The sequence below is a fragment of the Pan troglodytes genome, chromosome 19 (assembly GCF_028858775.2).
Source record: "Pan troglodytes isolate AG18354 chromosome 19, NHGRI_mPanTro3-v2.0_pri, whole genome shotgun sequence".
In the NCBI taxonomy this organism is placed as follows: Eukaryota; Metazoa; Chordata; class Mammalia; order Primates; family Hominidae; genus Pan; species Pan troglodytes.
In genome coordinates, this window is record NC_072417.2 from 63175465 (window position 1) to 63299838 (window position 124374).

The 124374-nt window shown below is 53.6% G+C and overlaps 4 protein-coding genes across 11 annotated transcripts; 2 read left to right on the plus strand and 2 right to left on the minus strand.

Moving 5' to 3' along the window:
- The first annotated feature begins 21466 nt into the window (after positions 1-21466).
- Positions 21467-57125, plus strand: ITGA3 (integrin subunit alpha 3). 3 transcript variants are annotated; one of them, XM_016932491.4, is made up of 26 exons: positions 21467-22139; positions 29563-29690; positions 30014-30093; positions 33541-33790; positions 36297-36383; positions 36775-36982; positions 37450-37646; positions 39384-39472; positions 39612-39748; positions 39916-40002; positions 40927-40994; positions 41067-41203; positions 41794-41943; positions 42049-42146; positions 42439-42586; positions 42844-42912; positions 43511-43590; positions 43672-43749; positions 44289-44391; positions 44541-44723; positions 44900-45022; positions 45727-45840; positions 46769-46867; positions 54397-54522; positions 54878-55019; positions 55757-57125. In XM_016932491.4, the coding sequence occupies exons 1-25, from the start codon at positions 21934-21936 to the stop codon at positions 54986-54988; spliced, it is 3156 nt and encodes a 1051-aa protein (XP_016787980.3). In that variant the 5' UTR covers positions 21467-21933; the 3' UTR covers positions 54989-55019; positions 55757-57125. The 3 variants fall into 3 exon arrangements, with proteins under 3 accessions (XP_016787980.3, XP_016787979.3, XP_054527124.1); XM_016932490.4 differs by lacking the exon at positions 54878-55019 and having other exon boundaries at positions 21774-22139; positions 55757-56050; XM_054671149.2 differs by lacking the exons at positions 54397-54522; positions 54878-55019; positions 55757-57125 and adding an exon at positions 53405-53710 and having other exon boundaries at positions 21792-22139.
- Positions 57126-61917: 4792 nt separating this feature from the next.
- PDK2 (pyruvate dehydrogenase kinase 2) lies at positions 61918-77701 on the plus strand. Of its 3 annotated transcripts, none has more exons than XM_523791.6 (11): positions 61918-62195; positions 64065-64206; positions 72008-72079; positions 72522-72706; positions 73431-73520; positions 73713-73790; positions 74793-74869; positions 74956-75054; positions 75249-75356; positions 75927-76040; positions 76598-77701. In XM_523791.6, the coding sequence occupies exons 1-11, from the start codon at positions 61937-61939 to the stop codon at positions 76736-76738; spliced, it is 1365 nt and encodes a 454-aa protein (XP_523791.4). In that variant the 5' UTR covers positions 61918-61936; the 3' UTR covers positions 76739-77701. The 3 variants fall into 3 exon arrangements, with proteins under 3 accessions (XP_523791.4, XP_016787982.1, XP_054527125.1); XM_016932493.3 differs by lacking the exon at positions 61918-62195 and adding an exon at positions 62337-62452; XM_054671150.2 differs by lacking the exon at positions 61918-62195 and adding an exon at positions 62658-62681.
- A 249-nt stretch (positions 77702-77950) lies between these two features.
- Positions 77951-96445, minus strand: SAMD14 (sterile alpha motif domain containing 14). Of its 4 annotated transcripts, none has more exons than XM_054671151.2 (11): positions 92356-92435; positions 91726-91995; positions 91552-91606; positions 84815-84981; positions 84061-84349; positions 82646-82733; positions 82473-82547; positions 82207-82366; positions 80829-80948; positions 80566-80721; positions 77951-79690 (listed from the first exon to the last, which is right to left on the minus strand). In XM_054671151.2, the coding sequence occupies exons 3-11, from the start codon at positions 91592-91594 to the stop codon at positions 79535-79537; spliced, it is 1254 nt and encodes a 417-aa protein (XP_054527126.1). In that variant the 5' UTR covers positions 91595-91606; positions 91726-91995; positions 92356-92435; the 3' UTR covers positions 77951-79534. The 4 variants fall into 4 exon arrangements, with proteins under 4 accessions (XP_054527126.1, XP_016787983.2, XP_016787984.2 ...); XM_016932497.4 differs by lacking the exons at positions 91726-91995; positions 92356-92435 and adding exons at positions 80999-81082; positions 96132-96270 and having other exon boundaries at positions 79400-79690; XM_016932494.4 differs by lacking the exons at positions 91726-91995; positions 92356-92435 and adding an exon at positions 96132-96445.
- A 3867-nt stretch (positions 96446-100312) lies between these two features.
- PPP1R9B (protein phosphatase 1 regulatory subunit 9B) lies at positions 100313-117237 on the minus strand. The gene is made up of 10 exons (XM_016932492.4): positions 115703-117237; positions 111678-111810; positions 110167-110287; positions 107832-107936; positions 106655-106790; positions 105991-106143; positions 105825-105878; positions 102548-102777; positions 102133-102229; positions 100313-101964 (listed from the first exon to the last, which is right to left on the minus strand). Exons 1-10 carry the CDS (start codon positions 117071-117073, stop codon positions 101911-101913), a joined length of 2454 nt encoding a protein of 817 aa, XP_016787981.1. The 5' UTR covers positions 117074-117237; the 3' UTR covers positions 100313-101910.
- Between the last annotated feature and the right edge of the window lie 7137 nt (positions 117238-124374).

The window sequence follows — 124374 nt, forward strand, 5'->3', positions numbered from 1 at the left end:
AACCTCCCAGGGCGGGGGTGAGGGCCTGCAAAGGGCAGGGAAGGCTGAGGGCCTGGGCTCTTGACACTCCAAGGACGTCAGCCACTGCTTCACCTGGCCTGGTTCTCTTCCTCCCACCAAACCTCTTTTCAGTGAGTGGCACCTGGATTCCTGTCCCAGCCTGTCTGTGCAGACATGAGAGATGAAGAAAGAGGGGGACAGAGAGACAGAGGGAGACAGGAATAGGAGAAGGAGGTGGGTCATGGAGGCAGAGTCGGTGGAGCAGGGGAGAAGACTCCAAGAGGGACTTGGGCAGGGTCCTGGGAGTGGGGCCCAGCTGCCCAGCTTGGGAGGGGCAGCACAGGGCTGATTGTCCAGGGGCCGCCGCAGCCTCCCCAAACCCTCCAGTAGTTTGGGTGTGGGATGTGGCTGTGTGCCCTGGGAGGTGGCTGGCAGGCCCAGGGCAGTGTCCCCACTCCTGTCAAGCTCCTTGAGTATTTTTTCCTGTCGGCTCTGCCTCTAGGGACCGCTTCCCGCCCAGGATGTAAGGTAGGCAGCAGCTTGTCTGACCCAGCCTGGCCCTGGGGGAGACCCCATTCTTGGTGGCTGGATAATCTGAGCCAGGGAGTCAAGAGAGACTGCTCCCACCCCCATCTCAGGAGCCTGGAAGAGCAAGGCAAGAGAGACTGCTCCCCGCCCTTTGCTTCTCTACCTCTCGTTGGAGAGCAGGCCATAAGCATCTGGGGTGCAGCCAGATTCCTGCCAGGCGGGTGGGCTGGGGGAGGGATCGGGGCAGGCAGCGGGCTACTGTTCTCCTGCACCGCCTCCCAGGCTCCTGCCTCCTCTGGCCACCCCTCCCTGTGTCCAAGGCCTGCTCGCCTGAGTGAGACATGAGTAATGGACACAGCACAGGGCCTGACCCAAGGGCCTTGGCTGCAGGCCCAGCACTAGGAACACTGTAAATATTTGGGGGAATTAATGATGCTCCTTCTCCCCAGCCAACTCTCTCCTGCAACCCAGAAGGCTTATGGGAGGAGGCCACAGTGTCCATCCCTCTGCCTCCGAGCTGAGACAACATTAAGGATATAGGGGTCCAGACTGCTGGGTCCTTGACTGGGTTTGGCCACAGACAGGAGAACCATACTTGTAATGCGGCTGCACCATCTCAGCCATCCCCCCGGCCTCCAGGCCAGCCAGCATCTCCTCCAGCCTGGAGACCCCAAGCCTTCTCTCTCAGGCACAGAATCCTTTGTTAATGGATGTTCTTTCTGAAATCTAGCTTCTGCCCTTCCAGGACCCCCTTCCATGGTTCTGGGATGGCAATGAATGGGTCTGCCCTTTAGGTAGTTAATGGTGCTCCTCACCCTGCTCTGCTGCATCCCCTCCTGGAGAGCTTCTGCCTGCTGTCACCCTGTCCAAGGGCCCAACCCTGGTGGATATCCCTAAACTTCTTGGGGTCCCCTTCCCTGCCTTAGCAGAAGCCTGGAGCAGGCATGGCCTCTCTACCTTTCCTGACATTTTCCCCTCTCCTGTGGCCTTAGATTGAGACAAGGATGTCGTTTGAAAGAAGTCTCTGAACACTTACCATACCAGGCAGCTGGGAATTTTGAGGTCATCTCAGGGTGCTCCCTGTCCCCACTCCTAGGGCCCTGAGAGAGGCTGTGGATGCGGGGCTGCGCTGGGTTGGGCTCTGGAGCAGGAAAGCTGGAAGAAGGCAGTTGTATGTGCTTCTCCAATCTTACTCCCTTGTCCAGAACTTGATTTCAAATCTAGTTTCATGAGACTCCTTTGACCCACTTCCTTGGATAATATTGAGCAAGTTATTGAAATCCTCTAAGGCTCAGTTTCCTCATCTGTCAAATGGGGAAATGAGGATTTTTTTGAGCATCAGATCAGATATGCATGCAAAGCACTTAGCATAAGGTAGAATATGTAGTAAGTACTCAACAAATGGTAACCAGTATGACTAAGACTTTTAAGACTTAAAGGCCAGTTTTCCTTCTCCAAGTTCCCTCAGCTCCAAGCTCCAGGTGTTTTTCTCATGGCCTGGGAGAAACAGAGCTGTTCTGGAAGAAGGCACCTTGGGATGGGACAAGACACTCTGCTCCAGCCTGACTGGCCCTGATCAGGCCAACCTGCTTCACCCACTCTTGCCCCACTGCCAGGATTATCATAGGCCCCCAGATCCGGTGCCTTCCTTCCACACCCACCAGCCTGGCCAGGCTGGTGCCTATCCCACTTCCAGGAAGAGGGACATAAACACAGCTGGGGTGGACGAGGGCCCCCAGCATCCTCTCCGGAAGCAGTGAAGCAGTCAGGGGCTCCAGGATGGATCAGGGAGAATCTGGGAATTCCTAGGACTCAGGTCAGGGAGTCCAGGGAGAGAAGAAGCTCCCATTCCTAGAGCTGAGGAAAGAAGTGGCAGGGTAGTCCCCTCTGAACACTGTGTTTGGATCCCTACCACCTCTGCCTCCATATCCGGTGGGTGTGAAGTGGTATCTCATTATGGTTTGAATTGCATTTCCTTGATGACTAACGATATTGAACATCTTTTTGTATGTCTATTGGCCATTTGTATATCTTCTTTAGAGAAATGTCTATTCAGAATCCTTTTTAACCATTTCACTGGCACGAAGCCACTAGGCTGTCCTCCCGCTTTCATGTCCCCACCACAGCCTGGCTTCCTTCTAGGTGCAGCTCTACCAGGCCCTTTCCCTGCTTGAACCTTCAATGGCTCCCCACTGCTTGCAGCCAAACTTGCTAAAAAGTGTGAAAAGTGTTTTGTGAGAGGTTGGAAGAGGTTCTTCTGAAGATGATTCCATGGTTGAACCATGGTCAAAGGTTTAGAAAATGATACATACACTAACCCACTCCAGGACTTTGCCAATGCATATTAGCATACAAAAGGCTCAGAGAAGTCCCAAAGCAAACAATCCCCTCTTTTTTTCTTGTTTAGAGACAGGATCTTGCTATGTTGCTAAGATGACGCTGGATTCAAACTCCTAGGCTCAAGGGATCCTCCTGCCTCAGCCTCCTGAGCAGCTGGGACTACAGGCCCGGGCCACCATGCCTAGCAACAATCCTCTGCTTAACCCAGCATTTCCCAAGCTGTTTTGATGATAGATTCACACCCCCTACTTGTATTTATTTTTTACAGCTTTATGGAGATATAATTCACATGTCATAGAACTCATTCATTTAAAGTGTACAGTTTCACCAGGCATGGTGGCTCACACCTGTAAGCCTAGAATTTTGAGAAGCCAAGGCAGGAGGATCACTTGAGACCAGGAGTTGGAGACCAGCCTGGGCAAAATAATGAGATGCTGTCTCTACCAAAAAAAAGTATTTAATTTTATTTTAAGTTCTGAGGTACATGTGCAGGTTTGTTACACACGTAAACATGAGACATGGTGGTTTACTGCACCTATCACCTAAGTATTAAGCCCTGCATTAGCTATTTTTCCTGATGCTCTCCCTCCCCTCGCCCTCTCCCCTGCCAAGCCCCAGTATGTGTTGTCTCCCTCCCTATGTCCATGTGTTCTCATTGTTCATCTCCCACTTATGAGTGAGAACACATTAGGTTTCCTGTTCCTGTGTTAGTTTGCTGAGGATAATGACTTCCAGCTCCATTCGTGTCCCTGCAAAGGACATGATCTCATTCCTTTTCATGGCTGAATAGTATTCCATGGTGTATATGTACCACATTTTCTTTATCCAGTCTATCACCGATGGGTATTTGGGTTGATTCCATGTTTTTGCTATTGTGAATAGTGCTGCAGTGAGCATATGTTTGCATGTATCTTTATAATATAATGGTTTATATTCCTTTGGGTATGTACCCAGTAATGGGATTACTGGGTCAAATGGTATTTGTGGTTCTAGGTCTTTGAGGAATCGCCACACTGTCTTCCACAATGGTTGAACTAATTTACATTCCCACTAACAGTGTAAAAGCATTCCTATCTCTCTGGGACCTCACCAGCATCTGTTGTTTCTTAACTTTTTAATAATTGCCATTCTGACTGACATGAGATAGTATCTTGTTGTGGTTTTGTTTTGCATTTCTCTAATGTCAGTGGTGTTAAGTCTTTTTTTTTTTTTTTTTTTTGAGATGGAGTTTCGCTCCTGTTGCCCAGGCTGGAGTGCAATGGCGCGATCTTGGCTAACCTCAACCTCCGCCTCCCTGCAACCTCCACCTCCTGGGTTCAAGCGATTCTCCTGCCTCAGCCTCTGGAGTAGCTAGGATTACAGGCATGCACCACCATGCCCAGCTTATTTTGTATTTTTAGTAGAGACTGGATTTCTCCATGTTGGTCAGGCTGGTCTCGAACTCCCGACCTCAGGTGATCCGCCCGCCTCGGCCTCCCAAAGTGCTGGGATTACAGGTGTGAGCCACTGCGCCGGGCTGAGCTTTATTTCATGTTTGTTGGCCGCATAAATGACTTCTTTTGAGAAGTGTCTGTTCATGTCCTTTGCCTACTTTTTAATGGGGTTGTTTTTTCCCTGTAAATTTGTTTAAGTTCCTTGTAGACTCTGGTATTAGACCTCTCTCCAATGGATAGGTTGCAAAAAAATTCTGTAGGTTCGCTCTGATGATAGTTTCTTTTGCTGTGCAGAGCTCTTGAGTTTAATTAGATCCCATTTGTCCATTTTTGCTTTTGTTGCAATTGCTTCTGATGTTTTCGTCATGAAATCTTCACCCGTGACTGTGTCCTGAATGGCATTGTCTGGATTTTCTTCTAGGGTTTTTATAGTTTTGGGTTTTACATTTAAGTCTTTAACCCATCTGGTTGGGTGCAGTGGCTCATGTCTATAATCTCAGCACTTTCGGAGGCTGAGGTGGGTGGATCACCTGAGGTCAGGAGTTCGAGGCCAGCCTGGCCAAAATGGTGAAACCCCGTCTCTAGTAAAAATACAAAAATTAACTGGGTGTGGTGGCAGGCACCTGTAGTCCCAGCTACATGGGAGGCTGAAGCAGGAGAACCATTTGAACCCCAGAGGCAAAGATTGCAGTGAGCCGAGATCTTGCCACTGCACTCCAGCCTGGGTGACAGAGTGAGACTCCATCTCAAAAAGAAAAAGGAAAAAAGTCTTTAAAGCATCTTGAGTTAATTTTTTGTATAAGATGTAAGGAAGGGGTCCAGTTTCAATTTTCTGCATATGGCTAGCCAGTTCTCCCAGGTCCATTTATTCAATAGAGAATCCTTCCTCATTGCTTGTTTTTGTCAGGTTTGTTGAAGATCAGATGGTTGTAAATGTATGGTCTTATTTCTGAGTTCTCTATTCTGTTCCATTGGTCTATGTGTCTGTTTTTGTACCAGTACCATGCTGTTTTGGTTATTGTAGCCTTGTAGTACAGTTTGAAGTCGAGTAGCATGTTACCTCCAGCTTTGTTGTTTTTGCTTAGGATTGTCTTGGCTATATGGACTCTTTTTTGGTTGCCTGTGAATTTTAAAATCATTTTTTCTAATTCTGTGAAGAATGTCAATGGTAGTTTGATGGATGGGAATAGCATTGAATCTATAAATTACTTTGGTCAGTATGGCCATTTTCATGATATTCATTCTTCCTATCCATGAGCATGGAGTGTTTTTCCATTTGTTTGTGCCCTCTTTGATTTCCTTGAGTGAGCTTGGTGGCACAGACCTGTAGTCCCAGCTACTCAGGAGGCAGGAGAATCGCTTGAGCCTGGGAGTTGGAGGCTGCAGTGAGCTATGATCACACCATTGCGCTCCAGCATGGGCAACAGAGCAAGACCTTGTCTCAAAAAAATAAAGTATACAATTTAATATTTGTTTGTTTTTGTTTTGTTTTTGTTTTTGTTTTGTTTTTTGAGATGGAGTCTCACACTGTCACTCGGCTGAAATGCAGTGGCACGATATTGGCTCACTGCAACCTCCACCTCCCAGATTCAAGCGGTTCTGATTCTCCTGCCTCAACCTCCCAAGTAGCTGGGATTACAGGCCTCTGCCACCACACTCAGCTAATTTTTTGTATTTTTAGTAGAGATGGGGTTTCACTATGTTGGCCGGGCTGGTCTCAAACTCCTGACCTCGTGATCCGCCCGCCTCAGCCTCCCAAAGTGCTAGGATTACAGGTGTGAGCTGCTGTGTCCAGCCAATTTAGTGGTCTTTTAGAATATTCACAGATGTGTGCAACTATCATTACAATCAATTTTAGAACATTTTCATCACCCTGAAAAGAAACCCTACATACTTTAGCTATCACCCCCAAATCATCACCCTCCTTTCCCTGCTCTCAACCCTAGGCAACTACTAACCTGGTTTCTGTCTCTGTATTTGCCTGTTCTGAATAGTTTATATAAATGAGGCCATACTATATATGGCCTTTTGGACCTGGCTTCTCAAACTCAGGATCATGTTTTCAAGATTCATTCATATTGTAGCATGTGTCAATATGCTACAATATGTGTCAGCACTTCATTCCTTATAGCCAAATAATAGTCCGTTGTGTGACTGTGCCACATGCTGTTTATCCGTTCACCAGCTGATGGGTACTTAGATTGTTTCCACTTTGGTGCTATTATAAATAATGTTGCTGTGGACATTCATGTACAGGGTTTTTGTTTGTTTGTTTTTTGAGATGTAATCTCACTCTATCACCCAGGCTGGAGTGCAGTGGTGCAATCCCAGCTCACAGTAACTTTCGCCTCCCGGGTTCCGGGTTCAAGTAATTCTCCTGCCTCAGCCTCCTGAATAGCTGTAATTACAGGTGTGTGCCACCACACCCAGCTAATTTTTGTATTTTTAGTAGAGATGGGATGGGGCCAGGCTGGTCTTGAACTCCTGATCTCAGGTGATCCGCCTGCCTTGGCCTCCCAAAGTGCTGGGATTATAGGCATGAGCCACCACACCTGGCCCTCATGTACAGGTTTTTGTTGAATACATGTTTTCATTTTTCATGTGTACATACGTATGAATGAAATTGCTGGGTCACATGGCAACTCTATGTTTAACCATTTCAGGAAATGCCAGACTATGTTTTGAATCGATTGCACCATTCTACCTTTCCCCCAGCACCGTTGAGGGCTCCAATTTCCCCACATCTTTGCTAACACTTTTTTTTCTTTTTCTGTTTCTTTTTTTTTTTTTTCTGAGATGGAGTCTTGCTCTGTCACCCAGGCTGGAGTGCAGTGGCACGATATTGGCTCACTGCAACCTCCGCCTCCTGGTTCAAGCAATTCTCCTACCTCAGCCTTCCGAGTAGCTGGGAGTACAGGCATGAGCCACCACATCTGGCTAATTTTTGTATTTTTAGTGGAGACGAGGTTTTGCCATGTTGGCCAGGCTGGTCTCGAACTCCTGGCCCTAGGCGATCCGCCCACCTCAGCCTCCCTAATTGCTGGGATTACAGGCATGAGCCACTGCACCTGGCCATTGCTAACAACTTTTATCTAACTTTTTGGTTCTAGCCATCCTTGTGAGTATGAGGTTGTATTTTATCATAGTTTCATCTTGCATTTCCCTGATGGCTAATGGTATTGAGCATTTTTTAATGTGCTTATTGGCCATTTCTATATCTTCTCTAAAGAAAGGTCAGTCTATTCAGATCCTTTGCCCATTTTTAAATTGGGTCATCTTTTTACTACTGAGTTATAGGAGTTCTTTATATATGCTAGATACAAATCCCTGATCAGATATTTATCTTACAAATATTTTACTCCATTCTGTGGGTTGTCTATTTTGATAGAGTTCAGTTTATCTATTTTTTCCTTTGTTGCTTGTACTTTTGGTTTTATATCTAAGAAGCCATTGCCAAATCCAAGATCACAAAGATTTACTCCAATGTTTTCTTCTAAGAATTTTATAGGTTTAGGGCCCAGCGCGGTGGCTCACGCCTGTAATCTCAGCACTTTGGGAGGTTTAGGTGGGCAGATCACCTGAGGTCAGTAGTTCAAGACCAGCCTGGCCAACTTGGGGAAACCCTGTCTCCACTACAAATACAAAAATTAGCTGAGTATGTTGGTGCATGCCTGTAATCCCAGCTACTCAGGAGGCTGAGGCAGGAGAATCACATGAACCTGGGAGACGGAGGTTGTGGTGAGCCGAGATGGTGCCACTGCACTCCAGACTGGGCAACAGAGTGAGACTGCATCTCAAAAAGAAAAAAATAATTTAATAGATTTAGCACTTATATTTAGGGCTTTGATCCATTTTGAGTTAACTTTTGTATATGGCCTGAGGTAAGGGTCCACTTCATTCTTTTGCTTGTTGATATCCTCCTTGTATCTTTACAAAATATCCAATAGCATCTTATGGGACTCTGGTGCTCCAGGAAACACTAACTGGAAAATGTTGATGAGGTCCAAGTTTCTTAGTCGACACAAGGCATCTCACCATTTGCCCCCAACTTGTCTTTTCCCAATTTCTCTGGACTGGCCTCTTGCTATTCTCTAGACTTGCACTGGGGTTTTCCTGTCTCTGTGCCTTAGTGTGTGCTGTTCTGTGGGTCACTCCCACGCACACATCTTTGCTGCTGAAATTCATTCATCCTCCAAGGAAAAATAATAGCTAACATTTATTGAGTGTTCAAGACGGACCTGACATTTTTTTCTAAGAACATTATTTGTGTTATCTCATTTAATTCTTGCAGTGACTCTATGAGGCATATACTCCTATTATACCCATTTTACAGATGAGGAAATCAGTGTTCAAGGTGGTCAGGTAACTTGCCCATGGTTATGCAGTTAGCAAGTGATGGGGGAAGAATTTGAACCCAGGCAATCTGACTTGAGAGTCCCTGCTTTTAACAAATCACTACTCTCCTACCAGTCTTTGCTTATCTCTGCAACTCTGTCCACCACTTTATTTGTACTAAAGTATATTTACTGAGCTTCACCCTGTATTTCACTGAAAGAACAAGTTAGTGAGTGAGTAAAAGAATGAATAGAACTGGATTGTCAGAGTTGGAAGGGATCCAAGTAGTGGTATGCATTCCAGCATAATGACCTGACTTGATGGATGGGGAGGTCTCTGCAACTCCTCCAGGGTCACAAGGTAGGGACAGAGGTCACATCAGGGCCCAGGTCTCTGCCCCTTCTGCCGGGCAGTGTTGACGCCATGCTGGCTGCACCTCCATGCAGCATATTACTTGAGTATCTCCTTTGTTTCAGACTCCAATCTGAACTCAGTCCGAGGCAAACAGGACAAGACCCCTGGGACCCTGCCCTGTCTCCCTCCTCCAGGGAAGGAGGGTTAGGCCTGGCAGAGCAGCTCTTGGGCTTCAAGACCCTCCTGGTTCCTCCCCCATGCAGGGCCATCCCTGGGGTCTCAACCTAGCTTTCTCTGTTTCCTTGGAGGGAGCATCGGGAATGAAAGGCGGCAGGCAGCCAGGGGCACAGGGTGGGGCGGGAGGAAGGGCCCCAGGTCCGGTTCATTTCCTGGCACCGTTGTTTGCTGCATGCCCCTGGCTTCTGGTGGCTGTTTCCACCACGCCCACAGTGTCCCTCCCTGGCTGAGTGGGCAGCTGGCCTGGACTGGAATTCTCCCATATCCTCGGCCTCCGTCGTCTCTCTGCTGGGCCCACTCTCGGAGCCCAGCAGATCTGGGGGAGAATTCTGCTCCTCGCACTGCGCATGACCTTGGGCATGTCACTTTGCCAGTCTGGGCCTTTGTTTCCTCTTCTGGAAAAGGGGAAAACGTGACTGATCTCACAGACTTGTCATGAAGAATCAAGGATAATATACATGAAGGCCTGGCACAGTAAAATTCCCAATAAAAACGACTATCCCTTTTTCTCTGCCTGCCTCTCCCAATTTCCCCCACTCTTCCAGGATGCCCACTTCCCCCTGCCTCCCCATCCCTGTGTTGGAGTCTCAGTCTGAGCCCTAGGTAGAGCCTTTTCTGGGGTCCTCTGTGAGGGGAACACCTTCCCCAGGTGCTGATCCCTCTGCCAACTCTTGGGTACCCATAGAAACACACATGCCTCACAGTGATGGGACCTGAGAGGACCCACGGGGACATCGTAAGTGTTTTAATGGACCAGAGGAGGTTCAATTTGACCACATCATTAATCTCCATCCAAGCAGAACACTGTAGTAGCAGCCATTGGCAGGGTGGAGAAAGAGGGTCTGAGCTGGCTTTCCTAGAGGTCAGAGCTCCTGGTGGAGAGACAGCTGCTGCCACGCCCTGCCACCATGGCCGCCATCATCCCAGTAGAAAATAGGCAAACAAGACAAGACCCCCGGGACCCTGCCCTGCCTCCCTCCTCCAGGGAAGGGGGTTTATTTTCTATTTATTTTACTATGTGCTGGGCACTGTCTGAGTCTTCATTTACTCTCCACAAGGGTTCTATGATTGGGGTGCAATTATCAACTCCATTTTACAGATAGAGAAACTGAGGCATGGAGAGCTGAAGCAACTTCACCCAAGCTAATAGGTGACCTAATGTGGCTCATGCTCCATCAGAGGGAGAAACAGAGCTATGCTGAATTGGAAAGCATCTGCCAAGACTTGGGAAGCCTGGAAGATGGTGGATTTCAGTTGGCCTTGAAGGAAGGGGAGCTTTCAACAAGCAAGAGGAAGCTAGAGTGTTGCAGGGAGAGGGCCCACCAAGCAAAGTCCTGGAGAAAGTGGCAGGCAGGTGTTTGGGGCATGAAGACCTGCCTCACAGGCTGGGGTTGTGCAGAGAGTGGAGGACAGGGGCTGAAGGTGAGCCCTGAGAAGGCCTCATGGCACACCCACCGTCCCTGCCAGTGTGCAATCATGGCCTGCATCCTGGCCCCACTCCCAGGCCATGGGTTCCCCCCTACCCCAAAGCACATTAGCCTCTAACTGGCCTCTGGTCATCTCTGAGCCATAGTTTCTTTATTTGCAAAGAGGTAATAATAGCCATGCCCAACTCTTAGGGCCGTGGGGAGGGTTAACTGAGCCATCCATGGGAAGCACCTGGCGTTGGGCCCAGCACACGGTGCCCTTCCCTTCCCTTCAAGTCAATCGTCTCCTGGCTCCAGGAGGCCATCTTATTCCCTGATCTGACCCCACTCAAAACCCAACCCTGGATATCTTACAGAACCAAGCCCAAAGCCCAGCTCCCCAGCCCAGAGTTTGAGGTCCTTTGCAAACCACCTTGCTCACCTTCAGGTGCAGAAAGGAGGGAGGGACTCTCAGAGAATGAATGAAGTAGGGACCACTGGAGCTGCAGACAGGGTCACCAAGAAGCTAGAATGAGAAGAGGGCTGGAAGGAAGAGCAGAGCTGAGGAGCTAGAGCCCAGGGTGCAGGTGGTGAAAGGCCTATAGAAATTGGGGATTAGGGCCAAACAGGCTCACGTCTGTTATCCCAGCACTTTGGGAGGCTAGGGTGGGTGGATCAATTGAGGTGAGCAGTTTGAGACTAGCCTGGCCAACATGGTGAAACCTCATCTCTACTAAAAAAAATACAAAAATTAGCTGGGTGTGGTGGTGGGCACCTATAATCCCAGCTGCTCTGGAGGCTGAGGCAGGAGAATCACTTCGACCCAGGAAGTGGAGGTTGCAGTGAGCCGAGATCACGCCACTGCACCCCAGCCAGGGTGACAGTGTCTGTCTCAAAAAACGAAGAAAATGAAAGGGAAGGGAAGGGGAGGGGAAGGGGAAGAGAAAGGGGAAGGGGAAGGGGAAGGGAAGAAATTGGGGATTAGGAGGGTTATCTTGGGTGAGCTTCCTGTGGGCCCAGCCTGACCGCACAAAGCCAGGCTGGCACAGCCTGGTCAACATCAAAGCCAAGGCCCCAGGGAAAGGCCTCTAAGAATTTTCCTCTGTTCATGGGTTTAGCATGGACCACCTTGTGGTCCCTCTGGGCTTCATTCCCTTTGTCTAGCTCCAACCCTATCCCAGGGTCTTTGGCAAATTGCCAGCTCCAGCTTCTAGGGCTTCTCCAGGCCCTAGAAGTGGTAGAGACTTCCTGGCTGTCCTTGCTGCTGCCCTCTTCCCATGTCCTCTGTATCCCACCTGCCACCAGCTCCTGCTTAGCCCCTCCCCTAAATGTCCCTCGAGCCTATCTACATTTCCACAGACCCTTGCCCTTTCCCATTTTCACCCCCATATCAACTCCCAGGTGGATCTCCTTAACTCCCGATCAGAGGGAGCTTTGGACCCACAAAGGCTGTCGGCTCATTCTCATGCATGAATCCATCAGCTCCCCTCAGTTCCAAGGCCAGCAAGCCAAGGCCTCAACTCGGGCAGGCACCAGTGTTTCCCTGAGCATGTCCCTATGTCCCTCATGTTGCTGTGCCGTGGTTTCTGCCCCACTGCCCTGCTCCTATTGCATCTGGCTCCCCTCCCTTCTCTCTGCTGTGTGGTGGGCTGGGCTCTCACTCTGCCTCTGGGTCACACCTGCCAGAGATGCTGCCCAGGGTGGTTCTGCCATTGAGGGCGTGGCCCTGACACCCCCCAAGCCCTATCTGACTCCTCCACTCAGAGGGGTCCCTGACGTTCATGACAAGGTGGGTAAGGGGTCCTCCACAGGGAGAAGGCCAAGGTCTTGGGGGATTGTTTTCCGAGGAAACGAAAGCCCCTTCATCATTGCCCTCATCCTGTTAACAGCCTGAGAAGCAGGTGCCACGGGCCTGGCTGGAACCCCTGCCCACCCCACCTGCCCCCACTAAATCATTCTTTATCCCAGCTCTTCCCCATGTTCTGGCCCTCCTGACCCCTGACCACCTTAATAGTTGCCTGACTCATTTGTACCTCGGGGCCAGAGTCTCTGTAGGCAATGCCGTCACTCTTGCCCCTTCCTGCCTGGGAGCACCCAGCGGTACTCTGCCAGGTAGGGCACCTGCATTTAAACAGGAGCCTTCAGGGGGCAAGGGCCAAACCCATAGGAGGGCTGCCTAATAGTGAGCATGTCTGTGATCCTGGCAGAAAACGAGAGAGCCATTGTGGGGATGGGGAACTTTTGTTGCCTCCCAGATCGAGCTCCCTACGGGCGCCTTGCCCCGGGCATCAGACCTGGGGTCCCAAGAACAGGGCATGTGCCTTCCCTCAGTCTGCTCTAGGAGAGCTAACTCCTTAGTTTGGCTGGCGCTTGCAAGCAGGTTTCAAACCAGCAGTAATTAGTCCCACAGGGGTGAGATCGGTAGTGAGGGGGCTTGTGGGAGCTGTGATGAAGGGTGAGGGCTGGGAGGAGGCTTCAGCCTGAGTTACTGAAGGCCTCAGTCCATTCAGAGCAGGCGAGGAGGAGGAAGTGAGTCAGTGGGCACAGCGATTCATGCCTTAGAATTCTGACTTTCTTTTTCAACCCACTGAGCCAAGTTTGTCCCAACAGGATCCTAGGGTGGGGGAGGGGACAGGAGGCAAGGGATATTAAAGAGACAGGGCTGGCCTCTTATTCGCCTGCATTGGGCTCCTGTTTTAGTGCCATAGAGTACGTGGTGATCGAACTCAGCTGGACACACCGTGGTTGAAGACCTGCCATGTGACGGAGAAGCTGCCATGGGGGCTGGGAAACACAGGGGTCAACACTGAGCATAACCACCACCACTTAGTGGGAGAGCAGCTGACTTCTGGGCCCCAGTTCCATTTCAACAAACCCATGAATTTGGCATCTTTATGTGGAATTTATAGATGAGAAAGCAGGTGAAGGGACTTGTCCAAGGTCACAGTCCCACTGGTCTCATCATACTGCCAGCCTGAGCGAGAAGTCAGTGCGAGTCCTGGACAACTCAAGAGTGACTAGGGATGGGGGTTGGCGTGGGGGTGGGAAAAGGCTTTACTGAGGAAGTAGAAGCTCATGAAAGATTTTGAAGAACAAGTGGAGATTTTCCAACTGAACAAGTGGGGAAAGGGCATCCCAACCAGAGGCACTGGCGCATGCAGAGGTTGGGTGGCATGAGCTGGCCTGGTGCTGTCGTGCCGGGCCTCTACTGATGGCACCAGGTTCAAGAGGCCGAAGAAGAGACCCAGAGTCCGTGAACGAGATATAGGGTTTGTGGGGAGCTTACATGCAGGGACAGTCCAGTGGCAGTGGGCCAGACAGAACCTCAACCGCTTGAAAAATGCATGGTGTTTATATAGCATTTTCACTTAGTACCCTGCCCCAGCAACCTCTACCTGGCAACCCGCATTTAACCCAAAATAAAAGACCTCAATCCCCGATCCCCTCCATGGCTCGAATTCCACGAGAGATGGGCCAGGGGCTTAGATGTTCCTCATAGATAAGGAATGAGTCTCTGGGTTGCCCACTCTCGGATTCCTTAGCTCCAAATTCCGAATGCAGATTCTTCTTAAGTTATTGCTGTCAGGTGTATCTGCCATGCAGGTGTGTTCGTGGAATCCTGCTGGGAGTGGGGACCAGGCACTGAGACAGAGGCTATTATAGGAGGAGCCCCTTGTTGAGGAAGAAGGGAAGATGCTAAGTACTTCTGGATACATGGAGTCCAAGGAGCCTGCGGCCAGCCAGAGGTGGCTGGCAAGAGTTAAACATCAAGGCTGGAGCCTGGCGGGTTTCATCAGCATGGAGGAGAATGTTAACGAACAAGGGGTCAACTGGGGAGACATAAGAGATGAGAATCACAAACAGAGGCCCAAAGTGGACTGAGGAATCTTGCAAGAGGGAGAGAGTTCTAGGAAGGAGAGGGTAGAGAGGAGTTTAAATAAAATACAGATGGAGAGGTCAACAGGTCACTGCTGCCACCCTAGAAAGGTCAGAGGGCAAGGGGCCAAATTTGACCACAGCGTTTGCCCATCAGAAGAGTCTGGTGCCCGAGGAGAGAAGGAGGCTCCAGTGAGATGGAGGGGGCTGAAGGCAGACTGGGGAGGTGGAAAGAGTCACGATAAACCTAAGGTCAGGATCCCTACTCCAGGGAAGGGTGGACAGGTGACTCCACTCAGAGGATGTGACTTCTAGGCTGTGACCTCCTGGAAGAATAGAGGGTAGCCCAGATGACTGGTGGTGGAGAAACAGCAAAAGGCTAGAGGCAAGAGGAAGACTGGCTCCATCGAGGAACTGCAAGGTGCTCTGTGGCCTGGGTGAAGAATTAGAAGGGGTGAGGGGCAGCGGAGGGCGGGGGGCGGGCATGGAAAGATGAGCAGGGCCATCTCAGGGATGGCGTTGTATGCTGAGGGCAGCAGGGAACCATCAGACGTACCAAGTAGGAAACAGACTCGGGGAGATTTGTAGGAACCCCACTCTGGCAGCCATGCAGGTGGTAGGGAGAGTTGGAGGCAGGGAGGGCAACAGGAAGCACTGGCAGTCATCCAGGGAGAAGGGACAGAAAGGAGCAGATATACTGGCAAGACAGCAAGAAGGCAGAATCAGGGACACAGTGATTGGCTGAGCTGGGTGAAGAGAAGGAGGAGCAGACATTCAAGCTTCCAGTGGGGATGAGCCCCTGGAGCAGAGCACTCGGGTGCCCCAAGTGATGGTGCTTGAGGAACTTCCAATCAGGAACTTGGATTCAGCAACTGAATCCACGGGGCCAGAACTTGGGAGGGTGCTGATTTGGGAGTTATCACCATATGGTCTGAGTTATTAAGAGCCAATAAGATGGGCTGGGCATGGTGACTCACACCTGTAATCCCAGCATTTTGGGAGGCTGAGGAGGGAGTTCGAGACCAGCCTGGCCAACATGGTGAAACCTTGTCTCTACTAAAAATACAAAAATTAGCCTGGCGTGGTTGTGTGTGCCTGTAACCCCAGCTACTCGGGAGGCTGCGGAGAATTGCTTGAAACCGGGCGGCAGAGTTCGCAGTAAGCCAAGACTGTGCCATTGCACTTCAGCCTGGGCAGAGTGAGACTCCCTCTCAAAAAAAAAAAAAAAAAAGAGCCAATAAGATAATTTTTACCTAAATATCAGTAAGGCACAATGGAGAGGATTTCCCACTTTGGTATTTTAGTCTTTATTTCTACCTGAGCAAATAACCACGTTTCATCTAGTGTACGGCAGATACATGCCTGTATCCATTAGTATTGCATTACGAAGAAGGTAATGAAACTCAGCACTGATGAGCCATGAGGGCGATGGCCCCTAATAGGGCAGGTCCGGGTTGGCCAGCCACGTGGATACCCGACCAGAAGTATGTGCCATGTCCAAGGTGGATGCCACCATCATCCATTCACCCAGCTACTCCCAAGGGCCTTACTTGACCCTGTTTCCAACCATAGGACCAATCACAGCCACTGGTGGAAGCATAAATACAGACACACACACTTCTCACTCCTGCCCCTGAGGAACCGGCTCCGGAGGAAAGCCCATCACTGTGGAGTTGGAGAAACCTGGGGTGTCACCAGCCACACTGGGGAGGTATTCATACCTCCTGCACCTTGGGCATGTCAGTATTTTCAACCATAGCCTGGGAGGCATCTACACCTCCTAGGGTTATTAGAAAGTAACACACATAAAAGGCTGCACACATAATATGTGCTCAATAAATATTTGTTCCCTATCTATATTCAAATATACATAAAACATTCAGACATGCAGTCACATAGGCAAACACCTGTGAATGCATAAGGGCCCGTGTGCACAGACACATGTTTTGATCATCATACATGTAGGAACCCTCTACCCCCAGTGGAGTGTCTAGGGAGTTAGTGGGTAAAAGTAGATGAAGCCCTGCCCCCGACCTCTCCAGATTTCCCACCTGAGCACAGAACCCTGCCAGTAAAGAGGCTTCTCCACAGGAAATGGCAAGGCCCTTGGTGGGGGGGTGACTCAGCCCTGACTCAGCCATGTGGCCTCCTGGGCTCCAAAGGGCCACCTTGACTTGAGGTTGAGAATGCTGTAGGCACAGCAGAGTCCTAATCTCCCAGCCAGGAAAGAAGGGGACTCTGGGGGCCAGGGCAGGGCATGTGCAGCAGGGCCAGGCCCTGGGCAGTAGGAAAGGAAGAGAGAGACAGAGGGATGGCAGGCAGGGAAGTCCCCAGATGTTTGGGGCCTACTCACCACGCCCTCATAGAGATCATTGCCTATTAATCCCCAGAAAGCCTCTGCACTTTCCCTCCTTCACTTCCAGCATCCCTCTCGCCCCACACCTGTCCCTGAAGTCCCAGTCAAATCAGTACCCTGGGCCTTTCTTACTCATTCCCTCTCTCCCTCCCTCAGCCCCTGCTCCTGCTCAGCCCACTCCTTGGCCAAATTATTACAGTAGCTGCCTTCCCCAACAACCCAGTCTCTCCTGGCAAAGTCAACTTCATGTGGCAGCCAGAATGTTCTGACAGCCCCCTTTGTCCCACAAGCACCACCCCTAACATACAATGCAAAGTGGGTTTAGCCTGTTTAAATGTGAGAGCAACCAGAACATGAGGCCACATCCTGGCCTCCTCTAAGACATCCCCGGGTTGGGACTCAGCCCAGGATTGGTACATAGTAGGCTGTCAATGAATGCTTGAGCCTGGCAGATTCTGAGCCAGGGGAATCACCTGGCAAATTCTGAGCCAGGGGAATTGCCTGGACTAGGCCTGCATCTGGGCCATAGGAGAAGGAAATCTGATAAATCCATTCAATCTTCAGCACTCCTCCCTCCCTCCCTCCCTCTTCAGTAATTTGCATTTTCAATTCAAGTCAGATAGACCCGTGAGTCTCAGTCCAATAGCTGAGATTTGGTACACTTCGTTGAACAGATATTAGAAGGCTTGGGATACAATGAATGTAGATTGGGGAATAGTGAGAGATTTCTCTCCAGCCCTTTCATTTCACACATGGGGAAACCAAGGCCTGGAACGGAAGGTAACTTGCCCAAGGTGAGAAGGCAGAAGAGAGCTTGCACTCAACGGAGGGGCACACCATTGCAATTCCTTGTTATTTTTCCAGCAGCTGCCTGTGTGCTTCACGTCTCTGTGCTGATCTGCCCGAGAGGTGATGGTGTCCATTGGTGTGCTCTGGGGCTCTGGGAGAGTGAGATGAGGGCTGGGGAGAGGGCAGGTAGAGGAAGACTTGTGGGAACACAGCAAGTGCTAAATAAACAGAAGCCGCCTTTGTGGAATATTGACATTGTCATTGTTCCAGCTGGGAAAACTTCACCTGAACCAGGACCCAATTTTTCTGCCTTTCTTCTCCAGCTCCTTTCTTTCCCTGTTGTCCAGATACACCTCCTCCAGGGAGCTTCCATGACCCCCTAGCAGAACTCACCATTTGCATGTTGTTACGGTCACCTGCAGAGGCAGATGGATCCCATCCAAGGTTTGGTTTGAATGAAGACTGACGACACCACCCAAACACCAAGAGAGTATGAAAAGGTTTATTATTTACATAATTGAGGTCTCCAGGGGGAGCAGGGCCAGTCTTTCAAGCAGGTCCCAGATGTGTTGGGAGAGCCAGGAAGGAGACTGGCCTGGGTTTTTATTGTGGTTGAGGGGTGAGGGTTCCCTCAGGAAGGGGCTTGTGAATATTCCCCCTCAAACACCAAAGGAGGGTGCACCCAGACTTTCTTATCAGCTTGTCCAGGTGTAGGGCACAGAGAAGAGGGAAGGGTGAGGCTTAAAAGCTGTCAGCAAACATCAACAAATGGACTTAGACTCCTCATTACACATATTATTCCTGTGCCCTTGTTTCTCTGTCTGTCTGTGTGTTTCTAGGTGGGTCTCTTCTCCATGGGGAAGGGTTGACAGATAAAGAGTTGACATGATAAAGTCAACTGAGGGATGAGATGATCCTACAGACGACGGTGCCACTGAAACCAAAGAACCTTGAGATTTCTCTTTCTCCATCTCTCCAGCTGAGATCCTTCTAGTCTCCATGTCTCCCTCCACTCCCACTCCATCTCCCCAGACTGGTCTGACACTCCCCCACATTCTTTAGCTCAGGCCCTCCCCCTACCAGTCGCCCCTGCTCTGCTCCACATTCCCTCTGGACACTCCCCTGGAGTGGAAAAACCATCCCTCATCCCTTTCCGGCTCCCAGTCCCAGGATCGGACATGCTGGTCATTCCTGTTTGGGATGTCCAAAGAGATAAGGCCTGGCATGGGGCCAATCTGTCATCGCAGGACTCTCAAAGCTGTTTCAGGCAGGATCCTCACCCACATAGCGTTTCCACACTAAGCCCCTGCCCTTCTTACCCTGGCTGGCTCCCCTTCTCCAGGAACATGGCAGAGGACTCAGGAGCCAGGCAGAGAGCAAAGATCACTGTTCAACTTCCATCCAGGTCAGCTTCCTGTTCCTTGACCCCACATGTCTTCTAATCCCTGCAGGCCCTGGGCCACAAAGCAGACCATGAGAGAGGCTGGGTGGCTCTGGAAGTCAGAGGTCAGGAACAAATCCTGTTATAAAGGCCGTTAGAGACAAGTGTCTTCTCCCCAAACACCACAGAGAAAGCTGTTATCACAGCTGCTTTTGTTTAGGCATGTCTAGCTGTCTGACAACCATCTGCCTGGAGTTTGTCTTCTTAAAGACATGGCTGTGGTCAGCGGCTTCCAGTCCTGGCTCTGCCTCCCATAAAATTCAGATCTTGGACAGGCAGGTAACCTCCTGAGGCTCTGTTTTCTCCTAAGTCAAATGAATATCATAATCCCCACCTCACAGGGAGGCCGGGAGGATAAAATGAGCCTGCTTGTGAAATGATTTGTAAACTGTAAAGCTAGGCCAGGACCCTTTCCCAGGCTCTGAATCTAATTTTGTACTCATAATTCTTATGAGTACAAAATAATTTTATTCTTAAAGAGCGCCCCAGATTGCACAAGCTTCAGGACCCACCAAACTTGGACATGCCCAAAGTAGTGTATAAATGTTCATTATTAGCATAAGTAGTTAAGGTCTCCAGGGTCAGATAACACAGGATGAAAATCCTAGTTGTGTGACCTCTGCCAAATTGCCTAACCTCCCTGAGCCTCATTTTTCTCGTTTTAAAACAGAGATAACACTTCAAAGATTGTTGTGAGGATTTAACATTTGTGAAGCATTTAGCATAGTTCCTGCTGCGTATGTGCTTAATACATGGTGTTTTGTTCTTATTATTTTAAGAATAGATGGAGAAAAGAATGCTTGGGGAGGCCAGGCAGGGTGGCTCACGCCTGTAATCCCAGCACTTTGGGAGGCGGCGGGGTGGATCACGAGGTCAGGAGTTCGAGACCAGCCTGACCAACACGGCGAAACCCCGTCTCTACTAAAAATACAAAAATTAGCTGGGCATGGTGGTGGGCGCCTGTAATCCCAGCTACTCAGGAGGCTGAGGCAGGAGAATCGCTTGAACCCCGGAGGCAGAGGTTGCAGTGAGCGGAGATCGCGCCACTGCACTCCAGCCTGGGAGACAGAGCGAGACTCCGTCGTCTCAAAAACAAAACAAAACAAAAAAACAAAAACAAAAAAACAATGTTCCGGGGAAAATGGGTCTCTGAGCTGCAATAAGAGAAATGTGAGTTAGATCCAAGAAAGTACATAGTAACCTCTTTTTTTTTTTTTTTTTTGAGACGACGTCTCACTCTGTCACCCAGGCTGGAGTGCAGTGGCGCGATCTCGGCTCACTGCAACCTGCGCCTCCCGGGTTCCAGCGATTCTCCTGCCCCAGCCTCCCAAATAGCTGGAACTACAGGCGCCCGCCACCACGACCGGCTAATTTTTGTATTTTTTTAGTAGAGACAGGGTTTCCCCACATTGGCCAGGCTGGTCTCGAACTCCTGACTTCGTGATCCGCCCTCCCCGGGTTCCCAAAGTGCTGGGATTACAGGCGTGAACCACTGCGCCTGGCCAGAGTAACCTCTTGAAGTTCCCTTTCGATTTGATTCCTTGGTGGAGGAGACCTTTAGTCTCCGCCCACCTACTGCCACCTGGCCCTACCCACCAAACACCTGATGGGGGCTGACGTCCGAGCCCAGTCTCCAAACACTCTGTTCGAGCTTGGGTGGGAAGAGGGAGCCTCTGGGACTCTGCTGGGCTGGGCCCTGAAGGCAGGAGTGGACGAGAAATGGATACGGTCTAGGCTCAGCTTCCCGGCTACGCAGTGCGTTCTATGAAGGACGGACTCATTTCTACATTGACACTCTTATCCTTTGATACCAGAAGTCGCAGCACTTAGGGGGAAAAATGCTTTTTGGTAATTATAATTAGCGACATTTGGTTGTTACCACTGCTAAATATGTCTGTCTTTGCTGAGGAGCCAATCTCAGCTCGGATCAGGGTGAGTGGATAGGAGAAAGAAATCTCGGCAAAGACAGCGAGGGGCCTGAGTGCGAGGAAGAACTCCCAGAGACCGCCAGCCACCTCTTGGGGACTCACAGCGCTGCGGAGGCGAGTCCAGCATTCTAGCCAGCCGCGCGCGGACGTCGGTTCCCAGATGCGCCAATGCCAGGTCTCTCCAGCCCGGCTGGCCTTTTCAGCAGCAGCAGCAGCCGCAGGAAAGCGGCCAGACAAATCCCACCCCCGGCCCCGCCCGTCATATCCATCTTGCTCCCGAGGCGACGCTTTCTCGGAGAAGCGAGGGGCGGGGAGGGGAAATCTAAGCCTTTGGGGGTTGCCGACAGGTGTTTGGGGGAGAAGGCGGAGCTGGGGTAGGGAGGATGAGGAGGGAGGGGCGGTGCTGCCCCTTTAAGAGGCGGCGGCCGAGCCGGGACCTTTTTCTCTTTCCCCGGAAGGAAAGCGCAGCCCGGGCTGGGCTCGCAAGGTGGGGAGGTGCGGGACTGGGCGTGGGGAGGCGGGGCGCGCGCCGGGGGACCCCTCCCTCCTGTCCTCCTTGCGGTCGACCGGTGCGCTTGCCAGATCCGCCGCGAAGCCGGGATCGAAGGCGACAGCGCGGCCAAGGGGGCGCGGCCGGGACAAGCTGGGGGCCGGTTGCCCGGGGCAAGGACGGCGGCGACCCGGCCGCTGGGGAGGCAGGAAGATAGACCCACGGATCTTAGGAAGGGATCCGAGAGCGCAGCTGTGAAACTGGCTGGGGCTGGGGGCACGAAACCGATCAGCGCTACGGAGCGCAGCGGCCAGCGGGTTCCAGTGTCCTCCGGCGGCGCGGGGAGCAGGTGAACAGGTCCTCACGCCCAGCTCCGCGCCCTCACGCGCTCTCGCCGGGACCCCGCTTCCGCTCGCAGCCATGGGCCCCGGCCCCAGCCGCGCGCCCCGCGCCCCACGCCTGATGCTCTGTGCGCTCGCCTTGATGGTGGCGGCCGGCGGCTGCGTCGTCTCCGCCTTCAACCTGGATACCCGATTCCTGGTAGTGAAGGAGGCCGGGAACCCAGGCAGCCTCTTCGGCTACTCGGTCGCCCTCCATCGGCAGACAGAGCGGCAGCAGCGCTACCTGTAAGTGAAGCTGGAGGGTGTGGGGTGGGAGCCAGAGTGTTCGAACGCGGGATGCGGGTCTGGAGCGGAGTCGGAGCCCAGGGCAGCTGGCCTTTGGGAGCCAGGATTAAGGGGCGGCCCTCTGGCTGCTGGGGGTTGGCGGGAAGTGGAGGATTGGGTGTGGGGTCGGGCAGTAATCATTGGCAAGTGCTGACGGGGCCAGAACCTGTCTGGACGCCACCCCTCCGCCCTTTAGATCTCTCATGAGAGCGGAAGTGGGGTCCCGGTGGCTGAGTCCTCTCCCATTCTGTGAACCGAGTACCCAGCACTAGCCTGTTCTCTCCAGGGCTGGGAGCTGGGGTAAACTGCAAGATAAACACCCAGCGGACTCCCCCCTTCCCCTACGCTTGGGGGAAAAATGAGCATATACATTTAAGCACCTCGCTGGTAGTCTGCGGCCACGCCAGCCACACCCTCTGCAGAGCCAGACTGGATGGCCTTCTCAACCGCTGGCTTGGCGGATGGAGGGTGAGGTGATGGGTGAGTCTGGGCGTTTGGAGCTGTCCATACGCTCCCTCTGACGCCTTGAGGATAGGGGCGGTGAAAGAGAGAGGAGGACTTGTCCCAACTCTGGCTGGGTCTCCTCCTGCCCACCCCCAAGCAGTGGCACTCTCCCCGCAGACATCTTCCCTGCATTCCACAGATTCGTGTTGGATCTTCAACCCTGAGTGTGTTTGTTTTGGTTTGAAGAGGGAAACAGTGTTTTTCTCTTTCTTCTGTTCTCCTTCCCCAACAGCTGCAAGGAGGAGGGGAAGAGCTATGCACAGTGGAGGAAGGAGGAGGAGGTTGCACCCAGCCGCCTGGGTCCCCCTCACTCCACCAGACGCCCTCATGCCCAGGAGCATGTCCAGGCTTCAGAGGTCTCTCTGCCGTGGCCTCAGAGCGCACGGAGGTTGGCGGTTGGGGGAGGTGAAGCTGTCCAAAGAGGGACGGTGTTTAGCACAGGTTAAGCAGGTACCATCCACCACTTTGGGCTGGGCGATCTGCCAGGCATCTGCCCCCACCTAGCCTCTGCCCCCACCTGGCCTCTGACCCCACTGAACAAGAAGACGTGGTCACATCCAGGGTACACTGGAAAATCTCCCTGCTCTCGCTGGGGCCTGCAGAGCTTGAGGAAGTTTAGAATGTCCAAAGTCCAAACTCTGCCCCCACCTTGGTTCTGCCCTCCTGACCCAGCCTACCTACCTGGACTTAACCTCAACTCCATCTTGCTCTTGCAGAGGCTAGGGCTACCACACCCTTCCCAGCCTGGCCCCAGCAGCTGCCACCTGGCCTTAGCCAACCCTCTATCTTTTGGAGATCCTGAGCCACCGTGAGCACAAGTTTCTACATCAGCTCTTTCTGCCCTAACTGAGAAAAAGATTTTCAGACTTTCAATGCCAAATCTGCATGATATAAGATAACATAGGTAAAGAGATCAGACTGGAAAGAAAGAGTCAATAATGATTCCGCAACCCCTCTCCCTTTTGCCTGGTGACCTTGAGCAAGATATTTCCCCTCCCTGGGCCAGGTTTCCCCCAAAAGGGGTTGGACCTGGATCTAGTGCTCTTTCCCACTGCTGCTGGCCTGTGAGAAGCAACTTGATATGGTAGAGGGAGAAGAGGCTTGGAGGTCCCATGGCCAGTGTCCTGTCTCAGATCTGTTACCAATACCTGAACCTGAATTTCCGCACATGTTGGAGGGAGGGGAACAGCATGCCTTCTGCTGGGATGTTAGTGGGGCTGTAACGAGATAAAGTGCGTAAAATCCTCTGCACATGTGCCTTTCTCCAAGGAGCACCTGAAGGCTCTTGCGCTGAGGCCAGAACCTGGATGCATCCTCATTACCCATGGGCCCCGCCCAGGGTGGCTGAGCAAAGGGGTTCTACTTTTCTGTCTGGGAAGCTGGAGCTGGCATTCAGCCTGCCAAGAGCCCAGAAGGTTCTAAAGCTAATGAACCTCTGAGGGGCAGTTCTCTCCCTTGAGTATCCTCCGTCTTTCCTAAGGGTGGTTCTGTGTCTTGGCCCTTCTCTTCATCTCACTAAGACCCCTCGGCCATCTGGGAGAGCCAGCTGGGCTTAGCTGCAGCCAGCTGTGTAGCCAGATGCAAACAGCTGCCTGAGTGCACAACTCAGAGGAACTAACTAGTAAGACGAGCTGCAGCCTCATATTCTGTTAGCCTGAAAGTCTCTTTGGAAAAGTGGGATGGTTCGTGGTCTTGGACAGGCTCTTAAACTGGGGTTCGTAGAAGGTTTTCAAGAGATGCAGGGACTCCCTGAAAGTGTACCCAAAATCGTAGTATTTGTCCACTGCCCTGGGGGTGGGAGGAGGGGAGAGCACAGCTTTCTTGTTCTCCATTCATAAGGCCTCAGAAATGGTTAGAAACCCAGGGGTGGGACCCTCTTTGCTGCCCCATCACCTTCATCTCTGGACTGGGGTTCCTGGCCCACAACATAGGGGGCTAGCCCCAACCCAGGGCCCAGTCTCCTAGTCTGTGGAAATGAGGGGTAAGGAGCAGGCAGAGGACCAAAGTGCTCTGGGCTTCTTGGCAAGATGCATGAGGGGTTCCTTGGAGGGACAGGGACTGTTCTCTGGGAGGTGGTTACTGACACCCTCTCTGCTCCAGCACCTGCACTGACATTCCCTCCTGGGAATCCAGGCATTCTGGTCTGGCCTGACCCTGTGGACCTATGGGGATACTGCCGGTCCTTCTCTCTCTTTCACTTTTGCTTGGAAATGAGGGTATCTGGGAAGCCCAGGGCAGGGTGGCTCCTAGAAATGAGGTCATGCCTGAGGTACGCAGGAGCCAGGCTCACCTGCCATGCTCTCCTAACATCATGTTTCCCTGGGCAAAGTGGGTGCCTGGCAGCCTTCAAGGCTCGTGCCAGCAGAAATGGGCACAGCAGTTGTGGCTGGAGGCAGAAGGCCTGCTCGTGTAGTATCTTTTTCCTCTGGCTCTACCCAGTGACCAGTCTAGGCCAAGAGGCTTTCAATTGGGCAGGAGTAGGGGAAGCCTGATCTTGTAGAAAAAGCAGCAGCGAAGGGGGCTTGGTCAGAAGTAAACAAAGAGGGAAGAGGATCCCCTTTGCAGTAAGAGGAATTGAGTTTAGATGACACTTAGAATGCCCTCGGGGGTCAAATATAGGAAAAATACTGAAGAGCCAAGGAAAGGGAGCAGAACTGAGAAAAATGGCCTTGTTCTTTTTTTATCTGAGGCTTAGCCAGGGCTCTTTTTCCTGTCCTTTCTCATTCTCTCTCTCCCTCCAGCTTGTTGCTCTGGTTCTAGGGCTGAGTCACCAGTGGGGAGAGGGGGCTGGGTGGGCAGCAAGGGAAGAGTCAGGAAGGATGGGGAGGGCTGCAGTTTCAGCTACCACTGGACCAGCCTCTGGGGAGATGGCTAATTCGGGCAGCAAGGCTGGCATAGAGCTGGGATCCAGGCATCCCAGAGCTGCCCCCACCCCTTCTCTGGGGCTCAGAGGTGGAGCAGGCACCCTCCCCACCTGCCTCCTGGCCGGGGATAGGAGGGGAACACAGGAGGCTAGGTACCCAAGGAGTGAGGCCCTGCCATGTTGGCCTGAGTACTAGATCCTTTGGCCCCCTCCGGAATCCTCCCATGGAGCCACCAAGTGCCTCCCTGAGGTGACAGAATCTGGGAAGGTGAATCTTACAGGCTACTTCTCTGAGCGTAACCCCACCCCAGTGCCCCCAGGGGCCTTCTCCTCTTTGAGGTGAGCCAACCTGGTACCCTGAATTCTCCTGGGTACTGTGCCGCGCCCTTCTTTGATTCTTCTGCTTTCTCCTTGGCTGTTCCATTAGCTCTGAACTGCCCCAAGGGGAGTGATAGGGCAGGGGTAAGGAAGGGCTTTTTCGGAACTTGGAGCTCAAGGGGCTCCGCAGAGGCCAAGAGGGGCTGTTTGGCTGGAGCCAATGGGAGGGTGAGAAGGCAGCTGTTGGAAAGCCCTTGAGTAGTCACTTCACCCATCCCACTCCATCTGGGGGGCTGGGGGTCTCTGCTTCCCTCAGTCCAGCCTGACTCCAGGAGAGGGGCAGTCCCATCTCCTATCTTTCTTGCTCTAAGAGCTCCATCTAGGCATCCCTCCACCTACTCTCCCTCCTTCTGGCTGCAGCTGAGGGGATGGGTTCAGTACTGCTCTGGAAGGGGTCAGCTTTTGGATTTTGTGATCTGGACCAGACCTAAAAGCAGGTGGCTGGCAGAATTGCTCATTTGTGTACTAATTTGCATTTCATTTGCATACAGTAAGGTCCCTCTCACCTTCAGGATTCTCCAACCCCCTCCGCACACACCTGGGTGTGTGTGGCTGGAGGAAGCTGGAACCACCCTCTGCACACCCGCCTTCCCCCATCCATGTGCAGGCCTCTGGCTGTAGACCCATTGGATCCTGGGCTGGGAGCCAGAGGGCCTTAAAGGGCCTCTGAGTGGGCCAAGTGGAAGCTAAAAATACTCTGGGGGGGTGAAGGGGGGGCTCACTCTGGAATCTCTGAGGAGGGAGGGGCCTGGGATGTAGGGCTGGGATTAGGGCACTGGCCCTGCCCTGCCCTCTATCAGTAGGCATAAGGCTGGTTCCAGGCAACAGGCAGGAGGGTATTGGTGGTAAGGGGAAGTATTTCAATCTGATTGACATGCGTGCCCAGCTCTGCCTGCTCAGTACCTTGGGAAGTTCAGAGGAGGGGGTCCCTTAGCCCCTTCCTGGCTGAGTTGAGGGGGCTGGGAGGGCATGGAGACCCTTTTGCTCAGCTGCCTCCTGTATGACAACATGGGCAGGGCAGCAGCAGCAACAAGGGGGCAACACTTCCATTACAGGCGTGCCCAAGGCCCGGCCTCCCACTGAGGCCCGGACCCCTTAGTGTCACTGTAGAAAATTCCCAACCTCCACCTCCAGCCAGATCTGAGCCCCCGCTGTAGAGTGACTCTAGCTGCCAGCGCTCCCACCCTGACCCCAGTGATCACCTGGTATCCTCAAGCCATGGAAGTCTTCCTATGTCTCCCCACTGATCTCTCTAAACCACCAAAGGAGTCTCTTCTTTTCCCTCTGCTCCAGGTTCCCTAACATGCCAGGGCAGAAATTCGTGGGTCCAGCCAGGCATGGTGGCTCACGCTTGTAATCCCAGTACCTTGGGAGGCCGAGGCGGGTGGATCACCTGAGGTCAGGAGTTCAACATCAGCCTGGCCAATATGGCGAAACCCCATCTCTAGTACAAATACAAAAATTAGCTGGGCATGGCGGTGCATGCCTGTAATCCCAGCTACTTGGGAGGCTGAGTCAGGAGAATCACTTGCACCCGGGAGGCGGAGGTGGCAGTGAGACGAGGTTGTGCCACTGCACTCCAGCCTGGGTGACAGAGCAAGACCCTGTCTCAAAAAAAAAAAAAAAAAAGAAAGAAAAAAAGAAATTCCTGGGTCCCTGGAGGGAGGGCTGGGGTCATGCTAGGCCAGTCCTGATGCCACAACAAATCAGAACAACAATGCTCACATTAGCTATGGCTTCATATCAGAACACCTTTTTGTAGAATAGACCTATTTGTTCCTCTAGCAACCCTGGAGGTCAGCAGGAGAGGGGCTGCCCCCATTTTACAGATGGGGCACTCAGGGCTCAGAGAAGGAAAGGAAACTGCCCCTTCAGGCAGAACAAACCCTAGACCCAGGTCCGTGGGTTCTCAGGCTGAGATGCTCCTTTCCCGCAGGCTGTGGGTCTCTTCTCTCATCTGTCAGGCACGCCAGAGAGCGGATGTCCATGGGTGGTCAGGCAGTGGACTCATCGAGGCCTTCCCAGCCCAGAGAGAAGTGACTCTCCAGGCCTGGCTGCCACCCTGGCCCCCTGCCAGCCTCCCTGGCCAGGAAGTTTCACCCCTTCTCCCAGGAACACTTCCCCAGGGTGAGGTCTGAGCTGTAGTCTTGAAGTATAGGCAAGGTCCCACCCCCTTCCCAGCACCCGCAGGCAGTACATTCCTGACTCCCAGTGGGTGGAGATACCCCAGGCCCTGGCATGCCCAGGCCCTGCCCTGCCCTGCCCACTCCCTGTAGCCCACACTCACAGGTCCCAGGCAGAAGCTACAGGCGTGGCTGTTGCTTGGCACTTCCAGACTGGCAGGAGGCCCAGAGCCCAAGTTCTGAGCTTGGAGCTGTAGAGTGATAGAGTTGCTGGGGCCAAATGGTGGGGCACCTGGGAGGTACCTGCCACCCGAGAAGGCCAGGGCCATCAGGATTGAGCAGGGGCTCCTGGCAGAACATTTAGAGGCTGCAGGGAGGTGATGTGGGGAAAAAATCTGCTAAAACTGAGTTCTCAAACTGGGGTGCACCAGATTCCACCAGATGGTGTGTTGTGGGCAGAGGAATCTACCTTTTTAACAAAGATCCCTGGGGTTTCTGATGGCCCAAGGCTTGTCCTCTAAGATGGCATTTCAGGGCCAACCCCTGCCTCTCTCTCCTCCAGCCACCCCTCTGGTATGGGACGGGTTGCCAGGGTCCTAAGCATCCTTGCAGGAACTTGCTGTCGGCACCCCCAAAGATGGATTCTGGGCAGGCTGGGGGCAAGGCAAGAGCCCTTTCCCTCCCCACCTGCTGCCCACCCACTGGGAACTCTGCTCTGGGGCCACATTGTCCAAAGTGTCAGGTACTTATCCCAACCCCTACCTGTATGCCTGTCTTAAGGTAACTGGGGAAGGATGTTGGACATCACCCAGGTCGCTTAGGGGCCCAGGTCTCCAAGATCTGAGTCCCCACATGGCTTCAGGAGGAAAAACCCAGCGTTCTGACAACCCAGTCCCCTAAGTTCTCCCCTCTGACCCCCCAGAATTTGAACTCTCTGCCAGGATTCCTCATCTTGCTCTCTTCTGGTCTACCTTCATCTCAAAGGCCAAAGCATTCCTTCCAAAACTGAGATCTGGCCATGTCATGCCCCTGCCTAAAATCCCTCTGTGGTTCCCCTAAGGACCTTCCCAGCCTGCCTTTGTGAGCCTCCCCGGAGGCTCCTGGACTCCAGCTATGCTGAGGGCCTTGCAGGTCTCTGATTCACCCTGCTGGCTCTTGCTTCCTGGCCCTGCACATGTGTGCCTTTGCCCAAGTGCTCTTCCTCCCCTTCTTCACCTGGAGAACCCTGGTGATTGTCCTCAGACTCAGATTAGGTCACCTCTTCTGCTGGCCTCCATCACTGCCCCCTCAGCCCTGAGCCCGTGCTACTGTGCTCCCTGCTTCCCACTCCCGGGGCACTTCCTTCTAGTGTCTTTTTTCCTTGCCTGCCTTACCCTACACTGGGCACTTCTGGAGGGCAGGAGCTGGGGGTCTCCTGGCACCAAGAATCTGTAAATGTATGTTGAATAAATAACAAGTTGTTCGAAGTGGGGCTTGGGGAGTCTGAACCCGGACCCACCTCTGTGCCTATCCCCAGGCTCCTGGCTGGTGCCCCCCGGGAGCTCGCTGTGCCCGATGGCTACACCAACCGGACTGGTGCTGTGTACCTGTGCCCACTCACTGCCCACAAGGATGACTGTGAGCGGATGAACATCACAGTGAAAAGTGAGGGGAAGGGGCTGGGGAGGGGTGCTGGGTCAGAGGTCTGGCAGGGGGGTACCGCAGAGAGAATGGCCTGGAGGAGATAGAAGGCTTGTTCACACGGCTTCTAGTCGCTTCTTGTCCAGCTGGGAAGAGGGTGCCCTAGAGGAGAGTGGGGCTGGATGGGATTGGTAGAGCTCAGAATAATGACGAGCTGGAGAAGGGGAGTTGGGAGGGCTGCCCTGTGGGTGGAGGGCCCAAGCGGGACCCACTCCTGCCCTCTGGAGGCTTTGGGCACTGAAGTATGGGTGAGGTGCTCTGATTCATGATCCTTCCGGTGCCCACAGGTGACCCTGGCCATCACATTATTGAGGACATGTGGCTTGGAGTGACTGTGGCCAGCCAGGGCCCTGCAGGCAGAGTTCTGGTAAGTGGGTGCTCAGTGTTAGCTCCTCCACCTCTACCCGGCTCTCCCCTCATCTCCAGAGCTGGGAGGAAAGAAGAGGGCAGCAGGGGGGTCCACAGCGCGTGTGTGCTGGGGCCTGCACACATGTCCCTTCCTGTGGCTGTGTGTCCCTCGCTCTCTGCACTCCTGGGGAGGGGGTGAGTATCCTGTGCTCTCCCAAACCCCCGCACGGCCTGAGTTCTCTGACTCATCCACTTCCTCCCCATGCCTACACTGGGTGCTCAGCCTGAGTGGGAACAAGCCGAGGGAGCCGAGGGAACTGCAAGGAGGAGAAAGGGCAGAGAGGGCCCCAGGCAGCTCAGCGCTGGCTGGCGCTCCTTCCTGGGAGGCTGACTGCCGGAAGAGGCCCAGCCCTGCTGACCCCGGCTCACCCAGCTCTGGTCTGGGGGCTAATCAAATGTGTCACCTCCTGCCCACATTCTATAGTGGCAGCCCCTGAGTTCTCCATTTCTGGGTCCCAGATAGACATTTCCCCCCACATTTTTTTCTCTCTCTGTCTCTTTTTGTTGTTGTTGTTATATTCCAAAAAGGATTTTGATTTTATTGCTTCACACACAGAAGAGTTCTGGTTAAGGCTTGCCTTGCTCCTGGTGCTCATATGATGCCACCAGGATGTGATTTATCTCAAGCACTTAACTCTGTGTTCTTCGTGTTGCCTCCATTCTTTGATAGGCATTCTTTTCGTGGTGCCAAGATGAATGCAACAGCTTCAGCTTTATCTTCTTTGACCTTCAAGTTCTATAGTCCCAGTAGATATCTGACTACAACTCATTAGCTCTGACTATTTCAGGTACTCCTCTCTGAAACAATTACTGTGACCAAGAGAATGCAATACTTACACTTTCTTCGGACATGAATTATCAGTATCCAGATAGGCACATAAACTCAGTCTTAGAATGTGTTGCTTTGATGTCAGGTTTTTCTCTTGCCTTGATAGTTCCACATGGCTGGGGAAGCCTCACAATCATGGTGGAAGGCAAGGAGGAGCAAGTCCCATCTTACGCTGATGGCAGCAGGCAAAGAGAGAATGAGGCTGTCTCTCTCTCTCTCTCTCTCTCTCTTTTCTTTTCTTTCTCTTCTTTCTTCTTTCTTTCAAGATAGAAGACTCCCAGCTGGGTGTGGTGGTTCACGCCTGTAATCCCAGCACTTTGGGAGGCCGAGGCCGGTGGATCATGAGGTCAGGAGTTCGAGACCAGCCTGGCCAATATGGTGAAACCCTGTCTCTACTAAAAATATAAAAAATAAGCCGGGTGCAGTGGTGCCCGTCTGTTGTCCCAGTTACTTGGGAGGCTGAGGCAGGAGAATCGCTTGAACCTGGGAGGTGGAGGTTGCAGTGAGCCAAGATCACACCACTGCATTCCAGCCTGGGTGACAGAGCGAGACTCCATCTCAAAAAAAAAAAAAAAAAGACTCCATCTCTCAACCAGGCTGGAGTGTAGTGGTGCCATCTCAGCTCACTGCAGCCTTGACTTCCCAGACTCAAGCGACCCTCCAGCCTTAGCCTCCCAAGCTAATTTTTTAAGTTTTTATAGAGACAGGGTCTGACCGTGTTGCCCAGGCTGGTCTCAAACTCCTGGGCTCAAATGATCCTCCTGCCTTGGCCTCCCAAACTGCTAGTGCTAGGATTTCAGGCGTGAGCCACCGTATGTGGCCCCATTTTTCTTTTTCTTTCTTTTTTTTTTTTTCTCTTAGAGATGAGGTCTGGCTCTGTCACCCAGGCTGGAGTGGGTGACACGATCATAGCTCACTGTAGCCTTGAACTCCTGGGCTCAAGTGATCCTCCTGCCTCGGCCTCCCAAGTAGCTGGGATTATAGGCAAGAGCAACAATGCCTGGCTTTTTTCTCATTTTAAAATTTGATGTGGCCAGGCTCGGTGGCTCATTCCTTTGGGATGAGGCAGGAGGATCGTTTGAGCCTAGGAGTTTGTGATCAACCTGGGCAACATGGCAAAATTCCGTCTCTACAAAAAATATATAAATTAGCCCGGCATGGTGGTATGCGCCTGTAATCCCAGCTGCCTGGGAGGCTGAGGTGGGAGGATCACTTGAACCCCGGAGAGAAAGGTTGGAGTGAGCTGAGATCATGCCACTGCACTCCAGCCTGGGTGACAGAGTCAGATCCTGTCTCAAAAAGGAAAAAATTGATGTAATGTTTACATACAGTGAAATGTACAGATTTTAAACTTCAATGAATTTTTACAAATGTATGTACCTGTATAACCAAAGATATATCTTAAAATCACTCCAGAAGGTGCCCTCGTAACCCCTTCTAATCATTTGCCACCCCATAAGCCACCACTGCTGTGATTTCTGTCACCTTTGAACACTGTTTTAAGCTCCAGGTTGGCATCAGTTCACTGAAATGCCTTTTTGAGACCCCTGTTACGGATGGCTGTGGTCTAGGAGCCCATTTAAAGTGATTCTGCACCCTGGATCCTTTAGCAGTTATTTACTCACTGTTCATTCAACAGATATTTGGTGAGCCCCTACTGTGTACCAAACACTGTGCTATTCCTAGAAGCTTAGCGGTGACTAAGACAGGCTCAGGTAACGTGCTGGTGGAGCTCACAGCTAGAAGGGACCACAGAAAGCAAGTAAACAAGAACCAGGGCCTACTTCTAGACTTTGCCTGCCTCCAGGCTGTTTTAAGTCACCCTATTCTGGCCCATCAGTTTGCCCAATAAATATATACTGAGCAGCTAAAGTGCACCCAGAGAGGCTGTGCATAGATTCTCCCCTCCGTGAAGCAGCACAGCATGTGCTTAAGAGCTCAGATTTTGGAAGGAGACAGGCTTGGTTTGAATATTCTCTGCCTCTCTCTAGATATGAGATCTTATGCAGGTTACTGAGCTCTCCATGCCTCAGTTTATCTAAAATGGGGGAAATAATCATTCCTACACCATAGGGTCACTAGCAGGCTTAACACTTAATATGTGAGGAGCTCAGAATTGTGCCTGGCATATAGGAAGCACTCATGAAGTGTTAGCTGCTGCTATTATTATTACCGTCATTGTAATTATTATTTTAATAATGGTCCTTTCATTAAGAGGACAGGGTCATCTGGAGATGGCAGAGCAGCAAGTTCCTTAATCTCTCTGTTACTAACCCCTTCTAGACCAAGAGCCTGAACCCCACAGTCTCTCATCCTTCCCTGCTTTCCCTTTGCTGAGATCTCTAAGCCACTCTCAGATCCACACTTTACAGCTTTCCAAAAAGTGTTCCTGACCCTCAGAGCAGATTTCTGAATTCTGGAAAGGAGATGCAGGTTTAAGTATCACTGGGAGAAGGAGAAGCCAGGAGATCTCCTTTGACTCCTGTTTGGCAAAGCCAGAGGCTTACAGGGTAAAAGAGACAGCTGACCCGGGTCCCTGTGCCTGACTAAGGCTGCCTGTGTTTGGGGGGTCCCCAGGTCTGTGCCCACCGCTACACCCAGGTGCTGTGGTCGGGGTCAGAAGACCAGCGGCGCATGGTGGGCAAGTGCTACGTGCGAGGCAATGACCTAGAGCTGGACTCCAGTGATGACTGGCAGACCTACCACAATGAGATGTGCAACAGCAACACAGACTACCTGGAGACGGGCATGTGCCAGCTGGGCACCAGCGGTGGCTTCACCCAGAACACTGTGTACTTCGGCGCCCCTGGTGCCTACAACTGGAAAGGTGGGGACCATGGGGCCATGGGGGAAGAAAGGAAGAGCAGAGACCACCCACCCCTAGTTAGCCATGGGGACAGCTGGCCTAGATCATCCACACTAGAAACAGGACCTCATGCCAATATCAGCAACCACCATGACTTCTACTGTTTTAAAGCACTTACTATGTGCCAGGGGCCTTACGCATATTATGTCAATCAATCTTTTTTGTTGTTTTTTTGACATAGGGTCTCACTATGTCACCCAGGCTGGAGTGCAGTGGCACATTCATGGCTCACTGCAGCCTCAACCTCCCCAGGCTCAGGTGATCTTCCAACCTCAGCTTCTTGAGTAGCTATGACCACAGGCATGTGCCACTACACCTGGCTAATTTCTGTATTTTTTGTAGAGATGGAGTTTCACCATGTTGCTCAGGCTAGTCTTGAACTCCTGGGCTTAAGCAATCCACCCTCCTCGGCCTCCCAAAGTGCTGGGATTATGGGCATGAGCCACCATGCCCAGCCTCAATCAGTCTTTATTATTTATTTATTTATTTATTTTTTTGAGACAGAGTCTCACTCTGTCACCCAGGCTGGAGTGCAGTGGTGCAATCTCGGCTCACTGCAAGCTCCACCTCCAGGGTTCACGCCATTCTCCTGCCTCAGCCTCTTGAGTAGCTGGGACTACAGGTGCCCGCCACCACGCCCGGCTAATTTTTTTGTATTTTTAGTAGAGACAGGGTTTCACCGTGTTAGCCAGGATGGTCTCGATCTCCTGACCTCGTGATCCGCCCACCTTAGTCTCCCAAAGTACTGGGATTACAGGCGTGAGCCACCGCGCCCGGCCTAATCATTCTTAAAATACTCTTATGAGGCAAGTATTATTATATCCATTTTACAAAAACAAAAACTAAGACTTAGAGAAGTAAATTGCCCAAGGCCAACAAAGTTATGAAACCTGGATTGGAATACAGGTCCATCTGACTTCAGTTTAACCATTTACAAACTAATTCTAAAAATAAAACATGCTCCTGGTACAACCACTACATAGTACAGTAGGCAGTGTCCTATAATAATAGTTATCGCCAGGTGCAGTGGCTCATGCCTGTAATCCCAACACTTTGGAAAACTGAGGTGGGAGGATCACTTGAGCCCAGGAGTTCAAGACTAACCTGGGCAACGTAGGGAGACCTTGTCTCTACAAAAAATTTAAAAATTAGCCAGGTGTGGTGGCACACACCTATGGTCCCAGCTACTCAGGAGGCTGAGGTGGGAGGATCGCTTGGGCCCAGGAGGTTGAGGCTGCAGTGAGATGCGATTGTGCCACTGTTCTCCAGCCTGAGCAGCAGAGCAAGACTTTATCTCAAAAAACTAAATAAATATCGCTACTTTCTCTCTTTCTCTTATCAAAAGTCATGGGCACTTTTTCATGTTGATATATATAGGACCATCATTTTAGAGGATGAAGGGTATTTTCTTGTAAAAGACCATGCTTGTAAAAGACCACACTACACATGGTCTCACAGGGGGTGTCTGGCGGCTTATACTCTCTCCATCTCTTTGCCTCCCTCCATCACACAGGTTGTAGCAATAGGGACCCCTTTTCCCTTACTGAACCTTTATTGTTGTAGAATCAGCAGGCAGAGGAGCCTTGAATCTCCTCTTGACCAACAGGTAGCCCCAGGCATAGTCACAGCTCTGGGCTCACCGAAGGCTGAGGCCTCTGCCCCCTCTTCTGGTCCTGCCTCCCACCCCCTGGTCATGTAGCACCTTGGCAAGGTCACAGATACTCTCCAGCAGCAGCCCTGAGTGCAGGGTCCAGCTAGGCAGCCCGAGTTTGGGGTCAGGACCACAAAGAGATAATGGTGTGGAGTCTGACTTCAGTGTCTAGAGAGTGGGGAAAGCCATCTAGCATCTAATATCCAGGAGCCTGAGTGATTAAGTTCTAGCCATGGCTCTACAACCAGCTCCCCATGGGACTATGAGCAAGTCAACTTCCCTCCTGAGCCTCACTTATCTGCAAAATGGGGGTCATAATTTCACCTCAAATAATTGTTATAATAGGCCAGGCACAGTGGCTGACACCTGTAATCCCAGCACTTTGGGAGGCCAAGGCAGATGGATCACTTGAGGCCAGGAGTTTGAGACCAGCCTGGCCAACATGGTGAAACCTTGTCTCTACTGAAAATACAAAAATTAGCCGGGCATGGTGGCGCATGCCTGTAATCCCAGCTACTCGGGAGGCTGAGGCAGGAGAATCGCTGGAACTCAGGAAGCGGAGGTTGCAGTGAGTCAAGATCACGCCATTGCACTCCAGCCTGGGCAACAAGAGTGAGACTGTCTCAAAAAAAAAAAAAAAAAAAAAAGGAAAAAAGAATTGTTAAAGAGGATGTGTTTTATAAATGGCAAAATGCTCACCAATGAAAGGGGTTATTACTATCCTTGTTGGGTGGGGGTGGGCTGGACATGGTAGAGGAAACCAGAAACCGGTGGTGACTTATACTCCCTACTCTCCCTCCCTCAATCCCTGTGAAGGAAACAGCTACATGATTCAGCGCAAGGAGTGGGACTTATCTGAGTATAGTTACAAGGACCCAGAGGACCAAGGAAACCTCTATATTGGTGAGTACAGTAGTGGTAGCCCATCAAGTGATAGAGGGGAAGGGGGCTTAGTCCCTGGTGGAAAGGTGAGGCCAGAGTGCAGTTGTGACTAATGGCTTTTAGTTAAACTAGCACACACGGATTGGCCAGCACCTGTATGCCAGGCCCTGTTCCAAGCTCCCAAGATGCAAAGTTCTTGACTTCAGGATGCTCACAGTCCAGTGTCCAGGCAGAACTGGGGCTGGGATGGGCCATGGCTGCTGGCCATCTGGAGTCTACTTTCTTGCCCTACTTGGAATAGTGGGATAGAACATCATGGTGGGGGGCAAGGGAGGGAATAGGGAGATGGGTCCAGAGTAGAAAGAGACAAAGTTGACTGGGATCTTGGTTGAACATCTTCCCTCTATCCCAGGGTACACGATGCAGGTAGGCAGCTTCATCCTGCACCCCAAAAACATCACCATTGTGACAGGTGCCCCACGGCACCGACATATGGGCGCGGTGTTCTTGATGAGCCAGGAGGCAGGCGGAGACCTGCGGAGGAGGCAGGTGCTGGAGGGCTCGCAGGTGGGCGCCTATTTTGGCAGCGCCATTGCCCTGGCAGACCTGAACAACGATGGGTGAGAATCTAGGGACATCCTCTGGGGCCAGGGAGAGCGATGGGCGGGGGAAGGCTTACCTAAGCCAGGAGAGGGGAGTGGAGGATTTGCAGTTGTGCGGCTGTCTGCATGTTGTTTGCAGAGGTTTGCAGTCAGGCTTTATGGGAGTCTGAGCACCTGCACATGGCATTTGTGGGACCCCTGCGTTTGCTTGTTTCTGCTTGGGATTTGTATGCTCCAGTGGATGTGGGTTGTTTGGGTTTGATTTGTGCCTGCATGGCATCTCCATGACATATGTCTTCTATTTGGTGGGTCATATTGGCATCTCCATGTCCTTCCCATGCACATGTCCTTCCCACCCATGACCTGTGGCCGGAAGAGCCATTTGCAGAGCCCTGTGCCCTGGCACAGTCATGCCTGTCAAACAAGAACTATGCTGCATATTGGAGGCTGACCTCACACTCCCATTTCCCTCCTCTCCTGTGTAGGTGGCAGGACCTCCTGGTGGGCGCCCCCTACTACTTTGAGAGGAAAGAGGAAGTAGGGGGTGCCATCTATGTCTTCATGAACCAGGCGGGAACCTCCTTCCCTGTTCACCCCTCGCTCCTTCTTCATGGCCCCAGTGGCTCTGCCTTCGGTTTATCTGTGGCCAGCATTGGTGACATCAACCAGGATGGATTTCAGGGTATGAGCCAGCACCCCTCCCCCAGCACCCCTCCTCCAGCACCCCTCCTCCAGCACCCCTCCCCCCAGCACCCCTACTGACTGAGCACCAGCTGCACATCAGGCTTGACAGGGCCCACAGATGAGACAGGATGGGGCCGGACCTGGGGAGCTCGCAGCAGTACTAGAGAGAGGATGTGCAGATGTGCAGAGGAAGCACAGAGGCAAGCTCAGTGGGCCTCCTGGAGGAGCTTGCATGCCACTGTGCAGCCAAGGCTGGGCTGAGAGTGCACAGTAGAGAACTGATGGGGCACAACATGGGTGTGGAAACTGGCCTGGTGTGCCCAAATCTAGCGGGTGTGGAGTGTTCACATCAGAGAGGAGGCTGGAGGGGGAGTGGGGTGGGGTGGGGTGAGGATGGATGCTTTGAAAGCCAGGCAGAGTATCTTAGGGATTTATATTTGGGTAACGGTGATGGTGGGGTCGTGGGGCATCCAGAGAAAGTTTTAGGGCAGGGATGTGATATAATAACTTTGTACCCTGAAGGATGATTCTGGAAGGGGTATGGGATGAGTGAGTGCAGGGGTGGAGCAAGGCCAGGGGAATTAAGATCAAGAATGTAATATCTCAGGTGGGAGATGATAAGGAATGGGACAAGGTGGGAGCCCTGGATATAGGGGTCCTCATAAGTGTTCTGCAGGACTTGGGGACCAATCGGACCTGGGGTATCAGGGACAGGGGCAGACCCAGGGCTGGAGTCAGTGCCATAGGGGCACCTGGCTTATCTGAAAGTCACTTCTCTGATAATCTCAGTTTCCCAGGACATAGCTGAGAACCAAGAGGAAGGCAAAGGAGCCTCTGAAGACCCAAAATAGGTGCCAGAAAGTTCAGTCACCAGAGGCCAAGTGTGCACTGTGGAAATCATTTGGTTTCGGCCTGGGACCTGCTTCTGCTCCCTTTACAGGGCTTACTAACAAGCCTGGCTTGCTGATTCCCTAGGCCTTATCCGATCCAAAGCTGCAAACTGGAAAGAGTTCAGTTTAAGAAGATAACCAAATACTTGGGGGTTATTTGTGGAGATAATGATTAGAATGTAAAAAGCCTTGACACTTTCAGTGAAGTTCACTGTAGTGTTGTGGTTAAAATCCCAGCCCCTGCTGTGAGACAGCCCTGGGCTCAAATTTTCTCTTCTCTACACTCATTAGTTGTACAACTCTGGGTTTTTGGAGTGTCTCCTCATCTATAAAGTGGGGGGACAATAGTACCCACCCCACAGCACTCTCGTGAAAATTAAATGAATTTTCATTCATTTAATGAAATGGGTGTGTTGGTGTGTGCCTGTCCCAGCTACTTGGGAGGCTGAGGTGGGAGGATCACTTGAGTCCAGGGGGTTGAGGCGGCAGTGAGCTATGACTGCGCCACTGCACTCCAGCCTGGGTCACAGAGCGAGACACTGTCTATAAATACACACACACACACACACATGCACACACACTGAATGCTTGACAACTATCTGGTAGAGTCACTTGTCATCTCCTGAACCTACTTTCCCACCTGTGATAGGAGGAAGCTGGGCTCCAGATGGTCCCAGTGTTCATCCTGAGCTGCAGAGCTCTGCTCTGTCCCTGATGCTCTGAGCACTGCCCATCAATCAGGCCAAGATCAGTTCTGTGCTGGGCTCTATGGCCTGGAGCAAAGAGTTAGGGAGACATGGGGCCCAGAGTGCCTGGGTGACCCTGTCTTGCCTTTTCTTCTGCAGATATTGCCGTGGGAGCTCCGTTTGAAGGCTTGGGCAAAGTGTACATCTATCACAGTAGCTCTAAGGGGCTCCTCAGACAGCCCCAGCAGGTACAGAGAGACGGGGATGGGTCTGCTGCCCCCACCAGCCGAGATGGGCCTTCCTTGCTTTCCTTCACCCAACCCTTCCCTGTAGCCCCCTGGGCCCTGCTCCCCAGAGCCTGCCCCCACCACTTTCCCCTGCCCCCAGGTAATCCATGGAGAGAAGCTGGGACTGCCTGGCTTGGCCACCTTCGGCTATTCCCTCAGTGGGCAGATGGATGTGGATGAGAACTTCTACCCAGACCTTCTAGTGGGAAGCCTGTCAGACCACATTGTGCTGCTGCGGTGAGCCAGGAGGCCAGTGAATAAGGGTCTTTCTCTTCTTCATCTTTGTCTGCACAGATTCCCATCTGTGTTCATGTTTGCGCTAGCTCCTTGGAAGCCTGGGCCCCAACTCTGGCCTGGGGCAGGCAGGAGGCACTGATATCTGTCTGGCTCTGTTGTCTCTGCAGGGCCCGGCCCGTCATCAACATCGTCCACAAGACCTTGGTGGCCAGGCCAGCTGTGCTGGACCCTGCACTTTGCACAGCCACCTCTTGGTGAGATTGCTCTGCCCACCTACTCCTCATTTATTTATAGGGAGGCCAGGAGGGGCTGCAGCTCCCAAACCCCTCCCCTGGCCTCCTGACATCCCACCTTTAAAAATTTGATTCTTGGGGCCAGCATTTGCCCTCTCTACCCAACCTCATTAAAAAGCAAAATTCCTTGTAAGAGGTAATGGATGAAGTCAGGGGCAGTAGAGTATAGTGGTTCAAGGTGGGAGCTCTGGACGGCCTGGTTCAAATCCCAGCTATGCCAGTGGAGGGGCGGGGATGGGCTCTGGAAAGGGGGACGCATTTAAGTGGATGGATATGGAGGAGAGTCTCCTCAGGTGAATTATTAATCCCTCTTAGGCTCAGATTTCTTGCTTGTAGAACAGAATTGATAATAACTGATTCACAGGGTTGTTGTGATAATTAAATGAGAAAATATACAGAAAGTCCCTAGCACAGCACTGTGTATACCCTAAGTGCTCAAGAAATGTTAGTTGCTAAGAAAGTGACAGTAATGATGGCAATGACCCCAAGGTCTTTAAGTGAATGAGGATTTTGGATCAGAAGACAAAGGCAGACAGAGCAGGGAAATGGGGTGGTTGGTGCAAGGAGACCTGGACTGGGGATTGGCCGACCTAGGTTCAAGACTGGGCTGGGCCACCAACTGACTGAGGACTTCAGACAAGTCCTTCTGGGCCCTAGGCCTCAGTTTCCCCATTAGTGACCTCTAACCCTGTTCTCTTTGGCTTTAAGGGGAGTGGAAGGGAAGGGGTCAGGGACACCACAGACCTGCTTTGTGGACTCCCCAGTTTTGTCCCTGCCTCTCTCCAGAAGGGCCTCGGTTTCCTTTTGCCCAGTACAGAGGCGAGAGCTAGGGCCTGGACGTGTGTGTCCCACTGTGACCCGCCCTCCCGTACATCCCTCCAACAGTGTGCAAGTGGAGCTGTGCTTTGCTTACAACCAGAGTGCCGGGAACCCCAACTACAGGCGAAACATCAGTGAGTGCTGGGGTGCAGCGTAAAAGGGGTACGCTCCCCTGTCCCCTTGCTGACCACCCTGTCTACCTGTAGCCCTGGCCTACACTCTGGAGGCTGACAGGGACCGCCGGCCGCCCCGGCTCCGCTTTGCCGGCAGTGAGTCCGCTGTCTTCCACGGCTTCTTCTCCATGCCCGAGATGCGCTGCCAGAAGCTGGAGCTGCTCCTGATGGTGAGGGAGGAGCAAGGGTCAGGATGAGGGCTCCCAGGTCCCTGGAGGAGGTGGCCAGTGTCCCCCTAGATCAAGGGTGAGGGACGGGGGTCTCTCCAGAGACAGAGGTTGGGGACATCGGTTTGGAAGGCTATTGGTGTGTAGGAGTACAGTGTACAGCACCCACACATGAGGAGCGATGGAGACCCTTGGGGTGGGGATGGGGCCAAAGGGCTTATTACCTCCAAGGAAAGTGAGGAGTGTGGGAGCTCTTGGCTCAGCCCACCTCTGGGAAAAGGGGTCCCTGAGTAGGGAGCAAGGTCAGTCCCTCTCTGGGACATCAGGGTGGAAGGGGAGAGCTCAACCTGGGGACCCTGTGGATGGGGAGGTGAAGGGACTTTTGAGGAGGAGAAGCCCTGTCTCTCCTCTTGGAGGGTCAGGATAGTAGGAAGTCGCAATTTGGCGACCGGACTGGAGGGAGTTCAGCCTAACTGTCAGGTTTTCAGGGTGGGGGGGTGGTCCAGCTCTTCTCTGGGGTTCAGGGTGGTGTGAGGATTCAGCTGGGGCAGGGAGCAGTGCAGGGCCGGGCTCAGCTCACCCTGTCTCCCCAGGACAACCTCCGTGACAAACTCCGCCCCATCATCATCTCCATGAACTACTCTTTACCTTTGCGGATGCCCGATCGCCCCCGGCTGGGGCTGCGGTCCCTGGACGCCTACCCGATCCTCAACCAGGCACAGGCTCTGGAGAACCACACTGAGGTGAGTGGGGCTGGCACCTGGACTGGAAGACCAGGGGCCAGAAGGGCGGTGGGGCGAGAGGGCACTGGGGGTGGTGCGGCCCTCACACCTCCGGCCACCCCCCAGGTCCAGTTCCAGAAGGAGTGCGGGCCTGACAACAAGTGTGAGAGCAACTTGCAGATGCGGGCAGCCTTCGTGTCAGAGCAGCAGCAGAAGCTGAGCAGGTGGCTGTGGGCCGCCGGCCGCGTTAATCGGCCAAGGGTGGGACGGGGCCTCATTAACTGGCAGGGTGGGGGCGGGGCCTCATGGCAAGGCGAGCCCAGGGACAGGGCTTTAGCGGGAACAGGTGGGATGGTCAGAAACGGGGCTTTCTCCTCCAGGTGCGACTAGAGGACGGGGCCTGGCTGTCCCAAGATGGGCTTTTCTCACCTAGGAGACCCCAGGGGCGGGGCCTAGTTGATCCGGGAGGGCCCTGGGGGCGGGGCTCTTGGCTGAGTCCTGGGCTCCTGCTCTCAGGCTCCAGTACAGCAGAGACGTCCGGAAATTGCTCCTGAGCATCAACGTGACGAACACCCGGACCTCGGAGCGCTCCGGGGAGGACGCCCACGAGGCGCTGCTCACCCTGGTGGTGCCTCCCGCCCTGCTGCTGTCCTCAGTGCGCCCCGTGAGTGCCCGCCGGCCGGCTCAGAGCCCAAGCAGGGCTCCCCGCGTCTTTGCATCCCCATATCCATGTCCTGTGCAGGTGTTGTCGTCTGCCACGTGCCCACCTCCTCTGGTCTGGGCCTTCTTGGGGGCCTTAGCGTCTCTGCTGCTTGGAGAATCCGGCTCTCAAGCTCTAGGGCTTCTGACCTTGCACCACAGAGGAGGGAGGACAAGCCCTACTTTGACCCGACCCTGACCTTAGTCGCCTTCTTTCCTCAGCCTGGGGCCTGCCAAGCTAATGAGACCATCTTTTGCGAGCTGGGGAACCCCTTCAAACGGAACCAGAGGGTGAGCACCGGCCACATCCTCCCATTCCTCCTGGGTCCCAGGCTGCACCTCTGATGAGCTCCTTGTCCTTCTAGCCTCTGCCTGCCTGCTTTCTGGGCTCTCTCGAAGTGGAGAGCCACAGTGCGGGAGGAGAGACTCAGTAGAGGGTGAGAAGAGGCCCAGAAACTAAGACAAATGGGGCTGCTAGGGAGCTGTGCACAAAGCTAGAGCAGGTGGAGGGGAGGAAACCAGTTTGACCAAGCACCAACTGTGTGCCAGCCCCTGAGCCCAACACTGTGCTTCTTTGATGTGATATAATTCTCATAGCCTTCTGAGGAGGTAGATGCTCTTTTACAGAAGAGGAAACACACACTTAGAAAGTTTCAGTTACCTGCTCAAGGTTATGTAGCTCAAAAGTAGCAGAGATGTGACCTGATGGAAAAAAAGGGGGAAAGGAAGGCAGAGGTGGGGTGGGGAGGTAGAGACCCCTCACCCAGAACAGGAGGAGGAGGAGAAGGCCAGAAAGCCAACTAGAATAGTGTGCATCCCCTCCTTCCCCATGACATCACCTCCACCAGGCCCCATATGCCACTCTCTGCCTCCCTGACCCTTGTGGCAGATGGAGCTGCTCATCGCCTTTGAGGTCATCGGGGTGACCCTGCACACAAGGGACCTTCAGGTGCAGCTGCAGCTCTCCACGTGAGTGACCTCGAAAAGCCAGTCTGGGTCAGGGCTGAGGTATCTTGGATCACCTTCCTAACCCCTGCATTTCCTCCCAAGGTCGAGTCACCAGGACAACCTGTGGCCCATGACCCTCACTCTGCTGGTGGACTATACACTCCAGACCTCGCTTACCATGTGGGTACCGCTCTCCACCACCCCCACCCCAGCCTGCTGTGCCTAAGCTAGGGTTCCCTATCCCCAAGCTATCTCCCAAGCTCCTCTGACCCCTCTCTTGGCCCAGTGTCCGCAGGCCTCCACTTTCCCTGGATCATCCTTTTCTTAACAACAACAATCACTATCGTTACCATTACTATTCCCCCTGTAAAGCAGGCAGAAATGGAGGAATCAGCAACCCCGGGGCTAAGGTGTTGTCCCTACCATTTTATAAGAGCTCATTGTGCTAAGGATTTTATATACATCATCTCAATGACTTCTCACAGCAGCCCTGTGATACAACAGCTATGATTAAGTCCATTTTACAGATGAGGAGACTGAGGCTCAGAGAGGATAAATAGCTTGCTTGAGTCCATAAAGCTTGTAAATGCAGAGCTGAGGTTTCTATTGAGGTGACTGATGTCAGAGGGGCTACAGTTAACCAGCTTTGGTGCCCAACCCCCTCTGCCAGGGCCCTGGTCTCTTGTCCCCCGTGACTCCAGCATCCTTCTTACCCCTAGGGTAAATCACCGGCTACAAAGCTTCTTTGGGGGGACAGTGATGGGTGAGTCTGGCATGAAAACTGTGGAGGATGTAGGAAGCCCCCTCAAGTATGAATTCCAGGTAAGGGGCTCGCCAGAGTCCTGGGCTGGGGACTTCTAGGAAGGATTATTTTTATTTTCTCTGGGGTCTGAAGGTGGGAGGGTTGGGGGTTGGTAAGATGGAGGTGGTTTTCCAGGAGATAATGACTATGACACATCTTGTGCCCACAGGTGGGCCCAATGGGGGAGGGGCTGGTGGGCCTGGGGACCCTGGTCCTAGGTCTGGAGTGGCCCTATGAAGTCAGCAATGGCAAGTGGCTGCTGTATCCCACGGAGATCACCGTCCATGGCAATGGGTCCTGGCCCTGCCGACCACCTGGAGACCTTATCAACCCTCTCAACCTCACTCTTTCTGTAAGGACACTATCAGGGATATTTCATTTGCATGCTACAGGGCAGAAAGGCCAGTGTCTTCCCCTCCCTCCCCTCATACCCCTTTGGCAAGCTGTCTCTCCTACCCTTTCCTTTCCTGCAACCCTGCTCCCAATTCTTCCTCTGCCCTGCCAGCAAATCTCCTATTTCCTCTCCAGGACCCTGGGGACAGGCCATCATCCCCACAGCGCAGGCGGCGACAGCTGGATCCAGGGGGAGGCCAGGGCCCCCCACCTGTCACTCTGGCTGCTGCCAAAAAAGCCAAGTCTGAGACTGTGCTGGTGAGTGGCCAGGGCGAGGTTGGAGGGGATTGCATCCACCCCATCACAGGGTACCTGGGCACCAGGGGCACACAAAGCAAGGGAGACCTCAGTGTGATGAGGTGATGAGGCCCCTGCTCTTGGGAGCCTCCAGACAGAGTAGGGAGCCTCATCTCCTGCCCTCAGAGGGTTCTCCACTCTGATGGGGGAGCATTGAAGACAAGGGACCAAAGGAGGAGGCACTGGCTCTGCTCCAAGGAACCCCAGCCTGTTGGGGGCGATAGAGCTGCTCAGAGCTTTGGCCGGCAGGAGGCAGTGTTGGGCAGGGCAATGGTGGGTGGTGCGTGTGCCCTCTGCAGGAAAGGAGAGGAGAGCGGGCCTGGCAAGCCGGTTGAAGCCTAGCTGGGTGGAGAGTGGGAGGTGGTATCCCAGGGGCAGGGAGCTGGCTGGGAAGCAGGTGTAGGCGGTTGGGCCCTGTTTACACAAGCAGGGGCCAGATTCCATGTTATCCATGTGCCTGGCATTATATGAGCTTGGCCCAAAGAGTGTGTCTGAAATGCATAGCTGTGAGGTTGGGTGACGTGTGCATGAGTGAAAGGATGTCAGACCCCTTTGGGTCACCCAGGGGTGAGACAAAGCCTGGAAGGGGCGGGAGGTAAGGAGCAAGGGATGAAGAATCTGGAGACTCAGACTATGTCACGTCTTGCGTTCCCTGCCCACCTCAGACCTGTGCCACAGGGCGTGCCCACTGTGTGTGGCTAGAGTGCCCCATCCCTGATGCCCCCATTGTCACCAACGTGACTGTGAAGGCACGAGTGTGGAACAGCACCTTCATCGAGGTCAGTGCCTGGGTCTGAAGGTCTCCCCTACCATCCACCCTGAGGGAGAGAACAACAGGGAGAGGGCGAGTCCAGGGTCATAGCAGGGCTGTGTGTGTGTGTGTGTGTGTGTGTGTGTGTGTGAGATTTGCGTGTCTTTGCATGGATGTGTATGTGTTTGTCCCCAGCCAAAATGACCTTTCTCGTGTCCGTTATTCTGTTATGTGTCCATTACTATCCCACCTCCATGCCTTTCCCCAGGGTGTTCCTTAACCCTGGAATGCTCATTTCCCCTCTTTTATCTCTGCATGTAAACCCCTATTTCATTTTCAAGGTCCCTGTCAGATGCTTCACCATCAGTGAGCTCTTTTCTGGCTTTTCCAGCTGAAAATGACCTCTCTTCCAATGGCCACCCACCTAACTTTCTCAGAAGCCACACATGCCATTTATCACGCTCGACTCTGGGTTGCAATGCCTCACGTGCCCACTTTCTCATGCCATCTAGACCAAACTTTTTCTGTACATGACTAGATTAGAAATCTTTTCAACTTGGCGGGCCATAGAGTTTCTGTTGCAACTACTCAGTACTGCCATTGCACCACACAAACAGCCATAGACAAATGAATGGGTGTGGCCGTGCGCCAAAAATACTTCATTTACAACAGCAGGTGCCAGTCCAGATTTAGCCCACAGGCCTGACCTAGACTGTGACCTTCATTGTTTCGGTTGTCCCCAGCATCCAGCACAGGACCTGACGCACAAATGAATGAACAAATAAATGAATGATGTGCATTTGTGTGTGGAGGGGAGGCCTGGCTGACAGATCCTTTGGGGTGCTGTTTAAGGATGCTACTTGGTGGGAGGGTGATGGGGTGGGGAAGCTTAGGGTCGGAGGTAGGCTCAGAGAAGTGTCAAGTGTTCCCCTTGACCCACCCCACTCCCAATCCAGGATTACAGAGACTTTGACCGAGTCCGGGTAAATGGCTGGGCTACCCTATTCCTCCGAACCAGCATCCCCACCATCAACATGGAGAACAAGACCACGTGGGTGAGTGCGCGTGTTCACTAGGACAGCAGTCTCCAGCCAGAGCTTGAGAGTACAGGGCATCTTTTAAGAGCACACTGACGCACTTCAGCCGTATGGTTCTCAATCTTGGCCGCACGGTAAGAGTATCTGGAGGAGTTCTGGTGTCTGGACTGCACCCAGAGCAATTAACCCCGGGTCCCTGGGAGTGAATTCCGGGATTGCTGTGTTTAAAGGTCCCCCAAGTGATGCTAATGTGCAGCCAGGGCTGAGAACCACTGCATTAGCTTCTTTGATCTGCACAACACCTCCATGAAGAGTAGGGCTGGGACTGCCTCTCTATTTTATGGCTGAGAGGCTGAGGCCTAGAGAGACTTGAGTGGCCTCCCCAAAGTGGCACAGCTTGTCAGGGGCTGGAACATGGGTCTCCTGATTATCTCACCCATTGTCACATCCACTATGGACCTGTGAGCTTCCCGCCACAGGCAATATGTATGTATAGAGAGAAAGGCAAGATATCAAGGCAGAATGGAGGGAGGTTCAGCCATGAGAACCTGGTGAGTATTGACAGATGATGTCATCATCTACGTGGCAGAAAAGAGAAGCAACGGAAAAGCTATCATTTTATTTTATTTTGCTTCAGAGATGGTGTCACTCTGTTGCCCCAGCTGGAATGCAGTGTAGTCCTGAACTCCTGGGCTCAAGAAATCCTCCCACCTCAGCCTCCTGAGTAGCTGAGACTACAGCCATGTACCACGATGCCCAGCTAATTTATTTATTTATTCATGTATTTATTTATTTATTTTTTGAGATGGAGCCTCACTCTGTGGCCAGGCTGGAATGCAGTGGCACGATCACTGCAAGCTCTGCCTCCCTGGTTCATGCCATTCTCCTGCCTTGGCCTCCCAAGTAGCTGGGACTACAGGCGCCCACAACCACGCCCAGCTAATTTTTGTATTTTTAGTACAGACAGGGTTTCACTTGTTAGCCAGGATGGTCTCGATCTCCTGACCTTGTGATCCACCTGCCTCGGCCTCCCAAAGTGCTGGGATTACAGGCATGAGCCACCGTGCCTGGCCTAATTTTTTATTTTTAGTAGACATGAGGTCTCACTGTGCTGCCCAGGCTGGTCTTGAACTCCTGGTCTCAAGTAGTCCTCCCACCTCAGCTTCCCAAAACACTGGGATTACAGGTATTAGCTACCACACCTGGCCCAAAAAGCTATTAGACCCAATAAGATAATTCAGGAAGTCCAAGAGGTCAAAACAAGATCAAAATACCCAAACCCCCTAGGTTTCCTACATGCTAGCAATAACCAATCAAAAATATAGTTGAAAAGATCCCATTCAAATTCATCAGAAAAGTGATAGAGCATCTGGGAATAAATATAACAAATATGCAGCAAAAACTTGAGTAATGATTAGAAAAAAGTCAATATTGTATTGTCAAGTTGTCAGATCTTCCCACCCAAATTATTCCAGTCTCAGTAGGATTCAGGAAACTTGAAAAAGAAGTTCCCAATCTTGAATCTGAGTTGCATCTAGAAGAATAAATATAAAATTGCTAATAATTTGTTGTGAAAAGGATATAAGTGAAGATACGTGGGAGATACTTATAGGGAGATGAATGCAGGGTTGGTTATGTACATTATTGTACATTTCCTAAGATCAATTAATGTAGTATAGAAGAGGTAGACGAAGGGCCAGAAAGATCAGTGGAACAAAATAGAACTTTATGGTACAGATGGCATTTTTAATCTGTGGAGAAAGGTAGATTATTAAGTAGTGTTGGGAGAACACATTTGGAAAATAAAGACAAACCTCTACTTCACAACATAAACAAAAATACAGTTAGATTAACTATCTACATGTAGCAATTAAAACCTAACATGCCAGGATACAATATAAGAACACTTTAATAGTAACCTTTAATTATGGGAAGAGTGAGTTATAAACCCAGAAGTCACAGGAAAATTTTGATAAATTAGACTCTATGAAAATTTAAATCTGTATACAGCAAAAGAGATAGTAAAGAAACTAAAAGAGGCTGGGCACGGTGGCTCACACTTGTAATCCCAGCACTTTGGAGACTGAGGCAGGCAGATTGCTTGAGCCCAGGAGTTCCACATTAGCCTGGGCAACATGGTGAGACCTTATCTCTACAAATAAAAACAAAAATTAGCTGGGTGTGGTGGTGCACACCTGTAGTCCCAGCTACTTGGGAGGCTGAGGCAGGAGAATCGCTTGAGCTCAGGAGGTTGAGGCTGCAGTGAGTCGTGATCATGCCACTGTATTCCAGCCTGGGTGACAGAGTGACATCTTGCCTCAAAAAAAAAAAAAAAAAAAAAGAAACTAAATGGGCAAATGATATACTGCTTTTTAAAAATGTTTACAGCATATATGACAAAATATTGATATGTATTTTTTAATATATAAAGGATATCAATTGGCAGCATACATAGAGTGAAATACAAATGTTCATCTTGCTCATAAAGAAATATAAATCATAGCAACAAGATTTTTCTTGCCTATCAGATTGGGAAATATTAAAAAAAATAATGCTGGTCAGGCGCTGTGGCTCACACCTGTAATCCCAGCACTTTAGGAGGCCAAGGCGGGTGGATCATTTGAGTTCAGTTCGAGACTAGCCTGGGCAACATGGTGAAACCCCATCTGTATTAAAAATACAAAAATTAACTGGGCGTGGTGGTGCATGCCTGTAATTCTAGCTACTCAGGAGGCTGAGGCAGAAGAATCGCTTGAACCTAAGAGATAAATGTAGTGAGCCAAGATCACTCCACTGCACTCCAGCCTGGACGACAGAGTGAGACTCTGTCTCAAAAAAAAAAAAAAAAAAAGAATAATGCTATCTAATGCTGATGAGGTGGAGAGAAATGCTATTGATTTGGATGATAAATTGGTAGATTCTTTTAGGAGATGAAGTTTTCAGTATCTATTAAAATTTAAAGTGCCCATTTCCTTAGATCCAGTACATGAGAATATATTGTAAGGAGCTAATAGGACAAGTATACAAAGATAAATATATGGGGATATTTTAGATAATTATTTATAATGGCAGAAAGTTGGAAACAATCTAAATGTCTTTCAGTAGGAGATTGGTTCAATAAATTATGGTACATTTCCTTCAATGACTGTGCAGTCCTCAGAAGAGATTAGGCTGATCTTTACCAATTGACGTGAAAAGATGATGATATTAAGTGAAAAAAAAACAGGTTGCTGGCTGGGCATGGTGGCTCATGCCTATAATCCTAACACTTTTGGAGGCCAAGGTAGGAGGATCGCTTGAGCCTAGGAGTTTGAGGCTATCCTGGGTAACAAAGTGAGACCCATCTCTACAAAAAAAATCAAGAAATTATCTGGATGTGGTGGCACATGGTCCCAGCTACACTGGAGGCTGAGGCAGGAGAATCACTTGAGCCCAGGAGGTGGAGTCTCCAGTGATTCATGTTTGTGTTATTGCACTCCAGCCTGAGCAACACAGTGAGACCCTGTCTTAAAAAGAAAAGAAAGAGACCGGGCGTGGTGGCTCACGCCTGTAATCCCAGCACTTTGGGAGGCTGAGGCGGGCAGATCACCTGAGGTCAGGAGTTCGAGACCAGCCTGGCCAACGTGGTGAAACCCCGGCTCTACTAAAAATGCTGGGGTGGTGGCGGGCACCTGTAATCCCAGCTACTCGGGAGGCTGAGGTAGGAGAATTGCTTGGACCCAGGACACGGAGGTTGCAGTGAGCCAAGATCGCACCACTGCACTCCAGCCTGGGCGACAGAGTGAGACTGTCTTAAAAAAAAAAAAAGAAAGAAAAGGGAGGAAGGAAGAGAGGGAGGAAGGGAGGTTGCTGAAGGGTGTATGTGACATGATCCCATTTATGTAGATCATATTAATATTCCATATTTAAAACTATGGAAAGAGATTCACCAGAGATTACAGAGATCGTAATTTCTAGATATTAAAATTACTGGGAACCAGCTGGGCATGGTGGCTCACACCTGTAATCCCAGCACTTTGGGAGGTCGAGGCAGGTGGACCACTTGAGGTCAGGAGTTCAAGACCAGCCTGGCCAACATGGTGAAACCCGTCTGTAGTAAAAATACAAAAATGAGCTGGTTGTGGTGGTGGGCACCTGTAATCTCAGAAACTCAGGAGGCTGAGGCAGGAGAATTGCTTGAGCCCAGGAGGCAGAGGTTGCAGTGAGCCAAGATTGTGCCCCTGCACTCCAGCCTGGGCAACAGAATGGAACTCTGTCTCAAAAATATATATATATTATAGATTTATAATATATATTAGATTATACATTATAGATTTATAATATATATTAGATTATACATTATAGATTTATAATATATATTAGACTATACATTATAGATTTATTATATATATTAGATTATACATTATAGATTTATTATATATTAGATTATACACATATTATAGATTTATAATATATATTAGATTATATGTATTATAGATTTATATATTAGATTATACATATAGATTTATAATGTATATTAGATTATGTATATTATAGATTTATAATATAAGATTATGTATATTATAGATTTATAATATATATTAGATTATGTATATTATAGATTTATAATGTATATTAGATTATGTATATTATAGATTTATAATATATATTAGATTATGTATATTATAGATTTATAATATATATTAGATTATGTATATTATAGATTTATAATATATATTAGATTATGTATATTATAGATTTATAATATATATTAGATTATGTATATTAGATTTATAATATATATTAGATTATGTATATTATAGGTTTATAATATATATTAGATTATGTATATTATAGGTTTATAATATATATTAGATTATGTATATTATAGGTTTATAATATATATTAGATTATGTATATTATAGGTTTATAATATATATTAGATTATGTATATTATAGGTTTATAATATATATTAGATTATGTATATTATAGGTTTATAATATATATTAGATTATGTATATTATAGGTTTATAATATATATTAGATTATGTATATTGTAGGTTTATAATATATATATTAGATTATGTATATTATAGGTTTATAATATATATATTAGATTATATTATAGGTTTATTATATATATTAGATTATATTATATGTTTATAATATATATATTAGATTATGTATATTATATGTTTATTATATATTAGATTATGTATATTATGTTTATAATATATGTTAGATTATGTATATTATATGTTTATAATATATATGTTAGATTATGTATATATGTTTATAATATATATGTTAGATTATGTATATTATATGTTTATAATATATATGTTAGATTATGTATATTATATGTTTATAATATATATGTTAGATTATGTATATTATATGTTTATAATATATATGTTAGATTATGTATATTATATGTTTATAATATATATGTTAGATTATGTATATTATATGTTTATAATATATATGTTAGATTATGTATATTATATGTTTATAATATATATGTTAGATTATATATATTATATGTTTATAATATATATGTTAGATTATATATATTATATGTTTATTATATATGTTAGATTATATATATTATATGTTTATTATATATATTAGATTATATATATTATATGTTTATTATATATATTAGATTATATATTGTATATTTATAATATATATTAGATTATATATTGTATATTTATAATATATATATTAGATTATATATTGTATATTTATAATATATATTAGATTATATATTATATATTTATTATATATTAGATTATATATTATATATTTATAATATATATTAGATTATATATATTATATATGTATAATATAGATTAGATTATAATTATATATTTATAATATAGATTAGATTATATATTATATATTTATAATATAGATTAGATTATATATTATATATTTATAATATAGATTAGATTATATATATTATACATATATAATATAGATTAGATTATATATATTATACATATAATATATATATTAGATTATATATATTATACATATAATATATATATTAGATTATATATATTATACATATAACATATATTAGATTATATATATTATACATTTATAATATATATATTAGATTATATATATAACTGGGAACCTTTAGTTTTCTTTATATCATCTGTATTTTTTAAAAAATCATCAAAATAATTTTAAAAGAAGTGAAAATCATGTATAGTCAGAACAAACACGGCTGGGCACAGTGGCTCACACCTGTAATCCCAGCACTTTGGGAGGCCAAGGCAGATGGATCACCTGAGTTCAGGAGTTTGAGACCAGCCTGGCCAACATGGTGAAACCCTGTCTCTACTAAAAATTCAAAAATTAATTGGGCACGGTGGTGCACGCCTGAAATTCCAGCTACTTCGGAGGCTGCGGCAGGAGAATTGCTTGAACCTGGGAGGCAGTGGTTGCAGTGAGCCGAGATTGTGCCACTGCACTCCACCCTCAGCAACAGAGCAAAACTCCATCTCAAAAAAAAAAAAAAAAAACCTCATATACACACACATCCGTATTTATCTCCATTGTAGGGGAAGAAAAAGAATGGGACTATTAGCCGGGCATGGTGGCTCATGCCTGTAATCCCAGCACTTTGGGAGGCCGAGGTGGGCAGATCACCTGAGGTCGGGAGTTCGAGACCAGCCTGACCAACATGGTGAAACCTCATCTCCACTAAAAATACAAAATTAGCCAGGCGTGATGGTGCGTGCCTGTAATCCCAGCTACTCGGGAGGCTGAGGCAGGAGAATCGCTTGAACCTGGGAGGCGGAGCTGGTGGTGAGCCAAGATTCCACCATTGCACTCCAGCCTGGGCAACAGAGCAAGACTCTGTCTCCAAAAAATAAAATAAAATAAAATAAAAAGAATGGGAATATATGCTATGAATTCTTTGTGGGGTTTTTTTGGTGAATATTTATGGAGGGTTTGCTGTGTAGCAGGTGTTGCTCTAAGCAGTTTTCTTATATCAAACACACTTAATTCTCCCCAGCAACCTATGAGAGAGGTAATATTCCCATTTTACAGATGAACAACAGAGAGGTTAAGTAACTTGCCAAGGCCAAACAGCTCGTGAATAGCAAACCTGGGCTAGAACCCAGGTAATGTGGCTCCAGAACCCCTGCTTTTGGTCGTTCTGTTATTCTATGAGGTAGTCATTATGATCCCCCTCATCAGAAAGCAGAAAGCATGAGATTCAGAGGGGTGCAATTACTTGTCCAAGGTCACACAGCTCATCAGGGAAGGAGCTGGTACCCAGGCCCAGATGTGTGGGTCACACACCCAGACTCCAGGCCACCTCCCAGATCTGAGGCCGCTCCTCTGAAGTGAAGTCTGTGCCTGGGAGAAGCAGGAAGGACCACTGGACCTGCTGTCAGTGGGGCAGGCACAGGCTTTTTCCAGTCCCAGGCTGCCCCCTACTGGCAGCAGGACAAACAGCAGGTGCCTGGGCCCAGCTAGGATAGGAAGGGTGAGGATGGGCCTAAGCAGGCTGACACAGGGCTGAGTCCTCCTCTCCCCGCTCCAGTTCTCCGTGGACATTGACTCGGAGCTGGTGGAGGAGCTGCCGGCCGAAATCGAGCTGTGGCTGGTGCTGGTGGCCGTGGGTGCAGGGCTGCTGCTGCTGGGGCTGATCATCCTCCTGCTGTGGAAGGTTAGTAGCCCAGCCCACTCCTGCTCCGGGACCTCCACCAGCACACTCACCAGCCCTTCCTCCAACCCACGTCTCCCCATCCCGGTCCTCCCTTCCATCTCACCCCCACCCTTCCTCCCTGTCCTCTCCACCTTCTCCCACCAGCTTACAGGCTCACCCCTGGCCTGGGTTAGTGGGGGGAGCTGCAAGCTGGAAAGGGGGACCCAGGAGCTCTGGCTTCTGACCACACCACCAAGCTGGGACTGAGCCCCAGCCCCCAGGCTCCCCAGCCCTAAAGCCCTGGTCCACGAGTGCTGCTGGTGAGGATAGCCCAGCGCCCCCCTGATGGCCCGTCCCCACCTCCTCCCCTCCGTAGTGCGGCTTCTTCAAGCGAGCCCGCACTCGCGCCCTGTATGAAGCTAAGAGGCAGAAGGCGGAGATGAAGAGCCAGCCGTCAGAGACAGAGAGGCTGACCGACGACTACTGAGGGGGCAGCCCCCCGCCCCCGGCCCACCTGGGTAACACGGCCTCCGGGCCCCCTTCCCCGAGCCCCACAGCTGGCCGGGCCTCTGACTCTGTCCTATCTGCTCCTCTTCCCTTATAGGCCTGCTCTGACCTCATTCTGTCCCCACCACCACCTCAAAGATCAGGTCACTCTGACTGTCCCTCCAGCCCCCTGGTCTGGCTTTCATCAGCCTCCCCCTAAGCCCCTTGGTGACTTGGGACCCCATGAGGGAGGCATAAATCCTCTCTGTGATGACCTTGCTTTCTGGGGATTGGAACAAGGTCAAGGGCAAGGCCAGGCCCCATCTCTGTAAACCACAGCCATGTCCAGAATAATTCTACACTCCCATTTCCACCCCTAGGGAAGGAGGGGAGCAGTAGAGACCCTCCTGGGAACTAGCCTGTTTCCTCCTGAGCAACCCTTCCAGGATAACAAATGGACCCATTCCCAACATTGTGGTCAGGGTAGACTGCCCAGTCTTCCTGGCCATTCCATCCACTGTCTCTGCAGCTGCCCTCGGTCTCCATCTGCCTCTTCCTCTGCTCTCTGCCTTCCTCAACTCCTTCTTCCTCTGGGGCCTGGGGTGGAGAAACTCATCCTCCGTATCTCAGTGCAGAGAGATGGGATGCGTTTCGGTCAAGAGTTCTGGCTTTGAGGAGTTCTGGGTGGGAGAGGGAGAGGCCTGGCACTCCTTCCTGGTGGCTCAAACTCTGGATGCTAATGTTCTTTCTCTTCTCCCTCCAACTCCAGTGTGACTTCTTTAAGCGGACCCACTATTATCAGATCATGCCCAAGTACCATGCAGTGCGGATCCGGGAGGAGGAGCGCTACCCACCTCCAGGGAGCACCCTGCCCACCAAGAAGCACTGGGTGACCAGCTGGCAGACTCGGGACCAATACTACTGACGTCCTCCCTGATCCCACCCCCTCCTCCCCCAGTGTCCCCTTTCTTCCTATTTATCATAAGTTATGCCTCTGACAGTCCACAGGGGCCACCACCTTTGGCTAGTAGCAGCAGGCTCAGGCACATACACCTCGTCAAGAGCATGCACATGCTGTCTGGCCCTGGGGATCTTCCCACAGGAGGGCCAGCGCTGTGGACCTTACAACGCCGAGTGCACTGCGGTCCTGTGCCCTAGATGCACGTGGGGCCCACTGCTCGTGGACTGTGCTGGTGCATCACGGATGGTGCATGGGCTCGCCGTGTCTCAGCCTCTGCCAGCACCAAAACAAGCCAAAGAGCCTCCCACCAGAGCCGGGAGGAAAAGGCCCCTGCAATGTGGTGACACCTCCCCCTTTCACACTGGATCCATCTTGAGCCACAGTCGCTGGATTGACTTTGCTGTCAAAACTACTGACAGGGAGCAGCCCCCGGGCCGCTGGCTGTTGGGCCCCCAATGACACCCATGCCAGAGAGGTGGGGGTCCTGCCTAAGGTTGTCTACGGGGGCACTTGGAGGACCTGGCGTGCTCAGACCCAACAGCAAAGGAACTAGAAAGAAGGACCCAGAACGGCTTTCTTTCCTGCATCTCTGTGAAGCCTCTCTCCTTGGCCACAGACTGAACTCGCAGGGAGTGCAGCAGGAAGGAACAAAGATAGGCAAACGGCAACGTAGCCTGGGCTCACTGTGCTGGGGCACGGCGGGATCCTCCACAGAGAGGAGGGGACCAATTCTGGACAGACAGATGTTGGGAGGATACAGAGGAGATGCCACTTCTCACTCACCACTACCAGCCAGCCTCAGAAGGCCCCAGAGAGACCCTGCAAGACCACGGAGGGAGCGACACTTGAATGTAGAATAGGCAGGGGGCCCTGCCCCGCCCCATCCAGCCAGACCCCACGCTGACCATGCGTCAGGGGCCTAGTGGAGTTCTTAGCTATCCTTGGCTTTCAGAGCCAGCCTGGCTCTGCCCTCTCCCCCATGGGCTGTGTCCTAAGGCCCATTTGAGAAGCTGAGGCTAGTTCCAGAAAACCTCTCCTGACCCCTGCCAGTTGGCAGGCCCACTCCCCAGCCCCAGCCCCTTCCATGGTACTGTAGCAGGGGAATTCCCTCCCCCTCCTCGTGCCTTCTTTGTATATAGGCTTCTCACGGCGACCAATAAACAGCTCCCAGTTTGTATGCAGCTGCATCTGCTTCCACCCACTCCCCAGCCTTTACCAACCCCAGGTCAATGGATGATGATATCATCCAGCCAACACCTAGGTAGGATGAAGCCAGGTCTGGGGACTTGCGGGTTTGAGGGTAAAGATTGATGGAGGTGGCCAGGTGCAGTGGCTCACACCTGTAATCCCAGCACTTTGGGAGGCCAAGGCATACAGATCACCTGAGGTCAGGAGTTCAAGACCAGCCTGGCCAACATGGTGAAACCCTGTGTCTACTAAAAATACAAAAGTTAGCTGGGTGCAGTGGCACATGCCTATAATCCCAGCTACTTGGGAGGCTGAAGTAGGAGAATCACTTGAACCCAGGAGGCAGAGGTTGCAGTGAGCCGAGATCGTGCCATTGCACTCCAGCCTGAACGACAGAGCAAGACTCTGTCTCAAAGAAAAATAAAAAGATTGATGGAGGTGACACTGGCCCCTGCTCTTAGGAATCCTCTCATCTAAGGGTCAGTCATAGAGATCCAGAACAGAAGATGAGGGGTAAGCCTTGGGAGACATGGATGAAACCCAGAACGCCTTCTTGGAGGACAGTGTGCTGACCCTGGGGAGGGACGAGCAGGCAGAGGTGGCAGTGTGCAGGGTCGGGAAGAGGTAAAAGCTACTCAGCTGTAGGAACAGGCAGTCCTGGCAGGCTGTGGAGGGAGGCTGGGTGCAAGGGTGGAGAGAGGAGAGCCCTTAGTCGGGCTGAATTCAGGTAAGAGCCTGCTTTTCTGCCTTGGTTTCCCCACAACCACCACCAGGCGCCAATAAGAGATCAGAAGGTAAACCACTGATCCAAGGCGGCAGAGGCTGAACTGTCACAAGGTCCAGTCTCCAGGAGCTGAGAGCTCTGGTCTTTCAGAAGCTCCTTGGGAGTGTTTGAGCGCCTGGCTTACATGGCAACAGCACGTGGATCAAGCCTTCGCTTTGCTTCCTGCCATGTCCTGGGTTCCCAAAGCAGCTTCCTCCTTTGCCCTCGGTTTGTCGCCTCCACACAGGCCTGGGGAATGGAGTAAGGCTGTTCCCCCTGTGACCTGGAATGTGGCCTAGGTCCTTCCGTTAATTTTCCTTAAGGCTGTGAACTTTGGCAAGACTTCACTGGAGGCTGGAAATTGCTACCCAGAGAAGCGCAGAGGTAGAAGCCAGGTCAGATATGCTCAGAGCTCACAGACCCAGGCTGTTCTGGGAGACCCACCCGATGCCTGGGTGCCTCCCAGCCTCCTTGTGGTGGCAGCTGCCTGCCCCACCTCCCTCCACCAGCGCTCAGCTCACAACAGGGTTCTGGGCCCAATGTCCGCCCCTTTCCCCCTCCTCACTTTCTGTGCCGGGATTTGCCCCTTCCCAGGGTGACTGACAATGGAATGTCCACTTTCCCAAGGAAAACCCTAGCCCCTACCCGGAGCTGCCAAGCTCTCAGAACCCAGTGAGTGGAGACCACACTTTATTTTCTAGAATCTGGGATCCAGTTCTTTGGGCATAACATGTGTGGGTTGTCAAAGCTCGGCCCAGTCTTGTCCTTACAGCCACTTCCTGCTTAAGACGGGTGTTGACACATCCCTCTGGCCAGTTTCACAGACCCCCCAGTCTCCTGTGAGCCACTGCTTGAGGAAGACCCCCCCCACACACACACACACACTCTTGAGGATAGGTCATTTTCAGAACTAGCGTGAGCTACATATTATGAAAGAAACATAACTGGCAGAGATATAGCAATGCCCACTGTAAAAGAACCCTCTGCAATGCCAAGTTTCTTGAGCTCCTTGGAGAGTCCCCCCCACCAACCCACACTGTACATATAGTGGGAGATTTGGGAATCGGTGGGGGTGCAGTTTACCTCGGCATCACCTAACCAAACTTGACTACGATGTACCACATCACACCACTGCTGTTAGCACCCTGCAGCAGGCTCTGCAGAAAGAGTTCTTATCCAAGCACAGAGCCCACATTATGGAAGTCCAGCCTAAGGTGAGGGTCATGGGAAATCTCTTTCCCTCTCCTACACCTAGCCTTAGAGGCCACGGCCTTTTCCTTGTTACTTTAATTTTGACAATAACAGCAATAGCTACCATTTATTGCTAGGCACAGAAATAAGCCTTTTTTTTTTTTTTTTTTTTTTTTTTTTTTTTTTGAGACTGGGTCTCAGTCAGTTACCCAGATTGGAGTGCCGTGGCACAATCATGGCTCTGGCTCACTGCAGCCTTGACCTCTGGGGCTCAAGCAATCTTCCTACTTCAGCCTCCCAAGTAGCTGGGACTATAGGTACATGCCACCACACTCAGCTAATTTTATATTTTTTGTAGGGACAAGATCTTGCTATGCTGCCCAGGCTGGTCTCGAACTCCTGGGCTCAAGCAATCCTCCTACCTCAGCCTCCCAAAGTGAGGGCCAGGTTTTTTTGTACATAATATTCTATATATTATTCTGTGCACTTGAAAACTGCACTCACCAGCATCATCAATCACGTCCTAATTGCTAGCCCAGTGGATGTTTGGTGGTTCTCTGGAATATCTCTGTGGTATGCTCCTCTGCTTGCCCTGTCTTCTTTTTCACCCTGTCCTCCCTACTAGGTGCTGAGTACTGCCTGATGCTAGAGATAGGGCAGTGAATAAGACAGATACAACCCCTGCCCTGCCCTCATGGAGCTTAAAGTCTAGTGGGAAAACAGATCAGTTGGCAAACAATTTTCACTCAATTGATAAGAGCTACCATCAGCTCCTTTTAACCCCTCCTTCCTGGATTTGTCCAGGTAGCTTTCAGCCAATCCCTTTCCTCGACGAGGTACCTGTTTCACATGTCCTGATCTTTCCTTGTCCTCTCTTAAGGGGTCTTGTGGATTCCCAGTCTGGATGACAGTGACCCAGACTGCGAATATTTGCTAAGACCAGGAGATCTAAGGAGCCCTTGAAGGGAGCCTATAACCCAGCTTGGTAGGATCAAGGAAGGCTTCCAGGAGGAAGGGATGACTAAGCAGCTGAGACCTGAAGAATGGGCAGGTGAAGCTGGGAAGAAAAGAATGATCCAGACAGAAGAGATGCATTTGCAGTGGCTTAGAGATTAGAGGCTGGTTCAAGGCAGCAGACAGGTATGGCTGGGAGCTGCATGGGGGAATGTAGAGAGAGGAGTCTGGAGAATTAAGCAAAAGTCGATTGTGTGACAACTGGAAAGGCTCCAGTAAGAAGAAGAGAGCCATTGATGGCCTAGCACAGTGCCTCATACCTGTAATCCCTGCACTTTGGGAGGTTGAGGCCAGCAGATCACTTGAGGTCAGGAATTCAAGACCAGCCTGGCCAACATGGTGAAACCCTGTCTCTACTAAAATTACAAAAATTAGCCAGGCATGGTAGTACATGCCTGTTATCCCAGCTACTTGGAAGGCTGAGACAGGAGAATCGCTTGAACCTGGGAGGAGAAGTTTGCAGTGAGCCAAGGTTGTGCCACTGCACTCCAGCTTGGACGACAGAGGGAGACTCAATCTCAAAAAAAAAAAAAAAAAAAATAGCCCATTGAAAGGCTGTGAGCAAGGAAGTAATAAGGTCAGATTTGCAGTTGAGAATGATCCCTGAGTCTCGGTTTTCTTATCTATGAAATGAGGCTAAGAATAATAAAATAGAGAATTAAATGAGATAATGCCTGTAAACAGTGCCTGGCATATAGCTTATTATTCATCCAGCTAAGAGGCCCTTCCATTTGTGAAGCTTTGCTCTGTGAGGTCTGTATTACAATCACATTCAGTTATAGCTAATTATTTACTTATGTAGCTATCTCTGAAACTTAGAAATGAAATCATCGAGGAAAAAGGCCATTTCTTGATCCTGTCTGTGTTTCCTGTTCCCAGCATAAAGCCTAACACGTATTAGGCTAATGTCACCGAGCAAAGAAAGCATCAAAGTGGCGGGTCGGGCCCTAAGCCCACGATGGGAGATACCACATTCGGCCACAAGAGGGCGCGTCACATTTTCTCCAAGAGAAGCGGGGCCGCTGATGAAGGACTGGCTCCGGGCTTCCCAGAGACACTTCACCTCCTGGGATCTTGCTCTAAGGAAGCCCGGTGCGAAGGAGGTGGCTTTCTCAGGTGGTCGCGCTAGATGTCCAAGGCTTTATGTTCGGTCAGATGAGCTGTATAATAAAATGAAAGTGTTAACTGGCATGGACGATAGCTGCTGCCTCCACCGCCACTAGTAGTGATGGTTTTTACTCTGGATGTTTTTCAATTGGAAAAGCAAACTCCGCCTTTTCCTGAGCCGCTTGGATCTTTGTGGAAGCAGGTGGGCTGCACATATACAGGACGGATTCGTATAGGCTTGCACCCTGGTTCCGAATTTTGCAAATATTCGCAGTCTGGGTCACTGTCATCCGGACTGGGAATCCCCAAGACCCGTTAAGGGAGGATAGGTAACGATCATGACAGGTGAAACAGGTACCTTTGAGTTGGAGAAAAGGGATTGGTTGAAAGCTACCTAGACAACTCTGGAAAGGAAGGGTTAAAAGGAGCCTGCAGGTGAAGGAGATGCGAGGGGGTAGCAAGGGAAAGGCAGGCGTGGAAGAGGAAGCGAAAGGGCTGGCGGGGCTCTGGGAAGGAAGGGGTTAACGCGGGCTTCGCCCCGCGGAGGAAAGGGAGGAGTGAACACAGGGGAGGTGGGATCTCGGCGCGGCCTCCCCAAAACAACAGGCCGCCCCGGCAAAGCGTGGGTTAAGGGGGCGGGCCCGGGGGAAGCCACGTGCCGGGGCGGAAGGCTATTGGTTCGCCCGGAGTTGTTTGTGAGTGGCCATTGGCGACGTCGAGGCGCCATGACGAGCCGATTGGCTGGGCGTTGGAATGCCCGCCAGGGCAAGGGTAGGGAGGAGGCGGCCGAACCGCGTCGCTGGGCCGAAAGGTGCGCGAGCGCTGCCCGCGCGGGGACCACAACCCAAGTCGCGGCCGCCGCAGCCATGCGCTGGGTGTGGGCGCTGCTGAAGAATGCGTCCCTGGCAGGGGCGCCCAAGTACATAGAGCACTTCAGCAAGTTCTCCCCGTCCCCGCTGTCCATGAAGCAGTTTCTGGACTTCGGTACGGAGTGGGCGGGAGGCGGCTGGCAGCGGAGGCCGGCGGGGCGCTGGGAGGGGCAGCCGGGGGCTAGGGGGACGGAGGAGAAGAAAGGCCCCGAGTGACAGAGAAGGGTTGTTTGGAAAGGTACAGGCAGGAAAGAGTTAATGGGGAAGCAGGAACCGGCCGGGGCCTCTCGACGGGGCTGCTGATGGGAATGGGGGGCATTTACAAGGACGGTCCCGAGGTTTCTTCGTGGGCCTCATGAAGGGTCTTGAAGAGTAAGGGGCAGTGAAGCTGTGATGTTACTGCAGGAAGGGAGTAGGGTGGTATCCAGACGCGAAAGGGTTAATGGGAGTTGTCCTCATGACTGGAGGAGTAGGGGCCCCTCCTCCCACCAGAGGAAACCGGGGGTCTGCTGGTGGGAGTGAGGAGGCAGGGTTGAGAGGTGCAGCCATCTGGAGAGAGACCTGGACTGGGCATGAAGGGTCAGACACCCCTGGGCAGAGGGTGAGATTAAGCCAGGGGCAGTTGGGGAAGGGGGCTCTTTCAGAAGATGCCATTGGGAGACAGTGCCCTGACTGGTAGACATCCACCCACAGAAGGAGCTGGACCCTAGCTGCCCCAGTGGGCAAGGACACTTGAAGATCAAATCTGTTCCGGCCTGGCAGCCTCTCCCCAGCTGGGCAGGGGCCCCAGGCACCGTGATGTGGAGTCAAGCCGCCTATACCTCCCTTGGCTGCCCCAGGGCTGCTAGGTCAGGATCGCCCACTACCAGCAACCTGGGGGTGGCCCTGGGGCAGGAGGGAGGCTGTGCCAACGTGGCGGCTGAAATGGGCATTGTGTGGGCCCTGTCTGTCTATGTGGTATTTCCATGGTGCCAGCTGGGGACTGGGGGTGGGGGGCAGTCTCTCAAGAGTTGAGTTGATAGTGCCTAGCTTGGGTTGCAGCTGCGTCAATGATGGGACGGGAACAGAGAGGTGGCAGCCGAGACATAAGGCACCTGTTCCTCAGGACTTGTCTGCCTGCACCCCTGCCCTGCCTGAGTCTTGAGCCTCCCCCATGTAGGAAAGCCTCCTGGGCCCACCCCTAGCCCCCAGCAGCTGTCCCCACAAACTGCACCCTAATTACAGAAACATCACAGCTGTGAGGGGCTCACAGTAGAGTTTGGTCAACTTGTAGTACTATGGGGGAAACTGAGACCTTCAAAAGGATGATGGCATGGCCTGGGTGACAGAGTTGGAAGCAGAGCCTGATGCACTGGAACCCAGGGCCCCTGACCCTGGGCCAAGGCCATATTCGGTCCCCCACCCTTTCCATCTTGACACCAGACAAGGACCGAGGCATTTGGACTCCTGTTCTCAGGCCCGTTTGCCCCACGGATGGGCATTAAGACACAGCAGCCCCACATGGGCATTCAGGCCAGGCTGGGTGAGGTGGGCTGGCCAGAGACAACACTGGGAGCCTGCAGTGGTGGTCTAGCCATAGCCCCCCTCAGCCAGAGCCCAGTCCTAGGTAGGGATGGGTTTCCCAGGCTCCTTTGCCCCCTGGAATCAGCCCCTCAAAGTGAGTGTGCTGGGAGGGAAGGAAAGAGAAGTGAGGTGACTGAGGCCAGAGGCAGCTCCAAATGGGCCCAGGAGTGGCCCTGTCCACTGTGGTTAAAGGCAAGCAGGGTTCAGCTGGGGGTGAGAAGAGGATGACACCTCCTGAAGTGTTAGGCACGGGGTGTAGGTGTTTGAGCCCTGCAGGGGATGGGGAGCCTTGCTGTGTGCCCCGGGCAGGTCACTTGCTCTCTGAGCCCCCCGTTAATGAAGGGTTTAGCTGACCTGGCCGAGACATCCTTTGGCTTTCATAGTCTGTGGCTCTGTGGCTCACCCCTCTTTCTCCTGCCAGGATCCAGCAATGCCTGTGAGAAAACCTCCTTCACCTTCCTCAGGCAGGAGCTGCCTGTGCGCCTGGCCAACATCATGAAAGAGATCAACCTGCTTCCCGACCGAGTGCTGAGCACACCCTCTGTGCAGCTGGTGCAGAGCTGGTGAGACCCCTGGCTCAGTCCCTGCACCTCCCACTCCATCGCCAGTGTCCCTGGGCTCAGGGATGGCATCTCCAAGCTTTTAGCAGCTTTGAGGGTGGGGTGGGGACAGACAGGAGACACCAAAGCCCCAAGCGCCTGGAGTTGCCTAGGGTCACGTGGGAATCTGAGACCAGAGCAGGACTGAGGTCAAGCTCCTAGTCTCTGTGTCTAGCCCTCTTCTTACCACCCACCTTTCTCTGGAAACACAGGATCCACCTAGGAAAGCATGGTTTTCACAGCCAAAACCCCAATTCAGGCTGATGTCAGCATTAGCCAGCAGCCCAGACCTGGAACTCCAGTAGCTGTTAGGCAGTATTTATTTGGGGGTAACTTTTTGGGAAGCAGAAACAAGAAGTAAGTTTTCAAATACATTATATAACCCAAGCTGCAAGACAGACTGTTTTGGATGTTGGAAAATACTCAGATACACACAAGGATGGCACAGTACCTTCCCGAAGAGCTTTGGAGGGGCAAAGACCAAACGTTTATTGTGCACTGCAGCAGGAACAGAGGGAAAGGCGCAGCAGAGTTCACTCAAGAACTCAAGTTAAGTAACTGGATGAAATTAGCCAAAGGCCAGTCACGTGAAGAATAAACAAGGGTGTCCCTTGTCACTGGGCATGTAAATAGCTAATCCTCATTGACTTTGGTGGCACCCTTGCAGAAATCTTGGGCTGGTTCTTTTGGACTTGCAGTATGATATAGTTGTGATTTCCCTGTAGACTCAGGAGCACGTGCCCACACGTATTCTGAGCTCAAAGCCATGCGAAGTCACAGCAGCTGCCCTCAGAGGCCTGTGATCTTGAGGGAAAAATAATACTCACCCAGGCAGGGTGAACTGAGTCCAGCATAGTGCTAGGAGCAGGGAGCTGCCAAAGAGTTCGTTTTATTTAAATTAGGAATCCAAACATTATTTTAAAAGAACACTGATATTTTTCCCTCATTGTGGAAGTATAACAGGTTCACTTGACACTTGCAAAATGCACAATAGTAGATAGAAGAAAATGCCAACCACTCCCCTCCACCCCCTAACCGAACACAGTTCAGTTTCGTCAGATGTAGTGGTGCCTTTCCAGCGCTGTTTTCTATGCATGGACCTGTGGATATGGGGCTTATTCTAATTAAATGAGATATGGTGAGGGGCAGTGTTGTACACACAAGGCTAGGGGTGTAGTGGGTGCACCATGAATGTTGGTTGAATGACACGTTGTGGGGCAGTTGCTATGGACATGCAGAGGAGGTGACTTGTCACTGGACCTTACAGGGTACCTAGGCAAGCTGAGAGCTAAAAGGAAGAGAAGGGCATTCCAGGCTAAAGGAATAGCCTGGGCAAAGGTGTGGAGACAGGAAGGGGCCTGGCTAAGGTAGCTGAGAACTGACTTTCTGGAGATCGTGCTGTTAGTGTGGGCTGTGAAGAAGGGGTGGAGGCATGAGGCACAGAGCCTGATTTTCATGGAGCCCAACCAGGTCACCCCTTGCTGTGCCCTGCCTCTCAGAGGTCCAGGACCTCTGAGCCAACCAACACTTCCCACCGTGGGTGGTGTGGAGTGGTGGGAAGGAGACAGAAGGTACCATCTGTTCTCCCTGGCCCTCCTCCGGCTCTATCCGGCTGCCTGACCTGGCTGCCTCTCCACCTGGTCCCTGACTCCAGGGCAGGACTTCTCAGGCCCCTCCCTGGACACCGTGTTCCTGGGAGAGCTGAGGGATGCAGGAGGAGGGCAGGGGCCTGCTGAGCTTCCCATGACTCCCCCAGGGGCCCCTGCAGAGTCCCTTCCTGAAACTCAGTGACACAGATAAGAGGTTGGCCTGACTTATTCTTCCGCAAAGCTTGTAAGTAATGTCAAGTAACAGCAGGAGGGAATGAAGTTAGACAAGAGAGAACACTTCCTCAATGAAGGATTCAGCTTAGGCTGGGCGTGGTGGCTCACGCCTGTAATCCCAGCACTTTGGGAGGCCGAGGCGGGCGGATCACAAGGTCAGGAGATCGAGACCATCATGGCTAACACGGTGAAACTCCATCTCTACTAAAAATATAAAAAATTAGCTGGGCGCAGTGGCGGGCACCTGTAGTCCCAGCTGCTCGGGAGGCTGAGGCAGGAGAATGGCGTGAACCCGGGAGGCGGAGCTTGCAGTGAGCTGAGATTGCGCCACTGCACTCCAGCCTGGGCGACAGAGCGAGACTCCGTCTCAAAAATAAAAGAAAGAAAGATTCAGCTTAGAGGAGAGCAGGCCGAGGGATTGCTAAAGCATCCCAACGCGCTGAAGAGACGGCCTGCCAAGAATGTTTCCAGAGAGAATGAGCATTGGCTACAGCAAGAAAGACTGAGGTGTGAAGACAAGAAGGACTTCCCGACAGGGTTGAGGTGGCTGCCTGTAAGAGAGTGGAGACCTCTTTCTCCAGGAGCAACAGCCTGCCAGCTGGAATGATGGAGATGGGCAGGTTCTAGGTGCCTGAGAGGAGGGGGGAGACTTTACCAGGGAGCTTGGCAAGAGGTAGCCTGAGTCTGATGAGTAAGGAGCAAACCCTCCTTCCTGGAAAACACAAGAGCCCTCGGCAGATGCAGTTATTAGTGGTCATGGTTCATCTGTGGTCATAGAAATGGAGTTTCTACTCAGCTGGGGAGAGGTTCTAGGCAGAGTCACTGGGCAAGGTGAGAATTCCTGGTTCTAAATAAACCTGATACATTATTTCAACTGGACAGACTTGTGATAGTGGGCCCTGTTTTGGTGGAGACTGGACGGGGAGGGAAAGTCCCAGGTTTGGCCTCAGCATGTGTGACTTTGAAGCTTCATCCTGGGCAAGCCACATGGCATCTCTGAGCCTCAGCTTCCTCATATGTAAAATGGGGACCCACTGTGTTTGTAAGGGCCAAAGGCCAGTACTAGATGTGAAAAGTGTGCAGAACTCTACCAATACAAGCCATGTCCCCAGGCTGCCGGGCAGCAACACCTCCAGCCCACAGAGGATGTAATTGTGGTGTGGCTTCTTGGGCAAGGTAGTAATAAATCATGATAATAACAAAAGCAAACACCTCCAAAGGCTGGCTGTGTCCCAGGAGCTGTCCTAAGTGTCTACGCGTATTAACTCATTTCATCTTCACAACCTTATGAGGTAGTCTTTGCTATCATCCCATTTTCTAGATGAGAAACTGAGGTTCAGAGAGGTGAAGAACCTTATCTGAGATCACTCAGGGACTAGGTGGTGGAATTGGGATTCAAACCCAGCTGTTGGATTTGGAGACTGGATTCTTGAAGGGAAAGGAGGGAGGCTGCACTCTGGGCAGTGATGTGGAGTCAGAGATTTCCAAGTTCATGGTGCAAGTCTGTGGGAGAGCAGAACTCACTTTACAAAATTGTTGACAGCTGGTGTTGTTAGAGACGGAAAGGGACAACCCCGGCTCCTCTCCAGGCGTGGAGTCTGTGGGGATGTGCTTCCAGAAAATGCAGGGTTAAGCAGGAGCTGCAGAGTAGAATCAAATGACAATGACTCACTGCTGTCACTAACAGGCTCTTTGTGGGGGCTGTAGGTGGGAGGCGATATGGCCGGCACCTTCGCACAAACCTCCCTTGCCCGTCAGCAAGGTGTGTGGACCCCATACAGGGGGTGTGGCTTGGGTGCCCAGGACCTGCTAAAGCCACACGAGCTCTCCAAACCCGTCAGCTGCTCCTTGCATGACCGAGCAGGACCGACCACTTACTGCGCATGTACTCGAGGCATCATCTCCTTTTCTGTACACCCAGGCCCACGAGGTGCTTACTCCCGTGAACCCCATTTTGCAAATGGGGACCCGAGGGACTCGGTGGCCTCTTTAGGGCACAATCAGCAACGGAACCCAAACCTGTCTGGCTCAGAGGCTCCGGAGGCGGGACACCGCCACATCTCCCCCAAGTGCAGCGAGCACCCTCCTCCCCAGCCTTTGCCTTGTTTACACCCTGCTCCCCAGCAGCTGTGGATACGAGTGCACAGGGCACACCCTCGCACACACCCACAGGCATGCACATGCCACATGCACACAATTACACACACTCCCCCGCTGGCTCAGCACCCCCTCTGCTCCCACACAGGGCTGCAGGGCCCTCCTCCCACTCACTCACCCTCTCCTCCCGCCCCCACCGCCCATTATCAGCCCCACACTCTCAGCAAGCCTCCTGGCTTCTGCCTGCATCCACCCCTCCTCCTTCTCATTCCTGGGGCTCTGGACTGGCTCTGGAGCCCTGGAAAGCAGGGTTTGGGTGGATCTCCACATTACCTTGGGCTGGGCTTGGGAGCTCCGGATCTCACCAAGGGACTCCTGGGGGCCTTGATTACTGCAGAGGTCAGCAGGCCCAGAGACCCCAGCCTCCCTGCAGGTCCCGGGGAGGGGTGGGGGCAATGCCTCTCCCGCCTGTTGGTGCCTGTCTGTCACTGCACCACTGCTTCAGGCCTCCCTTATATAAGCCCAGTTCTCTCTCTGGCCTGCAAGGGGTGGGCAGCCCAGAGGCCAGCGCCACTCGCCCCCAATCTCCCTTCTTAGGACCAAGAACCGGCCCAAGGTTGACATTTGGTGCACCAGGCCCCTGAGGGGCTTCAGGGCAAGGCCAGGGACCTCTGGGAAAATCCTCATCCTCTCCCCTCCATTCCAAGAGTAGCCTGGGCCCCTTGCCCTGGAGGAGCCCTGGCCCTGTGAGGGAGGCTGGCAGGCGCTGCCCGCTGTCACTCCATGCCGGTGCCCTTTGCTCCACTTCAGTGGCCACGTGACCAGGCCCCATTCCTGCCCTCTAGGGTTGTTGAGCAGCCACAAAAGGGGTGGTGCCAGCAGCTGGGGCACTCTCCCTAAGTGAGACTGGGACTTTGACCATGCCCACCCCCACCCACTGCCCAGCACAGTCAGGAAGTGGCTTAGCCTCCCAGCTCCCACCCGCTTCATCCCCACCTGCCTCCTGGGAAGGGGCCTCAGGCCCCACTCTGCAGTGGGTCTCCTCCCCCTCCTCTCCCCACCTGCCCCTAGCACTGCCTGTGTGCGGGCCCTCTCTCCCCTAAGAATCATATGAGCATGAAGGTCTATTTTGGGTGCGTTTAGGGAGCAAGGGATTCGGAGCCACATAGGCCTGGATGAGAGAATCTCAGCTCTGCGTGTTAACTTCCTCATCTGTAAAATGGGTCCAGCAGTAGCGCCCACCTCCGGGGTTCTTGCGGAGGTGAAAGTGGGGCAGGAGGGAAGCACAGGGTGGACCTGGCTATTGGTACCCAGTAAATGCCACCATCACCATCAGCAGCGGCATCACCGTCAGGGCCAGTGTTGGCCATTGGCCACGTGGTGTAGACTTGGAGTCTGCAAGAGCTAGGTTTGAATCCCAACCTGCTGCTTACTGTGTGGCCTGGAGCATATCACTAACCTCTCAGTGCTGGTCTCGTTGTCTGCAAAAACAGGGAAATACCTTGTGCTCATCAAGGCTGTTGGCAGATGAGAGACCCTGTGTGGGACTCGGCACAAGTGGGTGTTAGTGGTCACTATGTTATTCTCCAGGGAGACAGGTGAGGTCTTAGGAGTGCCAGCCTGATTGTCTGCTGGGGTGGCAGGGATGGTGATGGGGGCTGAGAGAAAGGCTGATCTTTTCTGCTGTCGGGGCCCCCAGCCCCATCAGCAGCCACAGCTCCTCCTATCGGGCTCTGTGCAGAGCTCTGGGTAGGGAGGGGTGGGCGGTGAGCTCTGGGCCTGAGACAGCCCCCTTCGTGTGGCAGTGGGGCAGGTCTCCAGGGCACAGGGGCTCCAACATGCTGTGATTCAGAGCCTACAAGCAGTGGGAGAGTATCAGATGCTGCCTGGGGGCTCAGAGGATGCATGCAGCTGTTGACAGTGTTTGAGCCACCAGCCATAATAAGAGCAAGCATTAGAGAGTGCTCACTATATGCTAGGCACTGTGCTAATCATCACATGGAATTCTCACCACAAAGCAGTCATAAATAGATATAACAATCCCCATTTTCCTAATGAGCAAACTCAGGCACAGAGAGGTTCCATGACTTACCCAGAGCCACACAGCTCCAAGTGCTTAAAGAGCCAGGTGTGGGTCCAGAGCTGGTTCTTTCACTCTCTTCTCTGTCAGGCAAGAGCGAGAAGAACAGCAATACTAGGTTTAAGGGGAAGGGCATTCCTAGCGGAGGGCACTGTGTGAACAGAAGCGTGGAGAGTCGAGCAGAATCAGCACTCTGGAGTGGCAAGAGCGCTGGAGACTCGGGGGCTTCATCATCCCACTTACTAGCTATGGGGCTGCTTACGCCTCCCTGGGGGAGGTGTGCGTGGGGCTGATTCCTGCCTGTCTGCCTGTTACAGGTTACAGTGAAGGCCAGAGCACTGTGGACATGGGAATGAGTCCTCGTGTGGAGGGGCCTTTTCTAGAAATACTGTTGGGCCTCTGGGGCCCTTGGCACTGCAGGGCTCTAGGTAGCCCCCCACCTTCCTCCTGGTTATAAGTGTTTCTGCCAGAGAGAGGCTCTTCCTGCCTTCCCCAAAGGAACAAGCCACAGACTGGACATGTTAGCAGGGAAACAGGTCATGGCTCCCCAGGGCATGGGGCACAGTGGCTCCAGCTTGGTACCATCTGCCACCACAGGTGGGCCTGACTCCCTTGCAGAAGGAGGCCTGCTGCTGTCCCTGAGTTCAGGGCTTATTTTTTGGGGGGACAGAGTCTTGCTGTGTCACCCAGGCTGGAGTGCAATAGAGCGATCTCGGCTCACTGCAACCATTGCCTCCCAAGTTCAAGCGATTCTCCTACCTCAGCCTCCCGAGTAGCTGGGATTACAGGCATGCACCACCATGCCCAGCTAATTTTTGCATTTTTAGTAGAGACAGGTTTTTGCCATGTTGGCCAGGCTGGTCTTGAACTCCTGACCTCAGGTGATTCGCCCACCTCAGCCTCCCAGAGTGCTGGGATTACAGGTGTGAGCCACCACACCTGGCTAAGTTCAGGGATTCTTGATGCTCCTTTTAGAGCATCAAGCTCTTCTCATAGCCCAGGGAAAACTGGCCTCCCCATCAGGCCTGTAGATGGGAGGAGGTGGCAGGGCATCACCCACTGCTACCTGGCCTTTTGCAGTAGAGTGAGCTTCTCTGGACTCTCCATGGGCCCCAGCCCCACCTGGGGACAGAGCCAGGCACGCCCACCCCACCTTTGGGTCCTTCCCACCTGCCATTTTAGAATCCAATTGCCGAGGCAGGTGCCTGGCCCAGATCACCCCAGCTCAGGGGTCACTCTGGGAGGCCCTGTGCTGTCCCCTCTGCCGGGGGTCACTCCAGGAGGCCCTGTGCTGGCCCTTCTGCCATTGTGCCCACTGGATGCAACAACACCCCGGCGGGGAGAAACATTAGGAGCTGTTTCCACACTGGGGCTCAGAGAAGTTGATGCACCTCCCTGCCTTCCCCCACTGCAGGCGCTAGGTCCAGTCTCCCTGCCCCATCTCAGCCTCAGTCTCCTGATCTGTGAGTCCTCTTAGATGGGATCATCTCCAAGCCCCTTCTGAGAGGACTATTCTAGGATTCCAAAGCAAAGGTGCTAAACGGGGGACCAGCAAATTTGAAGTTTTCTTGCATAACTGACTGGGTTGTCAGGGAGACTCACATACAAATGAAATGGATAGAGAAAAATAGTGAGGCGGCTTGTCGGCAGCTCTGTGTGGGGCCCGCGTAGGAGCAGGACAAGAGCAAGGCCCAGTTGAATGAAGTGGGTGAGGAGGGGCTAGCCACCTGAAGCTGAGGCTATGTCCCCTCCCGCCCCCACACAGGTATGTCCAGAGCCTCCTGGACATCATGGAGTTCCTGGACAAGGATCCCGAGGACCATCGCACCCTGAGCCAGTGAGTGGGGGCCCTGGGTGGGGCAGGAAGGCAGGTGTTGGTCAGGGGCATCTGGGGTTGCAGCCCCTGGGGCAGAAGTACAGCAGGATGGAAGAAAAGACCCCTGCCTTCAGAAACATCCAGTCTGAGGGGGGAGACAGACTCTGCTTCAGGGAGCCCCAAGTTTGATGGGAGAGACATGGACTCCATTCTCACTGTTCCCTGAGCCCGGTGGGCAAGACCCAGGCCCTGCCCTGGGGAGGATGAGAACTCTGGGCTTTCAAGTGGGAAGCCTGCCGGCAGGCAGCTAAAAGATCAGAGTGGGCTTTGGGAGGAGCAGGGAGGGCACTGGGAGTCCATCGGATTGGGAAGGGTAGAGCGGGTGAAGACACCGTGGAGAGGGGAGTCAGAAGCAGAGAAGAGTCTGGGGATGTCCCATGTGAACACCTGCCCTGCCCCACAGGTTCACTGACGCCCTGGTCACCATCCGGAACCGGCACAACGACGTGGTGCCCACCATGGCACAAGGCGTGCTTGAGTACAAGGACACCTACGGCGATGACCCCGTCTCCAACCAGAACATCCAGTACTTCCTGGACCGCTTCTACCTCAGCCGCATCTCCATCCGCATGCTCATCAACCAGCACAGTGGGTGCCGGCCACGGCGGCGGGGAGCGGGCGGTGGGGGGGGCGGTGCTGGGGCCCAGGGCCGGGCTGCTGAGGGGACCTAGACCACTCTTCAGAACCCCACAAAGGGAGTCTTTGAATAGTTACTCCAGTAACTATGGAGTTAATGGCTCCAACATGGAAAAATAAAATTTTTCTTTCTCATTGATTTTCCATTTCAAAACGTTTTGTTTTCAGTGTTTGCAAAATGTAAAATTATGTCACATCTTTAAAAGAATGTTTAATTTAGTATTTATAAAAACTCTCATTATGTTCAAAAACAATTTGTTGTTTAGAGTTTCTTATTCCAGGAGGATTCACTATGATTTTTGAGAAGTTGTAGCCAGTCATAAATTAAACAAGTTCCTCATGCTCAAATAATTTCCAAAGCAAGGTGGTAAGAGTTCTCTTAGAATGTTATAGTCAAAGAAAAGAATAAATGCAATGTGGAGATGTGATGTGGGGAGAGACCTCTGAAAAGACGTCTGTTTCAGGTTTGCAAAGGTTTAAAAATGGCCTAAGCCAGGGCTGGAGGGGTCAGGGGTCAGGGAAGGGAGGACAGAAGCGGGGGAGCAGGGCAGCTTTAGGACTGGAGCCTACAGAGGCATTGGAGGTGAAAGTAGAGAGAGGAGGAGAGCCCGGGAGAAGAGGGAGCGCTGGGACAGACTGCAGCCCAGCCAACAGCATCCTCCCTTCCTGCCTGCAGCCCTCATCTTTGATGGCAGCACCAACCCAGCCCATCCCAAACACATCGGCAGCATCGACCCCAACTGCAACGTCTCTGAGGTGGTCAAAGGTGAGCCATTCCCACGGTGCCTGGCCCGCAGAGGAGCCCCAGGGACCCCTCCAAGCTTACCTGGCCAGAGGGTGACTCGTTCCTCAGTAAGGGGTGCCATGGATTTAATGCTGGTGGTCCCCAGTATCAATGTCAAGAGGACTGCCTGCTGGGTGGGCCACCCATGCCCTGAATGACCCCATCTTCTCTCAGATGCCTACGACATGGCTAAGCTCCTGTGTGACAAGTATTACATGGCCTCACCTGACCTGGAGATCCAGGAGATCAATGGTGAGTGGGCGGGGCTGTGTATGTGTCTGTCTTGGGGCTGGGGACGTGGCAGGGCAAGGTGAGACGGGGAGTCGGGAGATGGACTGTTTTCTAGACAGGGGAAAAGCAGAGTTATTATATTATTAATTCATTTGATAAATATTTGGGCTGGGCACAGTGGCTCACACCTGTAATCTCAGCACTTTGGGAAGCTAAGGCAGGCCAATCACTTGAGGTCAGGAGTTTGAGACCGGCCTGGGCAACATGGTGAAACCCTGTCTCTACTAAAAATACAAAAATTAGCCGGGCATGATGGCACATGCTTATAATCCCAGCTACTTGGAAGGCTGAGACAGGAGAATCACTTGAACCCGGGAGGCTGAGACTGCCGTGAGCTGAGATCCTACCACTGCACTCCAGCCTGGGTGACAGAGCGAGACTTCATCTCAAACAAATAAGAAATTGAGTGAATGAATGAATGAAAGAGTAAGCAAGACAGAAATGGTCCCCATTCTCGTGGACCTTACATTTTTGGTGCTAGGGAGATTGTGGAATGGAGCCTTCAGCCAATTAACAAGTAAATAAACAAGACCATCTCAGATCATGACAAGTAATGGGAAGGAAATAAAATGGGGTAACTCAACAGGGGTAGGGAGGAGGGGCATGTTAGATGGTGTATCAGCTTGGCTGCTTTCCTAGAACCCCAATACCAGTGGCTTACTTAAGAGGGAGGTTTCCCTCTCGCCAGCCCCTTGCTGGACAGGTCAGGGCTGGCTCCCCACCCCTGATTCAGTTCTAGCCTGGAGGAAGGGAACAAGGGTGTGGAAAGCAGGGCCCAAGAATTGAATGCATCACTTCCATGAGTCACCAGCTACCCCAACTCAAGGGAGGCTGGGGATTTAGTCTCTCGCTGGGCAGCCATGTACTCAGAACTTTGTGGGAGGGGGTGCCTCCTTTGGGTAAGGTGGTTGAGCAGTGACCTCCTGACGGTTTCCTGACCCTTGGTCTTGACTTGCCCTGTAGCAGCCAACTCCAAACAGCCGATTCACATGGTCTACGTCCCCTCCCACCTCTACCACATGCTCTTTGAGCTCTTCAAGGTGAGGAGGCTGGGAGACGGTGCTTTGCGGGGAGCGTGAGTAGGGCTGGCTTCTCCCATGCATCTCTTACCTCTGCCCCTCCGCAGAATGCCATGAGGGCGACTGTGGAAAGCCATGAGTCCAGCCTCATTCTCCCACCCATCAAGGTCATGGTGGCCTTGGGCGAGGAAGATCTGTCCATCAAGGTATGTGACCCTTTGACCTTGGGGACCAGGGAGCAGTAGTGGGGGCTTCCCTCCTGCCAGGAGACGGGCTTTCCTTTTCTCCTACATGGTGGGCAGATCCTGGGGGTGGGGAAGACCATGAGAAAGTCAGGGGTATTGGGCGGGGTGGGGAAAATGAGCTGTAAAGAATCCCTGACACATCCCATCTCTCCCAGATGAGTGACCGAGGTGGGGGTGTTCCCTTGAGGAAGATTGAGCGACTCTTCAGCTACATGTACTCCACAGCACCCACCCCCCAGCCTGGCACTGGGGGAACGCCGCTGGTGAGATGGCTTCACCCCAGCCCCTCCCACCTCCTGAGGGAGGTTTCTCTCCTCCTCACTCACTTCCTTATCTCCCTGCTCACTCAGCTCCTGTGTGGCCGTCTGTGACAGTCACCTGTCTTGAATCTGGGCCCCCGCACCTCCCACATCTCCCCAGTCTGCACAGATCTCACCTGTCGGATGTCTCTCTGTCACCTTTCCTCCATCTTCCCTCTCTTCTGTAGCTCCCAAACCCCCAATTTCTACCTTTCTCCTGGTGTTGTCCAACTTGTCAGCACCTCCCTGTTAGAAAACTTGAGACTCAAAGGAGCCGTGGGGCCTGCTCTGACTTCCTGGCCCCTGAGCGGAACTCCTCTCTCTGCCCAAGCCTCCCTCCCGCATTCATGATTCCCCCATTCACCCCACACACACTTCTTACCTCAGTGTCCCCTCCCACATGTCCCCTCCCAGCTCTGGGACCCCTGCCATGTGACCCCAGCTCCACACCCTTCCCTCCCTGCATCAGTCCCTGCAGCTCCAGGAGGCCCCTGCCAGCCTCCTCATCCTCACTGCCTTCCTGCCCCGCTGCAGGCTGGCTTTGGTTATGGGCTCCCCATTTCCCGCCTCTACGCCAAGTACTTCCAGGGAGACCTGCAGCTCTTCTCCATGGAAGGCTTTGGGACCGATGCTGTCATCTATCTCAAGGTGAGGGCCCTTCCCGCAGAGCCCAGCTGGAGAAGAGCTTTGCTGATAGGACCTGGGCAGCCTTGGCCAGCTTCGAGCTTTCCTTTCCATCCCCCCCAATCCTTCCCTGGCCCCAGACTCTGAGAATCCAAGCAAAGCTACAGTTCCTCAACCTGAAAAACCCTCAACCCCCAGACACGCACTGCTTGTCAGGGAATTTAGGGGAGTCTGTGGTCTATGATTAAGACCCCTGTGCTGGGAACCCTTGACTTGTTAGACCCAAAAGGAAGGGGACACCCTAGGTCTTGCCATTCAGTTCAGAGGAGAAGACTGAGGCCCGGAGTCCGTGACTTGCTCAGGGTCACACAGCCCAGCCTCCTCCCCCTCCCTCTCCCTCCCTTAGAGGGAGCTGCTTGCTTGAATGGGCAGGAGCGGGACACAGGAGGGACCACCCTTTTGTGGTCTTTCCAGGCCCCCGTGTCTGGCAGCTGGGCTGCCGCTGAGCTGGGGTGGGGTGGTCTGCTGAGGAGTGGACAAGGCACAGGGAGGTGGGAGGGGCTGACCCTGACACTCCCCAGGCCCTGTCCACGGACTCGGTGGAGCGCCTGCCTGTCTACAACAAGTCAGCCTGGCGCCACTACCAGACCATCCAGGAGGCCGGCGACTGGTGTGTGCCCAGCACGGAGCCCAAGAACACGTCCACGTACCGCGTCAGCTAAGGGCCGCCGCGCATCTGCACCTGAGAGGACGGACTGCCGCCTCTGGGTCCCCCCACCGTGGTGCCCCTCACCATCCTCCTGGGGGAGCAGGGGGTGGGTTCTCCCTGATGACCAGGTTCTGTCTCTATGGAAGTCACTGCGGTGATAGGTCTGTGATGGTCCCTAAGTGCCAGTCCATCTCTGTGGAGACCCCTCGGTGGCCTCCCTATCTCTGTGGGTGATGCCTGAGGGTTGGGGATGTCTCCACCCTGATGGGGTGTCCCAGAGACATTTTCCCATGGCAGTCCTCCTCTCTGAGACCAGGGCTGTCACTTTTCTGCCAGGGGTACTGGGTCCCCCTCAGCACCCTCCACAGCACAGGCCTTCCAAGTGGATGTCCCGTTTGCCTTATTCCCCCAGCCCACAAAGGCACCCTGGCCTTGGCCTGTTGAAGTGTTAGGAAGAGGGTGGGTGCCCTCCAGACCTGGGGACTGAGTGGGGAAAGGAGTTACACCCGTGAGTGGGGAATGAGGCTGGTCCTACAGCCTCTCCCTCCACTCAGGGCTTGAAGGTCGGTGGCGGAGGGGGTGGCTCTCACAGGGCCCAACTCTAAAGTGGAAGAACCTTGTTAGACCGAGAGCTTGCCATCCAGCCAAGCTGCTCGAGGCCCTGCAGTGGCCTTGGCAATGTCTGTGCCACCTCCTGAGCCCTCCCAGCATGTCCTCACATGCTCATGCCCACCCCCTCCTCCACAAGCCTAGTCCATCCTGCCTGAGCTCCAGCCCCCAGCCCCCACTGTGCCCAGACATGTGTGCTCAGGGTGGCTTTCTCCCTAGGACCTTCTGTGTATATAGTTACTTTTATAACCCTGAATGCCCCCACCCTTCCCCTAAGCACACGGGGGTTAAAGCCGTGTGTCTCTCCCAGTGGCTGTGGCAGTGACAGTGACACCCACACCCACAGTAAAGAGGAGACTGAATGAGACTGGCCTGGCTGCATCTCTGGGGGAGGGGACCCACACGTGCGCGCGTACACACGCACACTGCAGCGCCCTGTGACCACCACATGACGCACTGGGGACGTCCGGCCCAGCTCAGGACTGTGAGTAAAACACTGGGCAAAGCCATCTGTTCAGAACGCCGGATGGCCCAGCACCTGGTGACAGACCTGTTGTCCCACCATACTCAGGGCCCAGCAGAGTCCGGCCAACCCAACAACTGGAGCAGACAGAAATTCTGGTCACTGGCACATCATAAGTATTTATTGAAATAAATTGAGAACTGCCTCCCCTTCACATGCAGGTGGGCACCCACTATAGCTACTGATGGCTTTAAGGATGTGGGTGCCTTCCAACCTCCCATGGCCCTGCCACCAGGCCCAGATGGTGCCAGTGTCCTCATATCTGTTTCCCTCCGAAGCCCCTCTCCCAGCACAGATAGCAGAGGGGGGATAAGGGCTGAGTCCCAGGTACAGGGTGCTGGCCGTAAGCCACAGCCCCTGGGCAGGAATGAGGGAGCCAGCATGCATTGGTGCCATCTGTCGCTCTGTCTGGGCAGATGGGAGGAGCTGGAGGGGTTTCCAAGCAGGAGCCCCGGGGCCTCATCGGTAACTCTGACCAGTGTCCTGGAAGCCGGACTAGCTGCTGACCAGCGCCACACATGAACACTTCCTCCAAGGACATTTCCTAAAAAGGACACATGCTGTCCCCAGGCTGCTGGTAAACTCCACCCCCATCCAGGGAGCTGGCCCCAGCCCTCAGTGTGGCCCAGGGAAGCAGAGCTTGCACCGCCTGCCAGTTCTGAGCCCACTGATTCCCTGACAATGCCTGGGGCAGATGGGGGAGGGCTGATGAACCTTTCCAATCTCGTAGATGCCGGGGACCCCCAGGTTTTGCCTCTCTGCCTGGCTGGGGTGAGGGCTGACCAGGTCAGCAGCTCCTAGGCCTTGGCTGGTGGAAGTGGTGTCCTCTGTCCCTATCAGTTCCTGTTTGCTCAGCTCCCAAAGAGGACTTAGGTGCCCTCTGAGGAAGCAGCAGGAAGTGAAGGGAGTCCTGGCTTGGAGAATGGGTCAAAGACCAGGTCTTGAATGGGCCCTGAGAGGCAGACCTGTGTGGTGTCATCTCGCCCCCTGGGACCCACAGGACAGAGGAGGGGAGAGGGAGAAGGGGATGTTCATCCTCCCCTTTTGAGTCCTGGCAAAGACTGCACTCGCCCCAGGCTGCTTTCTCTGCGCTCCTGTTGAGGAGTTTGGCTGGGAGTCTACCCTGAGTGCGACTTGCTGCAGTGCCCACTGGCCTCTTGGGGGAGCAGGACAGAGCTCTCCCACCACACAGCCCCCTGGAAGAGTGGAGAGGAGCCGCTCCCACATGGGCTCCTGCTGAAATGCCCAGCCCAGCTCTGAGCCCTGGGGCCCGGCCTCAGGGCCTCTGGCAGGCAAGCAGGCAGGCAGGTCTCCTAGCTCCCCTCCACCCCAGCCCCACGATGGCCTGAGGGCAATGGGACAGCCTGACCCAGGCTCCCAGACTTGCCTCAGCCCTGGCCTCTCTGCCCTCTCCCCTTCATCTGCTCCTCCCCCAGGAACTCTGTGCCAAACAAGTCCTCAAAATAGGATTTATTACTAGGCCCTCTCCCTGGGGTCTCCCTTTCTGGGGGCTCTGGGTCTAGACCAAGTGACAGGGTAAGAGAGAGCATGTCCCCCCTGAGAGCGTGGGACCAGGCTAGCCCAAGTGCAGCACCCAGGTCCAGCCTCCCTGGTGAGGCCTCTGCCCGCGGAGCCAGTGGCTGCCCCTGCCGGGTGCCAGCGCCTGTGCACCCTCCCCTAGCTCTTCTTGGCCTCCTGCTCTCGGCGCCGGAGCTTCTCCCGCTGCCGCGCAGCCTTCTCCTGGGCCTTGCGCTCCTTCTCGGCAGCCGCTGCCATCTCCTTCAACTTGCGCTTCACCAGTGCCCGGTCATGAGAGTTGCTGAGCCCCAGGCTCTGGGGAGGAGTCCGGGGTGAGGGAGAGAGTCTCAGAACCTTCCCAGTCTTGGCCTCCCACGCCCAGGCTCCTTTTGCCCCAGGTGTACTCTGTGGAGCTCCAAATCCTCCCTGGAGTGGAGCCTCCGCCTCCCACACCGTGACCTGCCCATGGATCAGAATCCCCAGAGCAAGAATTTGGAATGAGTGTGGTTGGGAAAGATGAGGGTTGGGGGTATTAGGCGCTTCCTCCTCCTCCCCCACCATTCCTCCACTCAGTATTTCAGCCTTGGCCCGGACCTGCCCAACCTCCTGAGGCCCAGAGATGGGGAGTCACTTGCCCAAGGTCACACAGTTAGTGTCCAAGGACCCTCCTCACTTCCAGAGACTTCCTGGGGGCTCTTTTCACCATCCCTGCCCCAAGCAACTCAGCAGAGAGCAGGAGACAGGCCAGGAACCTCCCAGCTTATAGGTCAGAGGCCACCACCCCCTTCCTACAGCCTCCCCCTGCCCACTATTACCACTAGCCTCTGAGACAGAATCAGACCAAGCTGACCAGGGGGAGATGTGGCTTCCCATGATACCAGGACACTCATATGCATCAAGGGTCATCCTAGAGGGCAAGGTCAGCCTGGAGACCAGGGCTGGAGCTTGAAGGTCACACTGAAGTCATGGACTAGAGTTTCAAGTCAAACTAGGGATTCATGCTACAACTCAAAAGATTAGACCAAGGACCTTGCCTAGAGGTCAGAGGTCAGGGTGGTGGCCACAGATGGAGTGAAAAGGTCAGCCCAGGAGGCTGGGCTGAGGGTCAAAGGTCAGGACGAGGGACTTCAAATCCTTGAAAGTCACCTCAAGTAACTGGGCTGGGTCACGGCCCTTCCACTCTGACCCACCTTTAGTTTGCTTCCGTCCAGCTGCAGCAGCTGCGGCCCGTCTACCTGCCGTGCAGCAAACTCAGCAGCATACTGTTCCAGGTTGAGGCTCTGCAGCCACTGGCCCACCTGCTGGCTGGTCCAGTGGTGGACAGGGGGGAGGGGTTCATCCAGGAACTGGGCAGAGACCAAGGAGAGTGAGGGGGAGGCTTGGCCTGTGACCTGAGCACCTTGCAGAGTCAGAGGTCAGGACTCCGTGGGCACCCTGGGCCAGCCTTGCTCACCTCATCTGAAGACTGAGACAGCGTGTGGTAGGGGTAAGAACATTTGGCCTCCTGCCGGGGCCCACTGGGGATCTTGGGGCTGCTGGTGGGGGGCGTGGAGTCATCACTCAGAGTGGATTCCTAGACAGAAAAAGGTGCATGCCACCGAGGAGAGTTCACCCCCAACCCACCATCCCTATCTGGGTGGAGCCGAAGTCCTGGACTAGGCACCAGGAGTTGCTCAGTGCCTCCTGTGCATGAGCCAGGAGCTGGGCCTGCACACAGGACATGATAACTCATGTCAGGCATCAGGACCTGAAGCCTTTGGGAGAGCAGGCAGCCATCTGGAGGACATGGGGCTAGAACCAAGCCAGGTTAGTAGGAATGGAGGCGGTCTCAGGCAAGGTGTCACTTCCTACAGGCAGACCACCGAGATTCCCCCAGGCTGGGTCAGGTGTCTCTGCTATGCGCCTCCTGCCTGGCCTCTAGTACCCCAGCTAATAAGTGCCTGATTAGAGGTCTTTATCCTCACTGGACTGTGAGCTCTAGGAGGGCCTGGGTTGTATCTTGTTCATCATGGTGTCCCAGTGACCAGCATAAGGGAAGGAAGAAAGAGAAGGAGGAAAGAAGGAAGTTCCAGGTCCGAAGGGATTCTTTCTTCCCAGAATTCCCAGCTTCTGATTTTCTCCTCTGCCCAGCTGCACGTAAGAAACAGAACCGTAGAACAAGTACTGGGCTGGGGGTTGTAGAGCTTGGCACCTATATCTGTGCCAGTCTGTGGGCAAGCCCCTTCTCTCTGGGCCTTCCTTTGCTCATCTGTACAATGGAGATGAGCATGCCTTCCCTCCCTACTTCACCGAGCCTTTGTGAGAGTAAAGCAGAAACGCATTTGGGGCTTTGTAAACTGTAGAGGGCGCTCTGAACATAAGCAGTTGCTCATCATTGCTTCTCTTACTCGTCTCACATCACATAGGGTTGTAAGCTTTCAGACCACTAGGTTGGGGTCCTGTTTGTCTCTATATCCCCCAGGCCTCACCCTACCAAGCAGGTGGCCCAGCTCCTCACACAGGAGTGGGGTTAGAACTTAACCAGGCAGAAGAGTTAGCAGGAATGAAGGAAGTCTCCAGCTGGGTGAACAGTAGGGAATCAGTGTTTAGTGATTTGTTGAATGCATGAAGCATTGACTGAATCAAGGAATGAACTACTCAGAATATGAAGGAGTGGAAGAGTGAACGAATGAATTCAGAGAATGCATGAAGTAACGGATCACTGCATGGCTCCATGGATGGACAAATTGATTCCAGGAATGTCTGAATCCCAGCCTGAGCCAAGGTGAAGTACGCCCTCATGTCACCTGAGACTGGGGGCCAGTTTGGGGACAAGAAAGGCATGGACTTACCTGGGAAGCTGACTTCTTAGGGCTGAAGCCCTCGTGTTTAGGGGAGCAGGCGGGGGAGGTGGTGCTACCCAAGGATGCTGAGCCCTTGCCGCTGTCCGTGAACCAGGAAAAAGGCAGGAACGGGGAGCCCCCTGACCTGCCGGACCCCTCCACTGACTCCCTGCAGAGAGAGTGTCCAGCATGGGTGTGGGTACAGAGGGGAGGACCAGAGCACATGGGGAGCCAGGGGCGGGAGCTGTGGGTGGGCCGCCATGGGCACCTCTCACCTGCTGCCCATGGACAGTCGGTTGCTGCCTTTCTCCTTCCGGCTCTTGCCCGTGGATGCTCGGCGCAGGGTGACCCTGTGGGGAGGCAGCGGGAAGTGGGGCAGGGCTGCCCACTGTGCTACCCCTTACCCCAGCAGCTCCAAGCCCTGCGATCTAGCCCCGCCTCCACTCACCCCAGGTCCAGGAACTTTCGGCGAGTCTTCTTATCGAGGCCGATGGTGGGGCTGGCGGGCTCAGGAGGACTGGCGTCACGGCTGTCATCTTTCCAGGGAGAGAAGGAAGGAAATTGCCTGTTTGCTGCCCTGCCTGCCTCCTTCGGCTGCCAGTGTGGGGTGGTAGAAATTCTCTTGACTTAGAATCAGGCATCCTGGCTCTGGTGGCCTTCACTAGCTGGGTGTCCTAGGATAAGCCACTTTACCTCTCTGGCCTTCCTCCATTTTAAATATGGGGATAATAACATCTACCTACTTCATGGGACCTAATGGGATGCTTATGACAGCCTTTTACAAACTATAAAATGTTCCAAAAATGTAGGAATCACTACCATTTACTCAATTTTATCCTGGCCAACTTTTTTTTTTTTTTTTTTTTTTTTTTTTTTTTGAGACGGAGTTTTGCTCTTGTTGCCCAGGCTGGAGTGCAATGGTGTGATCTTGGCTCACTGCAACTTCCACCTCCCGGGTTCAAGCAATTCTCCTGCCTCAGCCTCCTGAGTAGCTGGGATTACAGGCGCCCGCCACCACACCCGGCTAATTTTTTGTGTTCTTAGTTCAGACAGGGTTTCATCATGTTGTCCAGGCTGGTCTCGAACTCCTGACCTCAGGTGATCCACCCGCCACAGCCTCCCAAAGTGCTGGGATTACAAGCGTGAGCCACCGCACTCGGCCTATCCTGGCCAACATCTAACCAACCTTCCAATCTTGGCTCAAATGTCATTTCCAGGATGTTCCTAGCCAGGCCAAGCATCCTGGTGTATGCTCTCCCGCCATGCTGCCGCACACATTTCCCAAATAGCACTTGTTATAGTTTATAACTAGACATTTAGTTAAGGGATGATTTGATTGGGTTTTTGTTTTGTTTTGTTTTTGAGGCAAGGAGTGATCATAGCTCACTGCAGCTCAAAACTCCCGGGTTCAAGCTATCCTCCCGCCTCAGCCTCCCAAGTAGCTGGTTCTACAGGTGCAAACCACGCGGGGCTAATTTTTTAATTTTTTCTGGAGACGGGCTCGCTATGTTGCCCAGGCTGGTCTCGAACTCCTGGGCTCAAGCAATCCTCCATCTCGGCCTCCCAAGGTGTTGGGATTACAGGCGTGAGCCGCCAGCCAGGCCTGATTTGATCGTTTCTCCACTAAACTACTATGATGATAAAGACTGCATGTGTTTGCTCACCTGGGTGTCCCAGAGCCCACAGGATCTGGCACTTAGTAGGCGCTCGGTAAAGAATGAGTGAGCGGCGGCGTTTACTCTTCACCTCCCCCCAGCCACCCTGCCCAGCTGCCCCTTCCGCGGCTGCGGTGCGCGCCGGGACCGGGAGGGCTGCTGCGCCCGGGAGCGACCAGCAGGAGGTGCGGCGCTGGCCGCCTCTCACCTTCGCTGTGCGGCTCTGCGCGCGGGTGGCGGCGCACGAAGCTGGGGGAGCTGTCGGAGGAGGGCGCGGAGCGCGGCGGAGAGCAGGAGGCGGCGGCCAGGCCCTCGTGCGACGCAGCGTTGTGCAGGGGCCGGTAGCGTGTGAGCGGCGAGGGCGGCGGCTCGTCCTCGTCCAGGCTGCGCCGCAACCCCGGAGGATCCAGGCAGAAAGAGCCCCCGGCCGGGGACCCCGGGCCTGAGTGCAAAGGCGAGCGCAGCCGGTGCAGGGGGCTCCCGCAGCCATCGGTCACCTGGACGAGGGGGCAGCCGCTCACCGAGAACCCTCCTCCTCCCTTCCCGGAGGAGCTGGGAGACTTTCACCCTGTAAACTGCGGGCCCTGAGGGTCCTTCCGGGGCCTAGAGGGAGGGTTTCCTCATGCCTTAGGCAGCGGGGTGGCTGGAGAGTGAGAGGTGGGAAACAGGAACTTTGAGTCACACAGGCTGGGGCTGAATTCCCCCTCCTTCACTTACTGTGACTTTGCTCCTGGACCTCTCAGGGCCTCAGTTTCCTCAGCTGTAAAATGGGGCTAATAATATCTTCTTTACACAGGATTAAATGAGCCAGAAGTGAACTGCAGCTAACACTTGGCAGCATTACTAGGTCAGGAGTCTGGGGATGTGGTTTCCCTGGAAGAGCACTCTGGAGAGATTATCCAGGGGTGGGAGGAGAGGGAGTGGTGGGAGGGTGTATGTGTGTTTTCCTAACTTGCCCCAACCTTGCCTCCGGGCCCATCCGAGCCTTCACCATCCTCCGCGGAGCTGGCACTGTCCCGAAGCCTGGAGCGGGACGGCCGGTGTCTCCGGCCCTTGGCCAACAGTTGGGCCCGGGCCTTGTGTAAACTGCTGTCCAGTCTGGCCGTCTCTGGCACAGCCAAGTCCAGGTCTGCGAACCGGGGGAAGGGAGCAGAGACCAGACACATGAGAGGTGATGGCAAGCCCAGAGGCCCACCTCAGGGGCCACCTGCACCCACACCCCAGGCATTCAACCCGTGTTCTTGAGTGCTGGGAGTACAGACAGATGAAAAACAGGGTGTCTCCCCATCTCAGGTGGGAGTGGGCGGGTGTGCAGGGGAAGCAGAAATGCTGGCGCTAAAATACAGCGCCGTGTGATGAACCCTCCTGTAGACACGGAGGAACGGCAGCCCTGTTTGGATGCATCAGAGGAGGAAACACCAAAGGTGGGTTTTAAGGTCTGGGTAGGAGTTTGTAAGAGATGAGGTGGGCAAAACAGGTATATGCAATGCTAGGAAGTAGGGAAACAAGGGTGGTACCTCCAGGGACAGTTGGAGGGTAGCTTTGTGGAGAGAAGGGTTGAGGGATGAGGCTGGAGAGATGATGGAAATAATGGCCACCATTTAAGAAACACTTACTACACACCAGACAGTGTACATACATCATCTCTCACTCAAAACAACCCGGTGGGGTTAGGACAGTTACTATGCATACTTTACAGCTGAGCAAACTAAAACTCAGAGAGGTTAAGTCACTTGACTAAAGCCACCAGCTAGCAATGGTCCAGGATTTGAGCCTGGCTAGGCTGGCTCTAGAGACTGGCCCTACTGGGGACATTGGCTTGCTGTGCCACGCGCAGGGTCTCACTCAGAGATAGCACTGCTGAGCATCTAGAGGGCTTGCAGTTGGAGTGGAGCAAAGGGACACCCCCAGAATCCACTGGCAGTGGCAGGAAGGAAAGCCCCATAGTCCCCGAAACCTCTCTTCTGTCCTGGGCCTGTGGCCCTGTGCTAGGTCTTGCATGAGGACATGGACGAAGAGTGGGCAGACCCAGTGGGTCCAGCGTTAAAGTCCTCATTGCTCATAGCTCCACTTGTCACGTGCTGCACCTCGGAATGAAGCCCTCTTGCTGTACCAGTGCTGAGCTTGGCACTGGGGTCTCCAAACAGAAAGAGTCTTCCCAGGCTTCAAGATGGGTCAAGACTTTTCCTCCCCACTCCACCCAGCATGATCTCAGGGGCCCTATTCTGTCACTCATGCCCACCCTGCCTTGTCTGCTCCTGTTTCCTTCTGTAGACAACCTCTAAGCCACCCCAGTTGCTCTCCTGGCTTAACTACCACCTATTTCTATTTCCAGCCTTGACCCCCTCCCCTGAATTCTGAGTGTGGGCACTCAGGCACCTGCCAAGGAAGTTACCACGTCAAAGACCCCAAGGTGTCTCAAGCTCAACTCATCAAAATGAACCGATCATGTAACCTCAAACCAGCTTCTACTCTCTTCCTTGACTCAGTGAAAAGCCCCCTTGTCCACCCAAGTCGCCCGAGTCAGACAGCCCTAAGCTACCCTTCTTCTCTCTCAGCCCCAGACCCAGTTGGTAATTCATATGTCCAACTGTCTAGTTGACACCTCCACTTTGATGTCCACCAGGGGTCTTCAGCCTACAGGTGCTGCAATCTCCTGATCTCTCCCACCCCAGAGCTGCTCCTCCCAGTCTTGGTGAACAGTAGCTCCATTCTTCTAGTTGCTCAGCTGAACCCCTGGAGTCATTCTTCACTGCTTTCCCTACCATCCTACAAACTGATTCATCCACAATTCCTGTTAGCTCTACTTTCAAAAAATAGCTAGACATACTGAAATATTTATGGTGAAGGGATATGATGTTTTGGACTAGGTTCCACATAATCCAGGGCAATAGGGGGAGGGCGTGGATGGGATAGATATGAAACTAGACTGGCTATGACTAGGTCATTGTTGAGGCTGGGTAATGAGTTCTTGAGTGCATGATAGACTACACTTTGCTGTAATCTCTAATTTTGAATCTGTTTGAGATTTTCCTTAATAAATTATTGTTTGTGTATGCGAATGTATACACATACTCCTATACATGCGTACATATGGAGAGAAAGGGAGGAGAGCAGAGGAAGGGAGAGGAGAGGAGAGGAAAGAAAAAGAGGGGAGAGGATGGGAGGAAAGGGAGGGAAGTGAGAGGGAGAATTCACAGTCTCTTAGACCAGAGGGTCTAAACTGCCATCATCTTTTAGCCTGGATTATTACAAACAGCCTCCTAGCTGGTCTTCCTTCCGCCTCCCTTTCCCATCTAGTCTATTTTCAACACAGCAGCCAGAGTGATCCTGATCAAACATGTCAGTTTATATCACTCCCCTGTTCAGAACCCTCCAGTGACTTCCGTCTTATGCAGATTAAGAGTCAAAGTTCTCCCAGTGGCCTTCCAGAGTCAGCCTATGCTCCCTTGCCTCTCTGAGCACTACTCCTGTCCCTCCACTCCAGCCATCCTGGCCGCCTGGCTCATCCTCACACAAGCCAGCCTGCATTGCAGGGCCTTTGCACCTCCTCTGCCCTTTTTCTGCAAGGCTCTTTCCACAGATTTCTGCGTGGTTCTCTCCCTCACTTCCTTCAAGTCTTTGCTTAAATGCTTTCTCTCACTGAGGCCTTCCCTGACCACCCAATTTATCATAGCCCCCCCACTCCAAAACTCCACTCCTGTTTTTTTCCTATATCATTTCTCATTCTCTGGCATGCTATATATTTTGCTTATATCATTTATGGTCTTTCTCCACCCATTAGAATGTCAGCTCCATGAGGACAGGTTTCTGCTTTGTTCACTGCTCTACCACAGGCAGAGAACAGTGCCTGGCACACAGTAGCTTAGCACACCCTTTTAATGAAAGAAAAATGTTCTGTTGATTGGCCTCCTCACACCCATGGAACCTGGGCTCTCCTCTCCTCTGGACCGAACTGCCTTAGCTCAGGCCTTCACCTGAGTGGAGGGGAGCTGCCCCCACCTCCCACCCCCTGCCACCCCAAAACATGCAACTATCCCTCCTTCGCTCCCTGCCTCCTGTCTGGCTCCTCCTCGTACCTTCCATGTGACTAGAAGAAACTTTCTGAAGCACCTTTCTTTTTTTTTTTCTTATGGAGACAGACTTGCTCTGCCACCCAGGCTAGAGTGCAGTGGCATGATCTTAGCTCACTGCAACCTCCACCTCCCAGGCTCAATTGATTCTCCTGGCTCAGCCTCCTGAGTAGCTGGGACTACAGGTGTGTGCCACCACACCTGGCTAACTTTTGTATTTTTAGTAGAGATGGGGTTTTGCCATGTTGGCCAGGCTGGTCTTGAACTCCTGGCCTCAAGTGATCTGCCCGCCTTGGCCTCCCAGAGTGCTGGAATTACTGGTGTGGGCCACCGCGCCCGGCCTGAAGCACATTTCTGACCATGTCCCATACTCTCCTGCTTTTGAAACTCTCGCAGAAGGGGTCCCAAAGCTAACAATATAAAGTCCATGCTATTCAGCTCTCTATTCAAGGCCTGAGGGGCCCAGCCCACCCTTTCTGTGTTCCCCACAGATTCCTCCTCTTACATGACTATGGCTAAGAGCACTGGCCCTGGAGCCAGATGGCCAGGCTGAAGCCAGTTCTATCATTTGCCGGCTGGGTGACTCTGGGCAAGTTACTTCCTTTTAGGTGTCAGCTTTCTCATGTGTAAAATGGGATTATACTAGCACTATCTTCCTTATAGGGTGGTTGTGAGCATCAAATAAAATAATCCATATACAGTACTTCGCCATAATGCTATGACTTAGTATGAGCTCAACAGGCGCTCGCTGGTGATGGCGTCTGTGGGATCAACTGAATTGCTTATACTGATACCTATATGTGTACCTGCCTCTACCTCACTTCCCACCTCCATCCCTATGCTCCATCTCTCTCCAGCCCTTCTTTGTCCGGCTGATCAACTCTGACACAGCACCGTCTGACAGCCGCACCACACTACCATATGGTCACGATACGGTTGGGATATGGTCACCAATGACTGTCTCCTCATGCTGGCCTGCAACCTGCAGAGGGTGAAACCCTTCCCTGTCCACTGTGTATCATGAGAGCCTGGTGTGGCACCTGACAAGGAGCAGGTGCTCAGGAAGTGTTGAAGCAAAGTCACACTTCCATGGACCAGTGCATGCTTTGGCGGAGATGGACTCCAGACACACACGGGTGCTGATGAAGGTCACCTCCATGCCCATGCCCACATCCCATCATGTCCACATTTCAATCCTCTGCCCAGCACTCCCCACCATCTAGTATGTTCCTTGTTTATTTATGTGTGCTTTGATCATCTGTCCCCCTACTTGCCCCTGCACGAAAATTTGAGCTCCATGAGGACAGTGATTTTGTCTGGCTTGTTCTTTGCTGTCTCCCCAGAGCCAAGGACAGAGCCTGATGCATATTAGGAGCTCTATAAATATTTGTCGAATGGATGAAAAGACGAGGAGTCTGGGAGGCTACTACTTTAAATATGGCAGCCAGGCTGAGGTCTGGGTAACCATAAAGAGCCGAGGTTGCAGAAGGAACAAAAAGAGCGTTCTAAGGAGAGAGAATGGTGCAGCCTTGGGCTTGGAGCATCTGGGGAGCAGCGAGGGGGCCAGCACAGCCTGCGAGGGGAAGGAAGGGTCTGGTTGAAAAGGGAGGGTGGACACCGAGAGGAGATTGCAGTTGTCCAGGGGGCAACCTGCTGGTGTTTCCAGCCCCTGGGGCTGAGCTGGGGGAGGGAGCCCTCTGTTCCCAGCCCCCTGACACAGAATCTCCAGGCACTGCCTGGAAGCAGCAGCAAGGATTGAAGGCTGAACCACAGAAAAATAAGAGCTAATCCTTATTGAGCTCTTACTGTGCTAGGCACTGTTCTAAGTGCTTTACAATTACTATCTCATTTGAGCCTCCCCACAGCCCTACAAAGAAGGGACTCCAGGAATCCCCAGGGCAGCCTTAATTTGCCCGAGGGCATAAAGCTGGTGAGGAGCCGGTCAGGGTTACAGACAGACGGTCTAGCTCTGTTGGTAAGCATTAAGCATGCTACACCCTCTCTGAAGCAGAGATGGGAAGGAATTTTGAGTCCAACCTCTGGATGGGAAAACTGAGGCTCAAGGAGGACAGGAGGACACCTTTGGCCAAGGGGACAGAGGGAGTTAAGGAGAGTGGCTCCCAGGCCAGGGATCTGGCATCCTCTACCCTTCTGGCACCTAGCTGGTGCCCAGCCAACTCAAAACAGGGAGAGGGGTCCCTTGCTCCTGACTCTGGGCCATATCAGCACCATGGCCATCTTACCTTGGAGGGGCTGGGGAGCAAGGGACTCCTAAGGGGCTTGGTGGTTTTGAGGCAAGGTGGGCCAGCCTGTCCTGGGTCCTCTGCTCTATGAGGCTCTCCCTCCAGCTTCTATCTCTTCCCTCTTCTCTGTTCCTGCTCTCCTTCCCTATCCTCCTCCCCCTCTTCCTCCTCCTCCCAGCCCTGGGCAGTGGGAATTCATAAATATTTAATGGCCTTTCACATCAGGAAGCAGTGAGGACCCAGCTACCTCAGCAGTGAGGAAAAGAGGCAGGGGTTGGTGTGGGGAGTAGAGGGTAGGGAGGTTGGGGAGTAGGGGCAGAAAAGCCCAGGGAAGGGAGAGCTCATTTCCGTCAGGCCTGGGCTTAAGTCAGGCCTGAGTAGGGACAGACACTCGAGATTGAGGCCCTGAGGCAGTTCAAGGCTAGGGGAGCTGGAGGAGACTGGGATGGGAAGCAGCAGTTCCTGGCATGGCCAGGGGAGAGAGGGAAGAAGGGAGAGATGAGGAGAAGCTGGGGACCCTCTGGCATAGGAGCCCCTCGAGGAGCAGGCCACTCTCACCCTCTCCCTCATTCCTCCAAGTTCCTTTGCTCAGGACTCCTCCTGACTCCTCCACCGGAATCCCGCTGGGAAACCGGCTTTCCGCCCCAGTGCATGCTGGGAACTCTGCCCAGCTGGGGTGGTTTCTTTCTCCAGTCCACACAAGAGAAGATTGCAGGGGGTAAATGATGGTACCGTGGTGTGTGCATGCACCCCAGTGTGTACTGAGGACGTGGGCGTGCAGGCCAGCATGAGGGGGCCAGGCTGGGGGTATTGAGGCTGTGTATGTTATGCATTTGATTTCAGCACACATCCAAGCAGGGTGAGGTCCCTTGCACTTATTTATGTGACTTGGAGGTAACGTGTGTCATCTGGGCTGGAGTTTACAGACGTATAGGATAGTCACTAAGAGCAGGAAGTCTGGCAGTTTGGGGTTCTAGTCCCAGCCCTGCCACTAACTTGCAATGTGATCTTGAAAGCAAGTCACTTCAGCCCTCTGTACCCTACACTCCTGGTCTGTAAACTGGGCTTACATTATTGTAAGGGTTAACTAATACAGTGCATGTGAGATGGGGGTGCTTAACCTAGTATCTGGCATAAGATAAGCACTTAATAGAGATCCCTATTGTTATAACTGGTGTGTCCACTAAGATAGTGGTGACAAAGGGTCAGGCCACAATACCTGCACGCGTGCGTGCGCGCGCGCGCACACACACACACACACACACACACACACACACTGAAGCTGCCAAGAAGCACCCTATCCCCTTCAATGCCTGGTGGCCCAGGAAGGAAGTACTCTATGGCTGTGTCTATTGACTAGAGATAGAGCCACACAGAACTTACCAAAAACTTCATCCACGGGTTCTCGGAGCTTTGAAGAAGCCATGACTCAAGAGAGCTGGGAAGGACAAGAGGGGAGAGAAAGAAAAAGAGAGCCTGGGTTAGAGATTCAGGCTGACCGAGGCAGAAGAGATGTGGAAGGCTACCTGCTCCAGGCCTGTTGGCCCCTCCCCTTACCTTAGAACCCTTCTTCTGTCCCCTGGAAGAGAAGCCATTGGAATCATAACCCAGATGGTGGGCGCCGGGGCAGGAGGTATAGTAGGAGGGTGGGGGCAGACGCAAAACCAAGGCACAGACACAGGCTGAGCCCTGTGGTCCTGGTATCCTGGTCCACTGATTTGCTGTGTGCCTTCACGTGGGTCACTGAACTTCTCCCCTTCACTGTCTTGGGCCTTCGCATCATTAGGATCCCCTAAAAGCTTTCAATCATCAACTGTCCAATCAAATCTGGGAGAAGTCATGGAGATTATTAAATCCAATCCTCTCATGTTACAAATGAAGAAACAGAAGGGGGAGTGATTGGCCCAAGATCACATAGCAAGTTAATGGCAAAATCAGGACCAGGACCCAGGTTCTCCCATCCGTCTACCCACTTATGCACTCATCCACCTATCTACCTGCCTACTCATCATCTATTCACTCACCCATCTATCCACCCATCCGTCCATCCCACATCTGCTCCCATGCACCCAACACCTGCCGCCATCTGTCCATCCACCTATCTTTGCATCCATCAATTCTCCATCTCTTTTCCAATCCTGCCTCCCCCTTCCCTACACCCCCATCACTGGTGCCCTCACCACCTGCCTTTCTGAACAAGAGCTGTTCAGGAAGCTGGCACCATCAGCAGGGCCACTGTTCCAGACAGAGTTCTCACAGTTCTTGACAGACTCATAGATGTAGGAGGGTATGAGGAATACACACAGCACACAATGGACAGCCAAACCTCTATGATGCAACTATGTTCTGGGAAGAAGTGTGAATGGGTAGGGTTTTTTTTGTTTTGGTTCAAGGTTTTTTGGTGGGAAGCAAGAAGGGAGGGCAGATAGGGAAGGATATATATAGCTGAAACCATTTGAATAGGCTTTCAAGCAGATGTAGGATTCCAGTAGCCCTAGGGAGCCCACTGGCCAGGGGATACTGGCTGGGGGGAGAGTGAGGAAGCCCAGGGGCCATTGATGGTTTAAGGCAAGGGGACACTGCATGGCTGAGACATGACCTCCAATTACTTCTAACACTCAGGTCCCCAGGAGAATGGCAAGGCACTGAGCTAGATCATACATGTGTCAGATGTAGGAAGGCTAGGCCACATGCCTGCTGGGGTCTTTTCCAACTCTTCTTTTCTGTTATTACATAGACATCATCTACCTTTACTGTGGCCAGCCTTGGGAATTTTTTTTTTTGAGATGGAGTCTCACTCTGTCGCCCAGGCTGGAGTGCAGTGGCGCTATCTTGGCTCACTGCAAGCTCCGCCTCCCGGGTTCACGCCATTCTCCTGCCTCAGCCTCCCGAGCAGCTGGGACTACAGTCGCCCACCACCACGCCTGGCTAATTTTTTTGTATTTTTAGTAGAGACAGGGTTTCACCGTGTTAGCCAGGATGGTCTCGATCTCCTGACCTCGTGATCCACCCGCCTCGGCCTCCCAAAGTGTTGGGATTACAGGCGTGAGTCACCGCGCCTGGCCTGGGAATTTTCATATCCCCACTTTACAGATACATATCGCCACTTTACAGATGTGAAAACTGAGAAACAGGAGATGAGAGGAAGCCAGGCAAAGTTGGTGCATGCTTATAATCCTAGCTACTCAGGAGACTGAGGTGGGAGGATCACTTGAGCCCAGGAATTCTAGACCAGCCTGGGCAACATAGTGAGACCCTCATCTCAAAAATAAGTAAGTAGCTGGGCGTGATAGCTCACGCCTGTAATCCCAGCACTTTGGGAGGCCGAGGCGGGCAGATCACCTGAGGTCAGGAGTTTGAGACCAACCTGGCCAACATGGTGAAACCCCGTCTCTACTAAAAACACAAAAATTAGTTGGGTGTGGTGGTGCACACCTGTAATCCCAGCTACTCAGGAGGCTGAGGCAGGAGAATCACTTGAACCTGAGAGATGGAGGTTGCAGTGAGCCGACATCATGCCATTGCACTCCAGCCTGGGTGACAAGAGGGAGACTCCATCTCAAAAAAAAAAAAATTAAGTAAATAAGTAAATAAATAAATAAAAGCAAAAATAATAATAATAATAAAAGAGGCAGAACTCAGCCTTGAGCCAGGGCTCCTGCCCCTCTGCACTATCCTAGGTGATGATCTTCAGTTTAGGGGTGGAGGAAGAGATAAGCATAGAGGGAGGGAAGCTGCTCCACACTGACCGGGACTGGGAGAAGCATCAAAACCACCTCTAGGCTGGGCGCAGTGCCTCACGCCTGTAATCCCAGCACTTTGGGAGGCCGAGGCGGGCAGATCACCTGAGGTCGGGAGTCTGAGACCAGCCTGACCAACATGGAAAAAACTGTCTCTACTAAAAATACAAAATTAGCCGGGTGTGGTGGCACATTCCTGTAATCCCAGCTACTCGGGAGACAGAGGCAGGAGAATCGCTTGAAGCTGGGAGCCGGAGGTTGCAGTGAGCCGAGATCGTGCCATTGCACTCCAGCCTGGGCAACAAGCACAAAACTCTGTCTCAAAAAAAAAAACAAAAAACAAAACCACCTCCAGATTCCATAAATGCCTGGGGCTGAAAGCAGAAAATGAGGTGTGGGAAGGGGTCATCAGGGAAGCAGACCCTCCAAGAACCCTCCTGCCATTCTTGAACTCCAGGGGCTACTAGCAAAGATCTAGAACATTTCTTCCTGTCCTGACAGGCCAGATGGGAAGGAAGGCTGACCCTAAGAATTAACCACATTTCCTCATTCAACCACAAAGCCTTATCTGGCTAGGACCCAGCTGCCACCTCCTTCAGGAAGCTGTCCTAGGTAGCCCTCCCTCCTCTCATTTGTCTTCGTAATTTCTAAATCCACCCTTCTCCAACTACTGGGAAATGGGGAATTCTTCATACTTCACTGATTCCTTAAATAGGTCTCATCTCCCCCCCCACCAATCAGATGGGAGCCCAGAGAAGAAAGGGTCCACGTATTCTTCCGTCAGACTAGGGACTCTGAAGACAGGAACTGCCTCTCCCATCAGAATGGAGGCTCTCTGAGGGCAGTAATGTTGTCTCCTCTCTGCCTCTGAGAATGAAGATCCTGTGTTCTTTATTCAAGAGCCCATTCCAGGGTCGAGATCCTCTGCTGGCTGGAGTCCTCCTCTTCCAGGCACCCTCTGGGCTGGATTGGGGTTTCCTGCTCAAAGCCATTCTCGGTCCATCCTGATTCAGCACAAACTGCTCTCTTTTCTTCCCTTCAACAACTAACTTTCTGGGGTGTGTAGGGGGACCCTCCCTACATTGTCTCCAGGGGGTCACCAGACCCCTCCCACCCAACCCTCTCCTTCCAAAACTGAGCCTAGAAAAATTAGACACCAAACCCCGCCCCCACTCTCACTCCCACACACACCCCGCACACTCTCACACACACACACACACACCCATTCAGCCAGGTAACTGCACAAGGGTGGGACTGAACCGGTTCCTCTGGATACCCTTCCCCCCAAGGCTTCCAATCCCGGAGAAGGAGCACCAATGACCTTTGACCCTTCTCTGGGAGAAAGGGAGGCAGGTGAGCTCACAGCCTCTTGGGACCCAGGAGAAGGAGAAAGGAAGAAAGGGCGCACAATTCCTGGGGAGGGAGCGGGAGCGGGAGCGGAAGGAAGTGAGGAGTAGGAAGAAGCAGAGACAGACACACAAACTGGCGGAGAGTCCACAGGGCTTCTGAGAAGAAAGAGATCACACCGAGAGTGGGGCCACGGGAACTGGCACTGGGGACAAGGGCTTCCGCCGCTCTAAGTGACGCCCGAGGGTGGGAGAGAAGGGAGAAGCCCTTCGGGCAGGCGATAGGAAAGGGCCCCTGAAGAGGAGAAAGCGACAGAGAGAAGTGCAACTGGGAGAGGCCGGGAAGAGGTGGATGGGAAAGGAGACTAGCGGTCGGGGAGGCAGTTGTGGAGCCAGAGAGGTGGCCCCCCCTTCCCATATCGCCGGCCGTCCACTGGCCCCAGGCTTGAGGTAGTCCTCAGGAGTCGGGCACCCCCTCAAAGCACTGTTGGAGATGGGGTGAGGTTGGGGACAGGGCACCTACTCCACTCTCAGAGCCCTTCTCCCCAGTCAGAGCCCGGTGGCTAGTTTCTCTCCAAACCATCAGCACAACTCCCCGCCGGGCAAGAAAGAGTTAAACCCTCTCCCCCTCCCCCCACACCAGCTTTTTATTAATTTCTCCGGACGTCGGGCGGGAGGGAGGGGATTAGGGCCATAAATCCTATCTCCGCCCCCTCCCCTGACAGCCCGGCACCCCAGCCCCGTGCGGTCCCCCTAGGGATAGGGGAAGAAAGGCCCTTGTCGCTTAGCCCTGCCCAACCCCACTCAGGGTCCCACCGCGGGCCCGAGTGGCCCTAGCCCCAGTTCCCGGTCCACCCCAGGGCGCCCGGCCCCTCACCTCCGGCATCGGTCATCTTCAGCGTCTGGCGCCCCGGGAACCCCTCAGGCCCATGGTGCTCGAGGCGGGGGCCGGGCAGGAGAGGGGTGGGGGGACCGTCACCCCGGCCGCGGGGGGCTCCGGGCGGGTTCGAGCCGCTCCATCCCGGGGGTGGGGGTGAGGTCGGCGGGAAGGGTCCCAGAGCCGGGGGAGATGGAGGGCGGGGGATGTGGGGGGAGGGAACAGGTTCGCTGGAAGCAGGAGGCGCGGGCGGGGCTGGACCAGGAGACCTGACGGGAGGATGCTCCGTGTGTGTGTGCGTGTGCGTGTGCGTGTGTGTGTGTGACAGAGAGAGAGAAGAGCGAAGAGCGAGCGCCACCTCCCTCCCCGCCCCTGCCGCCCGCCAGGCCTGGCCGGACGCGGGGCCCCCGCCTGGCGGGGCCGATTCGCGCGGCGTCGCGTCGGCAGGGGTCCGCGGGGGTCTCCGGGGAAGGGGCGTCGGGGGGGGGGCGCGTGGCGGGGAAGCCGGGCGCCCAGGAGACAAAGAGCGGGAGGGAGCGAGGGGGCGGGGGCGGGGGAGGGCGGCGGGGAGGAGGCGGCTGGGCCCGGGGAGCGGAGTTGCAGCTACTTCTCTGCCCGCGGGAGACGCGGCGCACCGGAGTCTGCGCGGGTGGAAGCGGCTCCGGGGCGGTCCCGCCACGGGACCCACGGGGCTTCCGCCTCCTCTGCTGGGTCCGTCAGGGCTCCCGATTAGTTCATTCATTCAAGAAACGTCCGCCGAGCAGCCGGGGCGCCGAGGCTGGAGGGGACAGCGGTGAACAGAACCCCCGCCCCCTAACTGCGCTCAAGGCCAGTGGGCCAGTCGGGGGCTCAGACGAGTGGGGAGGCCCTCACGAGCCCGGGCGCCATGGGCCCAGCTAACAGAGGGCACTTCTTGCCGGAAGGGAGAGCGCACCCCTGGCCCGGCCTGGGTCCAGGCGGCCGCGGCGGGAGCTAGGCTGGGGGATTCCCAGAGGATGTGATGTGTTGGCTACAACTGCGGGCCAGGGTAGGGAAGTGCCAGGGGGTGTTGGGGGTGGGAGGGCAAGAGGGGAAGATAAATTGAAGCTGGGGAGGTGCAGGGGGCTTGCACTTTATTCTACCAGCCGCCCACCCCGCCGCCCACACACACACACACACACACGCACACACACACAAAATTAAGAGGAAGGAGGGGCTCAGGTGTGCATTTAGGAAGCACCCTTGGCTCCCCTGGAGACAGGGTTACAGAGGGCACTCTGAAGGCAGGGAGACCCGCTGGAGGCTATTGAGGGCCGGTGGCAGTGGGCATAAAGATTACAGATTAAGCTGAGAGCCCTTCAGGATGCAGGCCTGAAGAAGCTGACACTGAAGAAGCTGACAGGATTTGGGGACCTGCTGGACTAGGAGGTGAGGGAGGAGGGGTCTAGGATGGCTGTGGACCTTGGCTTGAGGCAGGTAGCCCTGGAGCAGGTGGGGGTGGGGACAGATGAGATCAGACTTGGACCCAGTGCGCTGATGGTAGTGGCAGGCCAGCCAGGGAGGCAATGTAGGGATCCACAACCAGCTACCACACGTCACAGCTTGGCAGGTGCCAGGCGCTCTCAGATCATCTATTGTCACCCTCACAATAAACCCACAAGGTGGGTGTTTCCATTACCCACTGCCTCAGAGAAAACAGAGACTTAGAAGAAGGAAAGTGCTTTGCTCAAGAGCAAGTGGTGAAAGGCCAGGCGCAGTGGCTCACGACTGTAATCCCAGCACTTTGGGAGGCCAAGGTGGGTGGATCACATGAGGTCAGGAGTTCGAGACCAGCCTGGCCAACATGGTGAAACCCTTGTCTCTACTAAAAATACAAAAATTAGTCAGGCATGGTGGCGCTACTCTGGAGGCTGAGGCATGAGAATTGCTTGAACCTGGGAGGTGGAGGTTGGAGTGAGCTGAGATTGTGCCACTGCCTTTCAGCCTGGCCAACAGAGTGAGACTCAAATCTCAAAAAAAAAAAAAAAAAAAAAAAAAAAAAGGCAAGTGGTGAAGCTGGATCAGGGGTCTAGAGTCAGAGGAGAGGTGTGGAGTCTATAGGACAGAGTTCCCTGATGGCCCACAGGACTCTGCAGTCCGAGGCCTCCGGGAAGTGGCCTGTTGAACCAGGACAATCTTGTGACTATGAGTGAGGACAGAATTAACAGCCTTTAGGGTCTGAGGGTATCCTAGGGGATTTATGGGAGTTTGGGGGTCTCTGGGTGTCTTCAGAATCTTCTGGCAGCCATGAGGCTAGATTGTGGAAATCTGGGGAAGGGGTGGGGTTTCTGTTGACAGCTGTGGGGGCTGCATCTGGCTGTCTTAAAGGGGTTGTGCTTTGTAGGCATCTGGTGAGATCTGAGTGGTGGGCTGCAGTGGGGGGCTTGATTATATAGACCCTGTACATCCCAAGGGGGTGGGGAGATGATGGGTATGTTTGCCAGGCCATAGGACCCAGGAGGAGCCCCTGTTCCCCTATTCCTAGTGAGGCCTAAGCTTCTGAGGGTTGGCAATAAGTTGCCTTATTGGCAAGTGTTGGCAAACCTACTCAAGCTTCCAAAATTGGGCAAGTGAGTGGGGGGATAAGGAGGGTTTAAGGTGACAGGCCCACTTACAGCTACTTGACAAAGTCCCAAACATGGACATACTGTGTATCATGGGCAAGTCATAGCTCAGGCTTGAGAAACTCACAGCAAAGCCACACACACCTCCAGGCACACAACACACTTGGGCTTAAATGGGAGGGGTTACTTGGCCCACCGTTTGAAACATACAATGTATAGGCCCCTCACCTAACACACAGGACAGACGGGGAGTGGGGGAGGGACAGAGGGACCCCGCCCTGGATGCTTAGCCCCCATCAGCCCAGCAGAAACCCTCGAAACCTTCATGCCTGCCTCCCCACCCAGATTAAGACTACAGATTACAGGAAGGTCATGCCACTTCACTTCTTGGCTAGGTTTCCTGAGCAGGGCCTTGGTGGCCCTGGGGTTCAGTGACTTCTAACTCTGGAGCCATGACCTCTGACCCTGTGGTTTGGTGGTCTCTGATCTTGGGGATCAGACACCTTGATCCGTCTTCAGCATCCTTAGGGCTCCCAGAGTGTTCCAACAATCGTCCACATAGCAAAGATGCCTTGGGAAGAGTATTCACTATCCCCAGGTTTCCAGGCAACCCTCAGGTGGGAGGCAGGATTGGACTGGCCTGAGGTGTAGACCTAGGGTTTTTGAGGGATAGCTATGGGAAGCCAGAATTTGGCTTAGCATGAATGTGACCTGTGTGACACAGCCATCTACAAGGGAAGCTTCTGGAGCAGACTGTCCCTGGGGGTGCTGGCCACTCATCTGGATGTTGTTAAGGACCCACCAAGGTGACCTTGAAGGGCTCTGAAGTTGGGACTTCATTCCTTGTGGCAAAGGTGAGAATTCCCTAGTGCCACACCACTGAGTGCAAGTGCCTCCATGCTTCAGGTCTCTGACATCTGCACACCAGCACCCCGGCAAGGAAAGCCTGGCCCTGGGGCCTGCCATAAGCTCCTGCCCCATTCCCTGCTGGCTCTCACCCCTCTGGGACTTCACCAAAGCTTGTCCCTGGAACTCTGGCACCTAGACTCCCAGATCCATTAGCATTTGAGCTGGTGAGTCAGCACACAGGCCTGCTGGCCCAGCACAGGGGCTGGGGCTATTTCAGGCCACTTGGCCCGCCCCAAAGGGCAAACAGATCCTCTAGGACCCTGGGTACTAAACTGCCAGGCAGTCACCTCCCACCCCCAGCAATCCTTTGATCCTTTACCTGCCTCACACCGGGTGCCTCTTGCGAGTGTCCCCACAGTTTAAAGGCCTTCTGGGGGAGGGACTTGGGGTTCACCTTGCTGTATTTAGCCCATCCTTTGAACTTCTTAGAGGCCCTGAAAAACGAATGCAGACTAAACAAACTCTCTAGAAACCCTCAGCCCTGCCCAGGAGGACTGGACAAAAAGCATGGGTGCTGATGGCTGGAATGGGGGCAGAAAAGCAGTTTGCTGGAACCGGAAACGGAGGGACACTGTAGGAAGTTCCTCAGGGTTAGAGGCAGCACTGGTGGGAGGGGACCACTGGGGCAGCCAGGCATCCTTGATCCCTGCCCACTCCCCACCTCAGTGAATCAAGAAACCAGGCAGCAAGGCTCTGGGGGCTGCTTTTATGGGGACGACCTGACAGAGGGCATGGTCCGTACAAAACCGGGAACAATACATACATATATATATATATTATATACAGAGATGCAGTCCTCCCGACGGCTGGGCAGGGGTGGCCGCTGGCCCAAGCAGCCGGAAGCGGCCCCGCCCACCCGGTTCCGCCCCTCCATCTGCCGGGGTGAAGTGCGCGAGCCCAGGACTGAGACAGCTAGCTCCTTCAGGGGATGGGGGCACATCTGGGGATAGGAAGGGGTGGGGACAAGAAATACTGATCGAAGTCATGGTCTATTTACAGGGGACAAGAAGCCAAAACGGATGGGATGGGTGGTCTGTTTTTAAAAAATGAACAAAAACCCCGTTAGGGCAGGGGCATGAAGTGGCAAAATGAGATGGATTTTGAAAGGGGAGGAGACCTGGGGGAGGGGGTCTCACCTCCCTTGGTCCAAGCCCCAATTTGGGGTTAAAGTGGGGAAACAGAGTCGATTTCACTTAGAAGGCAGGCTGCCAGCAGGGCAGCCCTGGTCTCCAAAAAGATGAGTAGTAGTAAAATTTTGCCCTCCAGTCAAAACATTGGAAAAACAGTAGGGGGTGGGGGTGAGGCTGACTCCCTGCAATGTCAGTAGGCTTCCAGGCATCGCCCTGGGCTGGGCAGACAGGGCAGCACAGGATAGGACCTGACTCTCCAGGGAGAAATGTTCCCCTTGCCTAAGACCAGGGTCTCTGTAGCCAGACCCCCTTTCCTCCCTGGCATTCCCAGCCTTGACCAGGAAACCTGGACCCCAGAGAGGCCACATAACAGTTCCAAGAGGAGGTTATGGCTATTTGGCACCTGGAAGAGGGGAGGCACAAGGAGAAATTAAGGGCTGCTGCCCCAGGCAATGGGGAGCTGGGGACCAGGTGTCCTGAACTCTCCCTTTTTCCCACTCTCACTCCCCTTTTCCCGAAGGACACATGAGAAATCAGTGCAGGGCCAGGGCCAGGCCCAGCCTCCCGGCTCTGGGGTGGACTCTATCCCTCCCAGGACAGGGAACAGGGATGGGGGAGGTGTTGAGGCAACGCCCCCACCCCCCAGGCAGGAGGGTCAGAATGCAACAGAGACGGCACAATGATGGGGGGAGAGGGAAGGGCCGAGAAGGTAGAATCTCAAGTCAAGAGGCCCAGGGGCCACCCAGGTGCCCCATGGGCAGGGAGCAGCCCCCAGTTGGCAGATGCTGGGAGAGCCCCAGCCCCGTTCCAGTCCAGAGACAAAAGCTGGAGTGTGTAAAGTCTGGCAGTTTGATCTGCAGGTGCTTGTGTCCATCGACCACCAGGCCAGCCCTCGGCAGCCCTCGGCCTCTGTGCCTCAGCCCCATGGGGCAAGAAAGAGGCTGCCCTTCTAGCCACCTCTGTCTGCCCAGGCCATCTTAAGGGGGCCTGTGATATGAGCCCTCTGGTCCCTGAAGCTGGGGGAGGTGGGGTGGAGGGGTGGGGGGAGTCGGGGCACCTGTCCCCAGGCTGGTAGGGGGAGGGGTGGGGTGTTGAGGACAGGGGAGGGAGGACAATGGGAGGGGGGTTAATTATTGTCCAGTTATGGAATGATTCCTGTTAAGTAGAATTGGAATTCCTCAGTGTTTGCAAGTTTCCTTCCAGTTCTGAGATCTGGAAAACAAAGGAGGGTAGGGGGTCAGGTCTGGACACCAGGCATGATCCCAGCCCCTTCCGCCCCCCGATGAGGACATGGCATCCCCTCCCTCCAGGACCCACAGGGTAGGGGCTTCAGTGCTGCTCCCTCCACTGGGCCCTGCCCACAGGGCGCCCCGGGCCCACCTTGTCCAGGAGCTTGTCCATCTCCTCCTTTCTGGCCAGCTCCGACTCCTCCAGAACCCGACGCTGTGCAGTCTCCTTTTTCAGGAACTCGATCTCCCTGGGCACAGGCAAGGGACAGATGGCAGGTAAGGGTGTGTGGTCTGGCTTTCATCCAGGGCGACCCAGGTCCTCAGCTTTACCTGGGCAACTCTGTCCTTCCCTGTTCTCAGGTCGGGAGGCCCCAGGTTTTCCCAAAGCCTCTGGGGGTCTGGCTCTGTGCTGGCTCTGATGCCTGGTCATTCCGGACCGGGTGTCCCCACCATGGGGCCCTCCAACTTCTGTGCCTCCCTACTCAGCTGGAGGGATGGGGAGGGACTGTCCCCGAAAGCCTCTCAGTGCTCCCTGGGCCCAGTCCGCCCAGCCCCCAGCCACGTACTTCTGCTGGTAGTCCTTGATGAGGCGCTTGGCCTTGCTGTACTTGCGCTCCAGGGCCTGGTACTGCGCCTGAGTCTCCCGCAGGTGCTCGTCCACAGCCTGGCACAGGCTCTGGGCCTCGCCCCAGTAGCCTTCCAGTTTCTCCATGCGCTCCTTGTTCTCCTCCACACTCTGCTCCAACTGCGCCTTCTCCACCCGCCAGCGCCCCTTCTCCTGCTCCAGGCTCTGCAGCTGAGAGAGAAAGGCACGGCCCTGGGTTGGTGGGGGCCAGCAGGAGCCAAAGGGTACCCCCAACCTAGCACTGGGGCTAGAGTCTCCAGGGGATTCCTACCGTTGTGGAGTCCATTGCACCCCAACTACTAACCCTCTTTGGCTGAGCCTGAGAACTGAAACCCAGAGAGGAAAGAAGTAGAGCTCAGCCTCAGAGCTCCCACCAGACTCCCTGTCACTGCACCCCACTCGCAGGGAGGCTGGAGGCTTCGGTTAGTCACTGATACTCTGACTTGGGGCAATGCAACTAATGTCCCAAGCCTCAGTTATCCCATCTGTAAAATGGCAGTGATATGTGCCTCCCAATCTCACAAAAGCTCCAGTGAGACAGTACATGTGAAGTAAAAGGGCAGATGAGGGTCACCATTACTCTCTGTCCCCTCTCTGCAGCCCCAGCCCTGCTCGCCAGTCTCTGCACCTGTGGCTTCCTGAACAATCCTGGTTCTCTCCCAGCTTCCAGGTGACCCCAGCGCAGACCTCCAGTCCCCCACAGCTCAGTTCCAGATCCTCTGTTCTCCCTATACTCACTGCCCTGGGGCACCGGCCCATCTCCCACACTACCTCTGTGCACTCTGAGCTGCAAATCTCAAGTCCCAGCCCACCCTTGCTCCCAACTCCCAGCTTTAGCTCCCAGCTCCTCCCAGGTACCATGCCCCAGACCAGGCCCCCGCAGCTGCACAAACCTATGCCTCCTTTCCTGACTTGCTCTGTTAAAAGGCGCCACAACCTCATAGCCATGTTGGCACTCAGTCTCAGGCCAGTATTTGCTGCAAACATCCCTTGCTCTCTGTCCCCCAGCCACACAGGCCTTCCTGCAGATCCTCAGACTTGCCACAGGGCCTTTGCGTGTGCTTTCCCCTGTGCCTGGAATGTCCCCCATCTACCCTCCTGCTTGCCTAGTTATTTCCCTCTAGCTCACCCTTCAGTTCTCTGCTGTGTGTCACTTCTCCAAAAAAGCCCCCACAGCTCCCTCCAACAGCACAGCCCTACTCCCACCTCCACCCGAATCAGGTTCCTCCTGCTTTAGCAGCTCAGTAAGCCTGTTCTCTCCTACAGAGCCCCATGCCAGCGTGTGATGATGACACAGTCACTGGTTTGCAGATGCACAAGAACAACGATCAACTCTGGCTTTGCCCGTCATGGTGATGAGAACAATACTGGACATCTAGAAGGTACCCAGAGGATGTCTGTAAGTAGAATGCACTAACAGACCTTTGGCGTGCCCCTCCCTTTCATACTCTGCATACACCTCAGGAACATGGCCTGTCACTCTGACCCCGGAAATGCAGCGCTCACCTACCCTTCCTTTCCAGACCCTCTGCCTATACTCTGAGCAGTCCTGGCCTACCCCTGCCAGGACACTGTCTGGGCCCCTAACCAGTTTGCCTGCCTCCCAGCACTGCCCACTTTCATGCCCTCCCACTTTGTAGGCAGTGGCTTTCCGAAAAATCCCAATGGCCACATACCCCATGCTATCTGTAGGACCAAGGCCAGAGTCTTTAGAGGGGAGGCAGGATACTGCAAGCCAGAGCCCATCCTGGCAGTCCAGCCCTGCCTCCACCTCTCCCCGACAGGCATGCTGCCACCTCCTGACTGGCCTCCCCTCAAAGCCAGCCTCCAAGCTCCATGGAGCTCCTCTCCCTGCCAGGAATGCCCCTGCTTCTGCCCCAGCCATCCAAACCCTGGCCTCCTCTCCTGCATACCCCCATGTGGGAGGGTACACACACTCCCATGTCTGCAAGACCCCTATAGATCTGTCTCTCCCCACCACGGCAGAAGCCTCATAGGTACTGGGACTCCTATAGTCTAGGTCCCAGCAGAGGCCCCATACAGACTTTTAATATGAAGTCTGTATATCTGCATGCCTGTGAGGGTGCTGGCACCTGACATGCTTGTGTAAGCATCTGTGTATACTACGTGTGTGTGTGTGTGTGTGTGTGTGCCATGTGTCTCCATCTGGGGTCAGCATCAGCACCTCTGTGTTACTTGCCCAGATGAGAATGTGCATGCCCTGTGACACTCTTCCTAGACCAGGTGGTCTGATCGATGGCCATGCCTGTGTGTTTCAGAGCAGATGGGTGCAGAGTGGGTCTGCATATCCAGGCTGATAGCCTCGAGTGTAATGTGAAGCACAGGTCCATTGTCTCTGTGACTGTGTCTGTGTAGAGTGGGTGTCTCTATGTGTCTGGGTGAGGGGGTCTGTGGGTACTATGTGCCTGGGGCCAGGCTGCTGTGTCAGTGTGTGTACTTCTGGGTGGTCTGTACTTATCAATGGGCCTATATATAGCAGACGTATGTGGGACAGCACAAACATAGAGACACCTAGAGCAGAACTTAGCATGCTTCGGTATCACAGCTAATATACTGACTTTTTTTTCTTTTGAGACATGGTCTCATTCTGTTACTCAGGCTGGAGTGGAGCGCAGTGGCACAATCACGGCTCACTGCAGCCTCGACCTACCCTGGCCCAAGTGATCGTCCCACCTCAGCCACCCAAGTAGCTGGGATCACTGGTGTGCGCTACCACACCTGGCTAATTTTTGTATTGTTTGTAGAGATAGGTTTTCGCCATGTTGCCCAGGCTGGTCTCTAACTCCTGGCTGAAGCAGTCTGCCTTGGCCTCCCAAAGTGCTGAGATTACAGGCATGAGCCACTGCGCTCAGCCTACTTTGACTTTTTATTGAGCTCCTATTATGTCACACATTGTGCTAAAGACTTGACGTGTGTTATCTCATTTAATCCTACAACGACCCTGTGGTGTTGGTGCTATTACGACCTCATTTTATAGATGAGGAGGCTGAGGCACAGAGAAGCAAGTGATGCTGGAGCAGATGGATCCAGAGCTTAAGCTCTTAATATCGTATCTATCATATCATCTTGCTTTAGAGCAGCCTGTTCTGTGGGTACCTGTGCCTAAGTGTCAGCATGTGCAGGTGTGAGGGTAGGGGGACCCTGCTCCTCAACACACGCATGCACGCACGCAAAAGCACACACATACGCACCCTTACCTTTCTTTTCAGCTGCTGGATCTCTGCCTCAGTGACCGCATGCTTGATCTGGAGCTGTTGGGCAGAGGGGCAGGCACTCAGCTCCAGCAGGGTGGGGCAGGCAGTGCCAAGGGCAGGAGACCTGCCTGCCTTTCCCTCCACCACTCCAGGGAGCCCCTCCTCCCACCTCCTTGAACTTGTGCACCAGCTTCTCGGGCTCCATGTCCACAGGGGACAGTGCATCCTCGTTCTCCGCTAGCTCAAACACCTCGATGGCCATCTCACCACCCGGGAACGTGGGGCTCAGCTCCTCATCCTCGTCAGTGGCATACTCTCCCGTCTGCGAAGGGAGACCGGAGACTGTGGGCCCACCCCACCCAGCTGCCCTCAGCCCTGATGACCAAGGCTGGGACCAGTTGCCCATGCCAGACAGAGAGCTACCCAGGAATGTGGTTCGTGCCTCCCACTTCAGCCTGAGGCTGGACCAGAGACACGGTTTATGTCTTCCCCCAACAGCCTGGTAGTCCCCTGATGACAGAGGGGGTCAGTTCCTCATCAGCCTGGGTCTCTGAAGAAACAGCCTGTACTATCTTTCCCCTTCTGAATCTATCTCCCTTTCAGATTAGGTCCCCCAAGATTAGGGGCTATGCTCTCCCCTCAGACTGGGGGCTCTTTGAGAGGACTGTGTATTCCTTGTCCAGCCTCTGAAGACAAAAAGTGTGACTGGAGGACAGGGAATGGCACTGTGGGCTTTTTACTAGGGCAGGGGAAGCAGTAGAGGCAGATGACTGTAATGCTTCATCTAGCCACCAGGGGGCGACGACGCGGCCAGCCAGGCAGGGACTCCCTACCTCCTCGTCATCCTCCCCATACTGGGCGTATCTCTGCTCCATCATCTCCCGCTGCCATCGCTCCTGTTCCAAAGTCTGCTGAATTAGCTGGGCCACTTCGCTCTGCTCTCCCGGCCGCTCCCGGCCAATCATAAACCTGCAGGGGCACCGGCATCATCCGCTGCCTCTGTCCTCAGCCAGGTAATGCCATCATCCTCCCTGCTGATGCTCCCCTCTCCAAACTCAGGCCCTCCCGGGGGAGGAGAGATGAGAGGGCTGAGTCCGAAGGCTGCAGTGTTAATAATGAATGGGGGAATGGGGGCCCTTATCAGGTTTCCTTCCCAAGGGAGGCAGGAAGGCCCATTCACCCCTCTGGCCAGTATTGCGGGAGGGAGAATGTCAGCCCACCTCTAGGCTGGGCTGCAGGGGACATGCACTGAGGAGGCTCTTCCCCTGCCACAGGGGAGAAAATGAGGCAGGGAAAGGTGAAGATGACCCTCCCAGCAGGGATGGGCTGCGGAGGTGTTTCTTGGGTATGCTCCAAGCCCCTGAGCTTCAGGAAGGGGCGGGATGATGGCAACTGGAGATTAGGATGGAGAGGAAATAGTGGAACTTCCAGGCACCAGCCCCTCCTCCCGGTGGCCACCCACATCCTGTTTCTCTCCACCACCCTTTCCTGGGGGTAGTACCCCTCTTGCAGGGGGGCAGGGAGTGATCCCTGAATGTTAAGCCAAAGGTAGAGTGGACACAGGGAGCTTCTGATCCAGTCCCCTTGGTTACAGGCCTGGGGAGGAGTCTTCCCAGGATGACATAGGGCTGGTCGGGGTGGGGGGCATGAGGTCCCAATGAGGGGACCCCAATATGGTTAGCATTCACCCTGGACGTCCTGGTTCTTCAGTCAGTGAGTCGGGGACAGGTAGGGGGAAGGAGAAGAAGCCCTAGAGGACAGTTTGGAGGGCTGGTGGACAGTGGGCCAGGAAGGCTGAGTACTGGTGGCCAGCTGTTGCCAGGGAGCTGGGATGAGAAGGCAGGTGTGAGGCGAGGGACTCCAGGCACAGCAACTCCTGCAGCCAAGGAGTCAGCAGAACCTCTGTGAGCTGGGCCACCAGAACCTTAACTGGCTGTTAAGGCAGGTGAATGGAGTGCCTGGACGAGGACCTCCTGCCCGCTCCCATGCCCCACCCCTCTGGGCTCTCACCGCACTCGGCCCTTGGTGTTCCGGAGCACAGACGCCGCGAAGCTCTGGGTCACTCCCACCAGACTTGTTCCATCCACCTCCACCAGGAGATCATTCACCTGGATCCTAGCAGAGTGACATTGGGTAAGGGGTCACAGGGGAACCGAGGAGCGAGGGTAGAGGTAGCCTCCTCCCATCAGAAACTCCAGGCTCCCCAGCCTGAGTACATAGTGAGAACTCATCTCTACAAACAATAAAAAGAAAAATTAGCTGGGCATGGTGGCACGTGCCTGTAGTCCCAGTTACTTGGGAGGATGAAGTGGGAGGATCACTTGAGCCAGGGAGGTCAAGGCTGCAGTGAGCTGTGTTTGTGCCACTGCACTCCAGCCTGGGCAACAGAGTAAGACCCTGCCTCAAAAAAAAAAAAAAAACCAAAAAAAAAAAAAACAAGAAAAGAAAACAACAACAAAAAACCTCACAGATACTTTGTCCTCACAGGGACCTGGTACTTTGTCTACCTGCGTAACATTCACAAGGCCAGAGGATTAAGTGTCAGCCAGGCCCACCTGTGTGGGCAGTGAGAGCCAGGCAAGCAAAGCAGACACAGGCGTCCAGGACCAGGAGACGCGGCAGGCACACTTCCTGTGACAATCACACTCTTGTCCCCTCCTTCATCATACTTGACTGAGCGGTGTGACATTCTCAGAGTTCATCTCTGCCATGCACACTGGCCAGGAGCCCCACAGCACACAAGTGACATGCCACCCTCTTACGTGTACATTTCTGCACAGAACTGAGTGCACAGATGTCCTCCCAAGTCCCCAAGACCGAATGGCACTCTCTCGAGTTCACACACTGTCCCACACACACCTGATACAGGTGCACCTGCCGACACACTCCAGTTGTGTCCCCTGAAGCCCGTGTTCTCCATACAAGGGGAGGTTCAGTCTGGCCTGCCGAGGGAGATGGAGGGTGGGGGGCCTCTCAGACACCTCCCTCCTCCACTCCACCTCCCTGGGAGCTCCAGGCCTTCTCTCAGGACTCCCACACGGAAATGGAGGAAATGGCCTATTGTCAACAGCTCACCCCAACACATGCCACTCCCAGGTGGGCATGAGTGAGTGGCCACGGCCACCATGCACACTCACTCCTTAGACAACCCACAGGCAACAATGGGAAAGGCTCTGGAAGTTCACATTGGGAGGGGAAGGGGTAAATGAAAGGGTATCCTGTTCCCGGCCCCTCTCCATGCCACCTGGGCCACAACAGGTAGAAGCCCCTTGACAGGGCAGCCCCATCTCTAGAAACAAGATCTCAAAGTCACCCAGATCCCAAAGGACAACTGCTCACCTCTGTCACATGGAGGGGGTCTGGGTTTGGAGGTACCACCACAAGAGATCCCCAATGTCAAATCTAACTTACAGCCACCCTGGGGGATGCCCTACAGCCCTTCCTACTGCCACTCCCCACACCCCTGGAATACACAGCTAACACAGGGGTCCCTGGCTGGCACACAGCTCCAGGATGCCCTCCCTGAACCTTCTGTCCCACAGAACTCACCCCTTGCAACCACAGATGCTCAATACAGGCACACACACTCACATGCGCAAAGACAGCCTGTCTCCAGAGCCACTGCCATCAATGGGTCTAGTCACAGCCTCCTGGCCCCTGCTCTCTATGCCCCAGCCACACCTGCCTGCTCGTGGCTCCACTGCCTGGAACCTCTGCACTCACTCCCTCAGCACAGCTAACTCCTGCTCAGCCTTAGCTCTCAGCTCCAGCACTGCTTCCTCCAGGAAGCCTTCCCTAATGCCCAGAGAGGTTAAACCCTCCTGTTGTATGCCTTCACAGCAGTCTGCATTTCCCTCCATTTCACTACCTTTTGTGTGTCCATTTATTCAATGTCTACCTCACACCACACTGCACACTTCTCAAGTGTGCCAGGCCCTCACCATTGACTCCCCAGGGCCCAGCACCGGCCCAACACTGTCAGAGACTCAATGTCCAGCGAAAAAAAAGCTCAAATATACTCCATGCCTGTCTTCTCCCTACCAGGGCCCAAACTGTACTCCAGACCGGGATGCACAACACACGCCTATAGCCCCCATGGTCACCAGCCCCTCCTGGAGAACACATGCTCCTTCAGGGCATAGGGGCTGACCGTGCTCACTGTTGTATTTCTGGGGCCTGGAACAGCACCTGGCATGGCAGTGCTCCCCGAACATCTCAGCTGCACACACAGCACGGAAATCTCCCAGGGAAGGCCCGCCCCACCCCCTGCTCAGTGGCCCACCCCACCAAGGATGGCCAGTCGGAGAGGGAAAAAGGGTCAGGCGAGACTGGGGAGGATTGGTACCTGCCATCCCGATGGGCCGCACCACCCTCCGTCACGGTCTTGACGAAGATACCCAGCTTCTCCAGGCCCATGTCTGCCCCGGCGCCCATGCCGATGATGCTGATGCCTAGGCCCTCGGAGTCTGTGGAACAGAGAGTGGTGAGATGGCAGGGCTTGTAGGGGACAGACGAGAGACTCTCCACCCCGAATTCCAGGGCACAGCCCCCCCATCAGGAAGAATTCCCCATTAGGGTATGTCCCACAACTGAAGAAGGGATATACTTCTGTCCACCCTCTTTGCCAAGTCTACTAGGATGGCTCCTGAGCCGCTCCCTGCCCTTTGTCCCTTCCAAAGAACCAATGGGCAGAAGAGCATGCCAAGGGTGGCACAGGCAGGTAAGACTGTTGCATATGCAGACCAGGGCGTGTGGCCGGGATGGGGGTAGCCAGGATGGGGGTAGCCAGGATGGGACTCAGCCCTAAGCCTTTGGTCTTCTCCCTCTCAGCCAGTCTCATCTGTACTCATAGCTTCAAGGACCAAAGACCTCCAGATTTTCTCTCCCCTGAGGTCCATTCCCCTATCCACACCTGCCCCTGCCTGACTCATGGCCCTCTGATGTCCCAACTAATGAGGGCCACAAACACTCCCTCATGGGGGATGGTACCACCACCTGCCACCTGCCAGACCTGGGAGGCACCTGGATTCCTCCCTCCCACTCACAGCCTCCACCTGAGCCAAATGACCCCCAGATGCTATGGATTCTACCCCTGGAGACCTTTCCAGTCCACCCACACCTGCTCTGCCATCTTCCTGTCCACGCCACAGTGGCCTTTCTCCATCCACTTGTGACCCCCTCCCTACATCACAGCCTGGTGTGGTCTTTCTAGACCTTTCCTGTGCTTCGAAATGGCTCCCAATCCATCTTAGCAACAAGACCACGTGGTCTGCAAGGCCTCATTTGCATGCTCTTCTTGCCCTCCCTGTGCAAATGCAGCCAAGCCCCTTTCCTGACTACTCCCCTAATTCCTCCTCACCAGAGTGCAACTCAAGCTTCACTTCCCTGGAGAATGCCCCCAAGCACAGTCTGGTTAGGTCACCTGTTAAACGCTTTTACAGTGGCCCCTCCTTACCTTCCCCAGCCCCTATTCCAGCGCCTAAGGGTGAGATTAGATGTGACTGTGCCTTCCATGTCTGCCTCCCCCATCCATCTCCCCAGGAGCCCACCACTGTGTCCCCAACACAGAGCCCAGGACCTAGCACACAGTACCCTACAGAGACCTGTTAACTGAATGTGCAAATGTGGTTCCATGACCGGGGTGGTGGGGGTGTGGCTTGGCCTGGATTGGAGGCCCTGTTTGCTCTGGGTGCTGACAAGGGAGGAGAGGGGAAGGTCACCAAGGGCCTGAGTCAGAGGGAGAGGCCCAGCAAGTCTGTGGGAGCCCCTGAGGGCACAGGGCAGGAGCTGGTGCCAGAGATGAGACCCGGGTCAACCCCAGCTGTGCGCAAGTGACGTGGCCTCCTGGCCTCTCACCCTTCTCCAGCTCCACAGGGAACAGCTCCAACCTCTCCACACGCTTCTCCAGCTCGTACTCAGCAGAGGCTGCCATGGGATCCACATCCTCGTTGCGACGATCGTAATCCTCGTTGGAGTAAGTGCTGAACACCTGGGGAGGGTGGCAGCTGGTCAGAGAGGCCGGCAGGAGGACAAGGGCAGAACTGGCATGAGGAGGCCGAGGAGGCAGGCTGAGTTACCCACCCCATGCCTCCCCATGACAGCCCTGAGATGAGGCCTCACCCAGTCCCCTGAGACCCCAGCTCTGAGCAAAACAAAGGCCCTTATAGTTCTGGAGCCCAGGGTCAAGACAGAAAGGGACCCAGCCTTGGCAGACCCGCACTGCTATTCTCTCTGCAGCTCCAACCAGCGTGAGCATGGTCTGCCATAGGCACAGAAGGGGAATCCTGGAGAAACGTCCAACTCAGGAACCCAGACACCCAGATAGAGGGAAAGTGAGAGATAGGACCCAGAGAGCCAGACAGGCGAGAGGGGACACAAAGACAGACACAGAGAGGAAGGAACGGGCTGAGCAGAAGAGGGGAAGAGGAGGAGGGGAGAGAGGATGGAGAAGATGCTGGAGAATGCCAGATGGGGAGAGAGGGGGGAGCGGGTGTGAGACAGCAGAGGGGGAGGGGAGCAGGAGGGGTGGAAGGGGAGAGGTACCCAGGACTGGCTCTGACTTGCCGCTCAAGTGGATGTTGGAGCAGGGGAGGGAAGCAGGAAAGACCATCTCTATCCCCGTGGAGAAGAGGCAGGCCCTCCATCCCCAGGAGCCCCTCGGGTGGCAGGAGCAGGGGAAAAAGCTGGGCCTGGCCTTCCCTGCACACCCAGGCCGCTCTCCCTCCACAACTGCAGCTCTCTAAGTTACGCCCCCTGTCCATGTGCTAGGGGGCCCAGGAGACTGAGGAGGGGACAGCCTCTGACACTGCCCACAGCGAACCCAGGTGCCATGGGGCTCCGAGGCCACCCCTGCCTTGGCATCTCCTGTACCCCTCTGTTGTCTCTCTCCAAAGTCTCTCAGCAAAAAGAGGAATTCCTCAGCTCTGACCCTCTCAGAAGGACAGAGAAGGTGGGGCTGGGCTCTGTGGGAATGTCTAATTCTGGGCCCAGGCAGGGGTGCCCCCAGTGGGAGGTTAATGAGCACCATTTGGGGTACCATGACATGCTCAAGCTTCATCGCCTGCAGTGACAGGTTGGCACCACTTGGAGCCAGGCGGGGGCGGGGAGGGATGGGGAACAGCTCTATCAGTTGGCTGAGTCTGAGCCCTGAGGAGTCAGACTAGGACCCCATCTCCCCCAAGGGCCCTTGTCAGGGCCCTGTCTCCTCCAGGAGCAGACCTTGTGGGCACCCTGGTGGGCAGCAGCACTCTTGTGTCCCAGCCTTTGTCTGGGTTTGCTCCGTGTCGTCCCCACCCCCTACCAGAGAGGCTCACTGCCACAGTGGGAGAGGGAGGGGGTGCTCATAGGACTAGAAGGCTTAGGTGGGAGGGACCCCTCTGGTCACTTAGCTCAATGCCCTCAATTTCACAGCATCAGAGAAACTCTGGCTCCAGCCCTTAAAGCTCATCTGTCCATTGCACCCCTCGAACAAACAGGCTGCCTACCTTGCACATAGTCCAGGGCACCAGGCCCACTGCCCAAGGTCACATGGGTTAAACTGTGGCCAGGCAGAATGAGACTGCACCCAGCTGGGACAGGTGGGTGGGTCACCGGTGACTTGGTTTCCATTGCACATATGCCCCAGGCTCTGGGACAGGGCTGATGTGAGCCTGGACTCAGCAGTGGGATTTGGCCCACTTTGCACTGGAGTCCCCTGACTCTCACCCTCTGCTCTAGGAGACACGGTCCCTTCATCATTGAGTCTCTACAGTCTCCTGGGTCAACGAAACCCCTCCCTGACACACACGGACATACATGCCCGCTGTGACCTCCAAAACACACCCTCACAGCCTGTCCTGGGCTGCACCCTGCCCTCTTCTCTCAGCCTATCAAATCCTGTTCCCTTTCTGGTCCTGCCCCCTGCAGGAATCCCAGGCCTGGGCTCAGAGGCCCCAGACCACCTCCTACCCCTCCTCGGGCTGCCCACCATGATATGCCGGTCTAGCAGAGGGCCCTAGGGGAGGTCCCACCTCCCTGAGGCCAAGCTGGAATTGGGTTCTCTGCCCTCAGCAGAGGCCTCCACCTCCAGAAGGGCAACAATTGGGCCATCCATGGGGACTGGGACCCTGGACTTGGCATCAAGGCAGGGGCAGGAAGAAGGAAAAGTGGGGCCCCTGTGCCAGGGTGGGGAGGAGGAAATCCCCAGTGAGGCTGAAAGCCAGCCACACTGGGCCCGCCACACACCCTGGCTCTCACACAGGGCGGGCCAGCTCCAAAGTCACTAGGGAGCCGGGAAGCACTGCTCCAAATCATGTGCTATTTTTTACTGAAAAATCAGGGTAAGGCGTCAAATATAGACAGTCAGAGGCCCAGACCAAACTCCAACTCTGAGGGAATCGGACTTCTCGCAAAATTAGTGGGGGTGGGGTGGGGGGATCCAGACTCTGCTTCAGAGTTCCAAGAAACACTACAGTCCCCCATTCCCTTCAGAACCCCACTGCCTTCAGGAGGGGAAAGGGGTTGGGAGAGGACCCCGCAGGTCCCAGCCCAGGGGAGGGGCTGGCCTGAAAGCCACTCACTTTTAACCTTTCAGGCCTCTTGCTGGGGTGGGAGGTGGGAGAGGGGCAGAGGCTGACATTCTGGGCGAGTGAGAGGAAAGTTGGGAAGCTTCAGAGTCCAGGAGTAGTTATGGAAACGACAAGCAAACAGATGGTGCTTTGGCTAGGGAAGGGTAAAGGCAGGGCAGGGTCCAGGCCAAGGAGAGTCCAGGGACCTGGACACTTCCATGGGGCGGACCTGGGGCCGGGTGCAGCTGAGCCTGGGGCGGTGAGGAAGAACCCTGCAGGCTGAATGTGCTAGCCAAGAGTGGAGGGTGGTGGGAAGTGGGGGGAGGGGTGGCCTGGGGTTTTTGATTCCCCCCAGGGGATGTTCCCTCCCCATCAGGGCTGTTCTGAGGATCTCAAAGCTCTGGCACAACCCACAAACCAACCACCAATAGTGGCGGTGGGGATGAGACCCCCAAAAGGGGCAGCTCCCATCCCTCTTTCAGGGCTCCCAGAGAATGTGGCAAGAACACTTGGGGCCTGCCAAGGCCATGGGAGTCTGTCCTATTGAGCAGCCAAGAGTAAAGGCATGCCCACTACTGCCAGGCACCCAGGGGGATCCCAGCCCCACCCCCTCCTCCTCCATGCCTGCAGAAGTCCTCTCCCCATCAAGGACCACACAAAGTGCCCCTCCCTGTGCAAGGAGGACCGGGCAGCTGGCCTGCAGGGACCCCCAGGGAACACGGCGCCAGCCAGTCACATGGCCACAGACCAGCTCACCCTCACGATCTGCTTCCCTCTTTCACTTCTGCAAAGTTGGGGTGGGGGTACAAACAGAATAGAGGAAGGGCTGCGGTCCCCTGCAGCTTCGTTTTGAGAAGTTCCTGGCTTTCCCCTTTCTCACCTCATCCAGCTCCCATACAGGGGGAAAGCACCCCGGCCCCCTCTCTACCCAGTGAAGGGCAAATGTCTCTCCTGAAGACACACACACCCCTTCACACTACCCAACCCCAGCCTCTGGCAGCCTCTGGAGGAAGGAATGTCCGGGTGAGGAAGGGAAAGCAGGTGTCCCAGGACCCGCGTGGGGCAGGGCGGGTTCCGCGGAGCGGCGGGGCGGGGCAGCAGGCGGAGGAACCTGAGGGCAGGTCGGGGCAGGCCACCCCCCTCGCACACCTGAAAATCCCTCTCTGACAAACAGCTGGAACTCCCCCACGCCCCCCTGAGGGTGGGAACTTCTGGGAAGGGGGCTGGGTGGCAGGGGCTGACTCAGCCTGCCAAACCCGGCTGGCTGGCGAGCCGGGGGCGGCCGCGTGCACGTGGCAGGGGCGGCGCGGGGGCAGGGCGGGGGGGCTCACTTACTTGGATGGGCGCCGTGCTGAAATGGATCTTCCGGCTCGGGGCTGGGTCCTCCTCCTCCGACAGCCCCGGGATCTCCACGCACCCCGACTCGGGCTCGTAGGGGGGCTCCCCATCCTCCTCGTCTTCTTCGTCGTCCTCCTCCAGGGCACTGCCCGCAGAGTCCTCCCCGAGCCCACTGTAGGCGCTCACGTCCACCAAGTCCGCCTCCGAGAAGTCCTCCTTCTTGGATTCATCTACCTCCTCAGGGGCCACGTCCGGGGCCCGGCCATTGCCCACCCCCCTCTCTGGCGGCGCTACCGCCGCCGCCTCCTTCTCCGGGGCCGCTTGGGCCTTTGGCTCCTCGGGCGCGGGGCTGGCTGCAGTTGCCACGGTGCTGCCATTCTCCAGGGCCGCGTGGACCGTAACCTCAGCCTGGATCACCTCCCCGGGTGCCGACTCGGCCTCCGACTCCCCGCTCTCCTCCACCTCCACCGGCTTAATCTTGCGCACCTCCCGGGGCTTGGGGGGCGGCCGGGCAGGGGCCACTCGGTGCTGCGGGGGCTGCTGCCCTGCGGGGCAGCGCTCTTTCTCGGCCGGGGCATCCCCCGACGGGGCGGGCGGCGGCGGCGGCGGGGGCTGGAACACCCGGGAACGCTTGCTGACCAGCTTCGAGTTGACCTGGGGAACCCCTGCGGCCCTGGGGAGCCCGGGCCCGCGGTGGAGGCCGGTCCTCGAGTCGGCCTTCTCGAAGACGGCGCTGAGCTGGCTGACCGTGGGGGACACGGCGTCAGTGTCCAGCTTGTCCAGCGCCTCGGTGCTGCCGTTGAAGCGCACCACGACGTCCAGCTTCCGGTCCTGCAGGCCGGCGCGCTCCTGCCTCAGCAGCCGCCGCGCCGCGGCCTCCTTGTCGCCGCCTGCGGCCGCTGGGGCGCTCCGTTCGAACAGCTTCCGCGTCTCCTGCAGCCGGGACGGCGGGTGCGGCGGCGGCGCAGGCTGCGCGGAGGGCGCGGGCTTGGAGTCGAAGCGGCTCACGCGCTCCGACACGCTGGTGCCCAGCTTCAGCAGGGCGCTGTGGTCCACGTTCTCGTTCAGGCTGCTGGCCCGCGGCAGCGACAGGCGCACGCCGCGCTCGGACGCCCGTGGGGCCTCGGCCAGGCCCGCGCCGCCGCCCGCCTCGCCCGAGGGCCCCGCCGTCGTGCCCATCTGCAGGAACATACTTTTGATGCGGTGGACGTTGGAGCCATATTTCTTGTGGTGGGCCCCCTTGGGTGCCTCGTCGGGCCCGGGCGCGTCGGGCGGCTTCAGCGCCTGGATGCCCGCCTCGTAGGCGCTGCGGTGCGGGGAGGCGCTCCGGAGGGGACCCCCGGGCCCCCGTGGCTCCGTCTTCATCATGGTGGGGGGAGCCGGGTTCGCATGCCCCTGCTCCCCGCTCCCCCGCTTCAACAGGCGGCTGGCCAAGTCGGGACCACCGCCCCCTCCCCCCGATAAAAGAAACCCCGAAGGCCTTTTTTAGGGTCCCCCCAAAACCAAGCTGCCAAAAACAGTTAATCCCGCTTTAAAAAAAAAAAATGAAAAAAAAAATCTCCAAGCGCCCTGTGTGTGGGTCGCCTCCCCCAATCAAGCTGCCGAAGACAGCCAGCCCCGCTTCAAAAGCCCGAGCGGCCTGGTACGGTCGCCCCCACCCAAATTAGAAAAGCGGCGTCTGGGGCCGGTGGGAGCGCGCGCCCTGCCCGCGAAGCAGCCGCGGTGTCGCCGGCTCACATCGTCCGAGGCGGTGTCAGCGGGGCTGGCAGCCCGGGCGTCCCCCAGTCCGGCCGGAGGCCTCGGCTCTCGGGGGGCCCGGCACCCCAACGCCCATGGCTGCTCCGCCGGCCCGGGCCGCTCCGCCGCCGCGCCTCCCTCCCTCCCTCCCTCCCCCCCGTGCCCCGAGCCTCGGTCTTTCTCTGGCTTTGCCCGAGCGGCGGCTGCCGGAGACCGAGCGGCTGCCCTTCTCGCAGCCGCCGCTGGGGGACTGGCACCTCTGGGTCCTAAAGGGATCGGATTTCCGGGGCCGGAGCCTGTGAGCCCTCCCCTTCCCCTCCACCCGAACGGATCCCCTCCCCTCCCCAGCCCTCGCGGAGAGCCTTCCGCTGCCCCCGGACGTTGGCCAGCACTCTTCAACCTGCTTCCATCACAACTTCTGACTGCGGTCACAACCCACAGAACCGCGCCTCCATGAAATATTGGGGGGAGGCAGTACATCCACGATGGTCTCGGTGTGAGGGGAGGGGGTTTGTAGGGAGGGGCAGAGGTTCATTCTTCAGTGTCCTCGGAGCTAGCTCTTCGGTGTGCTTCAAGCCTTTAGCATCAGAATCGCTGGGCACTTGGTAAAAATACAGATTTCTGGGATCTCTCTCGAACCTTGTGAAGGAGAATCTCCGAGGCTGAACCCAGGAATCTGCATTTTAACACTTCACTACAGGCAATCTTTGGCCCCCTTGGAGGTGTGAAACCTTGGCCCAGCGCTGGTGACCTTTCGATGGTGGGGGAGGGGTGGTGAAGAAAGGAGGTGAACCCCGTCATCCAAGTAGCAGGGGATCACCAAAACTGCCGTTTAGAAGTCTGGAAAGGATGTCCTGTCGCCTGTCTGCTGTGCACCCGTCTTCAGGCCCCTACCCTGGCACTCCTGCCTCTCAAACCGGAAGGAAGGGTTTGGGAGCAGGAATTCGAGAGGCCTGGGGCCAAAGTTTCGCCAGTGAGAGCTCTAACTTGGGTCTCTGATTTAAAGGATCCTGGCCACTGTGTTCCGGTTGGGGTGGGGGGGTGGGGAGGGTGACAGTGACTTACACATCCCCTGTCCTGGCAACCCAGAAAGCTGTTTGATGCCCTCTGCACCCCCCGCATACACAGCTAGGGTGCTGGCGCTGCCTGGGCCCTGGGTGTGAGAGTCCGCCCTCTGGACAGGTCCAGGTGAGCTGGTTCAGTCCACACATCCCAGAAACTGGTGAACACAATGGGCCCTAGGACCCAGAGAACAACTCAGGCACAAAGCCTCCCCCTACTCCCAGCTGCTTCCTGCATCTCAGGCCTTTCTGCGGCCTCTGCCTCCTCCCCCGCCCTCTTCCCCTCCATCCTCTTCCTCCTTTTCCTAATCTCCCACTCTCTCCCCCCTGGCCTGGAAGGGCTGGCAAAGGGAGCCCTCCTACCACTCCACTGCAGGGGTGTGTGTGGGTTTTGTGGGATATTAACGCGTTACCATGTGCAAAAGAGCTTAGAGTACAGCGTGGGGGATGGGGTGTGGGGAAGCCGCCTGGGAACCCTGGATATTGGGATCGGGAGGGGCCAGGAACCGCAGGACTGATCCCGAGGCTGGTGCTAAGAAAGAGGGAAGATCTAGGTTGTGAGCTAGAGCCGGAAGTGAACCCAGACCTCACACTTTCCAAATGCCACCTGCATCTTTGCCCAGCTGCCCAGGAAACTTACCCCTCCCCAGTTTTGCACTTTGGGATTGTGCAGGGTGAAGAAGTCTGTCTCCTAACCCTTCTTAGAAGGCCTCTGTCAGGAGCAAGCTTTGGGACTTAGATTTCCAAACTCAAGATTGGGTCTTGAAAACCCCTCCCCACAGGCCCCCCAACCCCAATATAGAAGTCCGGAGAAGACAGAAACCTCACCCAGTTGGGGTTTGGAAGTTTGTACAATGTACTCAGAAGCTCTTGTGTGGATTGGAGGAGGGCGCAGGCCCCTGTGTTCTGCCCAGAATCTCCCACACCCTTGGTGGTAGGTCATCTTAACTGGTCCCAGCCCAAGGGGTCTGTGCCCACGCGTCTGGCCAGGTGGGGAAGCCCCCAGTTTCTGAGGGTGGGAGAAGGAGCTGAGAACCAGCTACTAGGCCCAGAGACCCTCGGACTCCCAGCATTTCCGGTAGCAGCTTAGAGCAAACTGGAATTACAGGGGTGCTCTTGGGTCTCCCTTGTCCAAAGGATTATGAATCTCTGGACAAACCCCTTTAACAGACCCTTCTAGGGGGTTTGGGCTTCAAGAGGGTGGAGCTAGCCAGAGCTTGGGGGACTGAGGCTAATCAGTGGGATTATTATTTCATGGGCTCCTGGTTAGCAGAGCAACACCCTGGCCAGAATTCCCAAAGATGCTTTTATGGAGCGGTAAGTGCTTCACCATCACTTGTTCTCTGGTGTCAGGCACCAAGCCGGCTGGCCTGTGAGATGGGTGAAGAATGGGGTCTCATTCCCTCCATCCCTTCTCTGCCTGTCTGGAGCGGTAATCGCACCTGATAGGAACAAGGAGGGTTTGGGAGGGTTACCATCCAAACTGAAGGCTTTAAATAGAATTTTCATTCATTGGGCTGTCATCTTCACCTACATCCTCCAGTGAGGAAGCACTCCAGGATAATTTAACCACCCTTTCTCTTTCCTTTGTCTTCATGGAAGAGACTTTGATGGCCAAGTTGCCCAGTGGTCTTTGGATGGAAGTTCCTTCCTTACCTTTGCCTTGGCATAGAGTGGTTGACCTAGGAGCCAGGCTGCTAGGGTTCAAATCTTGGCTTCACTGCTTACTGGCTGTGTGACCTTGGACAAGTCACTTATCCTCCTCTGTGCCCTGGGAGGATAAAAGAAGGCCCAAAAAGAGACGAGAGTGGCTCGGACACAGAAGATAGGGTGTGGGGGAGGAGACGCCTTTCCCAGCCTGTGCTAAAAAGGCCAGAGGCTGCGATAGGCAGAGATAATTCACCCCCAACTCTCCTCCTGGTAACCGCCCCCCTGCCACAGCTTTCCCACACCCCCCCCAAATCTGATTAGGGCCCTTGGGAAGATGCTCTGTTAGGACTCTTCCCCAAGGCTTGCTAGTTTTAAACACCAGGTGTAACTGCAAAGATAGTGATGAAGGCAGGGAGAGGCCTGATGAGCGATAAGTCCCGAGCCCTCAGCGCCCTGGGCGCAGGCCCGGGCTGGGTGCCAAGGCTGGCTTCTCTTTCCAGCCCTGGGGCCTTGAGACTCGGCTTCTAAAAGTGGTTTTTCCTTGGCCACGGTCATCTAAGCAGAGGCTGGCCCAGACCCTGCACTTGGATCCTTTTGTGGTGAGCCAGTGGTCCCCACCCAGTTGCTCTCCTTCAAGAGTTGTCCTCTGCCAGGGATTTGGGCTGGTTATAGGATGCTGGAAAGGTATGCTGGAAAGATGTGTGTACACCTCAAATCCAGGATGTCAGTGTTGGAGGGGCCTTTAGTGGCCCTTGGCTGACCTCTTCACAGGGAGAATGACGAAAGCTGAGAAGTGACATACCTAGTTTTAAAGGAAACAGACCAGGCTAGGGTTCATGAGGCCTGAATTGAGTCCTAGCTGCACTCATTTGCTGGATGACCGTGGGCTAGTCGTGTCCCCTCCCAAAGCCTCAGTTTCCTCAAAAAGCTTAGCTTGAGTGTCTGAGTGTTTCCTGAGCATAGATAACCCTAAGTGTCCCTCACTTTTGTGCATGCAGCACAGGCCTTGAAGCCAGGCCATCTCTGTTAGAATCTCCAACCTCCCACTCCCCAGCTAAGGGGCTTCAACAAATTCCTTCATCTATAAGATGAAGATAATATACCAACTTCATAGAGTTTTTGTGAGGAATAAATGGGTCCTCAATGCATAAGGCACTAAAAGGGGGCTCAGAGTGTTGGCTGTTACTGATTGCAGGGTATCCAAGCACATGTGGGGGTGTGTGCCTGCATGCACATGCGGGCAGGTGTGGCTGAGAATGAAACTCGGTGTCTGCATCTCTATGTGTGTCTTCACAGGACTTTGGGGCTCTCATTTTCTTTAAGGTTCAATATGTGAAATTCTGAAATATAAACACCCCTTGCTTACAGCTTCTCCAAATCTTTGGGGGTCATTCTTGGGATGACCTCTCTTCTCTACTTCCCAAAGGGTTTTTCACTCCTGCCTGTGGGTGCCTGAAGCCCCTCATTGTCCCTGCAGGGAGAGGGGTCCCTTAGGGTCCTCTCACAGTTAGGAGACTGCCTTGCTGCTGGTTCCCTCTGCTGTACCCGGTTTCTTTCTATCACTCTCCACACTTGCTCCAGTGGCTCTTGGAAAGTTCAGATACATCTTGGAGACTAGGGAGGGAGACTTGGTAGGAGGAGTCAGGGTGTGTGTGTGTTGGGGGGCGGGGGAAGGGGTTGGACAGAGGAAAGATTTCTCCAAATCATCAGTTGCTTTAAAAGAAAGCCTATATTTAGCTGGGCTTAGAGGGCCTGTAAATATGTATTTTGCAAGGCAGACAGCCCGTAGCTGTGGGAGCTCCAGAGATATGCAGGGAGGTCAAAGAAAAAAAAATAATCAGAAAGATTAGGCAATATATTTTGTCATCAGCAGATTCAAAAAACTCTACTGCCTGCTCTCACTGCTAATAATACACATTTCTGTGTTTCGATGGTTCCTATGTTTCATCTGCCCTCCGGATCTTGTGCAGTGGGTGCCTGAGAAGGAGACTGGCTCTCGGAGACACCTTTTCCTGCCAGCCTTTGCCTCATCTGCCCTGGGTCAGAGGAAACGCATCCCGCCATCTCCATCCCCACTAGCCCGCCAGGCTCTGCCTGGCGCAGGTACAGCCTCCAGAACACCAGCTCTCAGGTCTCCCACGCTCAGTGCCCAGCACGCAGGTGGCTTTGGGGTGAGGTGTGGGGTGAGAAATCCTGCACTTCAGGGCAGTTCTACTTCAGAGACCTCTTTTTTCCTACAAAAATGTTCATTAATTGTTTTTTTACTTTTACTTTGAAAAGTTTCTTTAACAGTAAGAGGCCTTCAAAGAATCATGTGACAGAATTTACAAATGCTAGCAATGTGTCATTTTTGCTTTGGGTTTTTACATATAAAAGAGAATATTTGGCCGGCCCGGTGACTCACACCACCCAGTGCCATAATCCCAGCACTTTGGAAGGCCGAGGAGGGCGGATCACGAGGTCAGGAGATCGAGACCATCCTGGCTAACAGTGAAACCCTGTCTCTACTAAAAATACACAAAAAAAATTAGCTGGGCATGGTGGCAGGTGCCTGTAGTCCCAGCTACTCGGGAGGCTGAGGCAGGAGAATGGCGAGAACCTGGCAGGCGGAGCTTGCAGTGAGCTGAGATCGTGCCATTGCACTACAGCCTGGGCAACAAGAGCAAAACTCCGTCTCAAAAAATATATATATATATATATTTGAGCCCCCTTTTCTTTCTCCCCAGTTCCATTGTCCACCTCCCCCAACACTCACACATTTGGAATACAGCTTTTCTAGACCATAATTTTTGCATTACTATATTTTAATTGTAGCAGACTAGAGATATAAAATTCACCATTTTGGCCGGGCGCAGTGGCTCACGTCTGTAATCCCAGCACTTTGGGAGGCCGAGGCGGGCAGATCACGAGGTCAGGAGATCAAGACCATCCTGGCTGACACGGTGAAACCCCATCTCTACTAAAAATACAAGAAAAAGTAGCCGGGCGTGGTGGCGGGCGCCTGTAGTCCCAGCTACTCGGGAGGCTGAGGCAGGAGAATGGCTTGAACCTGGGAGGTGGAGCTTGCAGTGAGCTGAGATCGCGCCACTGCACTCCAGTCTGGGCGACAGAGTGAGACTCTGTCTCAAAAATAAACAAATAAACAAATAAATAAATAAAATAAAATTCACCATTCAGTATGTACAGGTCACTGGCATTAAGTACAATCACCTTGTTGTGCAGCCATCACCACCATCTATCTCTAGAACTTACTTTCATCTTCCAGAGCTAAAACTCCATACCCATATAAGTCCCCATTCCCCTCTTCTGCCTCCCAGGTTCAAGCAATTCTTCTGCCTCAGCCTCCCGAGTAGCTAGTATTACAGGCCCGCACCACCATGCCAGGCTAATTTTTGTATTTTTAGTAGAGGCGGGGGTTTTACCATGTTGGCCAGGCTGGTCTCGAACTCCTGACCTCAGGTAATCTGCCCGCCTCAGCCTCCCAAAGTGCTGGGATTACAGGCGTGAGCCACTGTGCCTGGTCTAGAATTATGTATTTTAAAAATGTATGTAACAAAGGCAGGTACAGTGGCTCATGCCTATAATCCCAGCACTTTGGGAGGCTGAGGCAGGAGGATCACTTGAGGCCAGGATTTCAAGCCCAGCCTGGGCAACATGGCAAGACCCTGTCTGTACAAAAAAATAAAAAATTAGCCAGATGTGGTGGTGCACCTATAGTCCTGACTACTCAGGAGACTGAAGTGGGAGAATCACTTGAGCCCAGGAGTTGCAGGCTGCAGTGAGCTATGACTGTGCTTCTGCACTCCAGCCTGGGTGACAGAGCAAGACCCTGAAAAAAAAAAGAAATTATGCAATGGCCATCATACTATGTGTATCATTTTTCCAGTCAACATGTTTTTTTTCACAATGTAGCCACATTTGTTCATTTGATTTGTTCATTTTAACTTCTGTTTATTATTTTATCAGAAGAATAAGCCACAATATATTTATCAATTGGGTGTTTAGGTTGTCTCTATGTTTTGTTATTATTGCTATTTATTTATTTTTGAGATGGAGTCTCGCTCTGTCGCTCAGGCTGGAGTACAATGGCACAATCTTGGCTCACTGCAACCTCCGCCTCCCAGGTTCAAGCGATTCTCCTACCTCAGCCTCCCGAGTAGCAGGGATTACAGGCACATGCCACTGCGCCTGGCTAATTTTTGTATTTTTAGCAGAGACAGG

Excerpts from the sequence above, each read along its gene's own strand:
- ITGA3 (XM_016932490.4), top strand. The coding sequence starts at position 21,934 with ATGGGCCCCGGCCCCAGCCGCGCGCCCCGCGCCCCACGCCTGATGCTC. Across the intron at positions 30,094-33,540 it reads GCCCTGCAGGCAGAGTTCTG|GTCTGTGCCCACCGCTACAC; the intron begins GTAAGTGGGTGC and ends GGGGGTCCCCAG. Across the intron at positions 46,868-54,396 it reads TGGAGAACAAGACCACGTGG|TTCTCCGTGGACATTGACTC; the intron begins GTGAGTGCGCGT and ends TCCCCGCTCCAG.
- PDK2 (XM_523791.6), top strand. The coding sequence starts at position 61,937 with ATGACGAGCCGATTGGCTGGGCGTTGGAATGCCCGCCAGGGCAAGGGT. Across the intron at positions 62,196-64,064 it reads GAAGCAGTTTCTGGACTTCG|GATCCAGCAATGCCTGTGAG; the intron begins GTACGGAGTGGG and ends TTCTCCTGCCAG. Across the intron at positions 73,791-74,792 it reads GGAGATCCAGGAGATCAATG|CAGCCAACTCCAAACAGCCG; the intron begins GTGAGTGGGCGG and ends CTTGCCCTGTAG.
- SAMD14 (XM_016932497.4), bottom strand. The coding sequence starts at position 91,594 with ATGGCTTCTTCAAAGCTCCGAGAACCCGTGGATGAAGTTTTTG. Across the intron at positions 82,734-84,060 it reads CGCAGAGCCGCACAGCGAAG|ATGACAGCCGTGACGCCAGT; the intron begins GTGAGAGGCGGC and ends CTCCCTGGAAAG. Across the intron at positions 81,083-82,206 it reads CTAAGAAGTCAGCTTCCCAG|GCCCAGCTCCTGGCTCATGC; the intron begins GTAAGTCCATGC and ends TCCTGTGTGCAG.
- PPP1R9B (XM_016932492.4), bottom strand. The coding sequence starts at position 117,073 with ATGATGAAGACGGAGCCACGGGGGCCCGGGGGTCCCCTCCGGAGCGCC. Across the intron at positions 107,937-110,166 it reads GCGGCCCATCGGGATGGCAG|GATCCAGGTGAATGATCTCC; the intron begins GTACCAATCCTC and ends TCACTCTGCTAG. Across the intron at positions 105,879-105,990 it reads TGGTGCACAAGTTCAAGGAG|CTCCAGATCAAGCATGCGGT; the intron begins GTGGGAGGAGGG and ends TCTGCCCAACAG.